The following is a 144,179-nucleotide window of genomic DNA, read 5'->3' as shown; positions in this document are numbered from 1 at the left end:
ACCCTTAAATTATTTGGAATTTTTACTCGGTCACGCCTTTAACATCATGATCACAAACGGAAGATATTTAGTGAAAACAACATATTTTTTTTCTTTGAACTTGTCTTGACGACTGGCTAAGACCACTGGTTGGTCCATCTTGCCTGAAAACAACATATGCTTACGTATTGTCAGAACCATGACACTTAATTACAAACACATGAAAAGTATAAATACATATGTAAAAGTTTGTAACACGATTTTAAAACGAAAACTGGTAGGAATCAATACTTCATAAAAACATTGCTGGCATACTTAAGTTTTTACAAAGTCCGCATTATTGATGACAAGTTCGAATCCTACCGTCTTACTACCATCGGCGCGCGTTGCGATGCCTACTAACAAACGTTGTGTACATTTTCACAACAGTGTGAGAGAAAATGAAAGAGACCCATATTCGCGCCTACGAAGGTTGATGCACCGGGAAACACTTTTTCTTCCTACGGGGTTTTAGTGAAAAAATAGCAAAAAATCTTCCCTTCCAGAAAACCGCAAAAAAAAATCACCTTCGAAGTCCCCAATCGAGCAAGTCCTGCGCACCGCGTGCCTGCAACTTCATCATTATCGTTGGTATTCGTATGAAAACATGAAATGAACACACGTTCTCTCGATGGATTGATCCACCGGCGACCCGCACCCACCCGATCTGAGAACTCCGACACCAGCGCAGAGCCACTCCAAACAGAAATATTTTCTTATTGGAAATGACCCAGCTCCTGCGCCGAAATTGCCCAACCGAGCGAGTTCAGCTCTCCAGCGGATCAATCCTTTCACACATGCGTGAGTTCGTATAATATATATATAATATATTATATCACACCCAAACGATGCCGTGTTTCGTATACAGTACACAAAAGCAAAAATAATGAAAACTTAGCTGAAAGTTGGCCGCTCCGTTCATGATGATGTTGATGCAATGATTATTCACACATACATCAGCTGCGTCCACACCACTACATATCACACACATTTTCACAATGTTACCATGCATAAACACCACGCGAAAAATGATTACCCCCACCGTTTATACACTACACGCTACGCATATAAAGGCAAATATGGCGACGTCGATCGAATTCGCGACGAAAAAATAATGGGATTTTCGTTCGCTATTTGCACATTTTCACAATATTTTCTCGATATTCCACTGCACATTCACTTTTTCTTTACATTTTTATCCATATAATAAATAAAAATGCAGTTTATACTGGAAAATTTTGAACAAAATCCACGGCACGAGCGAATCACACTATGTACTGGTTGAGACCAGTGCAACCAGATCCGTGATAGTTCCAGAGACATCAAAGAGAAAAAGGAAAAAGATGGTCTTTTTACGTCTTACACATTTGATATTTGATTTGGGGAGTGATTTTTTGTTATCGCAGTTTTTTTCTGAAACCCGTAATAGGCACGACTTCCACTAATGATGCGTCTTAGTATTTCATGACTCACGCTATCACGTCTATCATAACATTGCTGCCAAGGCTTGTCCAGTCTCGCTCAGTTGGAGTTTGTTTAAGCCGCATTCTCCCTCAGTACGACTATTGCTGCTCCACGTTTAAGGCGGGTAAACAGCTCGGCCACCGTTCCAAATGTTCTAGCAATAATATCCATGGCTTCCGCAAAACAGACAAATGGGCAGAATTTCGCGAAGTTTGTAGCAACATAGTCATTTCCTCCGCTGACTTGATCCCCCGTGCCCACACTCTCTTCGCCATTCAGGTGCTCGTTGAAGTGTTGCTTCTACCTTTCGATCACCTCACGTTTGTCCGCCAGGAGGCCATATTGAGCCTGCCCTCGTTAGACAACGTTGCCTTGAGGTCATCCAGTTGCTTCAGTCGCTCTAGATTGTACCGGGCGGTCGTCGGTACCGTACATGATAGAAAGTTTTGGACGCACCCCAACCATCAACAGTTTCCCAAGCAACCAAAAGTTCAGATTACACATTAAGAGCGAACTCAGGAGTTCAAGTTCGGTTCAAATGGATCATTAAAGCCGACTTTTCTGCTACTCACCGCATCAAAACAAAAGCGTCACCGTATATGGACGGTAACACAGTGACAGCAGTCGAGTTACGTCAAACCAGGCTTGGAAAGCGTCAGCATCAACACGGGTCGTCGCGCGAATTTTACAGAAGTGCCTCTCTCAATGTCATCGAATCGGGAGCCAATGACCAAGAGAGCCTAACAATATTTGCTCATTTTTCGGTCATGGCGGAGCGTGACATGGTTGTAAACAAGGCAATTACTACAACATTCATAGATTTTGTCATTGTTTAAATCCTTCAAAGCATAAATGTATATCCTCTCTATCTGTTAAATACAACGGCTAGCCTAAATTTGCTTGGACCAGGTGAAAATTTTAATTTCAAAACAATATGAAAGTTTCCGTCATGACGCTTGATCATTGCAAAATGGCATGACGAAGTGCGTGAATGTGTAGCCTCATTGTTCATTATAAAATGTGAGTGTCCAGTTACAAAAGGTATCATTGATCATCGAAAACTTCTATGAAAGCAAATTTCTGGCAACACCACTGGGTTGTTTGGGAAGTGTTTAGAGTTGATGCTTGCGCCATGATAAGTCCCAACGTTAATCATGTTAGAGAGGTATCATCCGTCAATCAGAACGTGGTCGATTTGTAACCGTTATTACAAGATTCAAATCTATAGAGTCACAGGATAATGACGTCACGGAACTAGGCGATGGTTGAAGAGTTTATAGGCAGCATCCAGCATTTATTACGTAACGCCAAAATCTAGATTTTTGGACCGCCCCCTCTCCCCACCGTAACACTTTTTTAGATAAAAAACCAACATTTTTTGTATGGACCGTATGGCCGACTCCCCCCTTCCCCTAGAGCGTTAGGTAATTTGTGGACGGCGCCAAAGGACTTTCGGTGGGCGGCCATAGTTTAAGGCTAGCGTGTAGATCAGACTTACTGAAAGTTAATAGTGGAGTGAAAATAATCAGAGCTTATCCCGAATTCAGGTAACTATACCCTCACATACCAGCTAGATCGAGACTGATTTTGGATTGTCCTTCGATAGGACCTTTTTTGTACCCTTTTTTTATAGCTACACAGCTCAAAATTGTTACGTCGAGTTCACAGTATCAAAATGACTTCCATCGCTTTCAACACAATTGTCTATCGGATTGTAAAATTACAATTTGTCTCCAGTATGGAGCTCGCTTATAACTTTGCGTGAAAGAAATTATTTTAAGTAAAATCGAATGAAATTAAATGAAAATTTAAACGTTCTAATATTAACATCACGTGTAGTTTTCAGAATTTCTTTCTGGGTAGCCTTCTGATTGACGCGTCGAAGGACCGCCAGTGCACGCCACGGTTTGGGTTTCCGTAAGGTTCCCAAATCTAACCGTTAAGGACCACCACTGTTCCTCTGGCTTCGGGTCATACACGCAAAGGAGGACATGACTCTCGGACAAAGGCCCTAAATACCAAGGAGAGATTTCCTTCTCGGTTCGACAAAGGGTGGCCTTGCCGTCTTCAGTCGGTTTGAAAAAGGCGCCTGTAGTCCAGACCCGAGCAAAGTCTAACAACAAAATGATAGCAAATCGAAAACACGATTTGTAATCAGCATCAAATAGATATCACATTTTGATATCAGATTGTCTTGATTCAATTTGATTTCATTTTGCTGTCACTTCAACTTATTATAAATAGGTACCGTGATTTCGGGTGAAATTGAACAGTGGGGTGAAATTGATCGACGTGAGTGCAATTTTCATTTGTCAAAAATAAAGCTTTGAACTAAAAACAGTTTGTAGAAAATGGTCATCATCTGGCTTAAGGGTTATTGAATGATGAGTTTACATGTTTTATAGCTAATTATGTAGTCACATATTTCTGTATTTAATTTTATATTTTCCGAAACTGCTTGTTTTATGAATTTTAAAGACACTTTCAAGCTTTTGTTACCGTAGCTGTATCGCACATTGAATAAATATTCGAATGAATGTTTATAGTTGTCAAGTGTTCGCTGAACCCGATTTTGCCATCAAAAGTTCTATAAATATTGATATTTGTGCATAAAATTGTACTTTTTCTAAAGTAATGACTTATTTAGTATGGAAATTGCATACTTTTAGGCGTTTTCTCTAGAATTTTTAAACTTAAAATTTAAATAATTGAAAATTTACTTAACTCGTATAAGTTATACAAAGCTTTTTTCATTCTGGGGTGGTTGATTTAGATGGAAAAATATTTTCAGCGCTTTCAATGACATTTCACTGACTGATCAATTTCACCCCGAAACTAAAATTTCTGATTTTTCTATTTTAAATGATATTTATTGCAATAAAATGATTTGCAGTAAAAAATTCAACCTCGTTGACTGATGAAACCCGTGGTCGTACTTGTTTTAAAGCATTGCGTTTGACCATATCGATATCTATACAACAATTAGAAGCTAAAAACTATGAAAAGTGATCAATTTCACCCGAAATCACGGTATTAAAGTTTTTAAGTAATTTCAAAACTTCTATTCGACCTTCTCTCTCTCTCTCTCTTCTTGGCGTAACGTCCTCATTGGGACAAAGCCTGCTTCTCAGCTCAGTGTTCTATGAGCACTTACACAGTTATTAACTAAGAGCTTCCTCTGCCAATGACCATTTTGCATGCGTATATCGTGTGGCAGGCACGAAGATACTCTATGCCCAAGGAAGTCATGGAAATTTCCTTTACGGAAAGATCTTGGACCGACCGGGAATCGAACCCGTCACCCTCAGCATGGTCATGCTGAATACCCGTGCGTTTACCGCTTCGGCTATGTGGGCCCTATTCGACCTTGTATAATACAACTAAAGCTGTCAGTGCAATTAACATACCGTCTACCCCCGTTAGTTTGAACGACACCTCATGCAAACCAACGGGGCTCATTTTTTAATTTGAATTTCTAGTAACCCTGTGAGCATTGAAAAACACACTGATGGTAACCCTTTTTGCTGTTTTGATTCTGTGTTCCGTTTCACCACGTTCCATGAGCAGAATGACGTTTGAACCTTTTTTAGTTTGAATGTTGTGCAGATTAGAAGGGGTCCAATTAAAAAGTGTTCAGATTAGATGAGGTCAAACCAACGGGGGTAGACGGTATTGCATTTAAGTTTTCATATCATTCGAAAAACTCTACATTTCACGATTTTTCCATTTTTTTTTTGCACTGATAGCAAAAACAGTTATCAATTTGATATCACTGATGGCAGGAATTGTTTTCAACTTGCTGTTACGGGAACATTTTTCTGCTCTAATTTTTGATGTTTTAACCGTTAAAACGACCATAATGACAACAACCTGAGTTATCATAATTTGCAATATCACAACATCAAAATTAGTTTTTAATTTGCTGTCAAGCTTTGCTCGGGGAACCACCTCCACAAACCGCCATTCCAGACCATCTTCAAGCGCCATTGCAAGTTCAAGACTTCGGGGATCAACGGTAGCTGTTCCGCCATCTTACCGGTGCACTACAACGATCCAGATCAACCTTCGCAGCCCAGCCGTTTCAGATTTGCAATTCAGTCTGCTGTGGTAGCCATCAGATGTAACGATAAGAGAGGCAGTGTTGGAAGATGTTTTCGTTCGTCAGCTGGTGGGTACTGAACATTCCAAGGTCGGAATACATCCCGTGGCCTGTCTGAGCGTTTGGGTCTGGAAAAATCGTCCCCTGATCCTCAACCTGCGCATTCTTTCGTCAACCGGCCATTAACCGATCACGTGACTTTATGCATAACGCCCATCACGATGAAAGCTATTCCCAGTTCAGGTGTGTTGCAGCAACTCTCTAGATGGTATGATTGATTTTCTCTAAATGTTCGCACCATGGATCTTGCCCAACACACCACCAGCAGCGCTACGATACCGACTACGCATTTCTTCAGTAAATCGACGAGTATGCGGGTGGCCACAATGAAAAAAACATTTCCACGAAACATGTTTCAAATCACAAGTCCTGCTTCATCCTTCATCATGCATTTTTTACGACTGCCTAGCTGAGCCAAATATAAACCCCCTACCGTTCGGAGGACTAGGTACAGTTGCTTAGAGTTCGTCCATATCATGGCACTTGGACGTTGATCAGCCACCCCTAGCATGGGGAAGCACCGATATTGGTTACACGATCTCTCCGAAAGTTGCTCGCAGTTTCCGGCCGGTTTTACGGGGACGTAGGGATTGTAGTGGCTATGAAGAGACTATAGAAATCTTAATAGAATTTGAATTACACATTATCCAGCCTTTACCGTGACTGTTCTAAAGTACGTCTTTCGCGGAAGGTAGTTTGATTGTCACAAATGTACAAGCTCTCATATATTTCTTCTACCTGTTTTGTACATGTCTCAGACCTGACTCATCTGCTTTCAATTCTTCTCATCTCACTCAATTCATTAGTCTATACTCTTCCTAGGATTTGTCTTTCTAGGTCGAAATCCAAAACTGCTCGAAAGCGTTATAACAGTAACAAACTTTCTCCTTTTAAACCGCCAATAAAAGCTTTCGAAAACCTTTGACCTTCCATTAATTGCACTTGATTAACTCATAAATTGCTCTAGCGTCCTCATATAAAATTCCATCAAACCAATTCTAGCCCAATTCGGAAAGCTCCCTGAGCCCCCTTAATTCCTGTGAGATCTCTTGTTGCATTTCGTATCAGTCATTACTGTTTTTCCTGGTGCATTGCAGCAGTAGGCCTTGACCTGGCCGGTTGGATTTTTCCTGCGTCTGACAGTTTTTTCTCGTTTCAGGAGTGAAAATTTTCAAGACTACGACCGGCGGAATTCGGCGGATTTCTGGTGGTATCGGTTTGTAGACGATTGGATTTGGTGTTTCCGAAGGTGGTGACTTAAGGATTTGCGGTCTTGGAGAAAAAGGAAATTTCAAGCTTCCGTTCATTGGCGGGTGGAGTTCGTTGAACTGTGGTCGGAGTTCGAAGCTGGTCCACTTTCAGAAGGAAATTTCAAGCTTCTTATCGATTATTGTTCGACGGTGATTTGGATTCGTTGTCCTGGGATCGGAGTGTGAAGCTGCTGAACCTTCAAGCTTTTATCGAAGTTGTTTGGTGAAGTATACTTTTATTTTACAGTTTTTTGTTGTAATTTTATTTGGTTTTATTTTTCATTGTATTTCCTTTACTAATTTACCCCCGTCATTTTCCTATTATGGAAACTGACGGGGATGGAACAATGCCTGCGGAGAATTTGAATTCGAAGGAAATTTCTTCCAAACCTTTTCGTATTAAAACATATCCTTCAACATTTATTGGTCCTTTTGCTGTATACTTTCGCAAAAAGGAAAAACCAATCAATGTTTTGTTGATCTCTGCAGAGATTTACAAACGATTCAAATCTGTGAAGGAAATTAAAAAAATTTCTTTGGATAAGCTGAGAATTATTTTTGGTTCTCGTGATGATGCCAACTCGTTGTTAGAATCAAAATTATTTTGTGATTTATACAGAGTTTATGCTCCTAGTGATTCATGTGAGATTAACGGCATCATTTACGATGAAGATTTGAACTGTGATGATATTATTAGTCATGGTTCTGGGATATTCAAAAATAAATCAATTTCTGCAGTAAAAATTTTGGACTGTATGCGTTTATCGAAACAATTTTTTACTGATAAAGATACCTTCTATAAACATTCTAACTGCATTAAAATAACATTTGCAGGATCTGTCCTTCCAGATTTTGTTATTGTTAATAATGTAATTTTCAATGTTAGACTTTATTTCCCCAAAATTATGCACTGTGAACATTGTTTACTTTTTGGTCATACCTCACAGTTTTGTTCTAACAAGCCCAAATGTTCAAAATGTGGTGAAGGTCATGCTTCGACTGATTGTAGCAAACATTCTGATTTTTGTATATATTGTAGTAAAAAGCATAATTCTTTAAAGGATTGTTCTGTGTACATTACCCACCAGCAACGGCTTAATCAAAAAATCAAAAATAAAAATAAATTATCTTACTCAGAAGTTATTCAAGCGACTTCTGAAGTTCCTACTGCTAACATGTTTACTCCATTAGCTGATGTAGTTGTTGAAGAAGATTCAAATGCTCAGAATAATTATGTTTACAAACCGCCTGTTAAAAGGAAAAAGACTTTTAAATCATCTGTAAATTATGATGACCATTTGAATCCACAAGCATCAACATCATATGAATCTCATTTTCCTCCTTTGAAATCTCCTCCTCGTATCATTCCTGGTTTCCAAAAAATTGATCCTGAAAATAGTACAAAAACTAATCCTCACAATAATGAAAATTCAGATAGTTGTAGTTCAATTTCATCTATTTTGGAAGATTTAGTGGAACTTTTGGGTCTCAGTGATTTTTGGAAAAAAAATATAAAAATCTTTAATAAATTATCACAATTTAGACATTTTTTGTTTAAATGAAACGTGGTTGGTGGAAACGAAATCTTTTCGTATTCCACGTTTTAATATTATTCGTAAGGATCGTTGCAATTCATATGGTGGTGTTTTGATTGGGATTCGTGAGAATATAGAATTTAAGTATTTAGATTTTTCATTAGATTTGCAAATAGAGTATGTTGCTGTTTGCGTTAAGTATGGGGGTTTGGAATTTTCAATTGTTTGTTTATATATTCTTCCGAATGCCAGATTTTCGTTAACTGATATTAATTCTATTTTAAATAACATACCTTCTCCGTTTTATATACTTGGAGATTTTAATGCTCATAATTTAGCTTGGGGTAGTGATAGGACTGATGGTAGGGGCACCGACTAAACCGACGTGCCACTCGATTCCGAGACTTGACCGAAAATATTACACGGTAAATTCAAATTGCAGTGATCGCTAGTGTCAAATTCAAAGTGACGTTTAGCCCGTCATGACATTTATACAGCCGGCGTCGCGGCGTCTTGATCAAACGCTGAGTAAACAAAAACACGTGATGCCCAGTATTGTCAATCTGTAGCTTCGCGTTGCCTCAGAATGGAGCACACTACATTCCCATCGAATTGTGCAAGCGTCGCGACGATGATGCTGCTCTTGCTGCCGTTTTAGTGACGCTACTATTAATTTCGACTTTTATTTGAAAAAAGAAAATCTCCCAGAAGTCAATAATTTATATGAATTAGGCCCAATAATAAATTGTGCTTTCGGAAAATTAAGAAATGAAATTGTGTTCTGATAAAATCAGCAGATTGGCTGCAGTATGACGAAAGCATGACCACCGACGACGGCGACGCCGCGGAATACAAACAAACACTCTACGTTTAATTCAATCAAAGTATAAAATTCTGTAAGATTATTGAGTCTTTTACGCTCCTCAAAAGTTTTGTTTTGAACATAGTTTGTGAATCTATCTTTTCTTAGTTTATCATGAGAAATTTTAGTAATTATTATGAAATAAACAGCATTATCGAATGTTTGAAAAAATTGTTCATTCCAGCACACCTATGGGTGGCATTATTTAAGAGTGTTCGAAATATTTCGGCCAAAATAGTTCTGAACCAAAATCAACAGATGGCGCTATTTTTCAACGGTTTTTATTTTAAAATTTTGGACGAACATTTCATGAACCTTTGCACTAGCTGGCATGTCGGTTCGTCGGTGGTAGGGGTTCTCTGATCATGGACATGATAGATGAACTCAATTTAATTATTCTAAATGATGGGTCTTTCACCAGGGTCGCTGTGCCTCCTGCTCATCATTCATGTATTGATTTATCTATTTGTTCAAATATTTTATCCTTAAAAACCCATTGGAAAACTATAGATGATCCAAATGGAAGTGATCATTTACCAATTATTATTAGCATTCAAAGCCCGTTTCGAGATCATTCTTGTCAAAATCCACAAGTTCCTGATTTGACAAAAAATGTAGATTGGGACAAATTTTCAGATTTAGTTTCTTCAAGTTTGATTAATTTTAACAATTCACTTGATCCCGTTCAAAATTATAACAGTTTCTCAAAAATATTAGTTCATTGTTTACAAAAATCTCAAAATAATAAAAATAATTTTAATTCATTAAAAAATAAAAATCCTTCTTATTGGTGGGATAGTGATTGTACGGTTGCTATGCAAAATAAATCTATTGCGTTCAAAACTTTTCGTCGTTCGGGTTCCAGGGAGCACTATATTTTATATTGTAAAAGCGAAGCTCAGTTCACTAGAGTCACTAAATTCAAAAAAAGAAATTATTGGAGAAATTTTATCGCAAATCTTGATTCTGAGACCTCAATGTCTAAGTTGTGGTCTGTTGCTCGTAATTTGAGAAATTATAATGCTTCTGTCCCAGATATTTCGGAATATTCTGAAGAATGGATTGATAAGTTTGCTTCGAAAATTTGTCCTGATTTCGTTCCTCCCGCTATTAAATTTAAAACCCATCAAACTCACAATTATTTTCCTGAGCTTTGCATTGAATTTTCCATTGAAGAAATGGAATTAGCATTGTCAATCACTAACAATACTGCACCGGGGATTGATAACATTAAATTTATTTTGTTGAAAAATTTGCCAATTGATGGGAAGTTACATTTACTTTCTTTATATAATTCGTTTTTGTTACAGAATGTTTTTCCATTAGAATGGCGTTTTATCAAAGTAGTTAGTATTTTAAAACCTGGAAAAAATCCTGCATTAGTTGACAGTAGAAGACCAATAAGTTTACTATCTTGCCTTCGTAAATTGATGGAAAGAATGATTTTGAATCGTCTCGAATTATGGGCAGAAAAAAATAACATTTTTTCATCCTCTCAATATGGGTTTAGAAAGGGTCGCGGAACTCGTGATTGTGTTGCGTTGTTAGCTTCTCATATTGAATTATCTTTTAATAGAAAACAAGATGTAGTTACTACATTTCTTGATGTATCTGGTGCATACGATTCTGTTTTAATAGATTTGCTTTTTGATAAAATGAATAGTTGTAAGATTCCTTTAATTCTTTCAAATTTTTTGTGTAATCTCTTTTCATTTAAAATAATGCATTTTTTTCATAATGGGTCCTCAAGAATGGTTCGTAATAGTTATTTCGGACTTCCACAAGGTTCTTGCCTAAGTCCATTTCTTTATAATTTATTCACCAGAGATATTGCCTCAGTTATTCCTAATGGATGTTATTTTATTCAGTTTGCAGATGATAAAGCAATTTCTATTAGTGGTAAGTGTAGAGAAGTAATTCGTCATTATATGCAAAGCGCGTTAGATAATATTGATTCATGGGCCCATGATAATGGTTTTACATTCTCAGTTCAAAAAACTAAATTTGTTTTATTTACACGTAAGTTATCACCAGTTGATATTCACTTATTTTTCAATAATCAGCAAATTGATCAAGTTTTTGAGTATAAATATTTGGGCATTTGGTTTGATTACAAATTGAGGTATGTTCATATACAATATGTTCAACAAATTTGTTCAAAAAGAATTAATTTCCTTAGAATGATTACAGGAACATGGTGGGGAGCCCATCCCAATGATTTAATTACTCTTTATAAAACTACTATTCGTTCTGTTATAGAATATGGTTGTTTTACTTTCGGAAGTGCTGTTCAGACTCATTTCGCTAAACTTGAAAAAATTCAATTCCGTTGTTTGAAAATTTCTCTAAAATTATTGAATTCGACTCATTCTAAATCAGTTGAAGTTTTAGCTGGTGTTATGCCATTAAAAATTCGTTATCAAGAGATTAATTGTAAATTTTTACTCCAATGTTTTGCAAATAATCATCCCATTATTGACATACTGAAATCTCTATTTCAAATTAACAATTCTAGTAGAATTTTAGGTTCATTTATTTATTGTTCTACTGAAAATATTTTACCAGATTCTTCACCTGGTTTTTATGATTTCAATATACAGATACACTCTTTTCGACCTTATATTGATTTTTCGTTATTTCATGAATTGAAACTTATTCCATCTCACTTACGTATTAATTTTGCCCACTTGTTATTTAATCGAAAATTTACTGGGGTTGATCTTGAACAAATTTATTTTACTGATGGTTCTTTGATTGGAGAGGTTGCAGGTTTTGGTGTATTTAACCATTATCTAACACATTTTTTTAAATTGGAGAATCCTTGTTCTATTTATGTTGCTGAGTTAACAGCACTTTATTTTGCTTGTAGTTTGATTCAAACTTGTGCACCAAATATTTATATGATTTGTTCTGATAGTTTTAGTTCTCTTTTGGCTTTGAATTCTATAAACTTTAGTATTAAAACTCATCGCATAATACTCTCTATTAAAGAAATATTGTTTAATTTATATTCTCAAGGGTACACCATTAAATTTATATGGGTTCCAGCTCATTGTAAGATATATGGCAATGAACAAGCTGACTATTTGGCAAAATTGGGTGTTTTACGTGGAATTACCTACAATCGTGTAATATTACCTTCTGAACATTTTCCAAAATTAAAGAAAATATCTATGATTGAGTGGCAAAATTCTTGGAATTTGAGTGATCAAGGGCGTTATTGTTATTCTATTTGTCAAAGGGTAAAAAAAAATCCTTGGTTTAAACAGCTATCTGTTGGGCGAAATTTTATTTGTTGTTATTCTAGACTCATTTCAAATCATTACATTTGTAACTGTTATTTATACCGCATTAATATCAATGACTCTAATCTTTGCGAATGTGGTGTATCATATGAAGACATAGACCACATAGTGTTGAATTGTTCTAGATTCGTTTTACCCAGACAGATTCTTCTTGATCAAATATCAAGTTTGGGTTTTACTATTCCTGCATCTATTCGAGATGTTTTGGCTCAAAAAATCTTTCAATTATGAAACTTATTTATAATTATTTAATTGATATATGTTATTCTGTTTGATACTTTTTGTTGTATTTTCTTGCATTTTATTTTCAGATACCTTGTTTTTTGAATGATTTTCTATGCCCGTACTGATGTTTCAAGCTTGACCTTTGGTATCGCGATGACACATGGACTCCCTTGATGGCTTCGGCTCCGATATGGAATTACTCCGGATGAGCCTGATTTTTATTCCTTTTATTATAATGTTTTTTAGAAAAGATAAAGAGGTTTTGTGCCTTTTTGAGGAAGATTTCAAATGGAAATCACCTCAAGGGGGCTTTTCCCTCTTCTAAATTTTAGTTAAAATAAATAAATAAATAAATGTTTTTCCTGGTATTACGTCCGAACTAGGACAAAGACTGCTTCTGAGCTTTGAACCGGCAATTTTCAGCATGGCTTTCCCGCGCGTTTTTCGTTTTGGTGGTTTGGGTGGTAACATATACCGTATGACAGTATACCATAAGTCATTCTATGGCTACTAATTTAAGATGACATCTTCATGCATCCTCAGGGTTTCGGGATATTCAAAGATTCTAAAGGTTTGGGGTAATCAATTATTTTTTTAAACATTTTTTTTTCTTTTCCCGCTGAGACCTCATACACAGTAGGAAGGAAGTGAACAGATAAAAACACTATTGGATGTTTTGGCAAACCGGTAATAAATTGATAATGTAGTTGACCTTTGTCAATCCGAATGTTTCGTTTTGCTTAATTTGCTCACAAGACAATCACTGAGCCCACAGGGCATTAAATATTAACCAAGAAAACAGACACTATTAATCTCAAACTGATACAATCCCGAACCAAGTGAACCGTAAATGATCGTAACTATAAATGTCAACTCCAAATATTAGCAACCATAAAGCACAAAATATGGGTGCGACATCAATGTCCATAAGGTCCGAGCACATCCGGCATCAGTTCAGGCACGGTCGCTGTCTACTGGAATTAGGAACACTGCTGTGTAACCGATCACTGACCTATTGTACTCGAGACCAATCATAATAACAAATAACTCCTTTAAAAACGTATTACTCCCTTTCGTGAACTGATCTTGTTTGCCTACACACATTCTTTGCTCACGCGTTGCCTAGGCGCGAATGAAGTCATGCGACCGAAGAATGCGCCCTACTGGCCCAGATGACGACTTGGACAGCACCAAGCAAGCGCGATAAATAAATTCGTTCGTTGACCTTCGAAGCCGCGCGTTGCAGCGCGCCGCGTATATTTCCACTTCCGAAACGATTGATCTTGGACTGAGTTTTGCTTTCGGCTGGATATTCGCTCTAGATTTTTTTATTATTATTATGTTCGTTCGGCGTCCAAAATCAGTCACTCGGGTGGTAGGTACATGATCCACTGCGTAATAGCAATGGCACCGTGATAGGTAAACGAGGTACGGTGGACAGAAACTGTGGTCTTCTCTTCGGTCGTTGCATCCGCTCTGGGACGACGACGCTGTTGCTCCAAAAGGACTTCAACTACCACACGCGGATATCCAGCATACGAGATCGAGATTCCGTTCTGTTCAAGGAAACGCGTGCGGTGGATAGTATTTTCGGTATATAAACTCATGTGAGATGTCATGACGCTGTCATTCGCTTAGGGTTTCAACTTGTGACACATCACGACTGGACTGTTTATTCAATGGCGTTCAAAGTAAGCATTTTTGTTCGGTTTTCAAGGCAATAGCAAATAATTAAACTTTCTTTTTGTTTACTTCCACAGTTCATCCCTCTGTTTGCCTTGTTGGCAGCTGTATCAGCTCAATACCATTCAGGATTCCACGCACAAACCCCCATATATCATCAGCAACCTCTGGCAAAAGGATTTGTTCAACCTGCCGTTGTGAAAACCGTTGCCCAACCTGCATATCTGAAGACTGTTGTGGCTCAACCAACGTACGTGAAGACAGTTGCCCAGCCGACCTATGTTAAAGCCGTTGCCCAGCCGACTTATGTGAAAACCGTTGCACAACCCACCTACGTTAAGCAAGTCGAAGAGTACGCTCCTCCTCACTACGAATTCTCCTACTCGGTGCATGATGAGCATACCGGAGATATCAAGAGCCAACATGAAACCCGCCATGAAGATAAGGTACAGGGACAGTACACCCTGCTTGATGCCGATGGCCATCACCGCGTTGTAGACTATACCGCCGATGACCACAACGGATTCAACGCCGTCGTACGCCGTGAGCCCATCGGTGTTAAGGTTGCCCAGCCGGTGACCAAAGTGCTCGCCCAGCCTGTGCACAAAGTTGTGGCTCAGCCAGCTTACTACTCCAGCCATTACTGAGAGAGAAATGAGAAAATTATCCGCCATTCGCTTAGTCATTCGCCGATCATCACATCCTCTAGGGTAGGTAGTTAAATTTTCGAAAATACATTTTGTTGATCAAGTTATCGATTGTTGTTTTTTATTGTAATTTTCTCGAAACTTATTATTTAATGAACATGCATTGAAGATCGTAATGGTCATCAATGAATCGCATCATGTGAGATTGATTGGAGAAGCGCATCCACATACATATGAACATTTCTCATTGTTATTGATTGTGCTCAACGCCGGTATAATGTGAGATAGAATCTACGAACGATCTTGTCACTAGGTGGTGCCTCAATGGTTACTAGCCAAATACTTAAGCCACCACATAATCTATTTGTTGGATCCAAGATTTTTTTTTATGTGTTTAACTCAACGAAAACATCAATAAAAGCAACTAAGATATAAATCCTATACCCCTTAAGCCTTAGGCCTGCAAAACAGGCATTAACGCAAAATTATCTTTATAAGTTCATTCCATCCCTCGGGGTGGCATGTGTTAAACCCGAGTTCGTTGCTCTATAATTTTGGTAGCTTCAATGTTATACGGAAGCAGTCACTGAATTACCGCGCGATTGTTTTTTTAGCAGTTGCGAACAACATAGGTCAACGTAGTTCACTGCTACTGACGCTAGGTCAACTAAGGTTATATTGCCCGTGTAGCAGCCGGCTTAGAATAGCACTACCTGTTCCGGGGATAAAAGTACACCAAATAGATAACCCCAATCCAAGGTGTCAGGCGACCCGTGCTGAGGGATGAATGGTTGAGGGGGTTTAAAATATGCTCGATCTTTAACGGAGACCGTAGCGTGGACCACCTCAATGGCGACGTTGCAAGTACCGAAGGTGGCGTGGTAACAGATTTAGGAGTATGTGCACAGGATGAAAGACTTCCGGCCCCTGACCTCCAAGAGATTGAGGAGGAGGTTGGCCGGTTGAAAAACAACAAAGCCTCCAGCGATCAACTACCATGCGAGCTTCTAGAATACGGTGGAGAAGCACTGGTGAGAGCACTACACTGGGTCAGATTTGGGAGGAGAAAGTATTACCGGAGGAATGGATGGAAAGTATCGTGTGTCCCATCTACAAAAAGGGCGACAAGTTGGATTGCGGGAACTACCACGCGATCAAACTACTGAGCGCTGCCTACAAGATACTCTCTCAAATTTTATGCCGCCGTCTATCACCGATTGCAAGAGAGTTCGTGGGGCAATATCAGGTTGGATTCATGGGTGTACGCGCTACAACGGACCAGATGTTCGCCATCCGCCAGGTGTTGCAGAAATGCCGCGAATACAACGTGCTCACACATCACTTATTCATCGATTTCGGCGTATGATACAATCGATCGAGAACAGCTATGGCAGATTATGCACGAATACGTATTTCCGGATAAACTGATACGATTAATCAAGGCGACGATGGATCGACTGATGTGCGTAGTTCGAGTATCAGGAACACTCTCGAGTCCCTTTGAATCCCGCAGAGGGTTACGGCAAGGTGATGGTCTTTCGTGCTTGCTGATCAACATTGCGTTAGAGGGTGTAATAATGAGAAAGGGGATTAACACGAGTGGTACGATTTTCACGAAGTTCGTTCAGCTGCTTGGTCTCGCTGATGATATTGATGTTATTGCTCGTAAATTTGAGACGGTGACGGAAACGTACATCCGATTAAAGAGTGAAGCCAGGCGAATCAAATTAGTCATTAATGTGTCGAAGACAAAGTACACGATGGCAAAGGGCTCAGGCTCGACGGTGATGAAATCGAGGCGGTTGAAGGATTCGTGTACTTGGGCTCACTGGTGACCACCGACAACGACACCAGCAGAGAAATTCTCAGAGGCGCGTCGTGGCAGGACATCGTGCTTACTTTGGACTCCGCAGAACTCTACGATCGAATAATGTTCGCCGGAGACGGCTACTATGTACAGCAGATGCCACAACGGCCTTAGCCTGATCGTTAAGTAAGTTCGCGAGAGCAGGTGATACTCGGTGGTGTTAAGGGGGTTTCCACAAAGTTTCCACACGAATCGCGTGGACAGTGATGGCGATTTCGTGACAGTACCAAAAAGGAAGGTCAAAAGGTTGCGTTGAATAATAACGATCATGTGTGGACCATATTGTCATGCTCCGTACCATCTTGGAGCAGATCAATGAGCTCCAAGAATTTCTCTACCTGGTTCACATACATTTCGAAAAAGCTTTCGACCGTCTGAATCACGAAAACATGAGGGAAATCCTCAAGCGCAAGGGTATCCCTGAGAAAATCATTGGCCTCATTGATGCATAGTACAGGGCATTATCGTGCAGAGTATTGCACAGCGATGTCTTGTCCGGTCCCATCCCGGTCGTTGCTAGAGCCCAGGCAAAGATGTATACTATCACCGCTACTGTTCCTCATCGTAATCGACGAGATTCTGGTAGGTGTGATTGATTGGGAACCAAATCGTGGGTTTTTGTGGCAGCCCATTACCATGGAGCACTTAAATGACTTCGAAATGGCCGATGATGTTGCTCTCCTTACTCAACAGCACTCTGATATTCAGAGCAAGCTTGATGGTGGAAGAACAACCAGATTAGTCGACGCACCAAAATCCGAATTTTTAAATCGAACGTAAAATCTGTGCTGCTACTGCCGTAATTCTGCAAAGTGACGTAAGCGCCATTCAAAATGTCGATATTTTTTGGTATATTATATATAATATCTGAGGTAATAATAACACTGTGGTAATCCTGCTGTATTAGAATGCAAGATCTAGTCGTAATCTATCATCTATGGAAAGAAACTTAGAGGATGAGCAAGACTTGTATGCATAATAACCAAAAAATGGGCCAAAACTATCAATGTCGCTTACGTCAATTTGCAGAATTGCGGCAGTGTAGGCCTATGAATCTTGGTGTATATTAGTGAAGAATACTCAACAGCTGCAAGCCTACACCAATAGATACCTTCGGTATATGGTTCGTGCATGGTGACCGCACAATTGTATCTCCGACGTGCGGCTCCATTGTCGATGTCATTAAAAGCCGATAGCGACAGAAATTCGGGAGCGAAAGTTGTACGGACTTATACAGAAAGACGTGCAGTTCGTACTTCGGTGTTCTTTATTATGACATCACAGTAACTTTATATATCACAGCCTGCTACAAAGTAGAGGTGGGTCAGCCACACTCTGTGCAAGCAAGCGTCCCAGCAGGACATCATCACAGCAGAGGCAGACCCACAGGCTCATGGCAGCGCATCCTCAACAACGAAATAAAGCAAGTCGACAGAAATTTGACCTGGTCACAGGTCAAGGCGATGGCGGGCAATCGCCCAGAATGGAGATCTTTGAGCTCAATCCTCTGCACTTTGCACCTTTTTATCGTCGTTAATAGATTCTGGTAGTAAAATAATAACGAAGTAAAAGTTTCAAATGAAGATACATGGTGCATTGAGGACCCATCTATATGGTATGTCAAGTAAACCTTCCGTAACTCGCGCGGTTGGCCACCACCGTCAGCACCACGTTAATGCTGAGTACAAATAGTGAGATTTCAGCAACGTGTTGTACAAAATACAACAGCGTGATCGCGCGATGGTACACGGAGGGGGGGAGGGTATGTTCTCAATTGTATGGCAAGCAAAGAGTTAAATATAGGAAAAATCAGTTTTCTTGCGTGACACCCAATGCATGCTTCCTGTCTGTAACATTCGGTATCATGATGTGTGAAGCAAAAATCATAATGTATATTGTGGTGATATCCTGCGGAGATCATAGTAGGTACTGATGTTGGAGGTCACTTGAAGTACCAGAGCTGTCATGAGAGGAAGTATTCTAGTATCGGTGTTGAAGTCTCGAAGTCCTGAATCAAGAGTTCTATCTACATGGAGGTTACTACCATTTTATATAAGTGAATATTGAACCCCGCTACCCCTAAACTCCACAAATGGCGACGAGAAGAACCTGCAGTGTTATGAAATATATTCAGTAAGTAGAATCCAACAACCTTGTTCACAAAGGTTGAGACATTGCTGGTGAAAAAGTCTAGCCGAACAAGTGGTTGCTCAGGCAACAAACTTCGGCTTCCAGTATTGAGCGACAAGAAAATCAAGTTCCTTCGCAAGGGACTGCCTCAGGAACGGATTTTATCCGTTGAGTTAGGCGAAAAACTATTCAAGTTCCTTCACAAGGAACTGCCTCAGGAACGGATTCTATCCGTTGAGTTAGGCGACTACATTTCCAAGTTCACGTGAAAAGTGAACTGCCTCAGGAGCGGATTTTATCCGTTGAGTTAGGCGAAAAACTATTCAAGTTCCTTGACAAGGTACTGCCTCAGGAACGGATTCTGTCCGTTGAGATAGGCGACGATATTTCCAAGTTTACTGAAAGGTTAACTGCCTCAGGAATGGATCCCTTCCGTTGAGTTAGGCGATAGAACTTTCAAGTTTACCCAAAAGGTAAACTGCCTCGGGAGCGGATTCCATCCGTTGAGTAAGGCGACAAGTATTGAAGTTTGTCTTAAAGGTGGACTGCCTCAGGAACGGATTTTATCCGTTGAGTTAGGCGATGAAACATCCAAGTTTACTGAAAGGTTAACTGCCTCAGGAGCGGATTGTATTCGTTGAGTTAGGCGAAAACTAGTAAAGTTCATCTGAAAGGTGAACTACATCAGAAAAGGTTATTTTCCGTTGAGTCAGACGATCATGGGTTTCCAATAACAATACGATTATGAATCGAAATGTTTCCAAAAATGAAACCCTGAGAAATGAATGCTGTCGGCATACAGACACCCCACTTCTGGATACCAGGACAGAACAAATAACCTTGTGCGACAGAAGTACTTCAAGTTGAACGATTACACACCAGCAAGATTGCTCATATGACGAAGCAGAAGATACGGAAGGAGAATAGGGCACATTTTTCGGACAAAAACTCACGCCTCCAAGTGCCAGTTGCCCTTCCTGGCCTTCGCCGAAAAATTTTGGGAAAATCGACCATCATCTTGAATGAATAGACAAAACTAGTAAACTCACCCCTTTCCGTCCAGCAGCAATGGTACTATCTTTAATGAAATCTCCTGACGATCTGGATTATCGTGAAAGCAATAAGACGTCCGTAAAATCATTCTAAAGGAAGGAAGATGTGGTGATATCCTGCGGAGATCATAGTAGGTACTGATGTTGGAGGTCACTTGAAGTACCAGAGCTGTCATGAGAGGAAGTATTCTAGTATCGGTGTTGAAGTCTCGAAGTCCTGAATCAAGAGTTCTATCTACATGGAGGTTACTACCATTTTATATAAGTGAATATTGAACCCCGCTACCCCTAAACTCCACATATATAATAATCTAAATCTAAACGAAATTTCAAATTAATAGAAAACCACTTGCTAACTCAAGAATACAATTGAATTATGATTCTATATTTCACACAATTTGCACAAACTACAATCAGGTCCCATTTAGTCAATAAACATACTTATTAGAAATGATGATGAGTAACATGACTGGTGGCATGATGTCCCCCATGGCTCTGGTAGGCGGCAACTGGAGCATAATGCGCATAGCTAGCGTGGGCCACCGGTGCGACATGCGAAATGTGAGCAATCGGAGCAACATGGTGGGAAATGCTGGCATGCGAAACAGGAGCAGCATGATGATGAGCCACAGCAGCAACGTGAATTGGCTGAGCAATAATCTTGTGCACTGGTTGGGCAATTTTGATGTTGGTTGGCTCCCGACGAACTACGGCGTTGAATCCGTTGTGATGATCTGCGTGGTAATCGACGATGCGGTGATGACCATCGGCATCCAGGAGAGTGTACTGTCCACGAACTTCATCTCCGTGGCGGGTCTCGTGCTGGCTCTTGATATCTCCGGTGTGTTCATCATGGACAGAGTAGGAGAATTCGTAGTTGGCTGGAGCATGATGTTCAACCTGCTTCACGATAGCGTGCTGGATGGGTGCTGCATGGATAGCCGCGACGTGATGCACCGGAGCTGCGTGGGCAGTGTGCAATTGAATGCTTTGATGAGACGATGCATATCCATGCTGATATCCATGCTGTGGCATAGCGTTGACAGCCGCAACCAATGACACTACTAAGATGAACTGAAAAGAATAAGAATTTTAGTAACTATCTTATTATGTATAGTATCCAGATTTTACTTTGAAAGCCATGTTTAACGTTTTCACTAGATTTTTTTTCAGAACAGAATTCGAATCTCTGTCACTTGTTCTGTGGAACGCACTGTGCGTACTATACTATGTCTTCCAAAGCACTCAAGTATATATACCAAAAAGTCACCATTAGTCGGTGCAAGCTTTTCCGCTTCTGCAGAATATCCCCAGCCACCAAAGGTGTGACCAGTTTCCACACGCTCCGAATGGGTTCTTCAAGAATGGTCACGGTGGGGAAAAGTTTGCGCAAAAATCACCCTTAAAAATCGAGTTCTTCCAGCACTTCGACTAATGAGTGAGTGCGCGTAGATCAGCTTCTAGCCAAATGCGTGGTAGTCTTGTAGCTCTGCAAGAACAACCAGACCATTGACACCGTTTCGCGCAGACCAACGCGCAGACAAATCAAAGTTATTAATATCCTTACGGTTTGCACCGGGGGTCTGGTCGAATTCCGCCAATGTACGATTGAACCAGTTATATCTTATTTCTTCTACATTTTCACTCGAGTCAATCGAACAAGATGTCGCCAACGTGTGACGCCGCTGCCGGCCGCCGCCACTAGTGCCACCAAATGTAATTCGACACTTGATCAACCAACTGGGGATCGTAAATCCAGCATCGTAAAGTTGTTAAAGTTGTTTGCTTTGCGGGGAGAATTTAACGCTTTTATCTAGTTGTTGTCAAATATTGCTCCAGTTCCCTTTGAATTTAATGCAATCGGTAGTCAAACCACTTGTACAAATGATAATAAGTAGTAATTGCCTGCCATACACTTGAGATTTAGATTTGGGGTGCTTTAAAATACGCATTGAAAGAAAAGTGAACGTGTAGTTTATTGGAATTTGATAGCCACTATACCAAACTAGTGATATTTGACATTGCTTGAAAATATTCATAGTTAACATTGCACAAGTTGCACAAATTTGTAAGTGGCACAGTCCTAGACCTATTAGATATTCCTCGTTCCCGTCCGTTACCAAGACACAAAGATTTGGGTCAAGACAAGATTAACGCAATCCTCCAACAATCGAGAGCTGTCCTGACCATCTCCATGCGATAGCTGAGAGACGGGAAAAGAATATTAGTTTTACTCCTGAGAAAGGTGTGGAAGAGACCTCTACGTCCTATCAGGCGTAGAGATTACAGGAATTTGGGTGTTGTTAGCCGAAGGGTTAAGTCCAAAGTATATGTTTGTTCAACGTTCAGACACATAAAATATTATATGGTTGTGTTAAATCCGCTGCCCGAATAATTCGCCAGGGGTTTTTTTTACTGCTTGATCGCTATTGTACCAAATATGAAATACAAAATAGTTTCAAAATCTCACATTCAACAAACTACTAGTGATACGCCCACAGTTAAATATTGTACAATTATTTTGTATCATAGGATAAGTTTACCTGAATACTCCTAATTTTTTTTCCATAAAAAAGAACATTTTGCATGACATATTTGTTCTTTCAAATATAAGTTTCAGGATCCTGCAAAATAATGAGTCGAACACCTGGCGTCTTCAAAGAACGCTTCCTCATCCTTCCCCGGGTTGCTGGAATGGATATTGCTAGCTGAGGGTTGTGTGCTTAGCTAACGATACAGTTTAGCATGCCGAAATTCTCAATTATCAAAAGTAAATATTAGAAAATAAAAGGTAGCCAGTTAAACGCCCCATTATAAAGCAATAATAAACTAAAGCTATGTTCACTAAGAATCCGGAATCATGTCACATTTTCTAGTGGCGATCTCAATGAACATAATCATCATTCTTTTGCAGCACTCTGATCATACACTAATCCTCTTTAAATGGTGAAAATTTCACCGATTTGCTTGCAACGAGTGAAAAGTTATTTCAGATTGAAGGCAAGAGGAGGAAATAGTAGTTTACGCAACAAGGTGCAGAATGAAGATTTTTACAGCACGAGTCGTACACTTATCCAACGAGGCTTGCCGAGTTGGATAATTACGACGAGTGCTGTAAAAATCGAGTTCTGCACCGAGTTGCGTACAACGTTTTTTGCAATTTCATAAATTACCGCAAGGGTAGTTTTCAACAAAACTTATTCATCAAACTGCACACTGATGTTTATAGTCAAGTTTAAGAAAGTCTGATCATAGCAGGTTATACTGTGCAGTTGTCACAATTTTTCAAAAATGTGTACACAAAAGATCACTAAATTGATCTAAACATAAAACAGTGCTGTAATAGTTCATTACGCAACGCAAATCGGTGCTGTAATGAATCATTACAGCACTGCTAATTTGATGTGGGAAAGTAGGCCTTTTCCTGACGGATTTGCGTGAGGTGCCTATTACGATGAGAAATTGCAAAAAAAATCTTGCACAAACACGTTGAAAATTTAGCGTGGTCAGGTACGACAGTCGCGAAAAATGTTAATATCGTCAAAACCATTATGTGTTATGTGCACAGATGTTGTTAACCATGGCATAAGGAAGTGTCCTCGGAAGAAAACAGCTTGGGTTCATTGATAAATCTGCTTTGAATTTGAAGATTTTGCAAGAATTTCGAACTCTGGGCATGGTTTTTTCGCAACAAGATGATGAGAACCAATTGATGACAGCCTCAAGAATCGCGTGCTGCTTTTCAAAAATGCACACAAGGGATATGTAGAGGTTTTACCTATTTTGATGAGCTGCCATGACAGCCGGAGACGTTCAGTGGTATCGTCACAGATGGGTAGTGTTTATCAACGAAAAAAACACTCAAATATCGCGTTTTCTCAATTCACATTCATTTCGCAATAAAAAAAAGTTTGGCAATTTTTCTTCGGAATCCTAGTCAGACTAGTCAAGGCACTCAGGACACTGCATAGATGACCTGATTGTTGAACAAACGTGCGGAAGGGGTTTTTGCTAAAATTTACCACCGTTGTGCAGATTTTTAGAGAGGTCAACACTGAAAAAGTGAGAAAATGTGTGAAAGATAAAAATAAATAATTTCAATGATATTTTTCCATGAAAGTACAATAAATAACCTTTGTTTTGAGGGCTTCACCTTTTATGTTTGTTATTCCATCCCTAAGATATACGTGATTTTGTCATTCCGGATTCTAAATGAACATAGCTTTATAAAAGTTCCATAAACAAATCAAAAGGTGCCTAAACAAATTAAAATTTTCCATAAATAAATGATGACCAATAAAAAAAATGTCAGAATTTCCACAAATAAAACAACAATTGCAATAAAAAAAAACTATATAAAAACTATATAAAACTATATATCCAAAAAAATCGAACATACTACATCATATAACTATGATAGAAAGACTAGATGATGATGATAAAAATGTACCCACTAACTCTTACTTACCTTACCGATCTGGCTAAAGCCGGGGTGGCCTCTGCTATACATAGTAGCCGTCTCCATTCCACTCGGTCCATGGCTGTTTGTCTTCACTTCCGCGCGCTGCGTAGGATCCGCAGATCATCCTCCACTTGGTCGACCCACCTAGCTCGCTGCGCTCCATGTCTTCTTGTACCGGCCGAATGACTCTCGAGAACCATTTTAGTCGGGTTGCTATCCGACATCCTGATGACGTGACCCGCCCACCGTAGCCTCCCGATTTTCGCGGTATGGACGATGATTGGTTCTCTCAGCAGCTGATGCAGCTCGTGGTTCATTCGCCTTCTTCAAGTTCCGTCTTCCATCTGCCCTCCGCCGTAGATGGTACGCAACACCTTCCGTTCAAAAACTCCAAGGGCGCGTTGGTCCTCTGCACGTAGGGTCCATGTTTCGTGCACATAGAGGACGACCGGTCTAATCAGCGTTTTGTAGATAGTTAACTTCGTGTTACGGCGAACTTTATTCGATCGTAGACTTCTGCGGAGTCCAAAGTAAGCACGATTTCCTGCCACGATGCGCCTCTGAATTTCTCTGCTGCTGTCGTTGTCGGCGGTCATCAGTGAGCCCAAGTACACGAAATCTTCAACCACCTCGATTTCATCACCGTCGATATAAATTCGGGGTGGCAGGCGTGGTGATTCCTCCCTGGAGCCATTTGCCATCAAGTACTTTGTCTTCGACACATTAATGACTAATCCGATTCGCCTGGCTTCACTCTTTAGTCGGATGTACGTTTCCGCCATTGTCTCAAATTTACGAGCTATTATATCAATATCATCAGCGAAACCAAGCAGCTGAACGGACTTCGTGAAAATCGTTCCACTCATGTTTATCCCCGCTCTCCTAATTACACCCTCTAAAGCAATGTTGAACAGCAAGCACGAAAGACCATCACCTTGCCGTAACCCTCTGCGAGATTCGAAGGGACTCGAGAGTGTCCCTGATACTCGACCTACGCACATCACTTGATTCATCGTCACCTTGATCAAACTGATAGTTTAGCCGGGAATCCGTATTCGTGCATAATCTGTCATAGCTGTTCTCGATCGATTGTATCATACGCCAATTTGAAATCGATGAACAACTGATGTGTGGGCACGTTGCATTCGCGGCATTTCTGCAACTCTTGGCGAATGGCGAACATCTGGTCCTTTGTAGCGCGTTCACCCATACATCCAGCCTGATATTGCCCCACGGACTCTCTTGCAATCGGTGATAGACGGCGGCATAAAATTTGAGAAAGTATCTTGTAGGAAGCGCTCAGTAGTGTGATCGCACGGTAGTTCCCGCAATCCAACTTGTCGCCATTTTTGTAGATGGGACACACGATACCTTCCATCCACTCCTCCGGTAATATTTCTTCCTTCCAAATCTTGGTATTGACCCAGTGTACCCGAGAAAAGTTTCATGATAAATGGATAACAAACTGTGTTATCTGATATCAAAAATAATTAACAAAATTTGTTCTCGGTTTGGTTGAATAAGCAGGCAACATAACAAACATAATAACAACCAATTATACCCAAAATATCTCATTATGTAATCATTGTTGGAAGTTAGGTAGCGTTGAACGCTTGGATAGCGTCGAACCTTCAGGTACGTGAACGGCGGCAGTATTGTTGGTAGGTACATTTGTTGTTGAGATGGCAAAGGTATATTATTATGGAAGAAGATGGTTTGATTGTATACACCTGAATGGAATAAAGAGTGTGTTGGTTGCTGATTGCCTTCGTGGCCATGGTGGACTAGCTTCCAACAATCATCAGGAGCATTCTGATAACAATTTCTGTAAATCAATTGAGTCGATCTGATTGAAAACTCATTTTGTTATCAATGAGATATTTGCTCGGTCATTGATATTTTGGATTTATTTATGGAAAATGTAAATTTTGGTAGTGGAAAAAAATAGTTATTGTTAAATTATTAGTGGAACTCTGACACCACTCACTCTGTTATTTTACCATCTCATTCTTTGCTGCATTATGTTTTGGTTGCCGTGTTTAATCCGTTTTTTTTGCTGATTTCTACTCTGACTGCGATTCGATCTCGATTATTTATGTGTGAAGCAGTGTTGCCACATTTAAATCTGTATTTTGCCTTTCAAAAATCTTCATTATCTGTACAACCATTTTTTGCCAAAAATCTGTATGAAATCTGTAATATTTCGCGGAAAATCTGTGTGAAATTCTGTAAGTTTTTGAAAAATCTGTATCATTTCCAAAACTCTGTAATATTGGTATACAGAATTCTGTATGAAAAGCTGCGAGAAAATCTGCATCCCTGGTGTGGAGGAGCTGCTGTGCGCTACAGGATAATTTTTGTTATATTTAAAGTTTGTTGTGATTGATTTACATTCCCTCCTAGGTTGCATTATGTTGCTTCAGGAGAAGTTGAACTAGGGAGACCGGCAAAGATACAGTAAACTTATAAAATCGTATTTTTTTTATCAGACATCGATTATATTAATTACGCCTATAAATACCGTGATGATTAGATGAATTAAAAAAACGATGTAAGTTCTTCAAACTTAGCAGCAATACATAAATTTCTAGCAGTTTTATGGCGACAAAATGGTATTCGGGATGCTTAAAATCCTTAAATGGTGCATTTGAGATGCTACATAACAGCTAATGGTTTTTGAATAGCATGTTGTTTGCTAATTAAAGGCGTCTAAGCTGTCGAACTGCTATGCTAGGTCAGCAAGCCAAATAAATGCAAATATAAAACTAATATACTGCTTATTGAAATGCTTATTGGTTATCTATGTAGCCTAGCTTGTAAGAAGAGCCTAAGCAAATAAAAAAATGAAAAATTTCAAATTAAATTATTGTGGAAACGGTTTGTTCAATTGATGAGCTATTTTCGGCAATATGGCAATATGCTAGGCCATTTATGGAGAGAATATAAACACTTTAAAATATGATGTATTTAACCCAGCAACCATTTAAAATACACGGTGTAGAAAAAAGCAAAAGTCTGTCGGACACATAACGGTTAAGCATGGAAATCATTTTTTATAGCAATCTATCTAAAGATGGAAGATGGTGACCTAAAATCCTAGATGGCGACTTCAAATTTAAGATGGCGACTGTTTAATGGAGTTTTAGGCCCTAAAACCATGCAATATTGGAATATTTGGTATGGGGGAGATGTCCGGAGTTCAAAAATGGCGACCAGTATATCAAAGATTATGGCCTGAAATCCAAGATGGTGGCTCCAAATTCAAGATGGTGGCTGTTTAATGCAGCTTCAGGCCCTAAAACCATGCAATATGGGTATATGAGGAAGATGTCCGTAGTTCAAAAATGGTGACCAGAATATTCAAGATGGCGGTTTCAAATTAAAGATGGCGGCTTTTTCTTAAGAATCATCAAAAGCCAGATTAACGATATGATTTCTGGTGCCATGAAATGGATTTTTGTTAAACGTATGAAAGTGCGATATTCATCAAAATGTCACTTGAGTTTTGTTGACTAGGCGCCATCACCACTAGGTGGATCAATTAGGGTTTTTATAACTATAATATCACACTTTTTTATCTGTATTAACGAGATTTTTAACCCTAGGCTAGTTCACTCGGGACCCACGCTTTACTTCCCTTCCGAAGGAAGAACTCACATTTTGGGAGTTTGTCGGGAGTGGGATTCGATCCCAGGTCCTCGGCGTGATAGTCAAGTGCTCTAACCATCACACCAGGTCCGCTCCACTCACACGTTTTTGTTCAAGACGTTCAACACGCGTTTCTTATTTTTTTGTAGCTACGGTTTTCTATGAATAACGCCCTTTTTTGATATTGAAGATTCTGGTGAAAAATCTGTTAAAGAAACAGATCAGATGAAGTGGATCAATTCAAACGGTGGAAAATGAAAAATCACACGAGGCGCAGTGAATGGGAGCGTATGCATCAAGTAAAGTTTCCGAATCGTTCAACTAGATTCCGAATTCTCTCCGCTACTGGTTTTTTTTTATTCTACAGATGAATCATCATTCAATGCGGAAAACGATGTAATCGACAGAGACGGACAACAGAGTAACAGTATGGACTATCGATTTGAAAAGGAACATGGGTCAAAAGTAACAGATGCTACACAGGTGCAGTTGAATCCGCCAGAAGTCCACAATCAACAGCAATTCCTGGATTAACATGTACTTTTCGAGGTTTGCTAGGTAGATCGACTTCATCGCAAATGCTGTCGGAGTAAAACAGTAACCGACCGTAAACCGACGTCTCGTTAAATCGTTATCGCTGAAGCTGCATTACGAGAGGGGGTGTTAAAGTAGTAGGCGCTGACTTGGGAAGCTCAAAAATGCTGTAAACTAGTATCAAGGGGTGGGGCTCACTTTAAGGAATGGTTTTATCTGATGGCTCATTTTATCCCAAGTATAAACCATGTTCCCATGTTTTTAATGTGGTGTAAAGTTTTAGGAGTCAAACTTTCAAACAAAGTCTACGTAGTTTATAGATAGGATCCAAAGTGAATATTTCGTATAAAATAAAGCGTATGATCCCTGCTCTTCGAGTATATGATTTAATACTAATTCGAAACGAATGATAACATATGTTCTCTTATAAAACGTCTTTATTTGTACTATACACAACAGAAAAATCGCCTATTTCATTATCTAGGTTGTCGGGTTGAATGTTTAATTTCATAGCGAAATCATTCTAGTAATGATGACCAGTGCTGTAGTGAGAAAGTCCATGATGCGTCACCGAAGCGGTTTGGTGAGCGCTGTGAGCAATCGGGGCGGCAATGTGCGAGATGTGAGCAACTGGGGCAGCATGATGGTGCGAGATGGTGGCATGATGCACTGGAGCAACAGCATGGGTGGCAATATGCACCGGTTGAGCAATGACCTTGTGCACCGGTTGGGCGACCTTGACGTGGGTTGGTTCACGACGAACGACGGCATTGAATCCAGAATGGTGATCGGCGTGGTAGTCAACAATACGATGGTGTCCATCGGAATCGATCAGGCTGTATTGTCCATGGACTTCATCTCCATGACGGGTCTCATGCTGGCTCTTGATATCTCCGGTGTGTTCATCATGGACGGAGTAGGAGAATTCGTAGTTGGCTGGAGCGTGGTGCTCGACTTCCTTCACGATGGTGTGATGGACTGGAGCAGCATGGATAGCGGCCACGTGATGCACTGGAGCAGCATGAACAGCAGCTACATGGTGAACTGGAGCGGCATGATGATGCTGAATGGTCTGATGGGACGAAGCATAACCATGCTCCGGGATTAATCCTGCGCTGGCAGCAGCGACCAAAGTGGCCAATAGAACAAACTGAAACAAAAATATTTATAATTTCCCGTAAGAATACTCAAAGCTTTAGAATGACAAAATCTTACTTTGAATGCCATTACGAGTCTGTCTTAACTGGAGAACTTATTCTCGCTGAATGATACTAAGGATAACGATTTCTTCACTTATATACTGAACGCAGAAAGAATTTTCCTCAACGAAATTTGCACCCATTTACAGTATCCGGCCGCCCTTGGTGACGGCGTTCAACTTTCTCTGCAGAAACGAGCCTCCGCACCAGCCTTCAAAACACACCCGCGAAAATTATTTTCGGATTTCCATTTTATCTATCATCCTCCACATGCACTGCGCAATTCGCCGCCCCTTGGAACTTATTTTGAGACATGCTTGTCTGCATGCAAGAAGTAAACCGGTTGCATTAAGGCAGACAACCTCTCTTGATTGCCCTGCATCGAAAAACCACAGACATCAATTCTAGATCAACCACGAACCTGCATCATTTCGTTGGGTTCAAGTTGGGGCTGTCAACGACCTTCGATTCAATCACATCCAATCAGACAAGGATAATGCAATGAGTTAACTTTAGAATTTAAACGTTTAGATCGCATCATATTGGTTTATTCTTAGCATTTTTACATATTTTTACATCGAAACTTAATCAGGCATGCGTAGTGAGAATACAAGACTCTCAAGTGCGTTGGGTCAACATGCAACAATACGACCATTCTAAGCGATGCACTGATCTATCACAGATTTGTATTTTTTGATTTTCTTCTATTTTCTCTCACTACTTTAACATTACAGTTGACATCTGTTATGAACATTTAACGCTACATTTCTCCAACCAAAACAAAACCTTCGCTAACAATACGCACTCTCCTATTTGCTAAGATATTTGGCTGCCCAATCTGGTCGCCCTTTGCCATCTCCACTGGGCCCGACGTAGGTTAGGACTCCTAAAAGACGAGATCAGCAGGAATAAGCTTTGTTGGATGATAAACAATTCAGGTGCACTCACCACTATCTGGAGCCCATTGTTTCTTCTCCGGTACATTGCGGGGCGTATCTTCCCAGGGGAACAGTTTGAACGAAGCATTGACGCCATTGAAGTCGTTAGCCGCAGCAAAACTGAAAAGATTATTAATGGAAATTGTGTTACGCGAAATAAAGAATGAGATTTGCGTTTACTAAATCATATTAATTAGTTGCAAACATCAGGTAAGTTCCGTAAAACCCAATATAATGTATCTCCGTTTAGTATGTATGGGAAAAATAACTTTCTTTATTCAAGAAATCATATCTAAAAAACTAAAAAAATAACATACACACGGAGAAAAATATAAAGTCATGTGAAACATATTACGGTCCCAAACAAGCATATTTGTGCTTTGACTTTCATACAATCATTCTTTGAGATTGTATCACGCATAATACAATAGATCGAAGAATAATTGAAATTGAATGAAAAACGTCCTTTTTCCATAATAATTCCCATACAAACTTTGGAGGGCTTGTGCACTCTCAATTTTCAACCAAATCAGTTTATTTCTTGGGAGAAGTCTTAGAATCTGGTTATGAATCGAATAAGCGGTGTGGAGCAAAAACTTATTTTTTCCTGAAAACATCAATTCAATAAGGGGATTTACTAGACAGCATATATCGCCGGAATAAACATTTTCCTGTTCGCTGATGAAATTTTGCTATGGAAGCGTATCAGATTGCAACAGCATGATAGGGTAAGAAATCAAACTTTGAACTAGTCAAATTTATTTTTTTTTTTTTTTTTTTTTTTTTTTTTTTTTTTTTTTTTTTTTTTTTTTTTTTTTTTTGAAAGGTTCCTAGCGGCACGCCGACGGACGTAGAAACCTCTCCCATCACTGTACGCACAAGCGTCTCGCGTTTGCGCGGACAACGACAGTTCACTAGGCCTTTGGATAGGATAGAGTACGTAATCCTTCAGAAGCAGTTCACCAGCCGTGCACGGAACATGTCGTCCAGTAAGACACTGTTGCGTACTGACTCAGAAGGTTACGGTAGAAGGTGTGAAAGTTTCGGTTTTGTCATATGGTCAATTTTGTATTTGTTTTTTTTTTGTCATGTCAAGCTTTAAAGAATGTTATTGTTCATATTTATGCTGTGCCCTTCAATTCAGTAATCTTTGGTGTGCCTATGATCTGTTAGATAGTCGATGTGTTTGTTATGTCCATTTTCGTTGATCCTCATTTTAGTATTGTTTTTATTATCTTTGAAAGTTGTCTTTCGTCCACATCCCTATCAGCACTATCAGCATCGGTCCAAATAAGTCCATATTAAAGAAAACCTTTCATACACTCAGTCGAAAAATCTAATTTGTCATAAATAGTCTACGTTAGTCAAAGTCGAAGTAGTCAGTTTTTGTCGATTTCGTCTTGATCACACGTTAGCTTCGAATCTATAAGCAAGCACTGTTGAATGCTGCACTTCCCACTATTAGTTACTTAGTTATTTTAAATTGATATTGAAAATTATAGAGAAAATTGAATCACGAAAGCACATCAAATGTTGAGAACTATGTATTAGCAAATTGAATACGCGAGATACTACTAATTATTTCATATTTGAATTAAATTTGTATTTGTATAGTGTATTTGTTAAAATTAACCGAATAGTGGGAAGCCCAGGAAACAGTTCAAAGTCTGCTGACTCAAAAAAGATTCCGAGACTCGTCACAAAACACAAAAAATTGCATTATGATTCACAACGACTCTCGAAACCTTCCCAGACTCAATAGACCAGAACTGTTTTCTGGGTATAGAAACTACTAGGCCCCAGCAGGTCCCTCCTGTTTATCGAGCATTTCTGATAAATCAGCCATACTCCATCTGTAGCAGCCGGTTCGCAATGAACCGTTGGAGGCGCATTAAAGTGTTAAAGGTGATATTTTCATTACAAGAATTACAATTAACATCCTTCACTTCAATACCGTCGAACCCTGTGATCTTGGCCAGGGATCAAACTTTGAACTAGTCAAATTGTAATCTTAATTTGAACCAGTTCGAAATTCATTAAAACGACGTATTTTTTAGGCAAATCTTGTCCGAAAAAGATGTTAAACAGCTTTCCGCAATATAACCTGATAACATGGACTTTAAAAGCATTGAAATAAGCGTTTTCGTCATGCAAAACAGGCAATTGAAAAATCACTGTGATTTCACCCATTTCCCCCAAGAGAAAGCACATTTTCGGTGCACTCGTACAGCTCATGCATTGTATCACACGTCGATGAATGATTTTTGTAGAAAACTTCACAAGGAATCTGCCCTCCAAAGACCTCAAAGCGATACGACGCACACTGGAGTAACAGGGTCCATTTCCTGGCCAAAAAGATTTAACACGTTTTCATTATTTTTATTAGCCATTATAATCCACGTAAAGGCCAGAAATGATTTCTTATAACTTCGGTAAGAGCAACGTATGTTTTCACCCCCAAAAATCAATTGAATCGTCTTTTTTTATTTTTTGAATTCTCAGAACTGAAAAATAATTATATTTCCATAAAATTTATAGTTTGGAAACACGGGCCACCTCGTTTCAGAGTAATTCTCCAAGAATTGTAAGTGATTCATTTTTTTTTCATCAGTGAAGATGACGTGTTTATTTCTTCATCAAAGGTGTGAGGAATGTCATTATTAGAAAACTTGTTTAACAGTTGTTCTATCTGCTCAATTTTTAGAGATACGAGACATTATTTGTGAACGACCCCTTAAAATCAGTTCATATGTTGTACCGTTTTCTAGATATTTTTGTGATTTATTTTGGGCTAACTTCAATAGTGCCCTGAAAAACACATCAAAACTCAAAAATTAATCATGGAATGAAATATTAGCAGTATGAACATGGTGAGAGAAGCCGTGAGAAATATATCATTTTGAATTTTCGCGGAATGCTGCAGAATCTGAAAACTTTTTGAATGCTGAAAATGGTTAAAAATTGGCAAAAATCATGACTTTGAAAACGCTTCTGGAAGAGCGCAAAATAAATGAAATCAGGTACAGTTTTTTGTTTAAATGATACACCATAATCACGAGAACTAGTTTACATACTCAATTATTTTTTCAAACTGTCGAGTCGATATTTTGATAATTGAAGTACCTCCGATGAGTTATGGTACAAACGAAAAAAACTGTGGAGAAAATCATCAAATTCAGGCATTTATTCCTGAAAAAATATGCATCCCAAAGTGTTTTATTGATTGTCACATGATGAAGCAATACTTTGTCCATCTTCAAAAAATATTAGGCTTTGGAAAATCCAAAAAAAAAATGTTGACTTATGGCCAGGAATTTGGTCCATTTACGCCTATGTGCGACGTTCGTGGAAAAATTTATTGATAAAATTACGGGATTTTATTATTCATTGTTTTTTCCTACATGTTACAGCGATGTCATACCATTCAGTTTTCAGTCAATAACTTTTTCCACATGTGTTAGATCACTTTGCGGTCTTCTGAGGGTTAGTGCCTCGTAAAATTTCCAACAGATATCATTCATCCAATTATTTTAAGGGATTTATGGGCAACGTTCTTTTCTTCTTTTTTTAGGGATCAGCTATGATTTTATTTTTATTTTTTTTATTTTTTATTTTTTGAAACAGTGATTTTTCGCATAGTAAATCGTATGAAAACTAAGAACGGCTGGTGCTAAAATATAGTTTCTCGGATTGAGCTGAAATTTTGCACTGTTGATATGGGGCCAAAATAGAACTCAAAAAGTGTACAGGAGATAAATGTCTTTTCTTGTCCTATGCTAATGTTTACTCTTGAGTTCATTCATTGTCAAATGTTTAACCCCGAACACTCGGAACCTAAGGTAGAGACGTGAAGATCAGTCATGGATTTCAAACCTCAATAGTACGCCACAGTACTCGGTTTGTGGCTGCCGCTCTCCATCCTCGGTCGCGCCCAATGCTCGCCAAATCACGCTCCACCTGGTTCGCCCATTATGCTCTCTGTGCTCCACGCCTTCTTATGCCAACCGGATCAGTTGCAAACACAAACTTTGCAGGGTTGTTGTCAGGCATTCTTGCAACATGCCCAGCTAGAGCAGTTCAGACTTCAAACATATCAAAAAATCAAAGCTCCCATATGTTCATTACAATACTTGGTGCAAAACTAGAGTCCTGTCAAATTTTCAGCCATTTCGGTGGTGTTTCATGGTGGCCCAAAAGCAAAATAGGTTTATATGGGAATTACTATGGAAAATTTTCTAAAAAGGTTCTCCACGCTGTAGAGCATTAACACATGCATGAAGTCATAGGGTCAAAGTTAAATTGAATTCTTTAGACCTTAATGATGAATGTTGCCGAAGGCCTCAACTCGTTTCGACTCACGAGACAGAAGTTATTAATCAATATTCATCCATGCATGCTTAAACAGAAGACAACAGCTCGATTAATTAGTTGCCAACATCAGGTAAGTTCCGTAAAAACCAATATAATGTATCTCCGTTTAGTATGTATGGGAAAAAAAACTTTCTTTTTTCAAGAAATCATATCTAAAAAACTTAAAAATAATTATTTGACGTAATTTATGGACGTTCCCCAAGCAGCACACGTGTTACAAAGGAGTGTCGACAGCGCAGATTTTTGGTTGGGCACGAGTAATTTTTAAGTTAATTTTCCTTTGGGTTAGAATTACATGCATATGACTCCTGTACAACCAAAAACTTGCACTGTGGAGACTTCTTTGTGACTTGTGTAGAAGACGACGAGACAGAAGTTATTAATCAATATTCATCCATGCATGCTTAAACAGAAGACAACAGCTCGATCGACACGCTTGACACGCAATCATAGTATGCGTGTTACCTTCTTGCACACCTTGCAGGACATCGTGTATAAAGATGCGCATGCGAATGAGAATTTGTTTAATAACTTTTTACCCGATTATCGAAATAAGTTCCGGTCTTCGGCAACATTCATCATTGAGATCTGAAGAATTCAATTCGGCGTTGACCCTACGACTTCATCCATGTGGTAATGCTCTACAGCGAGGAGAACCTTTTTCGAAAATTCCATAGTAACTCCCATATAAATCCATTTTGCTTTTGGGCCACCATTAAATCACCACCGAAATGGCTGAAAATTTGACAGGACTCTAGTTTTGCACCAAGGATTGTGTTGAACATATGGGAGCTTTGAATTTTTGGCATGTTTAAAGTCTGAACTGCCCTAATGCCCAGCCCACCGTATCCTTCCGACTTTGGCCACCTTCTGGATTTTACTATTACTTTAGAGCTTTTAGTAGAACTTGTTACTTCAGACTCTAGTTTAATTTAAAAACACTTCACTAATACTTTACTTTTGCAAAAGAAAATAAAAAATGAATAACTCTTTTAAAGAAAAACTAGAAAGGACGAGCAAATTCCTTTTAATTCTACTACTGTGCTTATCTTCGGACAGATAGGCCTATTTCGTCTGTGACTTACAGACTTCTTCAGTGTCAAGTGCTCGAGCACTTGACACTGAAGAAGTCTGTAAGTCACAGACGAAATAGGCCTATCTGTCCGAAGATAAGCACAGTAGTAGAATTAAAAGGAATTTGCTCGTCCTTTCTAGTTTTTCTTTAAAAGAGTTATTCATTTTTTATTTTCTTTTGCAAAAGTAAAGTATAAGTGAAGTGTTTTTAAATTAAACTAGAGTCTGAAGCACCTTCTGGATGCTGGGTTCGCCGTAAAGTGCAGCGAGTTCGTGGTTCATCCTTCTCCGCCACACACCATTCTCCTGCACACCGCCGAAGATCGTTCTTAGCACGCGTCGCTCGAAAACTCCGAGTGCTTGTAGGTCCTCCTCGAGCATGGTCCATGTCTCGTGCCCGTAGAGGATCACCGGTCTTATTAGCGTTTTGTACACGGTGCATTTGGTGCGTGGGTGAATCTTTTTCGACCGCCGTTTCTTCTGGAGCGCGTAGTAGGCCCAACTTCCGCTGATGATGCGCCTCCGAATTTCACGGGTCACGTTGTTGTCAGCCGTCAGTAAGGATCCGAGGTAGACGAATTCCTCCACCACCTCGAAAGTATCCCCGTCTATCGTAACATTACTACCCAGACGGATCCGGTCGTGTTCGGTTCCGCCTACCAGCATGTACTTTGTTTTTGAGGCATTCACCACCAGTCCGACCTTTGCTGCTTAGCGTTTCAGGCGGGTGTACAGCTCTGCCACCGTTCCAAATGTTCTAGCGATAATGTCCATGTCGTCCGCAAAGCACACAAATTGACCGGATTTTGTGAAAATCGTTCCCCGGCTGTTGAGCCCGGCTCATCGCATCACACCTTCCAGAGCGATGTTGAAGAGTAGGCATGAGAGTCCGTCACCTTGTCGCAGACCCTGGCGAGATTCGAATGAACTGGATAGTTCACCCGAAACCCTTACACAGTTTTGCACACCGTCCTTCGTTGCTTTAATCAGTCTAGTCAGCTTCCCAGGAAAGCCGTTTTCGTCCATGATTCTCCATAGCTCTGCGCGGTCGATACTGTCGTATGCCGCCTTGAAGTCGATGAACAGGTGATGCGTTGGGACCTGGTATTCACGGCATTTCTGGAGGATTTGCCGTACGGTAAAGATCTGGTCAATTGTCGACCGGCCGTCGATGAAACCGGCTTGATAACTTCCCACGAACTCATTCGTTTTAGGTGACAGACGACGGAAGATGATCTGGGATAGCACTTTGTAGGCAGCATTCAAAATAGTGATCGCCCTGAAGTTCTGACATTCCAAATGGTCGCCTTTCTTGTGAATGGGGCAGATTACCCCTTCCTTCCACTCCTCCGGTAGCTGTTTGGTTTCCCAGATCCTGACTATCAGCCGATGCAGACAGGTGGCCAACTTTTCTGCGCCCATCTTGATGAGTTCAGCTGCGATACCATCCTTACCAGCTGCTTTGTTGGTTTTGAGCTTATGAATGGCATCCTTAACTTCCCTCAGCGTGGGAGTTGGCTCATATCCGTCCTCCACTGCACTGGCGTCGTCGTTCCTTCCGTTGCCGTGGGCTCCCGTGCCTACGTTCTCCACGCCGTTCAGGTGCTGATCGAAGTGCTGCTTCCACCTTTCGATCACCTCACGTCCGTCCGTCAAGAGGCCTCCGTCTTTACCCCTGCATATTTCGGCTCGCAGCACGAAGCCGTTGCGGGATGCGTTGAGCTTCTGATAGAACTTCCGTGTTTCTTGGGAACGGCACAGCAGTTCCATCGTTGCTAAAGTTGAAATGGTCAATTTTGGCACTACCTAAGGAAAACTATTTGTACAAAAATAACGAGAAGATCAACGAATGTCATAAATATGTTAAAAGATATCTTAGTTTCCATATTTCACAGGAGAAATATAGGAACGGAGCCAGAACTACTTTTAGTATTTATTACAGCGTGTGCCAATGATAGGAACCATGTACCAGTTATGGTTACATTTTTTTTACTTCGATTCTTTTTCGCACTATTTGCATGCATTCCTTATGAGATTAACCCTAACTGGTACACTTTGGCGAAAAAGGGTGCAAGGAAGCCGAAATTTTAAGGAATATGACTTATTTCTACCATAATTTGAGCAAAATGTGGCATCAACCATCTCTTGTGAACGTAATCTGTTATTTACAATTTTTTTCTTGTAGATTTACATCGTCAAAGGGTGAAAATCAACTATGGCGAAAAATTGGTACCTAAGCTATAATTGGAACACTTACCCTAGTTAAAGATAAGAAAAATACTTCATAATTTTTTTATTATTTTTTTTTCATTATTTTACAACATATTTTCCTATGAAATTTCCTCTAGATTATTTTGTCAGGTTCAATGAAATAAGTTTGTTTTTTTTTCACTCTAGTAATGGCTGTAGTGTCCACTGGCATGATGTCCATCATGATGGCTGTAGTGAGCTACCGGAGCTACATGAGAAACATGATGGGCCACCGGAGCCACATGGTGGGTGCTGTGGGAGTGAACAATTGGGGCGGCGTGGTGGTGTGAAACGTGGGCAACAACTGGAGCAGCATGATGGTGCGAGACGGTGGCATGATGCACTGGAGCAACGGCATGGGTGGCAATATGCACCGGTTGAGCAATGACCTTGTGCACCGGTTGGGCGACCTTGACGTGGGTTAGTTCACGACGGACAACGGCATTGAATCCAGAGTGGTGATCGGCGTGGTAGTCAACAATACGGTGGTGACCATCGGAATCGAGGAGGCTGTATTGTCCGTGGACTTCATCTCCATGACGGGTTTCGTGCTGGCTCTTGATATCTCCGGTGTGCTCATCGTGGACGGAGTAGGAGAATTCGTAGTTGGCTGGAGCGTGGTGCTCGACTTCCTTCACGATGGTGTGATGGACAGGAGCAGCATGGATGGCGGCCACGTGGTGAACTGGAGAAGCATGAACAGCAGCTACATGATGAACTGGAGCGGAATGATGGAGCTGGATTGATTGATGAGACGATGCATGACCATGTGGGGCAATAACTCCAGCATTGGCAGCAGCGAGAAGGGTCGCCAAAAGAACAAACTAGGGGAAGATGTCAAAATGAAAGCATAGATGTCATACCGAAAATTTGAAATTTAATTACTTATACTTACTTTGAATGCCATTGTGTTATTCCTTGTAAGTTGTTTGTTGCTCTCGTAAAATGAGAATGATTACAAGAGACCCTTACATCTGTTTTTATAGTGTTCTGATATACCTCAAACCGCATTCAACTTTGTTTCTTTTGAGGGGTGTGTTTCACTTTCTTTCGGGGGTCCCAAAATAAAACTCGTTTTGTTGGTCAAGGAAGCACAAATAACCTTGATTTCATTATTTTTGCAGCCTGGTTTAACTTGTATCGTTGAGTTGGCTTAATGACCGATAATGCATTTATGTTTTATTGGAATGTGATTCAATTTTATTTCGCATTCTGGGCCCTCACAGGCACGAATTGAAAGATAACAGACACCCGAGCGCGGTAACGTCATGATTTAGATTCCAGCGTGTTGTATCAATGTTTAGGGAACCCAAATGCAAGCTGCATGTTAGCTGCAAGTAAATCCATTAGAAAGGAATAGGGATACATCTACGTGGCTTCCAGTGTGCTTTCTCGTTCTCTGAAGGTAGAACGACACTATGCAACTAAATATTCTCTGACACAAGGTGCATTTGCACGAAATTTAAGATTCGATTATAATGATTTTTTTGGACATGTTTATTTTGATATTGATCAGCCTAATGACAAGAACTAAATTGATCTGACCTAGAAAAACAGGGAATCCTTTGAGAATTTTATTTAAACTTCCAGGACGCGCGCCATCAAGCAACTGAAACTACGCCGCGCTCGCGCTGTGTACGACGACCGAGGTTTTTAGGTAGTGTTGTACTTTTTACAACAGCGCGCGTCCTGAAGGGTTTACGGAAGAAACCTGTAAAATTCAAGGAATTACTTGAATACTCAGGAAAATTTGGCATTTCTTGTATTAGTTTCGGACCTCGTTTTTTTGCAGCACATCTTTTTGTGGTTAAACCCTGGAAAACTCAGGGAATGTTATTTATTTATTAGTTTCATGACACTCTGTTTGAAGAATCATCGAAGGAATACTTCTTTGCGACAGTTTTTAGGCAATTGGCTCTTCTTGCAATCCCATACCGTGTCACAGACATACATATACTCCATACCGAAGGAAATCAAGCAGTTTTTATTTCATTACAAACATTTCCTGTATTGATTTGAAATCGACCCTTGTTATGGTATGATCTTTTTGAGTAGCAAGACCGGTGCGGTTGGGTTGTATGGGTCCGGAATGCAAAATCAAATTAAATCACATTCCAATCAAAATTAAATACATTATTTGTAAAGCCAACACAAGTGACGGTACAAGTTGAACCAGGTTGCAATTTTAACGAAATCAAGGTTGAGTATGCTTCCTTGACCAACAAAACGGGTTTTATTTTGGGACCCCCGAAAGAAAGTGAAACACACCCCTCAAGACAAGCAGAATCGAGTGCGGTTCTAGGTATATCAGGGCACTATAAAAACAGATGTAGAAGTCTCATGTAATCATTCTCATTTCACGAGAGCAACAAGCAACTTATAAGGAATAATACAATGGCATTCAAAGTAAGCTTGAGAAGTTAAATTTCTAATGTTAGGTCTGACATTAACGATTTTGTTCTGATAATCTTTCCCTAGTTTGTTCTTTTGGCGACCCTTCTCGCTGCGGCCAATGCTGGAGTCATTGCCCCACATGGTCATGCATCGTCTCATCAATCGATCCAACTCCATCATTCCGCTCCTGTTCACCATGTAGCTGCTGTTCATGCTGCTCCAGTTCACCACGTGGCCGCTATCCATGCTGCTCCTGTCCATCACACCATCGTGAAGGAAGTCGAGCACCATGCTCCAGCCAACTACGAATTCTCCTACTCCGTCCACGATGAGCACACCGGAGATATCAAGAGCCAGCACGAAACCCGCCACGGAGATGAAGTCCACGGACAATACAGCCTTCTTGATGCCGATGGTCACCACCGTATTGTTGACTACCATGCCGATCACCACTCTGGATTCAATGCCGTCGTTCGTCGTGAACCAACCCATGTCAAGATCGCCCAACCAGTGCACAAGGTCATTGCTCAACCGGTGCATATTTCCACCCATGCCGTAGCTCCAGTGCATCATGCCACCATCTCGCACCATCATGCTGCTCCAGTTGTTGCTCACGTTTCACACCACCACGCCACCCCAATTGTTCACTCCCACAGCACCCACCATGTCGCTCCGGTGGCCCACCATGTTTCTCATGTTGCTCCGGTAGCTCACTACAGCCATCATGATGGACATCATGCCAGTGGTCACTACAGCCATTACTAGAGTGGTTGATATCAGAGTGCAAAAAAAAAACAAATTTATCTCATTGAACCTGACGAAGTAATCTAGAGGAATTTTCTTAGAATAAATGTTTTAAAAAAATGTCAAAACTAAGGTGTATATTTGATATTTTCGCTAAATCGCATTCGATGTTTTCAGTCATTAGCAACAAGGTTTTCCATCCATGACAATTTGTTCTCCGAACAGTATACCTTAGCAAAAGCAGATAACAAAATGACAACAAATTCTGTTACATTATTGAAAATACTTTGACATCCATGCGCACAACAGAATTTCCCACATGGCTTGGTCAGCCAAAGCAAAATCAAGAAATTGACAAAGTCTGTTACCTGGTTATCATTTGTTTGATAATTGAGTTTGTTATCATTTAGATTGAATTAAGAATCAACATAACACAACTGATAACTCAAATTAACTCCACGAATACCACAATAATAAGAAGTTAATAAGAAATCATTTAGTTCAAGTTGATAACTTATTGTGTTATACAATATTTTATTCAATATCTTCTATGTATATAAAAATGCAGTGGCATACGTGGGACCGCTCATAACTTGCGAACGGAAGGTCCGATGTTGGTCGTCTTAGTTTTGTTCTGTTAGTTTTCACCCAAGGGAGGTTTATGAGGCAAAAACCATGGAAAATTGAGAGTTTTTAGAAAATCGATTCCATACATTTTGACCGGGGACTTGGTCTTAGCTAGAAACATGAAACGTCAAAAAAACGCAGTAGGCAAGACAAAGTTTACCGGGTACAGCTAGTAATATAGTTTCAAAAGAAAAAAAAAGACAGCTGAATGAATAGTTATCATTCAGGGCTATTTTATCGAACAAAATTGAAAATTTTTACTTTATATGCCGGTTTATATGCAGATGAAAAAAGTTTCTTATAATTAGGGAATCGCGCCACTTGGGCGGTGGCTTCTATATTCGTCTGTTTTCCACTAGAACTCAGTCAAATTTGAACCAATTGACACAACTTTTGGAATGTGGTGAGATAGGCATAGTATCTACCCGTGTACAACATTTCAAGACAATTGGTTCAAAATTGACTGAGTTATAGTGGAAAACAGACGAATATAGAAGCCACCGCCCAAGTGGCGCGATACCCTATTAGGGGAAAAGCGGGTAACACCGTCAGGGTGGGTAAGCCCGTCACCCCAATGATTCTACCAGAAAATAGTTATTTAGTAGCTTTTTGGCCACACACCTTATTTATTTTTACCATTTTTACTTTTTTGAGACACATGATACCAACATTGACCTGTCAAACGTGAAGAAAATAAACAAAACAAACGCACACGTTGTTGCACCATCGGTGGAAGTAATTTTTCGTCGGTAGAATTTAGCCTCTGAATTACAAAACAAGTATAGACATTTATTTTAATCAATCATGTATTCTCATCTGTACTATTCTTTAGTGCCAAGATTCATCGAAAGGTCAGTTTCAACAATTTTTCAGAAATTACGGTGCCGTTTAAGAAAAGTTGGCTATTGGGGTAAGCCCGTCACTCATCGGCGAGGATTCTTTCAGGAACTCTTTTTGGGATTTCTTCGGGTATTCCTCCAATGATTCTTCAATGATTCACCTGAGGGCTGGCAAAATAGAATCATTATTTTTATCTAACTCAGTTAATCGAGGCGCAATCACGTTTAACGCTTTACGGAGCCGAACGTTATATCAAGCCAAAAGTTACGTTATATCGAGGTATGACCGTGTGTGTGATGGGTTCGATTTCCAGTCTGTCCAGGATCTTTACGTAAAGGAAATTTTCTTGACTTTCTTGGGCATATACTAGAGAATATCTTCGTGCCTGCCACACGATATACACAGGCAAAATGGTCTTTGGCAGAGGCAGCTTTCAGTTAATAACTATGGAAGTGCTCATAGAACAAGCTCAACAACAGGTTTTTTCCAGTTGAAACGTAATGCCAAGAAGAAAAAGAAGAAGAGAACGATCGAGGTTTTTGGTAGTATGTACTTTTTACAACGGTGCGAAAGGTTAAATCATAGGCTGTTCTTTCCAGTTATACTGATGTACATGGAGAACGGCATGATCGCTTAAGTAGATTTTTCCATATTTGGCAGCTTGTCGCATACATATACTTTAAAATTACCGATTATATAAAAAACGACTGATTAGAATAATTGGTAAACCATCACAACTCATCAAAAATATGTTGGAAACATTTTCAAATTAAAATCTACAAAAGTATCTTGAAAAAAAAAGTATGACGGACTTACCCCATAGGAGTGACGGTCTTACCCGCACTGCATTAACAACATCAATATTTAATATGTTTGTGTTATGTACATTATTCGGTAGAATAAACATATTTTGAAAGTTTTAATGCACAAATCTTATAAAATACTAATGAATCAAACATTCTGCGTAGTTAAAATATCAAATTAACTCTTACATTAATTTTGAATAATCCCAATGCTTAAGGTGACGGGGTTACCCCTTCCTCCCCTACTCATTTTTTCAACTATTGCGCCAAGTGTGTCTGAACCCTGATCGAGTTCAGTCGCTGCCGATAGCCCCTACACCAACGGGACTCAGTGAGAAGGAGAGTGGTTGAAGGCTTCGCTTTCATACTGCAATCGCATTGAAGGTAAAAAGGAAGGAAAAGTGGAATCTATTTTCAGATTCATGGTCCACTAGATTCTCAGTTTTGTAAAATACAGGGGGTGGCCAAAATGTTTGGAATAGGCAACTTTTTTTCTCTCACAAAGAAGTTCAACATGCTGTAACTTTTCATAGAGTGCATCTAAAATTCTCAAATTTGGCTGATTGATAACCTATTTATTATATGTACATCATTGGTACAAATCGTATCAAGTATAAATACACAGCAAAAAAATATGAAAGTTAAACAGCACGTAAATTGAAGATCAACTGAAATTTTCGGCAGGAAAATGTAAATCACCAACATTTATCGTCAGCCGAGCAGCTGGTCAGACACGACTTATTCACAGATTTTAAAGCATATTAGCTTTAAATTTACATGCATCTGCTATAAATCATGCAAGCCACTCTCCGTCATCAGCTAAACGAACGGCTGCTCGCAGCTGTGGCGGTTTCCCCCGTTGTCTCTCTCAGTACTCTCTGCAACAGTCGGAGCATGTTGGGAATGCGTGTATTATGGTAGAAGCAGTTTCACTTTGACTGTCTGCTAATCAACAAGCTGAGATAGCCGAGAGTGCTCGGGTGTGATCCTTGGGGTGTGGATCTGAGTTCAATTCTCGCTCGGAGCCCAAGTTTTCTATATATTTTCTAACAGATATCGGCAATGTAATTTTAAGATCGCACAAAAAATTCCATCATATATGACGGGGTCCTTTTGTTACATTCGATCCGTCATAATTTTACAGGTTTTTTTCGAACTGTGTATATAATTAATTTCATACAATTCGGTTCACTGGTTTCCGAGATATGACAGTTAAAAAATTTGCTGTCTTACTAATATTGTTTTTCGAGAACGGTTCTAAGGTTCTAACTTCGCGAAAGATTAACCAATCGAGCTCAAATTTGTACTAACAGTCAAGCTTTGAGAATTTTTTATTTACTCTATGAAAAGCCACAGCTTGTTGTACTTTTTGTGAGAGAAAAAAAGTTGCCTATCCCAAACATTTTGGCCACTCCCTGTATGTGTTGAACATATTTTGTTATCATTTAGTATTTTTATGTTACAGTCGACTCTCCACATCTCGATGTTCTACATCTCGATATCTCTCCCTATCTCCCTATTCGATCGACCCCTTCAATCTTCTATTGTTCTAGATTTTCTATTGTTCTGGATTTTCTCTCCATATGTCGATATGGCCATTTCCAAAGGGACGGGCTTGGTGGTCTAGTGGCTACCGCTTCTGATTTATATGCAGAAGGTCCTGGGTTCAATCCCTGGCCCGTCCCTTTCCTCCTACTTTGTATCTTTCTATATACTTTCTCATATACAACTCATGTATATAAACATGTTCATGCCCGTCGCTAGAACAGAAACGGGTTGAAAAAGCCGTTTCCCTTCCTTCCAAACTTTCACAGCACAGTGCCACAGTCCTATTAGAAAACGCCTACAAGTTATGCAATCAAGCGAACTGTGCCGCACATCTTCAAAATAATAAATAAAAAAACACACAATTCTATCACCTTCCCCTGGTATCCACACACCAATGCGTGAACCTTCTGCCAACCAATTCCCACCAACACTCCAACATCCGCATGAATTTATGCTGGCGCAGAGGTATATACGGCCAGATGTGGATACAAACGATTGCAATCATCACTTCCTTACCCCTTCCCCACATTGACCTGCAACCTGACGTGGCAGGCGCCATTGTCGCCTAAAAATAGAAGATCACCAACGCTCACACACTGAAGATGCCTGCTAGTCCCCGGCAGTTATCTCATTGGTCCTTGTGTGAGTGTAGCTGGTATGGCGATACTGGAGTAGCATCCACGGGCGGTCAATCAAGCTCAATATGTCGATATGGCCATTTCCAAAGGTTGCTAGACCAAGTTTTCTAGGAGCAAAACATTCTGGAAATGCGAAGTGACACCTGTTTGTTTACGATTTTTCCTAGTCACGGAGGCTTTTTCAATCTAGTGTGCATTACAAATAGGTCCTTCAATTCGATCGATGGTTACTTCAATATCGAGATGTAGAGAGTCAACTACAGCTATAGACCAAAATGTCGATATCATCCTTCGTAGTCAGTGTATCAGTTTTATACCTTTTAATGCCGCCCTATTTTGCTTATCCTTTGACAGATACGCGTATTTCGACTACCACTTGTAATCGAATGTCCTATGCGCAACTCTAACGCGAGTTCGATCGCTGCTCAAGCCACGACGTCAAAATCATCATAGGAGACCAAAACGCTCAAGTATGACAGGAGGAATTCAGACCGACGATTGGAAAGTTCAGCGCCTACCAGCTGACGATCGAGACAGGCTACGACCATGGCTACGAATCATCGATTTCGTCGCCTCCAAGCTTACCTTATACCTGTCATCACGGCATAAATATCACAAGGCAGGATAGTAACCTATGTAAACATAGATTTTGGATGTAAACATGTGACGTCATTCTAATCGTTCTTCACATGATCAAATTGATGGGGAGTACTAGATCGCCTCTGAACGATTTGAATAACGTCATCAAAAAACTGTCAGATTTCCGGAAGGTATCACCTTCTAAATGTTGTACACCGTGCCTGTCATGTAAATCACGACAGCAGAAGGAAACGTTTTGATATTTCTCCGACATATGTATCGACGTTAGGACCTATCGTGACTCTAACATTGACTCCGACCATTATCGTCAAATAACGCCCACAATTTTCCGTCATCAGCAACGTGTGGTTCCGGCAGCTGCCACGGTATAGCCTAGAGCAACTGAAGCAGCCAGATGTACACGCAGAATCTCGAAGCAGCGCTGCCAGACGAGGGCGAGCTAAATGCGGCCTTTTGAAGGACTGTTGAGCTACAGTAAAAGCAGGCATCAACGTCACAGCTAAAAGCACCATCGGGTAGGGTAAGAAATCAAACTTTGAACTAGTCAAATTGTAATCTTAATTTGAACCATTTCGAAATTCATTAAAACGACGTACTTTTTAGGCAAATATTGTCCCAAAAAAGATGTTAAACATAGCTATCCGTAATATAATCTGATAACATGGACTTTAAAAGCATTGAAAAAAGCGTTTTTGTCATGGAAAACAGGCAATTGAAAAATGAATGTATCTTCTGGCGTGCCCCAGGGTAGTCACCTTGGACCCTTATTATTTTTGCTTTACATGAATGACGTCAATTTTGTTCTGGATTGCTTAACTCTGTCGTACGCTGATGATTTGAAGCTCTATTATGTTATAAAACATCCGAACGATGCTGTGTTTCTGCAACAGCAACTACAGATCTTTGCTAACTGGTGCCGACTCAATCGTATGCTACTGAATGTTTCAAAATGCTTAGTGATATCTTTTGGTCGTAAAGCATTACCTTTTTTGCACGATTATTGCTTAGACAATACAAACCTGAAACGTGAAACTACTGTGAAAGATCTAGGCATTTTATTAGATTCAAAATTAACTTTTAAAGATCACGTTTCGTACATAGTTTCGAAGGCCTCTTCGCAGTTAGGGTTTATTTTTCGTTTTGCTAAACAGTTCAAAGACATTTATTGCTTGAAATCATTATATTGCGCTTTAGTACGCCCGATTCTGGAATACTCGGCAGTAGTCTGGTCTCCATACTACCAGAATGAAAATCAGCGACTTGAATCAATTCAACGTAAGTTTGTTCGCTTTGCTCTTTGGTTTCTTAACTGGAGAAATCCCTACAACTTGCCCAGCTACAAAAGTCGTTGCATGCTCATAAATCTGGAGCTTCTCCAGGCAAGAAGAGAACTTGCTAAGGCATGCTTTATTGCAGATCTGGTGCAAAATCACATCGATTGTCCTGCTCTTCTCAGTATGATCGATTTTAACATTCGCAGACGGAGTCTACGCTCGCACTCTTTTCTTCATTTAAGATTCAGTTCTAGCAATTATGGCCAAAATGAACCACTGCGAAGCATGTGCCGCGTTTTCAATAAATGTTTCAATGTTTTTGACTTCCATGTTTCCCGTTTAGTAAATAAGAATAGGTTTAGAAAAATACTCTGTTAATTTTAATGTATCATTATTTGTTAGTATTAAGTGTCATTGGGGTGTATTATTTTGACCTGTTGACATAAATAAATAAATAAATAAATAAATAAATAAATAAATAAATGTGATTTAACCCATTTCCCCCCAGAGAAAGTACATACATTTTCGGTGCACTCGTACAGCTCATGCATTGTATCACACGCAATATGTGAACACGTCAAATGAAAGCTTATTTATCGTAGAATCGACCAACCGAATAATATTCCGCATTATTTGTCATAAAATTATCAAATTTAAGTAATTCTTACTTGGAGAATGTTATCTTAAGTTGAACCATTTGTAATCTAAATTTGAACTCAGTAACAAATTTTGAAAACGACGTATAATCAATGCTACACCATAGTTACTAGTAAACGGAGGCCAGCTTCCAGTGTTGGCCAGCCGATTGCGCTAGAGGTTGTTTTGTTTACTCTTGGAAGATGAAAAATTCGAAATTTAGTTTCCAAGTTCCTGAAGAGTTTAGAACATTCTTAGTTGAAATTCCACTTCCTAATGAAAAATAGTTATGTGAATTAGCAGATCCATGTGTTTTTCTATTGTTCAACACGACATTGGCTGTTGTCGGCAGGGATGGCAAAAATACTTTTTTGCAATTACGTGCTATATTATTGCACTTTTCAATCGTCGCAAGTGTGACGAAATGGCCTACTTTTCTTCACTAGCTCAAAGGTGCCGAAAAGTAGAACTTTTCGGCACTGTTAAGAGTGCCGAAAAGTACTACTTTTCGGCACTTTTGCAAGGATTCACTTTTCACAAGTTTTCTGACGCGCTTATGGTCTTTCCGGGTCTTTCCTGTTTTGGCCAGATTCGATGCCAGCTCTATGGCTATTCGGCAGATCAAAACCGAATAGAAGCTACTTCAAAATCCGATTTGGTCAGCCAGATAAACGTAGAGTTTGAAGCAGCAGCAGAAAAAAAAACAACGCTCGTTGACGACGCGACTCCGAGTACTTGTGACGCTTATAAACATAGCCTACCTGATTAAAAAAAATCGGACTGGTGTGCATGGATGCTCGCACGTGGTTTCTCTTGAGATATGTTTGAACAGTCAGAAAAGATCGTACTCAAGTATTTTGTTGTAATCGCAAAAAATGTTGTATGCAACTCGTTGCAAAACTCGATTTTTTCAGCACTCGTCGTATTTATCCAACTCGGCTAGCCTCGTTGGATAAATGTACAACTCGTGCTGAAAAAATCATCATTTTGCAACTTGCTGCATAAATAACTATTTTCTCTTTTCCGTTCATCGATACCGACAGTAAAATAAAAACAAAACAACGGCAGCACCAATACCATCAGCAGCCGCGTCGTCGGCAGTCAAGCTGGCGCTTGATAGTTTTCGCTTCCCCACAAAAATATTTATGAGCAGTCATGCCGAGGCGGGAGATTGGGAAAAATGTCAAATATGTTCAACTGCTAATAACTCACTTGTTTTAGTGAATAATTTGAATCTGTTTGCACAAATAGCTAGAACACACTCCTAGCTTTGTAATGCATATAAAGAAGTTGGTCTAGAAGCGGTTTGAAACGCAGAAAAAGGCGAAAATGAGAGAGAGAGAAATTTCTGTCGTCGTTGTGCTCGAGTACCGGCGCTCTCGCGCTTGGAAACCGTTTCGAGGAAGAAGCCTGCTGAAAAAAAATATGTTATGACATTTATTTTTCGAACAGTTTGAGTTTGGCTGGGCTTGTGATATTCGTGTGGAAAAATGTCAAATGTACAGCCGGTTACCGTTTTTTCCTGTACATTTCTCATCCCTGGTTGTGGGAGATGCTCGAGCTGCTGCCGCCAGTAGTTCAAATTAAGATTAAAATTGGTTCCGTAAACCGGGGTCAAATTGATCTTCGAGTCGAAATTGATCAGACGTTTTTCCGTAAGAAAAAGCATATTTTGAATAGTTTCCTTTTAAGTATCGTGTTGTCGGAATCTGATACTCTATGCTTTTTGTAAGGAAACTAGTCAAAAAATGCTTTATCTATTTGAAAAACGACTGATCAATTTCAACCCGGAGATCAATTTGACCCCGGTTTACGGTTAAAATTATGATTACGGTGGTTCAAATTAAGATTAAAATCATTGTTGACGAATAATCGAATTTTTCAATGAAATTCGGTGCAAATACAAACTTTTTACCACTTAACAGAAAGCTTATACCCGTGGCATTCATGTACATAAGATTTTGCCGAAGTAAATTATTTCCATGTGGGAGAAAAAATCACTCAAAATTTGCGCTACTTCGGAAAGCCTCAATTTGGTTCAACTTTTGATTACCTACTCTACGTGAAACAGAGTTGACGGAACGAATTGTTCAACGAGGGGTTCAGAGCGATTTTCTAAGAGAAGAATATTGCAGTAAAGAATCCGGCAAAACGAGGAACGTTACAAACAGCAGCGGAAACAACTAACCCACCTTTTTCGGGAGAAGAAACACAGCCTGGAAGAAGCTGAATGCGTGGAAACGCAACTGCTGTGCCGTTCTTGAGAAACACGGAAGCTCTACAAGAAGCTCCTCATACTGTTCAACGTCTTTGATAACACCCATATTTTATTACTCACCTTCCATTCGAAACGAACACCTGTTGATTTTTCCGCCTAGGAACTATGTTCGCACTGGAATGCGACGGCTTTGTGTCCGAATTGTCGAAAATATCCGTCAGAGCATCACCGTTCTTCATCGTGCCCTTGGCAAATGGAACCGTGTTCGGGTATTTCGAGCTTTTCGTATCTTTGCCAAACGAAACCGTCCCAAACAGATCTTCCAGTTTGAACTCTGCGTTCGATTTTTTCGTCGATTTTATTCGACTCCTGAAAAACAATAACAATATAAGTGGATGGTCACTTTTTTAAATTCGTTGAATAACTCACCCTAGAATATCTTCCAGATCATCGTCGAAACTGTTTCCTTTCACTGGCTCCCAACTCCTGCTGAAATGACTCTGCAGCCCTCGGTTCAGGGAAGGATTCTTCGTTTTACTCAGCTTGATGTCATCGTCTGTTTTCCTAGCCAATAGAACAGGCTGTTTTGAAAATGCATTGTACACCTTCGAATCGTTCAGAAAACTTTCATTGAACAAATCGCTTTTCGAGTTGCTATTCTGTTTGTGAAGGTAAAACCCACTATTGAAGTAACTTGAGTCATCACTATCCACTGCAGCACGGATTGCACCACCCCGACCTCCATTGCCAGAGTTTCGCGTCACGTAAATATCGTTCACTTTTTCGCCTTTACGGCCTCCAACGTAAACTTCCGTAGGTTTTTCTTCTATTTTAACAATAGCAGGTTTAATGATTGAATAGCTCGTAACCGAGCTGCCGTTGTCGTTCACTCCACTATCGCTTCGATCGGTAATCGATTTTGTGATACTGTTATTCCTATTCAGTCGACCTTGATGTTGATTGCCATGACCGAGGCTACCATTCATTCCCAGATTATAGTTGTTTAGCATTTCGTTGAGCACACTATAATTGATTCCACTTTGAAACTTCCCATTACTTTTTGCACTGTCGTTAAGTTTCCCATTATCTAGCGATGAACGTTTTTCCGTAACCGAAGGATTCTGTGAAAGTCGCGAAAGACTCAACATAGAATTGATATCGTTCAGATCACTATTACTAATGGACTTATAGATACTTCCATTGATGTTTCCGTTATTCACCGTATTAGGATTTACGCTGAAGCGGCTTGTAATTCCCCCATTTTCCACTTGCGCCGCGTCCACAATTGATATCCTTGCACTAGGTATGCCATTGCCATTTTGCTGTATCTGCGGGAGTTGCACGTTTCCATTGTTCGCAATAGTGGCGGAAGTTCGCTGCTTTACCGATGCAAAGTAGGGATACTTGAGAGATTGTTGGGCCGTAGGTCGCTTCTCCGGTTCCCATAGGAGAAAATCTTCGAGCAGCTGTATGCCAGCGGAGCCAGCCCGGGTCACCAGGGACTCCAACGGTATTTTGGGACACTCGGGAAAGCGGAACTGAATCGTTGCCGCCAGTTTGTGCCCATCCGGCCAATCATTCTGTTGTGATGGAAACCATAAAGTAATCATTAGTGCGTAGTTAAGAAAGCTATTATTAGACATCAATCGAATACCTTATCAGGAGTGCCCAGAACGGAACATATTTTGAACAGTTGATCCACCTCGCTTGAGCCGGGAAAAAGGGGCCGAAATGTGTACAGCTCCGCCATGATACATCCCACCGCCCAGAGGTCGATCGCACTGCCATAGCGTGTTGAGTGCAGTAGCACTTCCGGGGCACGATACCTACGAACGCATGCGGGGGAAAAGAGAAAATTGAATTAGCTAGCTAGTTACATGTCTCATGGAAACCAAAGTTAATATAGTATGGCCCTGTATGGTAAACGTATTTCGTGTGGTTAATTACTATTTTGCTGTTGTGTGTCCACATGCTGGAACATTTTGCGTTGTTTTAAAGAATGCAACTTAATTTATTATCAAATGATTTTCATGATATTTATTGCCTCTCGAATGATTTTCGCACTAATACGTCTACAGAGAATACTCGTTTGGAGTCGAAACAATAAAACGACATATGTTGATGCCTTTGTTATCTTTCAATCAATTTGAAATCTTCTTGGTTTACTATATCACCAATCAACTATTGATAATGGTTGATCCCACTATACTGTCATTGCACCTCACATACAAAATTAAATTCCAACCCAAACCCCTCATAAACTTACCATCTCGTCGAAACGTAATCGGTGTATGGCGGCCGGGATCGGATTTCTCGCGCCAGCCCAAAGTCGGCTATCTTGACCAGCTCCGGCCCGCAGCAGAGTACATTTTCCGGTTTGAGATCCCGGTGGAAAAATCCATGGCGGTGCATAAACGCCAAACCGGTCAGGATTTGCTGTAGGATCAGTCTTATCGTTGCCTCGGGGAAGTGATTCTCGCGATCTTTGATTAGCTGGTAGAGATTCTCCTGCATGTACTCGAACACAAAGTAGAGGACGTCGTTCTCGCGGATGACCTCCTTCAGCTTGACCACGTTGGCATGGGAGAGTTTCTTTAGCGACTGTTGGGAAATGATGGAAACATTTTTATTTTTGGTTTAAATTGACAACAACGATCAATAAGTGACAGATTGTTTCTCTGACAAAGCAAGGAAGAGAAAAATGTTATCCTATTTTACTTCAGCCTAGATTTGAAGTTAATCATGTTTTGAAGGACTAATTGTTAAGAATGTTGCTACTGGGTCCCGAGCAAAAGACAATGCCTTACCAATACCATACGCAGAACAACATGTGTTCTAATATCTAAAATTGCTATTCCTATGTTATGTTATGCGAACATCACAATACCAATTGAAGGTGCTTGAACAAAGTTTGGAATTAATATGGTAATTGTTGATTTAGTGTACAAATAACTGAAGATCAAATTTTGCTAAATATTACATACTAACATGGGATACGGTTTAAAAGGGAAAACATAAAAAATGCAAAAGCTCTAGCTCCTATATACATTTTAAGTTCCATTTTGGTCCCATATTCAGAATTTCAGATCGATCGAGGAAACTATATTTTAGCGCCCGCCATTCTTAGTTTTTCATACGATTTGCTATGGGGAAAATTTACTTCTTTAAAGAAAAATCGCTCGGAGTCACCACTTGATCCCTAAAAATAAGTCGATGAGTGATTTCTGTAGAAAACACTACGAGGAATCAGACCTCCAGCGACCACAAAGCGATGCGACGTTCGAGGAAAAAGTTATTAAGCCTTATATAATTGATAAAAGACAAGATTTTAGTTATTTATAGTTATTCCTTACATGTTAAACAGCATTTCCATGCTATTCGGATTTCAGTCAATAACTTTTTCCTGCCTTAGATCGCTTTACAGTCTTTGGAGGGTTGGTTTCTCGTAATATATCTGCAGGGGCAGTGTTCTGTTATTAGACCGGTGTAGATGTTGAGATCCCTTTTGGTGAGACCTAATAGTTATTGGGTTTTCTTGGGCTTTACCCTTACGAACGCCATATGAAACAATTAAACGGCTGGCGCTAATACATAGTTTCTCCGATCGAGCTTTAATTTTGCACAGTTGATATGGGGCCAAAATGGAACTCAAAAAGTGTACATGAGTAACATGTTTTTTTTTGTGTCCCACAATATTACATACAGGGGGTGGCCAAAGTGTTTGAGATAGTTAACTATTTTTTCTCTCACAAAAAAATTCAACATGCTGTAGCTTTTCATAGAGTGTATCGAAAACCATCAAATTTTGACTGTTTGTTATATGTGCATCATTGGTACAAATATTTGAGCTCGATTGGTTAATCTTTCGCGAAGCTAGAACCGTTCTCGTAAAATAATTTTTAATTAGACAACTAATTCTTCAAAACAGGTACTTTTTGAACGTTGAAGAAAGTTATAATGATTTGACATTTTCACCCATTAGAGAAAAATGAGTCAAATTAACAATATCGCACAAAAATTACTAATTGTGTTCTTCCTTCAATCCAAATGGGCTCTAATATATCTTTTTATAGATACCTTAAGAACAGAAGTAGATAATCTTTGGATATTAAAAATAAAATTTAATGACATGGATATAAAGAATACACTTTTTGAGAAATATCCAAAAACTGTCAATACAATATAACTTTTTTTAACGTTTGAAAAGTACATATGTTTTGAAGAATTAAGCATTGATTAAGCATTGATATATTGTTGATGAGCGTTAAAAATTTCATTCATTTCGGTTCACTGGTCTCCGAGATACTGCAGTTCAAAAATTAGTTGTCTAAAAAATAGTGTTTTACGAGAACAATTCTAACTTCGCAAAAGATTAATCAATCGAGCTCAAATTTGTGCCAATGGTGCAGGTTGACAAAAAGTTAAAATTTGAGAATTTTTTATGCACTCTATGAAAAGTTACAGCATGTTGAACTTTTTTGTGAGAGAAAAAAAAGTTGCCTATCCCAAACATTTTGGTCACCCCCTGTACATCATGAAGCAATCGAACAAAAGTGCAACTCAATAGTAAGATATGTTATTACTTTGTTATTCAACACCTTTTGGATTACAAATGCAAGCATTTGAATTATTGAAAATTTGTCTTTTTTATCAAACTTTACTAAAATTTGATTTTGGTAAAATTCTGCCGAATTTCGGTAATGTAAACATAAACAGAAATAAAAACTAATGAATCAGTGATTCCAATAAAAAGTGTTGTCTTAAATATAAAAAGAACTTATCAGGCCATCCAGCAGTAGTATAATTCAAAAAAAAAAAAAACCTGCACTTGATGTTAACCTATTCGCCATAAATATAAAAAAGCATTTTAAGGATTAAATATGTTGCACTAGAAAACACGATGCAACATTCTTGATTTGATTTCCTATCATTTTAAAGTTCCTCAGAAGCATAAATTTCCCACCAATTTTACCACAAAATATATCTCCAAAGACTTCATATATTTATTTTTTTTTAATTGTGAGATAGAGTACCTAAAATCTGTGGTGTTTAGTTTTGTGGAGCCTGAGTGGTTAAATTTGTATTAGAAACATGGCAGATAATCTCAGGTTCTCTTGACACTGAAACTAATCATTTGGCACCTTAACCTTATTTTAACTTAAAGCAAAAAGTGGCTCGCAAGCTGAAAAAGTTTGAGAACCACTGAGATACACAATTTTTCGCCTGAAAAAGACCAAAACCCAAGACCGAAACGTCGGATAGAATAAAATACAGCCGACCTTTGTTCGTTGGGCTACGTTTTGGTGGGCTTCGTTTTAACTGGGCGCACGTTAGGTGGGCTAAAGTCCAGTTAATACTTATGACACACATGTGATACAAGAATCACTGTATAATTGCGCTTGAAATGAGTGCCATACTGCAAATTCTGTCAGTTCAAGTCAGTCCTGTTAGAATTTTCTTGACACTGGGTACCGTTGTACAGGAATCACACTCGTATCACATGTCTGTCCGTGGTATAAAATGAAGTCAAACGTCACATTTTGTCGTGAAGCACGATTTGTCAAGGTTGGTAGCCCTGAATCACTATTGTTAGAGATTATTTGACAGCTGAAAACTCAGCCCACCTAGTCTTCCACTAACCGGGCTAAGGACTTAGTGCAACGAACGAACGTTGACTGTAAATCGTCAATTCAATAAGACTAAGATAGCCGTTCTAACGCAACTTGAATTTTGTCATTTTTATATAGGGTGCCTGTACCAGTTATCGCACCACCTAAGAAAAACTATTTCTACAAAAATAAGAAGAAGACCGACGAATGTAAACAATAAGTCAAATGATTGATTTGTTTTAATACTTTACAGGAAAAATATAGAAACGGAGCCAAAACTACTTTTAGTATTTATTACGGCGTGTGCCAATGATAGGAACCCTGTACCAGTTATGGACACATTTGTTAATTTGGGTTCCACTTCGCACTATTTACATGCATTCCTTATGGGAGTTGCCATGACTGGTACACTATGGCGAAATAGGGTGCAAGGAGGCCGAAAAGTTAAGGAAAATGATTTATTTCTACCATAATTTGAGCAAATTGTGAAGTTTGAATAATTGCAATCATCTTTTGTGATCGTGATCTGTTGTTCATTATTTTTTTCTTGTTGATTTGTATCTTTAAAGGTTGAATATCAACTATGGCGAATTTGAGGTACTATAGCCATAACTGGTACACTGAGCCTAAGTGTAGATAGTGTTATACATATATGCAGCCATTTCATAGAAAAACGATATAGTGCATCTCCGATTGTCGTGAAACTTGGTGGGCCGTATTTTTTTATTTCGTCATTAGGGTGACCAATTTTCTTATAGGGTGGTCCAAAAAATCAAGGTTTTTCATAACTATAAATTTTCAGAAAATCGTAACTTTTGAACCATTTGACCGATTTTAAAATACTTTTTTTGATTGAAAGCTATTGAATTGTAGTTTTCAGGAAAAATACGTTAAAGGGGCTAAAATGTAAAGAGTACTATAAAATACGCAAATATATTAGTTTTTTTCACGTTTTCATGGTCTCGGGACCAAAGAGGTACCCTGGTTTTATATTTTTATCAGAAAATTCAGGAAATTTGGCGTAACATATCAAAAAAATCAGAAGTATATGTTGTTTTGTTTTTGAGATATGATTTTTGAAAATAGAGAGTCATATATTTTAGTACTAGCTACTCTAAAATTGCTTGGAATTGCAAATTCTCATAAAACTATGCATAGTATTGCTTTTTTAAGTGCTTCCTGGTGGTTTTGGTTTAAACGACTTCCACAAGAAATTTTCCCCGGACTGCAGAAGAAAATATTTCAATAAATTGCATTGGAAATAATTTTAAGACATCGTCAAAAAACATCCCAGAGATTATAAAGTCCTGCAGAAGTTATGAATTGTTTTCCCGTTTTCCTAAATTCGCAGAACTTTCCCCATAACGCATTTCCGGTCAAATATTTGCTCAGGTCAGCTAAATATTACATATCAATGCAGTATTCTTAAGGGATTACTCCAGAAACATCTACAAAGATGTACACCATATATTTTTAAGAAAAACTTCCAGAAGTTCCACCTTAACATATTTTACATGTTTTGTAAAATGCTATACAAAATCTGTTACTATAAATGTTGAACAACAGCTATCAATTCCAGGAATACTATCAGAACAATCTTGTAACAGCTTAAAATAAATCCTAAGATTCCATCATATATATAAAATCCTACACGGTTGTTTGCAAATACCCATCAATGGGTAAAAAAACACCCATTTTCAAATAAAACCTGTTTCTGTCACAAAAGGGGTAAATTTAAAAAATAATAATGAGTAAAAAAATACCCATTTATAGCTTCCCTATTCACTTTAAAAATGGGTGTTTTTTTACACGTTAATGGGTGAAAAAATAGTTATAGTAAATAAGCAAGTCAAAAAATCTAACCAAGGAAAATAGTAAAGTGCAAAGCGTTCCTGAAACGAATTCTCGTACGAATTTCAACGATCAAAATTCATTATCGGTAAGTTAATTGATTCTGGATTAACACAATTAACATCTTCTCAACCGATTATTGCGTTTTTTCAGACGCATTTCACATGAGAACCACTGTCGTTATCCCAGCTGCAAAAACGAGGAAACAGATCACGGCAAGCATTTCTGGAACCGTCTGGAACGGCTCTCGGTAAATATTGTCAATCTGAGGACACACGCTGGACACCAAGAAAGAGGGAGTCACATCTTTGCCGCCGGATTTTACCCGTTCCATCCGGCACGAACTTCAAGGCAAAAATTTGAATGACTAAAGCAAGGACTAGAAAACACCATGGCCGGAAAGCAATGAGAATTATGATAAATGTCTTGTTATTGTAAATAATTTGATAAAAACGAATAAAAAATTTGTAGTTTTGATTATTATTTCTGAACAATACATTATTATTATGTAAACAATAAGATTTTTTATATTTTCCTGGTCCCATTCTGAAAAATAGGTAAATTTTTACTCATTTTGCGGTGAAAATTGTTTCCCTATAATGGGTAAAAATATACCCACTTTTGACAGAAACTGTCTTTACCCGTTAATGGGTAAATCGCCTTTACCCATTAAATGGGGAGAGGCACTTCTACAGAAAATGGGTGTTTTTTCACCCATTAATGGGTTTTCGCAAACGACCGTGTAGCGTTGTCTGTCTGTCTGTCCGTAACGCTTTGAAATGTTTCATTGAAATGTTTCACCATAGCTATATCAAACTTTTGATATTTCGAGTACTTTCTGGAAGTTATTGGACTCTTCAGATATAATAATAAGATGAACATTCTGGAATGTTCTGGAACTTCAAAATGCTTAACACTTCCGAGAACTATCTGGAAGTTACTGCAAGTTTCAGACAAAAAATAACGTTTTGTAATGTTCTGGAGTATCAAACTTATTAAATTTTCGAGGAGTGTACTTGGAAGTATACTTTCAGGCGTTTTTGATTTCTAGAACATTCACCCATTCAATGGAAAAAAAAACCATACAGTTGGCTATGGTTAAAAAGTAGGTATATACATGATATGGTATGTGGGGGCAAGATGGGTCAGTACCGTTTTCAACCGTACTATATATTTCTTGAATCTTTCAATTATTTTCCCAGATGAACGAAGTGGATACACAAAAAAGTGATATACTGTTTTGAAAATTCTTTACGTTCCTTGCACAGAAAAAAATAAAATATGTTTTCGTTATACTCCTTATGCTATACATTTCATATAACTACGTGTTTTGTGTAGACGGGGCAAGATGGGTCACCCTAATTTTTCGGTAGGTTTGCATAGTTTTTGAAAATGTTTTATTCTTCCTTGAAAGGCTATTCTGTGACCTACATTATCGAAGCAATTAGAGCACTGAGAATTTGTGAAACTATTTTTGAAATTTTCCTACAAAAAATATAGGTTTTCAAAGTCCGTTCATAGCTACCTGAACAAAAATGTTCTAGTTCTGAGAATAATCTACCGATATGTTTCAACACTTTTTTCATGTAATCTTTACGTCTGTGAAGCTTAGATGTATAGAGAAAAAATAGAAGATATAGTATTTTTTGTTGGAGAAAAATCGAGTTTTCTGATAGCTGACCCATCTTGCCCCCGTAAAAATGAGGTGGGGCAAGATGGGTCATGTTTTAAAAATTGCTTGTCAAGAAGCAGGTTTCAAACTTTATGACCTTTCTATACTTTTATATCATAGCTGACTAGTGTATCTGAGAGTCGTGGTAGAATACAGAGAAATGCGATTTATATTCAGACAGTTATAGGGGTCCATTTCTTAGGTGACCCATCCTGCCCCCACTTACCATATAATTAATTCTGGCGCTTCTGATAAGTCCAATGCTGAGTGAAATGTTTCACATGTTAATTGATACACTGGCTTCTGAGGAGATTTTTTTTTATTTTTATTAATGTGTATTTTAATTTAAATGCTAATTCTACACTCTTCTGAGGAGAAGCTTTCTCAATTGTCATTCTAGAAGTTTCAAGAATCTCCTTGATGGATAAAATTTTTCTCAATTTATGTTAGAAGATCAAAAACAGGTGCATCAAAATAGGGCTGCGTGAAATAAAACCCGGAGTTGTCCATCTGTCCTCCCGTCACACTTAGCAAAGTTTCACTGATATATTTCATGTATAGTGGTATGGTGGAAATAGCATTGTATGAACTAGAGAAAACAGAATAAGGAGAAGAAAAAGCAAAACGAAAAAAAAATTGGAAGGAAGATGAGGTTTTAAAAACTGTTCCAGAACTTTCCACGAGTGCTCGAGATTTTTCTTTTTTTTTACAAATGTTTGAGAGGTTTCCAAGCATAATGGAATATTCGATTAGATAACAAAAAACTTCTGGAGCTTGCCAAGAAGATGAAAAACAAGTTTCTAGAATATTCGAGAACATTCTTCGGAGGAATTAATTAAATATGCTTTCTTTTCATGATTGGAAGAAATTTCAGAACTGTCCCAAGCAAGGAAAAAAATATTCTAGGATATATTTCGAAGGAATGAAGAGACATATAAATTGAATGTTATTGAACTTCTTTTTTAGACTTTTAAGAAATTTTTGGAGCTTTCTTGGGAGAAGAAGATGAAGATACGCATGAATTTTGAAATATTCCTAAACATTCTATGATGAATAAAAATACAATCACCACATATTTTTAAAAAAGAATGGAATATTTAGAAGCTATGTGTTCCGAATATGAATAAATTTGAGGCATATTCCTGTGAGAATGAGAAGATGAAATCGAAGATTCATGGACTTTCCCGAACATTCTTCGTAGGAATCAACCAATAACATGCTCGAATATTTACAACGAAAAATAGCGCATTGAATTCGGACGAACCTGTTAGACAAACACAAAGGAGGTAGTAGGATATTCTAGAACACTTAAGAGGAATAAATATAATTTCTGAATTAAGTTGAAGATAAACTTAAAACGCAAATCAAACTTTTTAACATTAAGCCATTAAGACAATTCTTGGAATTGCGAAAACGTGGCTAGCCACGTAGGGTCAGCTAGTATTCGAATATTCACCCAGTTGGTTCAGTTTAAAAAATAATAATTTAATCATTTTATGGCTATATCGGTCTTTTTCTACTCAGAGTGCAGTCGAGTGCCTGAAACTTTTGCAAATCTTGGTATGGTGGTATAAACTACAAACCAAGCCGATCTGTTTAAAAGTACAGGTCGTACGGCACACGTTTCACGCATTTGATGTATGTATTCGTTCAATACATGGCCTCCATTGATAAAGAAGATTTCGAATGAAACACAGAAAAAAATATCGCGTAAACCATCATGGACTCCAACCAGTTACGTGACTATTAGCGGAAATTTACACGATTGTAACGTAATTTTACATGTTATCTCATGTAAATATGCACTAACTCTAGCATTCCCTTTATGTGCATGATTTCTCGCTGAATTTTATATGAATATTTTTTCTGTGAAAGTTATGTTTTAGTAAAACACATTATTGTCATTTTTTTAGTTTCCGGGAAATCCAGAGAATTTCGGAAAAATACCCCGGGACTCGGGACTTTTTCAGATCGGGTAAGACCCTCTAGGTAGGCTCATTATGAGCACGTATGATAAAAAAATATAAAAATAAAAAATAAAAAAATAAAACAAAACAAGCAGCATTTCCACTCGTTTTGGGAGCATCCTGTTGAACGGAGGGAACAGTTCTCCTAGTTGCTTACATGGTACAACTGAGTGTCATTAATTCTCAACGGTCATTGCATTGCATATGTAAAACAAATCGTTCCTCATACCAAAATGCATTCAATATCATTGCAAACTTGGAGGCCTTAAGCAACCCAAATACATCAACAGCTAGTTACCTTAACCTCCCGAAGATTCATGGCTTCCTCCCAGGAGTAGTACTTCCGTTTCATCCGCTTGATGGCGACCTTCTCGCCGGTGTCTTTGCGTTGACCAAGGACGACAGTACCGTAGGTGCCGTCCCCCAGTTGGCTCAACGTCAGGTATCGATTCATGATTGTGGTTGCGGTTTCGCTGCAGCAGCAGTAGCAGTTGTCGTGCCTACTTGAATTCACTCGCTAAGGACTCTTCCGTCCAACACTGCATTTTCCGTGCCGCAATGGGGCACTAAACAAACAAACACATTTCCTTGTCCCATGTCACTCGCAAGGTAGTTTTTTTCTTCGCAATTTTGCATCGCATAAGGAAAAGTTTTTCCACATACCCTCCTCACCCTTCTTCTTGCACGTGGTCCCCGGCGGCAACTTGTTTCCATGCTAAGGGATAATCACATTTTGAATACTATGGCAGACGACGTCATCCGATGTCCTTCCGCCTTCGTGGTCCTCTTTCATTTGGCCCAACCAAAAGTTCAATATGCAATATCACTCGCGCTAAGGCACAAACTACTGGTGAAGTTCATTAATATTCAACGCCTGTGTCGTCTTATGGTAGTAGCTTGCTACCAGTCGCCGGTTCCAATTGTTTTGAAACGCACTGAAAGAAATGAGAAAAAAAATAGGGAAACAGTTTAGAGACGGTGCGGTTGCGGGACACAGAAAATGGTTCTATAATTCACGTGTTTTGGGTGACTGACGGGTGTCCTCAAACGAGGTTAGACGACGGGTCCTTTCGTTTTGCGACCTACGATAGTGGCAACGAAACTACGATGTAACTTAAAGGTAAGAAAATGGTTCGTTTGGATGGAAAGAGTTGACGGGTGTCGTCAGGGTTGTATTCATTTAAGAAATTAGGATGAGGGTTGTATTCGTTAAGAAATTAGGATAAATACTGTCGGCAACATCCAGTTATCGCATATGTTTTTTTTTACTTAATCATTTATTTAAGGCTCATTCGCCAACAGGCACAATTTCATTTTTGTGACTTATAAACTATGTTAGTTTTGTGGATATCGCATATGTTGATACACACAATATAGCTTGTAAGGATAAAACAGGCGTTCCAATAGCCTTAGCTTCGTAAGTACATTAAACAAATGCCCATACCCAGTAATTTATTAGCATATCTGAATGCAACCCTGATATAGCTCTGTTCAAACGGAAAGTAGGAAAAGTTGTGGGTGGGCTAGTTCCCTACTTTTCCAATTCGCCATGCCGCACTATAACAACATCAATCTAGGTCTTCCGCGTATCGCATGCGTACCTAATTAAACAAATGCCATAAATTGCAACCTAGTTCAAAACGGTTCCACATTGATCCAGGTCGTAAAGTGTTCCGTGGCAGTCAATTGACCATGAAATTCAAACTTTCAAAGCAGATGTACACAGGACGAGCTCGTATAGCTTGAACAATATTCACGATGCTACTTTCCGACAAACTTGCTGAATAATTGATGCCAAACAAGGACTGGCAGAGGACAATGGACATTTTCAATGTGTACATCAGTGAAAACCCACAACCGGTGACACATGTCGTTGTCACGAGGATGGGCACTACTGGAACGACCCAAACAAACTAATCGGTATTGATTACAATATGCGGTAGTAAGCAAACACTGGTGTTGCCGTCTACGATAATAAGATAGTTAAAGCGTCTAAACCACGTGATTTCACAAATAAATCAGTACGGATATGAGACAGGCTTAATTTCAGTAGTGACAGATCAAATGATGATAATAATCGATATCCGAGAGTGATAGCATGCAATCTAGCTTGATAAAATATTCATCTAACAGAAGGCATTTAATGGTCACGGAGGGAACCACTTCATGATTCTAAAAGTTCAATACACTCGCCAGCACTAATCAAGGTCACAAGAGATATACGCATTGTCTTTTCGATAACAGAAATACACATAGATCTGATACAGTTTTCAAATAGAATTTTTTTGATTTGAATTCCAGGTCATACAGAAGGTTTCCATGAAGGCTGCTTTTATCTTCTTTCTAGTGTAGCGTTCCAACTGGAATAGAGTCTGCCTCTCAGCTAATATATTGGAATAGGACTTTCGCTACACTTTCTCTATTCTTTCCTTTTGGCATAACGTTCACACTGGCTGGGACAATCAGCTTAGTATTCCATGAGTACTTCCACAGTTATTTACTGAGAGCTTTCTCAACCAGTGAATACCCCTACTATATGTCTAAGAAAGTCAACGAATTTCCATTACGAAATTATCTTGGACCGACCGGGAATCAAACTCGTCACCACCCTCAGCATGGCCTTGTTGAATACCTGCGCGCTTACCGCTTCGGTTATTGAATGGCAGCGCTATATATGCTCACATTCTTTTTACCGTAATCAGGGGTAACATTGATCAACATTTTCGATCTTTCTTGGGTGATTTTCTTGTTAATGCAAACGTTAGATGTTTTATATTTTTAAAACAAGTACTGGCCCTATGAGTATGTGTTAAGCTACTTAAAAAAGTATTTTGAAACTTCAAAACATGTTTAAACAGGCTTTTCAATCTTAGTTTAGATTTTGTTGATTTGGGGTAACATTGATCATGTCAGTGATCAATGCTCGTTTGCATTGAAAATACCTTTACTTACTAAATGCGGGGTCTCTGATTTCGAATGTGTTGTCCAAATTCATACGTGTTATGTATTTTAACGTTGTTGTCCAAATTCTAACAAGTTATGTACGAAAAACGCCTAAAGGTAGGCAATGGCTTAAGGAAATGAAAGCCTACTTTTAATAAATCGAATATTTTATTAAAAAATAGCACTTGCATAAAAGTTTCGTTTATTAAATCGAACTCTAGGTTGTCATATTGATATAATACAGCGATTGCGTACCTAATATTGTATGTAGTACTCTTGCCAAGGGCGTAGTCAAGGGGGATTCCACACAGATTTCTTCTGGAATTTCTCTAGGGATTTCACCAGACATTCCTCCGGCCACTTTCCCAGGGATATCTTTAGAGGTTCCTCCAGTGATTGATCCAGTGTTTTTTTTTTTTGACGATTACTTCAGAAATTATACCAGAGATCCTGTAGGAGATTGCTGTAGGAATTTTTTTTTTTTCAGAAAAGATTGCTAGAAATTACTCAAATATTAATTCAGGAATGCTTTAAACAAACTGTACAAAAATTCTCTAGGAGTCATTCCAAGTATTCCTCCAATAATTCGTCCAGAAATTACTGCAGGATTCCTTCAAATTTTTCTAGGTATTCCTACAGAAATTCTTCGTTAAGAAAGCTCTCCTAGAATTTCCTTAGAAATTTCTCATGGTATTGCTTCAGGGATTCCTCAAGCACTTCCTTTAGGAATTACTTCAAGTATTTCTTCAAGAATTCCTCCAGAAGTTCATTCGAGAATTCCTTCTGCATTTTTTCAGGAACAACTTCAGTGATAATTAAAAAATATCTCCAAGGATATGAGCTCTTCTTTGGGATTTCTTCAGGAATTCCTCCTGGTATTGTTGCTAAGGAATTCCTCTTGGGGTTGCTTCCGGGATACCTACTGGGGTTTCTTCAGGAATTCCTCCAGAGAATCCTTAAGGAACTGATATAGGGATACCAACAGGAGTTCCTTCGCGAGCTCTTTTAGGATTTCTTCAGGGTTTCTCCAAGAATTCCTTCTGTGATTTCTTCAGTTCCTCCTCCTGGAAATTATTCAGAAACTTCTCTTGGGATTCCTTAATCAATTCTTCCTGGGATTCCTAAAAAAAAGCCTCTTGGAATTGCTTCAGTGAATCTTCAATAAATTTCTCAAGGGGTTTCCTCTAGAGATTCCTCTTGGAATTCCTCCAAGGCTTTCTCGAAGATTAACTCTAAAGAGAGTGAATGCATGGATTCCTTCAAGAATTCCTTTGGAGTTTGCTCCAGGAATTCCTACAGGCATGTCTCCCGAAATTCCCCCAGGAACCGCTCCAGGCATTCTTCTAGGAATTCCTTCAGGAGTTCGTCTAGGGCATCCTTCAGAGATTGTACTAATGATTCCTCTAGGCATTCCTCCAGAAGTTCCTCCAAGAATTCCTCTAGGGATTTCTATATTCTTGCCTGCAGGCATTCCACCAGGAAATTCGCCAAGAATTCCTCCAGTGACTTCCCCAAGAATTTCTCCGAGAATTTATCAAGGAATTACCCTGGAATCTCTAGCGTGCGCAGCATTTTCTTTTTTCTCACTCACTCTGGTAAACAAACACGCGAAAGAAACAGATAATAGAGGGGGCACTATCGCGCTCTTTCTTGTGTTCAACGAAATGAACGAACGAGAAAAAAGAAAAGGCTGCGCACGCAAGTGCCTGGAATTCGTCCAGGGATTCCTTCAGAAAAACCTCCAGGAATTGATCAAGGAAATCGTCCAGAAATTCATCCGGAAGTTTTTTCATTCTCCAGGAATTTATCTAGTAATTGCTACAGGAATTCTTTTGGTATTTTTCTAGAAATTCCTCTGGGATCTCTTCTAAAATTTATTCAGGAGTTCCTTCAGGAATTTCAGAAAACTTTTCATCATCTTTTCCAAGGATGCACCCAATAATTTCTCCATGAATACCTGAAGATTTCGAGAAACTCTCCCAGTGATTAGTATTGAATTTCTCTAACATAGTTTTAGAGGAATGCATGCAGGAACCCGGAAAAATTTCCAAAAAATCTTCTAGAAGTTCATCAACGGATTTGTTCAGGAATTCATCCATGAATTTCTTCAAGAATATAGCTCCTGCAAAGGAATTCTTTCAGAAATTCGTACTGCGATTCTTTCAGGATTATATCTTTATATTTATATTTTTTCTCCAAGAAACCCTTCGAGAAGTTATCCATTGATTTTTTCAGGAACTCTTCTAGAGATTCCACTAGGAGTTTTTCCAGGAATGTTTTAAAGGTTCCTTTAGAAAAGCCCTTAAGGGTTTCTTTAACAAAATCCTTTAATTCCTTAAGGAATTTCATCAGATTTTTTTACAATAAATCCTCCAAGGATTCTTTCACACATTTCAAATAAAAGTCACGGCAGCGCAGGTTTTGGTTGTGTAGAAGTCACTGTGACTAAAACTGAACAAATAAGTTTTAACATGCTATAAGCGATTTCAGCCATTTCTCCAAGGAATTAGACATGGGAAGGCTCTTTTGGATTTCTCCCAGGGTGTCCTCCCAGAATTTCTGTAGGAAATGTACCATGCATATATCTTGAAAATCCTTGGAATGAGTGTAATCAGTTTTGTATCTTTCAATTCCGCCCTATTTTTTTTATCCTTTGACTGATAGGCGTACCGTAAAACGGGGTAACATCGATAGTTTTTCGGCAAATTTCCTTAATATTTTTGCATGTAACAGTTTGTCACCCAGTTTAATATTATAAAACAAGTACTGGGGTATCCGTTATCGATTGCAATTAAAAGATTTGATGATTTTAAATATTTTGGGTGACTTTTAATTTTTTATATGAGTGAGAATCAGATTTTGATTTTGGGGTAACTTTGATGGTGCCCTAAAAACACATCAAATCTTAAAACATGATCACAGATAGGAGTATGATCATGATTAGAGAAGCCTTGTTGAACATATCAGATTGAATTTTTATATAAAAACATGGATTTTTGACTATATTCTACATATAAAAATGAGAATCATGAAAGAATTCAAAAAATTTTCGGACAGGTTTCCATTATGTTCTACTGAAGAAGCTGTGGAAGGAAAACACGAATAAAATTCTGTTTTTTTTTTTCAAAAAAGAGTTCGAAATTTCCAAAAGAGTTAGCTATCATTTCATACGAAAGTTTCGTAGATTTTAATTAAAAAAAATAACTCAGAAGAAATAATACATGTGTAAAGAAAAGTCCTTAAATTTCCAGAAATTGGTCACTCCTACCAGCACCACGCTGATTTATATTGAATAAGCGAACTTTTTTCAAAGATTTGTACAAAATACGACAGCGTGACTTCTGAAGAGCCAAATAATGCTTCAAGAACATATGTTATTATATTCTAATTTCTCGTGTTGCGTTAGTTATTAAAAAGCAAGTAAGTTTAAATATCTTACGGGTGCTTGTCATCAACACACACACCACACCCCCACCCCTCCCCCATGATTAAAAAGCTGGCTACGATCTTGACTCTTGCTAGGCACGAATGTTTATTGTATCTCATTGCATGACGAAACACAGTTAATGAGAAATCTTTTTTTTTTTCAATGTTTGTGACATTTATTTTTTATGAATTCCATGTCATTTAATAGCTTAATAATAGCGGATTACAAAACACCATTCGTGAACAAAAACTGATCAACTGAGAAATGCTAATATGAACATATCATCAGGTTGGTCCAGCCGATCAATGTCACCCCGCTGATCAATGATACTCCGTTTTACAGTACTCATATAAACATTGGTAGGAATCGAATAAATCAAACAACTTATAGAATTTAAATTAATTTAATTAATGCGTGTATTAAATTAATTTAAACATATATAAAATTAATTCAATCAACAAAAACCTGCATTTCTATCCATTAGCATAAGTAGAAACCTATAGAAACCAATGAATGACAAGTCACCTTCGCTTTAGCATTACCTCGCCTATTGAACCCAGCAAAAACCGACAGTTCAATGGAAAATGTATGCTTCCCGGTGGTGGTTCCAGCATAAGTTGTGTAGAATGAGGCAGCGAAAAGAAACGACGGAAAAAAGCACAGTTCCTGCCACAACGAGGTCAAAGAATGTTTCGTGCGCCGTGAAATGGATGAAGTTCGGAGCATATAGGAGGAGGACCCTACCACCCGCTCATTGACGACACGCAAAGCAACTGCTAGACGGCGACGTCGATGACGGTTTCAAAGGAGGAAATCTCTTCGTCTGCATGGTTTACAACCGAAGGGTGGCCACCCAGGTGAAAAATGTTGAGCTGTAAAGTGGTCTTCAATAATAATGTATGTATGTAGGCGGAGGGTTGTCGATGAGTCAGCTGGGTGACCTACTAAATCAAGATTTTATTCGAAAATGTCTACGTATATTCCTATTGTATGAAGAGAATATATACCGTCGTTGGGGGTGAGAATGGGTCAAAAAAGGATACTCAAAGATTGTTTGTTAAATAACAAATGCAATTGAAGTCGGAATAACTTTTTATTTGGTATGTATACTCTCCTATGTAGTAACGATAGTTTAGCAAGAAAGTATCACGTTATATGAATTGCTTACTAAACTACTAATGTTTGAAAATTGACCCAATCTCACCCCTTAGAGGGGGTGAGAATGGGTCAGTATTCGAAATCGCCTATCTAAGAATATAAGTTAATTTTATTGATCATATCTAGTAAACCTTCTTAAAATACAATGTAATCATGACGAAAAAAAACTTATGTAATTTTGAAAGATGATTAATCCACCTAAAAGGCTTAATACAACCGAAGAAATGGTTGAAATTTGATAAAATAACTTTTTTATGCTGTATTGCCATTTTTAGCCATCATAATCATCCTCATTTAGAGTTTCAACCTTCATGAGAGAAGAGGGGATTACAATGAGGGAGGGCGTATTGAAAGATTGATTGTAAAAAAAAAAACATGATAGTTTTAGTATACTGCATAAGAAATGTTTAACCAAACCCTCCGTTATAGACTCTTATGTACATGATCATGTGCCTCTATTTTGCTAAAGCAAATCACTCCTTCTCGAGATATAGGAACGCTATTAAGTCTATTTTGTGAGCTTACGATATTGCAGTACTCTAAAGATTAGCTGATGATTAGAGGAGCTGTCCAAATGCATGAGTGTATTGTTATAAATGATTTTTCGCACTAAACGTATTAACACACTCGTTTGACACTTCTCGTCATATTTTCGTAAGAAAGCATGCTTTTATGAAGATACGGTAAACATGGCACCACTCTAACGTCAAATGGGGACTGGATAACAAGTTGAATTTTTAGTTAAAGTTATGTGCACTCGATAACTTGCTTGACCCAATCTCACCCCTATTCTTAATATTTAGACATAGGGTCAAAAATATTCGATTTTTAAATAAAAAGAGCAATGACATCCCGCTTTTTTCATTTCATCAACCAGGTAATACCTACAGCTAATCACTTACAAGAAAATTTATGGTTAGGTAGTTGTGTTAAATATTAAGAAGGAGAAATTTTTTCATAGTGATTTACTAGTAGTTTCATCATATAAGTTTAGCCACAAATTTAACAAAAAACGATTATTGCTAAACATCTTATACTGCATCATGACGTGTAAAAGCATCTCCTCTTTGAAATAATATAAAGTTTTCAATATAAATTAGCGATAGTTGATGAGCTATTTCAAATTTTATGTTTCTCCGTTTTGACCCAATCTCACACCCCAGACCCATTGTCACCCCCATCGACGGTAGTTCATTTAATTTAAATAAAAATAGTTTACTTCTCTAAGGCAGGTTGCCACTAGTAATTTCTCTGTCATATTAGGTACAGAAACGAGTTGGGACGAAAGCATAAGTAGCGAGGAAGTTTTTGGAAGTCGATTTAACGTTTTTAGAGATGATCGCGACAAAGCAGTATCTAATAAGAAATCTGGTGGAGGAGTATTAATCGCAATTAGTGCCAATTACGAGTCGGAGCTAATTTCAACCAGCAAGTGTAAAGAATTTGATCATGTTTGGGTCAAATCATCAATAGGGAGTCAGGTTCATATATTTGCAACGGTATATTTTCCATCTGAAAATGCTAAAAAAGAGTCATACTTAAAAATTTTCACTATTGCTGAGCAAATTATTTCAAAAGTACAGTCCAGAGACAAATATTCACGTATATGGCGATTTCAATCAACGCTCTGTAAATTTTGTTATAGATGACGAAAATGACTCTCTATTGATACCAATTGTGGGAGACAATGAAACACTCCAATGCCTTTTCGAAAACAGTTCAGAAATTGGTCTCAATCAAGTCAATCACATTAGAAATGAGAATAATTCCTATTTAGATTTACTATTTACTAATATGACTGATGATTTTTGTGTAAGAGAAGCATTAAGCCCGTTATGGAAAAATGAAAAATTTCATACCGCAATTGAATTTTCCATTTTCGTACATAGTACCTCGGTGAGGCCTGATGACAATTTTTTCGAACCAAGCTTCGATTACAAAAATGCTAACTTTGAACTCATTAAAAGAAAACTGAAATGTATAGATTGGCAGACTCTTATTCGTGACTCAAACATTGATCAGGGTGTCGATATATTCTATCGAACTATCTTCGATATAATTGAACAAACTATTCCTAAAAAGCGGAAGAAAGTGAACATACATAGAGTACCTGTATGGTACAATCATGACATAGTAAATCTTAAGAATAGAAAACAAAAGGCTAATAAAGCCTACAAACGCAATAGGAACGATTCAAACCTTGCGTTCTACTTGTCTATATGTGATCAGTTAAACTTAGAAACTAAAAACTTTAATATTTATAATAAGTTGAAGTGAAACGAAATCAAAATTTGAAATCAAATTGAATCAAGGCAATCTGATATCAAAATGTTATATCAATTTGCTGTTGATTACAAATCGTGTTTTCGATTTGCTATCATTTTGTTGTTAGACTTTGCTCGGGGTGTGTTCCGTCGAATTTCGTAGCCAGCATCGAACATTTTTTTTAATTTTTAAGGTTTTTTTTTGGGCATTTACCAATAACGTACTTTCACATGTTTTCAGTATTTTTTGAAAGCACCAGACAACGCTATTGAAATGCTATATCATAAGTATTTTCTTGATGAAAGTAACTTGATGACCAAATTCAGATTATTTCTGAAATCTAGCCTGAGATCCGTCAGATTTTTTTTCTGGATTTATGATAGTTTTTGTCCAGAAATTCATCCAGAACAGTTCCTTATGTTTTCACTCTCAAGAAATGAATTCCAGAAACGTAATTAACCATTTCCAGAAGCTCAGCAAACTATATTAATTCATTTTCAAATACAAATAATATTTCAAGTTTTTTTCTTATCTCTTTCCCCAGTTAAATATAATTCACTGAAGCCTCCCGTTTTTTTTTTCAGGTTTTCCAAGTAGTAGACACCATGCAACTGCTGCTGGAACTCCTTATTAATTTCTGGTGAAATTCCACGCTTGGTTGACTTGAAAAATACTAAATTTCTGCCGTATTTCATGAAGTTTTATAATATATTAAGGTTTTTTTTGTTGAACTGGTGAAAACAATTTTTCGAAAAAAAAAACTGGGACGCCCCTTTTTGGTAAAGCCGTGAATTCCTGGTTGAATTCTTTATTGAACAATTCTATAGAATTTAGAAAATAAGTTTCTTGTTAAACTAGCAAATGAAGTGCTCAGAGGAATTGCCGTAGGTCTTCTAAAGCATTCGCATAACTTCAATTATTTAATCTCATTCTACTGACATTTTAAGGAAAATAATTTCTCAAAAACAAACCTTTGACGAATTCCTGAAGAAAGTTCTGAAAATGCCACCTGAAATGAAATCTGTGATTATTTCATATTGCAATCACTGATGAAATAACAGAATGCTAGACAAATGGCAGACAGAATCCAGAATTTCTTGGATCACACATATTTCTCCAAGAATTTACGATTAGAGTAGGAATGGGACGAACCAGCCAAGGGCTGAAAGTCTCTAAATATAGACAAATCAATCAATCAACGATTAGGGTAACCATTTACTCTATCATGAAGCAGCCACTGGTTTGTCAACAATTCCGTTGAAATAACTTAAGAACAGCCAAAACTGCTCGGGTTTCAACAGAAGCTTTTTTACTCCAATCCATCTGTCTGATCTTTTTTTTTAAATATTGGTTTGATGTTTTACTGAGCCTCCCTAGATACTAGTTTTATCTTATGATAATATCTAAATGAGATGTTATTATGTTCTTCCCCACACTAGTTTTTGATCTTTTATCTATTATATTCAACAAAGCAATAGCTAATTATGTTCTTGAGTACTTTACTGAAGAATATCTAATTATGATATTCTTTTTATTTTTCGCCTACTGGGGTACTTAGTTGCAACCATTGGTACAGGTTGGTACTGAACAACGATTGTCACTAGCAGTTCCGGAATTTTTTTTGTGTTCACATTTTTGTGGAACCTTGATTGTGAAGAAATTCAGAACGTGAATCATTTTAAAAGGCCTCATTTTTTCGATAAAATAGTCATTTATTTTGAAAGAATTCGCTTATTTCAAAAGAAACTCCTTCTAACGTTCGAGGAGAAAAGTGAAAATTCATTTTGGTTTTTAACATTCAGTGAACTCGGTTGTAAAAACTATGACGCGTTGAGGAGCACAACATTAAGCAGAGAAGGCAATTTTCTATTTTTGCCGATGTCTGTTGTATGCTTGATTGTATGCTGATCAATTTTCCCCAATTTTGTGGCATTCATTTATTTATTTTTTGTTTTTTGGAATTACATAAATGACCCGATTTTGTCAGCCCCTTTTCGAAACACATTTTTTGCTCTCCTCGAAAACTCAAACAATTTTTCTAATTTTTTATTCATTTATGTTCTGCCCAATAGCTATAGTTTGATAATAAACATGGACGATTTGGTTAAAGTTTGACCGTAAGATAACGAGAGCAACAAGTTTGTCGCAAAATGGGGCTGACAAAATTGGTTCCTTACTGTATTAACTTTAAGTTCAAATTTTTGAAACAAAATTCTGTCACGTTGCTTTATAGAGATCCACCCGGTACTGGTTTTGCAAAAAAATGTTAAGTGCCGAATGCTTGAATTACAACTAATCCCAACAAACATTTTTGCTGTACAAGAGTGGAACAAACTACTCTTAAGCAAACTATAGCTTAAGAAACTGTTATTCAGCTAGTTCTGTTACTTGGGATGTTATCCGCAAAAGTTGTTTAAAAGTGATCAATCAGAGGTTAAATACGGTACGTATCATAATGCATATAAGAGCAACATTGTACGCATATTTGCAGATGCCTAGTGGTAAGGCTGTAGATCGCTAATCCGGCGAGTTTGATTACCGTTTTAGTCGGGAACTTTTCTCAACTCCCTGAGCATTGTACTTGCCTCACAATATAAAAATACATGCAATGGCAAGTAAAAAACCCTTCAATTAATAACTGTGGAAGTGCTCAAGGAACACTAAGTTGAAAAGAGGCAGGCTAAATTCTAGTGGGAACGTAAAGCCACTAAGACGAGGAAGATATATGCAGATAAGAAATGTATCATGAGCAGAGCTTCTGGAAGGTTATAAACATTACAATAGGATGCGGGCAAAACTTTTACCCTTTTTTGCAATTTCTCATCGTAATAGGCTGTTTTACCCCACGCAAATCTGACAGGAAAAGGCCTACTTTCCCACATCAAATTAGCAGTGCGGTAATGGTTCATTACAGCAATGATTTGCGTTGCGTAATGAAGCGTTACAGCACTGTTTTCAGTTTTGATTAACTTCTTGATGCTTTCTGGACGCAGTTTTGAAAAAATGTGACAGCTGCACAGTATAACCTTCTATGATCAAACTTTCTTATACATGGGTATAAACATCAGTGTGCAGTTTGATGAAAGTTTTGTTAAAAAACTATCATCAAGCGGTAATTTATGAAATTACAAAAAACGTTGTTCACAATTGTTATCTTCATCCTGCACCTTGTTGCGTTAACTACTATTAACACACTCCTATCATTTGACGGAAAGTTCGATTTTAGTGGCACATTACCTGATATCCTCCATTCCATGCGTCTCGATCTTGATGAAGCTATATCCATTTGATCAGCGGTAAATTACTAAACCTACATTTTACCACGAGCAATTCGTTCTCACATTGAATAATCGCTTTTCTCCATTCCACTATGCGACTTAAGACAAAGGTAACTATTACGCTCGGTTGGATTGAGGCCATCCCACGGAACACGACATAGTTTCGCAGACGAGATTGATATCCATCTTGCACATAAGCACACTACACTTCAACGGTGGCCGCGAATCATTGCCTCCAGTATGGCAAAACGAAGCACTCTGTAAGGCGAAATTCACTGCTATTATTTCATTAGCAAAATGGGATTCAAGTCGGAGCAGCAAACTGCGGCACACGATAGAACAACTTCCGTTCCGCACCACCGATCAGGACAAACAAGGTGAAAAAATTGGAAACGCACTTTTCTCATGCCTTGGGGACATGTTATGTTTATCGGTTACCCTGGCAACTGATATTTTTACTTTTGTTTTTGTACTTTCTGCTGCACTTTTCTGTTCTGTTCATTCCATTCCGTGGTCATCTCTCATCAACTGATAATTTATGCTTTCTTATGCAGGTATCATCCAATTATTTATTGAACACGTTGAACGAATAACAGTTGATCATAAGGTATCTTCCAAATTAAAGTCCATTTCTGATTGGAACAGAAATCTACGTGTGATCGTAACGGTAACATTAATGCAAATGAACTTTCACCGAATTAATCGCAGGACATGCGCATTGAGTATGCAAATTTTTATGGTTTTTGTGGGTAAAGCCAAGGAAATTGTCAAAATATTATAAAAACAAATTTATAGCAACAAGGAACTCTTAAATTGGCCGTTGGCATTAAATAAGCCTGATACAAATTCCGATTTTCTCTTATGACCGTCTTAAATGTTCTGACGATAACGTTCATTTCGCCGCAAAACACCAACTTTGACCGTACTTCATGAATTTCATATCCTGGCTCAAGGATGGAAATCTAGTGATCATGATAAGATCCCGAATGTGTCGCGGTTGAAGAGCATCGCACGATCATAGCAACAACCACGGCATAAATATCACAAGGCAGGCAAGTACGTCATGATAAATAGGGTATTTTAGCCAATAGTGGACCCCTTACCTATAGTGGACCCCCTTATATTTTTCCTAATTTTCCTGCTTAAATCTGTTTTACCGGTAAACTTCCACCGGGAGACGATGGATCATGTTCCTAGCCAGTAGTTACAAGTGGTGGAGCTACGCTGGAAAGCAATAGTTTGATTTTTTGAACAAATTTGTAAATGTAAACAAATCTGGGGGACCACTATTGGTTAAATCCAAGGGGGTCCACTATTGTCTCCGTTTTAACATGGTAAGAGAATACGATTTATCCTATAGTGGACCCCAACAATCCTATAGTGGACCCCGGGGGGACCACTATAGGATAATTTGAGCCAGATTTGAAATGATTATTTTATGGGAAATATGGGGTGGTTTGGTAAGGTTTTTGTGTGCAATGTGCAGGAAAGACATAGAACTTGCTGTGCAAACGTTGACAGGGGCAATTTAATTGGAATATCATACTGTTTTAACGATCAGAACAATTTTCAGCTACTAAGGGATCCACTATTGGTTAAAATACCCTACAAACCGAAAATCACACTTTCACTTTTTGTGCATTCTTGTTGCTCTAATATCAAGATATGCCAATTATTGTACTGTTTTCAATCATGAATTCTGTTTATTGGCCAATAAGTGGTTTTAATCACGATGAATAAAATTTATCACGACTTGTTTCATGATCCGATAACGTGTGATCCCATGATAAAGCGTGCATCAGATGCTTTGATTATCCCATGATACAAGCACGGGGCGATGATGGTGTCCGCATCATGCTACTGCAAGAGCAAAGGCAATCTTGGATTGTTCGTATCCTGTATCATTTGTCGCTAGAAGTGATTTTCTTCCATCCTTGCCCTGGCTCGTTGCATCGCGCCTTCTAGAGCGATATGAAGAGTAGGCATGAAAGTTCGTTACCTTGCCGCAGAACTCGGTGAGATCCGAATGAACTGGATAGTTCACCCGAAGCCCTTAAGGGGCTGTCCATAAACCACGTGGTCATTAGGGGGGGGTTTGGCCAATGACTATTTTGTATGGACAAATAAAAAAAATTGTATGGACTAATGACCACGGGGGGGGGGGGGGGTGGAGGGGTTGAAAAGTACCAAAAAAATGACCACGTGGTTTATGGACAGCCCCTAAGTAATATTGAACAATGTTCATCATTGCTGGTTAAATAAATAGCTTTTCAGAAAAGCAATTCTCGTCCACGATTTTCTACAGCTCTTTGAAGTCGATGAAAGCAGATGATGTGTTGGGACCTGGAATTCACGGTATTTTTGGATCATTTGTCGTATAATGAAGATCTGGTCCTTTGTCGACCGGCTGTCAATAAAACCGGTCAAATAACTTCCTACGATCTAATTCATATACCTTAAGGTGACAGCCCCATCACGGTGGATAGAGGACCTTAGGCCAACAACCCACTGATCTCGAAACCCTAAAACCATTCAGAAACCGAAAATGAACTGATTCAGCGGCAACTACTTTGAGCGCGAAACAATGAACAAGAACTACATATTTCGGTATTAAAGTCAATATTTTCCAAAACTGCGTGTTAGGCGATCTTCATAGACACTTCCAAACTTGTGTTAACGTAGTAGGTCATCCATGTTTTGAATGCTGAGCATCTCTTACAAAATTTGAAAAAAAAACAAGTGGAAAATATGTTAAAAGTAGCAAAATTTAAGCCGATTTTTCGCCTGATTCATAAATAGTGCCATGCCCGTGTTTTTCCCACAATTTATGTATCAGGTGTTTACTCAATGTTTTCGGTGAAGCTGCTATTTCGCAGCACTTTTCCTTCATAAACACGCTGATTCAACATTTTGAAGTTATGTAGTTGCAACTTAACTTTTCCCCCAAAAAGTTGTCCAGAAACGTATAAATTGTCAGTTGTTTTCTAATTGACAACAGTCATGCATCTTGCTAAAGCGGCTAAAAAATATAAACATTGGCAGTATAAAAATCATGCCGAAAATTTTCGTTGATTTCGGAAACGAAATCGGATTCCACGCTGTAACAACTATTGTGATGTTCTATATACACAAGGAGTTGCCCTGCAATAGTTATTTATGTAACGAGTTGCAAAAAGTTGATTTTTTCAGCACGAGTTCGTATTTATCCAACGGGGCTTGCCGAGTTGCATTATGAACATTATACAACTATTTTTCATTATGCAACTCATTTCAGCTGCATAATGAACCTGTTCGGAAAATGTGGCCATTATGGTACTGAAATGAGTTACATAAAATTGAAATTATGATACTGAATTGCATTAAAATACTTTTCAGATGTTTTATGATAAGTTACCTTGTGATTTTGTTATTTACATCCAGCTGATTCATAAACTGTGGGTGATTCATCGGTGTGGGATCACTGTATGTCAAATAAACAATGAGAAATAAATTTTAAATCGTTTTTTTCTTATTGAAAAAATACTTTTTTTCATATATTTTTGGAAATTTTGCTAAAATTTAAGAAGATCGTCCCTAAAACTCTCCAATAACTTAAATTTCATCAATCTGACGCAAAACTTGGGCTTCGTGGCCATGCGGTTAGCGGCGTCAGTCGTTCAGGCGTATTGTGAGTGCCACGGAGTGAGGGTTCGATTCCCGCTCCAGTCGGAGGAAACTTTTCGTCAAACGAAAAATTCTTCACTGGTCCACTGGGTGTTCCGTGTTGTCCGTTGCCTAATGTTAGTGATTGTTCAGTCTGTGCAACCTCTGGTTGAAGACGGTGTAGTGTCTTGTTTTTTTTTTTAAACCTGCATTCAGATGATCGAATGGTATTATATTCAGCTCTTAATTTTTGATAAAAGATTTAAAATTGGTTGAACAAAACGCAAAATATTTGAAGTTTAGTTAATTCCATATTTTAAAAAGTTGTTAGAATCAATATTGAGCTAAAACTCAAAAACTGTTCTACTTAAAAAAAAACCCTGATTAATCCACCTAGCGGTGATGGTCCCTTTCTCGTGCTTTAAAATATCCTTTCAACAAAACTCGAGCGACATGTTGATGACATTGACATAAATACAAAATGAAAACTGCTTGCTAAATCTACTCAATATGGATACATTTTATATTAGCATAACATCCAATATTCAGAAAATATAAGACAACGATCCAAAACTCAAACCAAACAAGTGTCATGAAGCCGCAAAATTTTGAAATGTCATTTTAGAGTCATCATTCTATGACTCCGGATATCTACCCCAACTAAACTAACCGCCATCTTGAGCATTGAGACCCCATCTTGGATGTTCTGGTATTCATTTTTGGTCTCTGCACCTAAAATTACATAAAATAGTCGCCGTATTGAATTTTGGCATGTCGTTTATGATTTTCTGGTTACCAGTTTTGGACGAATACCGGCATTCTTCCCCATTCAAACTATAGTCATATTGCAGACCTTGTGAAACAGCACACAGCTTGGGTTTTCTGATTACACATTTTGAATTCTAGACATATTTCCATACAAAATATGCCCATAATGCAAGAATTAAAAATCCTATAAAACACCCGACTAGAAAAATATATCAAGTTTATAACACATTCTGTTATGATGTTATGAAGCTTTTCTATAACATATTTTGTTATAAACTAGATGCAGGATGATGTTAAAATAACTAAAACTGTAACAAAAAGTACACCGGTCTAATCAAAATAATAACTTATTTTGTTATAATCAGATCAAAATTATAACACAATATGATATAAATTTTGGCTTCAATAAAACTAGTTTCTATCATATTTTGATACAATTGTGTAAAATGATGTTCTGAATGTCGAAGAATCAGAACTAAATTATTTCACAATGAGTTATTGAACAACATTTGTGTTATTGAACAACATTGTGTTATAAACAATATGATACAATTGAGTTATAATATTTTTAAACACCAATGATGTTAAACATGATTACATCACAATGAGTTATACATATCATGGTTTGTTATAATTATGTTATATTTTTGTTAGAATCTTCTAGTCGGGCAGGCACTAACTTGAATACTGGGCCATTATCTTGCACTTTGGACCACTATCTTGGATGCTCTGGTGAACTCCGAACATATTTCCCATACCAAATACACTTATTTTACATAGTTTTAGAGCTCAAAATTCCTTTAAACAGCCACCATCTTCTGTTGACGCGATCAAATTCCTATTGTTCCATTCAACGTTGACCCATCCTGCTATAAATTTACACCTTAGGAATCTGAAATGGTACGATTTGATGAGGTCGCTTTAGTTTTGTCTATATTTTGTTCTCATATATGAGAACTTAGACCTATTCGTCAATGTTTATCAGGCCATTAAACAAAGCCACGATGTAATTTTTCACATGAACGTTGGTTCTGCTACACAACAGCTAGTCTCTAATGTGATCTAAGGCTATTTTCTTGCTAACCGTTCATTAGATTATCAAAAAATCTGCGATCTGATGTGTCGTATGTATGGGTTTGGTTCATTTTTATGTTCGGTAATTTCCGGTGGGATAGCCGGATCTGATTCCATGAGTCATGGACCATGACACTACCGGTTGTCCCAATTATGGTCTGAGAATATTTTATTGCTATTTATTCACCTTTACCTAATCACCGCGATTTGATATATCGCATGAATGGGTTTGCTTCACTTTTAGTTCTAACCACTTTCGAAGCCACAGCTGAACCCGCAACACTACCGGGAATCTAATGTGGTCTGACCCTATTTTTCCATCAGGTTGTCGATAAGTCGTGATCAGTCTTGTTAGAGATCACAGTCATTTGAATCTTTTCGTCGATATTCGGCCTCATTTGTCTTCGACATTCGCAACACAAGCAATCAAACTACTGTTCGAAACAAAAATGTCAAACGAAGGCACTTCACCACGATAGCGGCTTCGGGAGACGGTTCGGCTTTTGTTATTCCTGTCTTCTTCCATAATAAGAGCTATGTTGCCCATCTCTGTGTCGAATTCAATGCAACATACAATAATAAACTAATATTAACATTCATAATCGGAATTGGCTGAAAATCTATGCGTAAAGCTAGAATTAGACACATGTCATCGTGTCAGATGACATTGATTTGACCCTTTCTTATGTTTATTGATCTTCGTTCTACTGCTCGTGTTGTGTGTAGGTAAGTGGTAACGATAGTGCACGAATGTAACAAAACCGACTGACAAGTGTCGAATGTTTACAAGACTGGTCGTGATTTGATGTACCGCATCCATGGGTTTGGTTAAATTTTACATTTTACTATTTACCCGGATCTGATTCCGGGTAACTACCGGCTGAACCAAATATGGTCTAACATTATTGAACCAAATTGAAGGTGTCACATGCAGGGTTTGACAATTTCGACGGGACTCTCGGAAATAATTCCGGAACACTACCAGTTGTCTTTAGTATGACGTAAGGCTATTTTCTAGCTAACTTTTCATCAGGTTATCGCAAAAGCCACGATTTGATGTGTCACATGCCTGGATTTGGTTTACTTTTACATTTGGCCTCTTCCTGCCACTCAAAACCGATTCCGAAACACTTGTTGGCCGTTCATTAGGTAATCTAAAAAGCCGCTATTTGATGGAACGCATCTACGGTTTGTTTCTCTTTTAGATTTAACCACTTCGGCGGGAACCCCGGAACGGGTTCCGGAACACTACTGGTTCAGATATGGTCTGAGATGGTTTTCCTGCTCATTGTTCATCAAGCCATCGAAAATGCCGTGGTTTGATGTGTCGCATGTATTCGTTTGGTTCAATTGTATATTTGGCCACTTCCAGCGGGACGCCTAGAACCGGTTCCGGAACACTACCGGTTCAGATATGGTCTGAGATGATTTTCCTGCTCATTATCCATCAGGTCATCGAAAATGCCGTGGTTTGATGTGCCACATGCATGGTTTTGGTTCAATTGTATATTTGGCCACTTCCAGCGGGACGCCTTGAACCGGTTTCGGAACACTACCGGTTCAGATATGGTCTGCGACTATTTTCCTGCTTACCGTTCATCAGGTTATCGAAAATGCCGTGGTTTGATGTGTCTCATGCATGGGTTTGGTTCACTTGTATATTTGGCCACTTCCAGCGGGACGCCTAGAACCGGTTCCGGAACACTACCGGTTCAGATATGGTCTGAGATGGTTTTCCTGCTCATTATCCATCAGGTCATCGAAAATGCAGTGGTTTAATGTGCCGCATGCATGGGTTTGGTTCAATTGTATATATGGCCACTTCCAGCGGGACGACTAGAACCGGTTCCGGAACACTACCGATTCAGATATGGTCTGAGATGGTTTTCCTGCTCATTGTTTATCAGGTCATCGAAAATGCCGTGGTTTGATGTGTCGCATGCATGGGTTTGGTTCAATTGTATTTTTGACCACTTCCAGTGGAAAGCCTAGAACCGGTTCCGGAACACTACCGGTTCGGATATGGTCTGAGACTATTTTCCTGCTTACCGCTCATCAGATTATCGAAAATGCCGTGGTTTGATGTGTCTCATGCATGGGTTTGGTTCACTTTGATATTTGCCACTTCCGGCGGGACACCCGGAACCGGTTCTGGAATACTACTGGTTCAGATATGGTCTTAGACTATTTTTCTGCTTACCGCTCATCAGGTTATCGAAAATGCCGTGGTTTGATGTGTCGCATGCATAGGTTTGATGCTTTTTCATATCTGGTCCCTTCCTGGGGTACCGTTCCGGAACACCTAAATGGCCATATCTCCGGAACGGCTGAACCGATCCGAACCATTTTTAATAGGAAACAATAGGACCAGCTTCCGCGTCGAATGAACCGTCGGTCATTGAAATCGGATAAGGTTTACTGCCAAAAAGTGATGTGAGTTTTTTTGTACACACACATACAGACGCACACACACACGCACACACATACACACACACATACACACACACAGACATCACCTCAATTCGTCGAGCTGTGTCGATTGATATATGTCATTTGACCCTCCGGGCCTTCTATCAAAAATTCATTTTTGGAGTGAACATATAGCCTTTCCAGTACACTTAGTGTACGAGAAAGGCAAAAATTAGGCACGGTTTCGAAATCAGCGCGAAATTTTGATCGTTGACAGAAGTTCACGACTTTCGTTTTATTTTGTAAACTAGTGTAATTCGTGCATGGTGGCTTCACACTTGGATTTCCATCATCGATGTCATTAAAAGCCGATAGCAACAGAAATTCGGGAGCGGAACTGGAGGGAGGTGGGTCGGCCACATTCTACGCAACGAAATCTACAAGCAAGCGTTAGATTGGAATATCGCAGCAGAGGCACACCCAGAGGGTATGGGGTCGCAGCCTCAACAACGAAATAAAGCAAGTCGACCAAAAGTTAAAAAGTCGACAGAAATTTGACCTGGCCACAGGCCAAAGCAATGGCGGACAATTGCCCAGGATGGAGATCTTTCAATTCGGCCTTCTGCACCACCGTGGGTGCCCAAGACTGAAAGAATGTGAGTATTCAAAGGGGTGATCTCTCTTCAAATGATTGCTTTCTTGGGAATGGGCAGATTACTGAGCAGTTCCTTTTGAAATCGATGATCGTTTGTTGTATGCTTAGATCAGTCTCAAATTTTGTATAAGCATATTTCAGGACCAACAAGGACAATTTGCATCATCAGTGCGACATTTTGACTCTAGCCTCACTTTTACCAACGGCCTAAGCAGAAAATCATTGGAATTTTAAAAAATACCAGAAACGGTTTGTCCGATCGATTTGATGTCTTCGCCAATAGTTTAGGCAACTTGTCGGACTATGTGAAAAACGTATACACTGTAAAAACGTTGTAAAAATAACAATTATTTGAAAAATAAATCTTGAAAATCAGCATTACAGCGAAATTTTGCTAAATGATACCGTTTCCGAGATACAGCGATTTTACAACTGAATTAACATATTCAGTTTTCGGTTTTTTTTTCAAATATTTTACGATTTTGACAAAACAGTTTCTTACCGATTTTGGCAACACCGAATTCACCACGTGTTGCCAAAATCGGTAAGAAACTGTATTATGTGTGCTGTCGTCTATGCATATGCTTTCTAATTTCCAACGGTTCATTAGTGTATGCCACAGTTTTAAATATTCCAGCCTTTCAAAATTCTGCCTGATGTATAAATCTCAAACTTCTTAGTATTCTTAATTCAATTAAAACAAAAAAAATCGAAACACTTAAATCGTATGTAAATAGATTCGTGTATCAAAATCACTTAAAAACTAGAAGCATATCAGTATGTTTCCATATTGGGTACATCTAACATCGTTCATTCATCCTCAAAGCGAACCTTCGAAAACAGTCGTTTCTTTTCCCCCTTGGATGGCATAACGTCCTCAAACAACGCGTAGAACAGCTGACGATGGTGGTCCAAAAAGTACGTGATCTCGAGCACTTTGGCACGGTTCCGTTTGATCTCCGATCTGCAAGTAGAAAGACACGACCAGTCATAATCGGCTTAAAATGTGCGCAACGTCAAACAATCTCGCTTACTGCTGCAGTCCGTCGCAGAGTTCTCTGACCCAGTTACGGCTCCGGCTGATCAGTTTGTCTTCGCGAGCGTCAATCACCTGCATATGGTGATCACGCATTCCAGCGGCCAGATTGTTTATTACATCTTTGTCGTCCAGGGACTTGATAGCGGGAGTAGGTAAATGAAAATAGAAAGCTGGTTAGTTTTTTTTTTTCTGCGTTATGAAAAGATAAGGAGAAACATCTTATTATCGCATGCATACACATTTCAGAGATATAATAACGTACAACTGATAAATAAAGTATCAAATCACAGTGGATTATGAACGGCCCTCTTGTCATTACCTCTTGCAATCCTGTGGGAATATCCTTGGCATGGCCGGACGCGGCCTTGAATGTCACGAACTGCTGTACAATTCCAACGAGCGCATCGCTGAAATTGATCTCTGCCTCACGCATCAGCACAAACTGGGCTTGCGAGAGCTCGATGAACTCATTGGTCATCTCTTTGATGGTGTTCTCGAAGTTGGAATTGCCCTCTTCAGTGCGCTCAAACAGCTGCATCTCGATGCTCATCAACGTGTGCCACGAGTCCTCGAAGATGGAATTGAACTCGTCCTTGGCCAAATCAAGTTCATCCAAAAACGGCTGAATGCTATGCGCCGACGGCGATGACAAAGGCGAATCAGTCTGTAGGGGAGAATTCCGACTCAGCTCTGTCACGATTTGCTTCACCTTAGGGCAAACGCGGTTGTACACCTCCAAAAAACGATTGATGATGCTGGTTAAGCGAAGTGACCCTGTGTTAGATCTTCCAAGCATAAACAAACATTAAACATAATTTTGCTTACTCTTGTCCAATATTTTGCGCTTTCTTTCGTTCCATCTCGATGCAGCGACTGTACAGCTGGATTTCCTTCTGGCGACGTTCGTACTGCTCCAGGCCAATTTTGTATATCTGCTGCGTGAATGTGTAGGCTTCGGTCATATACCTAGGGAATTATAATCCACGGTCATCATCAATTGCGAAACGAAAATTACACAATCGTACTCATTTTTTAGCTCCACGGCATCCTCGCCAATTGCCAGAAGTGCTTCACCGTCAGGGTCTTCGATAAACAGCGATTCAAACAATCGGTGCCCATTGAGATGTTCGACGAAGCTTTTCGATAGATACACCTCATCGGCTTTCTCTTTCGCGATTCGTTCCCTTTCGATGATCTCAAACTTCTCATTCTCCAGAATATCTTGCAGTTCACGACTGAAAATATGAGGGCAGTATATTCCTCAAAGCTTTAAAGCTAGAAAAGTTTGAAATCCTACGAAAAAAATGTGCTTATTCGACTCAATGTGACGTTGACCTTCTATCACAAGGAATAAAATACAGTTACTAGCAAAAATTCTCATACATTCGAATTGTTAAACGTGTGGGTATTCAGCAAGGCTATGCTGAGGGTGATGAGTCGGACCAGGAACATTCCATAATGGAAATTTCATTGAAGATGCTTTTAACGCATTCTAAATCACAAAAAAACTAGGAAACTCACGTGTAAATATCTTTCCCTGCCTCTCGCTCCTCCGGTTTGATAAGCACGTATTGATAATATTTCAAATGTGGCAGCAAACACGCCACGTACAGTCTCAATGGCTTGTCTTTGTCCTCGGCAATTGGGTTTTCCGCCAAGTTCAAAGATCGCATTTCCTTCAGAAACCTCAGCCTTTCCAATCCGTCAAGGGTGTCGATTTTGTTCTTTCCAGCACTGAAGATAACTAAATTTTCCAACCGGTCCAAATTCTCCAGCCTTTTGATACGGTTTCCAAACAGCGACAACGTTCGCAGTAGCACCAGCTGGTCAAGGTTCTCAATTTTCTCAATGAAATTGAAGGACAAGTTCAGCTCTTTAAGTCTGGTGAGCCGGTGAAGATTTTCAATTTTATCGATTTTGTTGAACGCCAAGGATAGAATTTCCAAATTCTTCAGTACCCAGAGGTGATCAATTTTGAGAATATCTGCAAATCGTAGAGCATGTTGAAAAACTTATATATCAAACAAAAACTCAGAACAATTAAGAAACTCACTTTGAAACTCTAACCGAATGACGGTTATCAGATCCAACTGAATCTCATCCATGCGCGCCAACCGGCCGGCTTCCCCCTTATGGCCTTGCTCGATGATGGCCTTCGTGAGCATTGCATTGCTAATTACACCTGGTTCTTGCTCCTTGTGAACGCTATTCTCTGCGGCTAGTTTTTTCGACATCTTTTCGTATCTTTTTTTTTCTTTGAAAATGTTAGTTTATTGCAGATTCCAATAAAATAAACTCAGCTGAAAAATCGTGTGTTTTGGCAGATGATCAGCGAAAAATAAACGCATGTATGTTATAAACAAGGGTGGCTGTTTCCCGCAGCAACCCGGTATTTCAGCAAGGAGGAAAAGGGAAAAACAGGAAACAGCTTAGGGGAAGAATCGAAAAATGCATGCTTGTCGTTTATCAAATACATTAGGGAACCCGACCCAAAATGGGGTAAAATCATGGATTTAATGTTAGTAAAATGGTCCAACTCTTGGCCCAACTCATAAAATCATGTAATTTGATCATTACTATACGCAGGCCCGCGCATAGAAAATGCGTTAAGGTAGCGGCTTTTCCTAATTTTAAAAAAATGTGACAATCTATGTATTGAATATATGAAAAAGCGTGCTAAAAGGGAGAAAGGGGGTTTGAAATACCCAAAAGATAATGGGCATCATTTTTGAATGGTATCTTACCGCATGGCAGACGACCTTTTGCACCACTTCCATTTTAATAACCAACGGTTCTTAATTGGGTTCTTCAGAGGTATCCGGATTATTTTATAATCGGATTCTCCACCCAAAAATTAGTCGGAATCCAAAATTTCATAATTTTTGGAGTGCGGGAACTATTTTTTTGCAGCTTCTCATCGTAATAGGCCATTTTACCTCACGCAAATCTGACAGGAAAAGGCCTACTTTCCCACACCAAATTAACAGTGCTGTAATGGTTCATTACAGCACTGATTTGCGTTGCGTAACGAACCATTACAGCACTGTTTTCAGTTTTGATCAACTTATTGATGCTTTCTGGACGCAGGTTTGAAAAATTGTGACAACTGCACAGTATAGCCTGCTATGATCAGACTTCCTTAATCATGGCTATGAACATCAGTGTACAGTCTGATGAAAAAGTTTAGTTAAAAACTATCCTAAATTTATGAAGGTGCAAAAAACGTTGTACGCAACTCGGTGCAGAACTCGATTTTTACAGCACCCGTCGTAATTATCCAACTCGGCAAGCCTCGTTGGATAAATGTACGACCGTGCTGTAAAAATCTTCATTCTGCACCTTGTTGCGTAAACTACTATTAAAATGCATTTAAAGTTTGTCATTGTATCCACGAAAATTAAAACTGTTTTGTTATTTTAACCATCAAAACAAAGCTATTGGAATCCAATAAAATCACGCTATACTCAGAAAAATGATCGATTAGGCTATTGAAAATAGCAATATTTTATTCACTAAACAACCCAATTGCTGAAAATCTATGAAAATGCATAAGTTTCGTGAATATTTCTGTTGAAGTATAGCCTCGAGTGCACGGAGTCAAATACTTTACAAGTAATACTTACCACCTCCACTTTTGCTCTCGAATTTCTGTCGCTATCGGCTTTTGATGACATCAAAGATGGAACTCCAGGTTGGAGATCCAAATGTTTAGTCACCATGCACGAATCATATACCGCAGGCATCTATTGTTGAAGACCTGCAGCCGTTGAGTGTTCTCTACTAATATGTACACACCAAGTTGCACTGGCGTATAGCAGAACAGATTTCACGTTCGAGTTGAAAATTCGGCTAATCTGGTTGTTTTTCTATACATTTTTTAAACTCGCAAAAGCACCCCTCGTCTTCTTGATCCGTGCACCTATGTCGATGCTGGTGCCGGCTTCGGCCATCATTCCCCAGACAACCAATTTGCACGTATAATGAAGTTTATGTTCATGTTATACGTACTTTTATACGGTAAAGTTACATCGCATAAGATGCAGTAAAAGTGCCTTATGCGTACAAAAGTGGAGGCGCTATACGTGCATTGTCGGGAAAATAATGACGCTATATGACTTGAAGCGATATCTCATGCGATGTACGGTATGCACTATTGCGACATAATATAGCACCTTATGCGACTTAAAATATTCGAAATAAAAAAATCTTGTCACCTAAGTATCGAACTAATAACCTTTGGATTATCGAGCCGCACTTCACACTTAGCACCAAACACTACTTATGAAACACACTGATTAAATGTCATGACATTCTAACACACCTCCGTGCTTGTTGGAATGCATTTGGTTTCCGTGCGCTGTACGTGTTCGGCAGGCTCTATGGAAATCAAAATGATGTACCATGATTTCCCGCACAGTTACCACTACTCCTCTCTTGTTAGCACCACCCATTGTTAATTATAAGGTCAACAAAACAAAAATGATGACTTTGTAACTGTTTTGTAACCATAATGATGACTATTCACTTTCTTTTAACTTTTTGGCACTCCAACAGCACCTCTTTCATTGTTATCACACATCACATCGCAATATGCCATCGTTAACGATTCTAGCTTATGTTGTATGTACATGTCAATGGTTTTTCATAGCTCATTATATAAGTAATAAATGGACAACATTTCATTGCATTCGGTTCATTGAATCCGGAGATATAACAGCTCAAAGTTGGCTATCGGATAATTTTATCTTTTTCAAAAATCTTTATAACTTCGTGAAGAATTGTCCGATCTTTTCCAAATTTTGTCCACTGATACACAACTAGTTGAGGAACTTACAGTAAAAATTTGAAAATATTTGATGCACTTTTCGGAAAGTTACAGCTTATTGAACATTTTTTGAAAAGTGAAAATTTTGCCTGTCCCGATAATTTTCTCTATCCCCTGTATATGCGATAGTGACTGAAAATAGTACTTTATACGATGTACAGCGTGCATCCTTATGCGATTCCTGGTTGTCTGGGTCGGCTACCAAGATATTAGAAGCTTTCAGCATTCTGCACTGATTGCCCAGCTACCGTAAAACTGGAAGGGTTGACCGTGGTTACATCCAACGATTTGGACTGGTTGACGTTGATGGTAAGACATGCCGCTGAGGAGCGATTGGCAAGAACATCGAGCTTGCTCTGCATATCACAGCGCCGTTGAGCTAGGAGAGCAACGTCATCAGTCAGTTCGAAGTAATTTAGGTACTCCATGGTAATGGGCTGCCCCAGCAACCCACGATTTGGTTCACAGTCAATTGCACCTACCAGGGTCTCGTCGATTACGATGAGGAACAGTAGCGGCGATAGTACACATCCTTGCCTCACTCCAGCAACGACCCGGATGGGATCGGACAAAACACCGTTGTGCAATGAGGCCGACGATTTTCTCAGGGACATCCTTGCGCCTAAGGGCTTCCCACATGCTTTCGTGATTGAGACGGTCGAAAGCTTTTTCGTAATCAATGAACACCAGGTGGAGAGACTCTTTAAACTCCTTGATTTACTCCAGAATAATACGGAGCGTGACAATATAGTCCAGTGCTTCCCAAACTGTGCGCCGCGGCGCCCTGGTGCGCCGCGAACCTTTCTCAGGTGCGCCGCAGGCTTTTATGTTGTGACGAAACAAAAAGAGCAAACTCTTTATTTGTATTGCGGAACACCTTTATTTTTCTTTTGTTTAGTAAGACTAGTGTCGCTTCACATTTTTTTAATCTTTCCTTGAGTCTTCGATTGTTCCATAGGATTTCTTGTATCCTTTTTAAACACTTGAACTAAAACCAAATTTTTAAATTTTTAAATTTAAATTTTTGAAATTGTTTTTGGACTTCTTAAGCTTCAGCTTTCTTTACTATCTCTTCATGTTCCTTAGTTTGCCTAAATTTTCTAAAAAAAATAAAAGTGTTTGAAAGTGTTGTTTTGCAATTTCCACAAAAAAATTGCAATAGGTAAAGTTCTGTGAAGTCATTTTAATTCAATTATAATTCTTTAATTATTAAAAAATAGTAGCTTGTTTGACCTGTACATCTGAGGTTTTTTCTTATTTATAAAGCTTCTATGATGAAATCAACATAATTTTTGGAATCTTACAAGTATTTGAGATTTGAAAAACAAATAGTTTCCCTAATTTTGTTTGAATTCTGAAAAAAAAACATGATATAAGAAGTGTGTCACGATTTTGCTTTTGATATTTAAAAGTGAAAGTTGTTTAAAATTTAAAAAAAAGCTTTGTTAAAAACTTTGGTGCGCCGCGACATTTTTGGAAATTTTAAAAAGGCGCCACGATAGCAAAAAGTTTGGGAACCTCTGATATAGTCCACACAGAATCAGCCGACACGGAATCCTGCTTGCTGCCGTCGGAGAGTTGCGTCAATCTTCTTTGAGATCGATACACAGTAACATGATGCTCCGCCAAATATCGCATACAGTCAGGTCACTGTTTTTGGGTACCTTCACTAAGACGCCTTACATCCAGTCGACCGGGAATGTCGCGGTTTCCCATAAGTTGTAGAATAATTGATGCAATAGGTAGTTGTGTGGATACTATAGGGTGAGCTTTGAGCATCTCAGCTGAAATGCGAGCGATCCCTGGGGCTCTGTTCGATTTCATGCTACGGATGACTGTTTCTATCTACCGTACAGTCATTGCACAATTATGGGTCACATACAATTATTAGTCACTTTTCACTTTAATAGATAAATACTAATTAATTGCAAGCTTTTGTTAGCCATTATCATTTTTCGTTCATAAGTTGATTTGTTTTGTGTCATTATACGTATCGCACACGGGCTTATACGTCAAAACATACATATTTTCGATACTTTTTTGTTCGGCACAAAACCATATGACAAAGTAACGCTTCGATTGTGAATATCGTAAAGTGCGTGCGCTGCTTTCGTAAGCTCTGTAACAGCGTGCTTCAGTGATTTTCAAGTGCAAAATGGTATCGTCACCAGAACAAAGGTATAATTAACGTTCTAAATGTAGAAATTCATGTGACTGCAGCTTATTAAAGCTTATTTCTAGCAAAATTTAAGTGACTCATTATTGTGCCATGGAACACCGAAAATCACACAATTATGGGTCACTTTATGTGCAGAGAGCAGTGAAGAGAATTGTCAGACAAAAGAGGCACAAAACAAGCAACAAAGAAGGTGCGACGATTACTCTTTATCCCTACTGGTAACAGATAATGATATGATCTCGAAATTTTTTGTTGCAGACAAAACGGAAGCTGAATTTGTTGCGTACTTTTCAACTCGTGAATAATCAATTATTGCTAACCCAAAGTCGAAACTGTTTGATGATAGAGCTTCACCAGAGTTGCAGTGTTTACCGACTCGAAGTTACCGTTCGAAAATCGCAATGCAAGGCTTAAAAATCTCTAAACTCGTGGTGTACGATGTTAATCCCATTATTTTCAAGTTGGGACAAACTTATGTCGCATGGGTTTGTTTGTCGCAACAAATACAGGTTGCGACATTGTCATTATTGTTGCGCGATGGTTGAATTTTGATTCACTGGCAGAGAGTTCTGCGTACATGGGCATTGCATACTTTTAGGCGTTTATCGATGGTTGTGTTAAAGGTTTTATACCAATTTTGAAAAATTGATTCCAAATCGTGAAAACACGCTTCGTTAAGAGGTTTGAGACCAGTTTTAGATTTTACTTTAGTTGATTTATCGAGAATAAGTGTTCAATCAGTGAAAAAATAGACAAAACATTATTGTTGAGCCGATTCCTCTTGAGTGACCCATAATAGGCAACAAATTGACCCATAATTGTTACACAGCCAATTTTGACCCATTATTGTGGTTTTCATTATTCATCATCATTTTAGTAATTTTCACCGTCTAAAGTAAATTTTACAAGCAAATTTTTATATAAAACCATATAAAGGAGTTTCAGTGAAGAGAATACAAAATAAAAATAATGAAAGTGTTATTTTGGTATGTAAAACGATTCATATTATGAAATGATTGTTCCTTGAGTGACCCATAATTGTGCAATGAGTGTACTAATGGAGCTTCGGTGTTGACTCGGTAATGCGTCGACCCGGATCATGTTGGGTTGTTGATAGCGTGGCCGACCCTTGAAAAAGGTTTCCAAAGCGCTCGAACTCGCGTTTCAAATTGTCAGCCGGGTCGATTAGTAACTATCCAGACGTGTCTTTCAAAGGCATCGTAGCATTCATCTTAGTGCCACTAAGGCGCCGTGAAACATCGTAGAGGAGACGGATATCGCCGGTTTTTGCGGCTTTCTCGCCTTCGTCGGCTAGGGAGTCCACCCACGCTCTTTTGTCTCGTCTTCATGAGCGTTCCACTTCCTTCCCGAGAAACGAATAGCGCTGACGGGCTACAACGTTGGCTCCTCGTGTTTCGCTCGTTCTATCGCAACTTTAGCTTTCCTTCGCTCCTCTATCTTCCTCCAGGTATCATTTGTGAATCACTGTTTTCTGCTTTCTGCTTTTTCTCGTCCAAATTATTGTCGCCGGTGCCGATCAAGGCGTTCTTGATAGCGGTCCATTGATCTTCTACGCTTTCACCTTCTGGAATATCCGCAGCACGGTTCTATTGCTCCTCGACGAAGGACCTTTTCACCGCAGCGTCTTCCAGTCGGCGTGTGTTGAACAAGTGCCTGATTTTACCCTCCTGTCGATGAATCCTAGCAATGCGTTGTCGGATCTCGCCGATTAGGAGATGATGGTGGACGCAATGCCGGCGCTACCCTTAATCAGCACATCAAGAAGGCTCCGTGTCCATTTTGGCTGATGCAGATGTGGTCGATTTGATTTTCCGTGACGCCATCACGGGAAGCCAATGTCACTTTGTGCACTGGTCGATGAAGAAAGAGCGATCCCCCAATCACCATGTCATTGTTGCCACTAAACTCTGCAAACAGCTTTTCGTTTTCACTCATTTCTCCGAGACCATGGCATCCCATGACGGGCTCATAGTCCGAGTTGTCGGAACCAACCTTCGCGTTGAAGTCGCCACGCCTATGAGGCTCTACAAAATTAGCTTTCGGAATCTTGTCCACGGCAGCATTCAGTATGACTGTAAAAGCTCTCTTTGTCTTGCAATTCGGCAGCATCGGTAGGCGCGTGACATTGGATCATGGTAAGGTTTCGAACCCGTGTTCATAAACTGGCTAAAATTATCCTCTCATTAATAGGTTCCCATTTCATGAGCGCAACGTGGGCGTGAGCACTGAGCAGGAAACCAACTCCTCGGTGACGAGGAGCGTGTTCACCTCGTAGGCCAGAGTATAGCAGGATTTGACACGACGCCAGACTGTGTTCTCCAAAGTTCGGTCAGCCCTAGGATCTCAAGTTTCATACGGCAGGCTTGTTGTGCCAGTTTACCCTGCTGGGCTAGGGTTAATACATTCCGAGTTCCAATTCTTGTCCGTTGTTTCGCGCTAAAAGCCGTTGTCGTTGAATCAGTTCGAAATCTTTCATTTTCGATTTCTGTAACGGTTTTTTGGGCTTCGAAAACAGTAGGTTGTTGGCCTAAGGTCCCCTATCCACCGTGGTGGGGCTGCCACCTTAGGTATAGCTTTCGCTGAAGGAGCATTTCATACTCAGCCGCTGGAAGCAGAAGGACAACAGTGCCCAGGCTGCACTACCTGCTAAGCACACAACTCTCAGGTGATGTTTTTTGTCATCGCTTGACCCGTGGAAGTATGAGGTAGGAACTTGTGAGGACCAGAGCTATGTTGGACGCTCTCCTTTTCAACTCACCATTTTGTAGCCCAGTTTGCAGCTTTACAAGGAATGATGTAAATGAAAACATCTGTTTGACACTAATAAAAATTCGATCAAGTCCAACTAGATCTTTGAGCATTGGTTTTTTTTTGTCTCATAGTTGGCCCTGTGTGCTAGCGGCTTATCAAGCAAATATTGTTTCAATAAATAAATCTATCTATCTAAAATATGCATGAGATGCGAAGAATTTCAATAACAACACAATAAAATTAATATTAAATGCGGTAGATGATTGTAAAAAAAACTACACCAGCACATTTAAAATGGGCAATACAAGGTTTGCCGGGTCAGCTAGTATATCTATATATAAGGGCTGTTTGCAGTTCAGAAGGAATTTCTCAGCCTATCTTGGGAAATTCCTTGCCTGAATCGCTCAGGAAACCGTTTTTTCTTCGATCGCAGTACGCAGCTGCGAAGAAATCACAGTTCAAATGGCAGACGCCGAAGAAAGTTTCTGCCAGGAATCACTCAAGAAGTTTCTTGAGCGATTCCTTTCGAACTCGAAACTGCGCTATAAAAATGAATTTCCGTCTGTCTGTCTGTCTGTCTGTCTGTCTGTCTGTCTGTCTGTCTGACCGCTATGCATTCGGAAACTACTGAACCGATCGGTGTGAAATTTTGTATGTGGGTATGTTTGAGGCCGGGGAAGGTTCTTAGCTTGGTGTAAGACCTCTCCGGTCTCTGGAACGGGGGGCTCCCATACAGATGACTTCGCGGAGGACGTCCCTATGGAGCTGCATGTCAAAAAACACAGTAGGCAGGCAGTACGACGTTTGACGGGACAGGTAGCGCCGGTAGCGTGAAACAAATACCTAATGGTTGTGTTTGAATCCTGCTGAAACTAAACATCTCGGCAACACCTCAATTGCTTTTGCCACGGATGCTAGCTTTTTTGACTCCGGGTGTCAGCCAAGGGCGTAGCCAGCTTTTCGGCCAGGGGGGGCGAGTACCCTTACACTGAAAACCACTTTGCAGTAACAAGGAGTTTAAATACTTCATCATTTAAAAAAATAAAAGTGAAGTATGAAATATGGGTGATTGAGGAATTCCACCGGAAATTCCTTGACAAATTCTTCAGTAATTTCTTGAGGAATACCTTCAAAAATTCTTGGAGGAATTCATCCGGAAATTTCTGTGAGAATTCCTTCCCAAATTCCTGAAGCAATCTTTCGAAAATATTGAAAAAAAATCCACTAAAAGTCTCATGAGATATCCCTTCTGAAATTCCATAAGGAATTTCTTTAAAAATCTTTCAAAACTTCCTTGAAAAAATATTTCGGAAATTCCTGAAGAAATGCTTTTTGTGATTTTTTATTTCCTAGAGGAACTCATTCGGAAATTCTTTGAAGAATTCCTTTAAAAATGCCTTGATAAGGAAAATTTGTAAATTGTTAAAGGAGTTCGTTTGGAAATTTTTTTGACATATGTCTGAAATGTCTTATGGAATATCTTCAAAAATTTCGTGAGAAATTGTTTGATAAGTTCGTTGAGGATTTTTTTCGGTTTTTTTTATAAATCTTTACGAAATTCCTCAAGGAATTCCAGCGAAAGATCCTTGAGAAGTTTCTTCGGAAATTCCTCAAGAAATTCCTTCAAAAATGTATTGCGGAACTCCTACGAAAACTTGAGAAACTTTTTCAAACATTCCTTCAGAAACACGTTTGGGGATTATGTGAGAAAATCCTAAGGAAATTTTTTGAGGACAACCGTCAAAAATTTTTGGAGGAATTCATTCGGAAATTTTTGGAGGTATTTCAAGGCAAATCCAAAAGTAATTTCTTTGGAAATTCCGGGAGAGATTTCATTGGAAATTTTTAGAGGAATTCCTTCAGAAATTCAGGAGATAATCCTTTGAAAATTCCACGAGAAATTCCTTTGAAAATTCCTGGAAGAATTCCTACGGAAACTCCTGGACAAACTCCTCCAGAAACTCATGAAGGAATTCTTCGGGAAAATCCTGGAGGAATTCCCTCGGAAATTCTTGAAGGAATTCCTTCGAGAATTCGTGGAGGATTTCCTTCGGGAATTCCTGGAGGAATTTCTTCTGAAATTCCTGGAGTAATTCCTTCGGAAATACCTGGAAAAATTCCTTCCTGGAATTTCTGGAGGAATTCCTTCGGAAATTCATGGAGGAATTCCTACAGAAAATCCTTGAGCGATTCCTTCGCAAAAGTCCTGGAGGAATTCCTTCTGAAATTTATGGAGGAACTCCTTCGGAAATTCGTGAAGGAATTCCTGGAGAAATTCTTTCGAAAATTCTTGGTGGAATTCCTTCGGACATTCATGAAAAAATTCCTTCGGAAATTCCGGCAGGAAATCCTTTGAATATTCCAGGTGAAATTCCTTTGAAAATCCCTGGAGGAATTCCACCGGAAATTACTGCAGGAATTCCCTCGGAAATTCCAGGAGGAATTCCTTCGGAAATTGCTGGAAGATTTCCTTCGAAAATTCCTGAAGGATTTCTTTCGGAAATTTATGAAGGAATTCCTTCGGAAATTCCAGGAGGAATTCCTTCGGAAATTGCAGAAGGAATTTCTTCGAAAATTCCTGGAGGATCTCCTTCGGAAATTCCTGGAGGAAACTTCTGAAGAAATTCATCCGGAAATTCATGGAGGAATTTCTCAGGAAATTCCTGGAGGAATTCCTTTGAAAATTCGTGGAGGAATTTCTTCAGAAATTCGTGAATGAATTCTTTCGGAAAATTTCTGGAGCAATTCCTTCGGAAATTCATGGAGGAACTCCTTCGGAAAATGCTTTAGGATTTCCTCCGCAAAATTCTTGGAGGAATTCCTTCGGAAATACATGGAGGAATTCCTTCGGTATTTCCTGGAGGAATTCCTCCGGAAATTCCGCGAGGAATTGAGGAATTTCTTCGAAAATTCGTGGAGGGATTCCGTCGAAAAATTTCTCAAGGAATTCCTTTGGAAATTCATGTAGCAATTCCTTTGGAAAATTCTTTAGAAATTCCTTCGCAAAATTCCTGGAGGAATTCATTCCGAAATTCATGGAGGAATTGCTTCGGACATTCATGGAGGAATTCCTTCGGAAATTCCAGGAGGACATCCTTTAAAAATTCCAAGAGGAATTCCTTTGAAAATTCCTAGATGAATTTCTTCGGAAATTCTTGGAGGAATTCCTCCGGAAATTCCTCGAGGAATTTCTTCGGAAATTCGTAGAGGAATTCCGTCGGAAAATTTCTGGCGGAATACCTTCGGAAATTCATGGAGGGATTTCTTTGGACATTCATGAAGGGATTCCTTCGGAAATTGCAGGAGGAAATCCTTTGAAAATTCCAAGAAGAATTCCCTTGAAAATTTCTGGAAGAATTCCTTCGGAAATTCCTAGAGGAATTGCTCCGGAAATTCCTAGAGTAATTCCTCCAGAAATTTGTGGAGGAATTTTTCCGAAATTTCCTGGAGGCATTTCTCCGGAAGTTCCAGGAGGATTTCCCTCGGAAATTCCTGGAGGAATTGCCACGGAAATTCCTGGAGGAATTCTCTCGGAAATACATGGAAGAATTCATTCGGAAAATCCTGAAGGAATCTCTACGCAATATTCCTGGTGGAATTACATCGGAAATTCATGGCGAAATTCCTTTGGAAATTTCCAAATGAATTTCTCTAGAAATTTCCGACAGAACTTCTCCTGGAATTTCTGAAAGAATTTCCAATGGAATTCCTCCGGGAATTATTAAAGGAATTCCTCCAAGAATTTCCGAAGGAATTCCACCAGGAATTTCCGAAATAATTGCTCCACGAATTTCAGAAGGAATGCATCCAAGCGATTCTGGAGGGATTTCTCCAGGAATTTCCGAAGAAATTCCCCTAAGAATTTCCGAAAGAATTCCTGCAGGAATTTCCAAAGGAATTCCTCCATGAATCTTCAAACGAATTCGTCCAGCCCTGGAATTTCCGAAAGAATTCCTCCAGGAACTTTTGAAGGAATTCCTAACGGAATTTGTAAAGGAATTCCTCCATGAATTTTCGAGGGAATTCCTCTTGAAATTTCCAAAAATAAAATCCGAAAAAAATTCTCCAGGAATTTTCGAAAGAATACCTCCAGTAATTTCCGAAGAAATTATTCCAGCAATTTCCGAAGGAATTCCTCCTAGAATTTCCAAAGCAATTCGTACAGTAATTTCCGAAGGAATTCCTCCAGGAATCATAAAAAGCATTCCTCTAAGAAGTTAAGAATGATTTTTTCCAGGAATGTCCTAAGGAATTCATCCAAGGATTTCTCAGGAATTTCTCTATAGATTTCTGAAAGAATTCCTCCAGAAATTTCCGGAGGTATTCATCCAAGATTTTTTGATGGAACTCCCCAAGGAATTTCCGAAGGAATTCCTCCAGAAATTTCCGAAGGAATTCCTTCAGGAATTTCCGAACGAATTCCTTCAGGAATTTCCGAAGGAATTCTTTCAGGAATTTCCGAAGGAATTCTTCCAGGAATTTGCGAAGGGATTCCTCCAAGAATTTTGGAAGGAATTCCTTCTGGTATTTTTTAAGGAATTCCTCCAGGATTTTTTGAAGGAATTGCTTCAGGAATTTCCGAAGCAATTCCTCCCGTAATTTCCGAAAGAATTCCTCCAGGAATTCCTAAAGACATTACTTCTGGAATTTCCGAATGAATTCCTCCAGGAATCTCCAAAGGAATTCGTCCAGCAATTTCCGAAGGAATTTCTCCCGGAATTTCTGAAAGACTTGCTCCAGAAATTTCCGAAAGTATTCATCCAAGATTTTTTGAAGGACCTGACCAAGGAATTTTCGATGGAATTCCTCCAGTAATTTCCGAACGAAGTCCTTCAGGAATTTCCGATAGAATTTCTGCAGAAATTTCCGAAGGAATTCTTCCAGGATTTTGCGAAGGGATTCCTCCAAAAATTTTGGAAGGAATTCCTCCAGGAATTTCCAATGGAATTCGTCCAGTAATTTCCCATGGAATTCCTTCAGGAATTTCCGAAAGTATATCTCCAAGAATTCCTAAAGGAATTTCTCCTGGAATTTCCGAATGAATTCTTCCGGGAATATCCTAAAGGAATTCCTCCAGGAATTTCTAAAAGAATTCCTCCAGGATTTTTTTGAAGGAATTCCTAATGGAATTTCCGAAAGAATTCCTCCCGGAGTTTCCGAAAGAATTCTTTCAGGATTTTCCGACGGAATGCTTCTAGGAATTTCCGACGGTATTCCTCCAGGAATTTCCAAAAAAAAAATCAAAAAAGAATTTCCGAAAATAATCCTCCAGGAATTTCTGAAGGAATTCCTCCAGGAATTTCCGAAGGAATTCCTCCAGGAATTTCCAAAAGAATTCGTCCAGCAATTTCCGAAGGAATTCCTCCAGTCATTACCGAAGAAATAATTGCAGGAATTTCCGAAGGAATTCCTCCTGGAATTTCCAATGAAATTCGTCCAGCAATTTCCGAAGGAATTCCTCCCGGAATATCCGAAAGAATTCCTCCAGGAGTTCCTAAAGGAATTCCTCCTGGAATTCCAAAGGAATTCGTCCAGCAATTTCCGAAGGAATTCCTCCCGAAATTTCTGAAAGAATTCCTCTAGGAATTGCTGAAAGAATTCCTCCTGGAATTTCCGAAGAAATTCCTCCAGGAGTTCCGCTAGGAATTTCCGATGGAATTCCTGCAAGAATTTCCAAAAAATCCAAAAAGTATTTCCGAAAAAAATTCCTCCACGACTTTCCGAAGGAATTCCTCCGGGAATTTTCAATGACATTCGTCCAGCAATTTCCGAAGGAATTCCTCCAAGAATTTCCAAAAGCATTCCTCCAGGAAGTTTGAAATTATTTTGTCCAGGAATTTCGTAAGGAATTCACCTAAGAATTTCCTCACGAATTTCTTCATGGATTTTTGAAAGAATTCCTCCAGGAATCTCCGAAGATATTCATCCAAGATTTTTTCAAGAAACTGCGCTAGGAATTTCCGAAGTAAATCCTCCAGGAATTTCCGAAGGAATTGCTCCAGGAATTTCCGAAGGAATCCTTCAGGAATTTCCGAAGGAATTTCTTCATGAATTTCCGAAGGAATTCCTTCAGGAATTTCCGATGGAATTCTTCCAGGAATTTGCGAAGGGATTCCTCCAGGAATTTTGGATGGAATTCCTTCAGGAATTTCCAAAGGAATTCCTCCAGGTATTTCCGAAGGAATTTTCGAAGATATTCCTTCAAGAATTTCCGAAGGAATTCCAGCATACATTGAAAAAAAAATACGAGGATGCAGGAAAATTTTATTTTTACTAGTCAAAAACAGCTCTGATCATCTAAATTTTTCGGTTAAGTTAGAATATAGTTGCTCAGTCAGGGGGGGGCCACGGCCCCCCCCTGCCCCCCCCCTGGCTACGCCCTTGGTGTCAGCGCAAAATCGGATTAAGGACGTAGCAATGACGACGAACTGAATGAGTCAGCGTCCTGAAGCTATCCAGGGCTATTGTGATTCAACAATAATTACATGAATACATTTATCTTCTCAGGTAAGTACTTTTCAATCGAAATCATTATTTGCTTCTGTAACGGCCTCAATGTTTTCAGTAGAGTACTACGAGATGACATCTTCAATGCTGTCGGAATCCCAGAACCGAGGTCAGAACAGCATCAAATTTCGCCGTTCCTGTTCGAAGCAGGAAAGCATAGGAGGTATTAGTAAACACGAACCTGAAACCCTACGAAATGAAATGGATTCTTGAGGATCTGACGGATTCAAGTTTGGAGTAACATTGCTGGCCTCCTACTGTTCGAAAACGAATTTAAATCCATAATACATTTTATAGGGGAACTTAGGTATTTTCGGCAGTTTTGTTCTCTTCATCATGCGGGTTTTTTGAAGCCTGTTGAACTCAGAGTTGGTCTCAAATCCTTCCCAACCAAGCTGCGTTATATGCCCAGTTAATCCAGAAATTCCTCACACACTTTGTTAAAAAAAAAACTTTAGGAGTCTATCCAATTGTTCCTTCAATTATTCATCTAGAAATTATTGCAGACATGCATTTCTTCAGATATTTTTTATCCAGCGAATCCAACAGAAATTCTTCCAGTAATTCAAAAAGAAAACTCTCCTGTGATTCCCTAAGGAATTCCTCATGGGGTTTCTTCAGGAATTCACCCGGGAATTCCTTCTGTGAGTTTTTTTTTTCAGGAACAACTTTCGGGATTATTTTAAAAATGACTCCAAGCACTCTTCTTGGGATTACTCCAGAAATACCTTCAGAAGTTGTTCCAGGATTCCTCTGTGAATTCCTTCAGGGATTCGTCTAAAAATTTCTACAGTTATTCGTCCAGGAATTTCTCTATAAAGTCCGCTAGAGATTCCTCTAGAAATTCCTCTAGATATACCTCAAGCAATTCCTCCAGTGATTCCACCAGGGGTTCATCCAGGAACTCCTCCAGGAATTCTTTCAGGGATTTGTCCAAGAATTCCTCCTGGGATTCCTACTGCAAGTTCTCCAGTGATTCTTCAAAAAAATCCTCCAGAAATTTTTCTAGGGATTTCTCTAGAGATTCCTCCAGGAGTTACTTAGAAGATAGCTAAAGGAATTTCTCTAGAGATTTCTTCAGAAACTCTCTCAGGTGTGTCTACAGGAATTCCTTCAGGAGCTCCTCCAGGCATTCCTTCAGGAGTTCCTCTAGGGATTGCTCTTGAAATTTCTTAACGAATTCTTTCAGGAGTTCCTCCAGGAATTCTTTTAGAAACACCTCCAGGCATTCCTATAGGGATTCCTCCAGGGATTGATCCAGGCATTCCTTCAGGATTTAGTTCTAGGACTCCTCCAGGAATACCTTTGAGAATTCCACCAGGAATTCCTGCAGATATTAACTCAGGAATTCCTGCAGAATTTACCGCAGGATTTATGGATTTTATCCAGGCATTTTCTCCAGGATTGCCACCAATTCCTGGAATTACTCCAATAATTGATCCAGGAATTGACCCAGAAAATTCTCCAGGGATTCCTTTTTGAAATTCTTTCAAGTAATTCCTCCAGGAGTTTTTCCAGGGATTGTTCCGGGAATTCTTCCAGGGTTTCCTTGAGGATTTTTTTCAGAAATTTCTCCCCAAGCTATTCTTCCAAGGATTCTTACAGAAATTTCTCGTGGAATTGGTTCAAGGGATCCTTACAGGAATTCCTACAGGGATTCCTCTAATGATTCTTTCAGACATTCTTCCAGGAATTCCTCTTATGATTCTTCCAATAATTCATCCAGATATTCCTCCAATAATTCATCCAGATATTATTCCAATAATTTTTCCTGGAATTCCTCCAGAAATTCCTCTGGAAATTCCTCCAGAAATTCCTCTGGAAATTCCTAATAGAAACTCATCAGGGATTCCTCCAGGAGTTCCTCTGGAGATTTCTCAAGGATTCCTCGAGGAATTCCTCCAGTGATTCCTCCAGGTATTTCTTTAGAGATACCTCATGAAATTCCTGTAGAAATTCCACTAGGGACTCCTCGAGGAATTTCTCTAGAAATTCTTTAAAGCATTCCTCCAGGGATTCTATCTGAAAGTTTTCCAGCGATTCTTAAAGAAAATCTTCTAGAAATTCGTCCAGAAGTTCCTCTGAAGATTTCTCAAGGAATTTCTCTAAATATTCCTGAAGGAATTCGCACAGGCATGTCTCCAGACATTATCCAGAGATTTCTCCAGGAATTGAACACTATAATGAAAGGGTGGCCTATTCTTAAAAAAAAATGAAACCATAGATAAAATTTGTTCGGGTAATTCAAACACAAACTGTGTATTCCTCAGGTAAAAAGCATGTTCTATTATACATACACGACGTTCTATTATATACACAACTGGCATTGCATACCCTTCTTAGAACGATCGGCATGATTTTTTGCACGATTCAATTCGACTTCAGAGTGGCTATGTTTAGATGTATAGAAAGTTGGAAAAATCAAATACATAATTTATTCTAAAAAAAACTGTGACATTACTAAAATATGCATGAGATGCGAATTTCAAAAACAACACATCAAAACAATATTAACTGCGGTAGATAATAGTAAAAAAAACTACACCAACACATTTAAAATGGGCAATACAAGGTTTGCCGGGTCAGCTAGTAAATAAATAAATGAGTCGACAAGGAGCGTCCAACATTGCTTTGGTCCACACCAGTTCCTACCTCATGCTTCCACGGGTCAATCGATAAGAAAGACCACCAGCCAAGAGATGTGTAACTAGTGCAGGTAGTGAGCCTAAGCTTTGGTGTCCTTCTGACTTCAGATAGATTGAAGAGTTACATCCCGAGCGTCTGTTCACTAATGATGTGCGGTTCTAACAGCGTCTGTACTGACATCCAGCGACTGAGTATGAAATGATATATTGCGTTAGCTATACCTAAGGAGACACTTACTTCAGCAGATGTTGGCAGCGCGTGGCTCGTGAACTGCAGAATGCTAGCATGAATGTGACAGACAAGGTGACAGCTATCCAGGAAATACGCTGGCCAAAGCTGGAGTACGGGAATTACGAGTGGTAGATCCCATCGCCAACATTTCATTCAAGTTCAAGTACCAAGTAGCGAGTTATTCGGTGGAAGTCGATAAGCGACCGTGTCTGTGTGTTGAGAATGAGCTTCAACTAGAACCTAATCAATATCTATGCGCTTGCGAACGATATACCCATTGACATGAAGGATGATGTCTATGGAAGCTAGATAGGCCACGTGCTATGCGATTATCAGAAGGCCGGCAGTCATGCCGGTAAGTCGAGCCCCAGCCAGGCGTCCCGAAAAGCTAGAAAGGGTGGGCCTGAACAGGTTATCGGCAGTGCTTCCCAAACTGTGCGCCGCGGCGCCCTGGTGCGCCGCGAACCTTTCCCAGGTGCGCCGCAGGCTTTTGTGTTGTAACGAAACAAAAAGAACAAACTCTTAATTTGTATTGCGGAACACCTTTATTTTTCCTTTGTTTAGTGAAAATAGTGTCACTTCACATCTTTCCCTGCGTCTTCGATTATTCCATAGGATTTCTGGTACATATCCTTTTTAAAAATATCAATTAAAACCAAATTTTTAAATTTTTAAATTTAAATTTTTTAAATTGTTTTTGATCTCTTAAGTTTCTGCTTAGCTTTTGATTTGACTATATTTTCCAAAATTTTGATTTCTAGAACCTTATTTAAATTCTTTTCAGAATAATTACAAAATCTTCGGCACAGCCTAACGCTTAGCGGCATGCAAGTTTGCCGTCTTTAACCTTTTTGAACCGGACTGTTTCATCAATACTGCCGCAACCTCGCTGAAGTCGATCAAGTTTGTTATGCTTAGTTTCTTCACCAGGGTTATATATGGCCACTCCAGCCTCAAGGGGTTGAGTTGAAATTTACAAAAATAAAAAGTTCAATCAAAGCCCTCCTAGCAGCCTCTTTACAATCTCTTCATGTGTCTTAGTTTGCTGAAATTTTCCTAAATAAATAAAAGTGTTTGAATGTGTTGTTTTGCAATTTCCGCAAAAAAATGAAACATGTCTAGTTCTGTGAAGTCATTTAAATTCAATTAGAATTCTTTGATTATTGCAAACGCTTAAGAATTGTTGACTGAATTATTATAAACAGCAGCTTGTTTTATCTGTACATTTGAGTTTTTTTTCTTATTTATAAAGCTTTTATAATACAATCAAAATGATTTTTGAAATCTTACAAATACTTTTTTTCTTTGAGAAATCGATTTAAAAGTAAAGTTAGTTTTCCAAATTTTCTTTAAATACTAAAAAAACATGATATAAGAAGTGTTTTACGATTTTGTCTTTGACATTTCAAAGTTAAAGTTGTTTAAAATAAAATAAAAATCTTTGGTGCGCCGCGACATTTTTGAAAATGTCAAAGGGCGCCGCGATAGTAAAAAGTTTGGGAACCTCTGGGTTATCGAGTCCCGGATTGATCCCTTAGTGTAGACGGAGTTTCGAACTTGGCCTTACCTTACGAGTAGTTATTTCAGAGGCTCCCGGGAAGATCAGGTCTGCTATGCAGCAATTCCTGGACGAGGGAGTTATCCCAGAGGTATGGAAGCGGTAGTGTCTGATTCTATTGCCAAAAGCGGGGAAACCAACCGAAGACTCATCTGCATACAGATCAATATGCTTGATTTACTGTGCAGTAGTAGCATTGGCGAAGACAAAGGGGGGCAAGAGGGGGCACTTGACCCCCCTAACTATAAATTTCTGTTTAAATACGCCAAAAAATGTTTCAGAAAAATTAACAAAATAAATTGAATCAATTTGGCGTCAGCAAATTTCACTAGATACGCCAAAAAATGTTTCAGAAAAATTAATAAAATAGATAGAATCACTTGGGCGTCTGAAAGTTAAACTAGATTTGCCAAAGTATTTTTTTCAACTTAAAGAAAATATTTGATTTTGGGTCGGCTGCATTGGCGAAGACAAAGGGGGGCAAGAGGGGGCACTTGACCCCCCTAACTATAAATTTCTGTTTAAATACGCCAAAAAATGTTTCAGAAAAATTAACAAAATAAATTGAATCAATTTGGCGTCAGCAAATTTCACTAGATACGCCAAAAAATGTTTCAGAAAAATTAACAAAATAAATTGAATCAATTTGGCGTCAGCAAATTTCACTAGATACGCCAAAAAATGTTTCAGAAAAATTAATAAAATAAATTGAATCAATTTGGCGTCAGCAAATTTCACTAGATACGCCAAAAAATGTTTCAGAAAAATTAACAAAATAAATTGAATCAATTTGGCGTCAGCAAATTTCACTAGATACGCCAAAAAATGTTTCAGAAAAATTAACAAAATAAATTGAATCAATTTGGCGTCAGCAAATTTCACTAGATACGCCAAAAAATGTTTCAGAAAAATTAATAAAATAGATAGAATCACTTGGGCGTCTGAAAGTTAAACTAGATTTGCCAAAGTATTTTTTTCAACTTAAAGAAAATATTTGATTTTGGGTCGGCTAGTAGTAGTGACTCTGGATGTAAAGGACGTATTCAATAGCGCCAGTTGGGCGGCTTTTGCCGATGCACTCCTGCGTCCGGGGATATCCGAGTACTTGTACAAGATGTTCCTTCCAGAATCGAGTACTAGTTTACAACTCAGAGGTGGGTCGGAAGTGCTTTCCACAAGCGCACTTCTTAAACTCGGAAGCGAGCAATCACATCAATCTATTCTAACTGGTTGGATGGCCTCATATGTCTTATCAACGAGAAAGGGCACAGACTAGAGTGTGCTGATTACAGAGGGATTACTATTTTAAATTCGTCGTAAAAGATACTGTCGCGTGTCCTCTGAGAAACTGAGACCTCTTGAGGAATCCTTCGTCGACGAACACCAGGCTTGTTTTCGTGAGAGCTGATTCACGACGGATCAAATGTTCAACTTTCGGATGATATTAGACAAAATTTGAAAAGTGTTCACCTCGTTTATGACTTTAGACGGATTGAAGCAGAATGATGCTCTTACAAATTCACTCTTCAATATTACGAAGGAGTGATTAGGAAGTCTGGCGTGCAACGATACGGCGTACATGCTCAGTGGGCAATCGTTGTTTTGAGGAATAAACCCTCGGGTTGCTATTTTCTGTTTGTTATTCCATCCAAAAACAAATATTTCAGAAGTAATTTTATACATACAGATTTTCTAATGACAAGTAGTAACAGGCTATACAAAGGCTCCATAAACTAATCATTTGGCATTTTCACAGGCATCCGATTGTTTACCAGTCTTCGAAGGCATGATTCATGGACAAAATTTTCTACAATTGAGCATTGATCGTTTTCATTTCAATTGAGAAGATAAAATAGTAAATTTTATTCAAGTTAGAACCGATTGCGCTAAAATATACTTTTACCGATTGGGCTGAAATTTTAAAATATAGTATGAAGCATATTATTTCCTTCATACAAGCGTACTTATGTCCTTTAATAAATATTCTGGCCAACCGGGAATCGATCCCAAATATCTACAACTGCAAGTAGGTTGTTACTCATAGCAACAATAGCGGAGTACTAGATTTTCAGTTTGCAGTAGAGTGCAAGGTAACATTATATGAAGGTATCATATTTTTTTTTGTCTAGTACTTCACGGACCCCGAAATTTCGCACTAATGCATGGGAGTCGAACGACTTAATTGGGACTTTGGTCTTGCTATATAGCTGCACGTTTATCGCATCGGCTGTATGGGCCCTTGCTTAGCATGCGACGGCCCACAACTGAACAACGAAAGTGAATGGATATTCACAGCCGAACACAGTTTACTGAAGCGAGCTCAAACCTGATTCAAACAAGCAGCTGATTATCTTTCATCTTATGATAAATGACTGATTTTACTGTTTTACAATACGGCATAACTTTTTATTGAGATTGAAAATCTGGCTGTCCAAAGTTGAGATTTCTTGCAAAAAAGAACAGCAACGCTAAGAAGATAGATGTGCTTCCTCTTAGCCAAATTGGGATCTTGCATACTGTAGAGGTGACAGGGAACAGAATTTTAATGCTCCAACGGGGAGTTAGAATGTTCTCAAATTTTGCAAAAGATTAATCGCCTTGAATAGAAAGTAACACACCCTTCTAAATTTTGCAAAATATTCTGACCAGTGACCGACCAGTATAAAAAGAATAGAACTTTATCCAGGAGGCATATTCTGTTCCTGTAGCTCATCGGATCATCACTAGTTTTTAAAAAATGGCATCTCAGGTTAGATTTTTTTGGCGAAAAGTATCTTATTTTTAATTTTTAACTTTTATTTTCTCGATTTTTTTCAGATAATTGTTTTCGCTGCTTTGCTCGCTGTTGTTAGCGCCGGATTTTCTCATCAATCTGTTAGTCAGCGTGTACCATCATCCTACTATACTGGTGGGCATTACGCCGTGGAAGAACCCTACATCCATAATGATGACACAATCAAGCACCAGCATGAAGCCCGTCGTTTGGATATGACCCATGGCCAATACAGACTAGTTGATCCGGATGGAAAGCTACGCCTGATCAACTACCATGCAGATCACCGTGCGCACTCTACTGATCGGCCGCGACCAAGGGTTTTTGTACCCACCCTTCGTTCGTACGATAGACCAGTCCACGCTTCAAACCTCCACACAGTTGCAGTGGAAACCCCTACCATTCTTCATAGCCAAAATTTGAAACCGCTAGGAGCTCGACTTATGAAATCTCACAGCTTTCCAAAGAACGGAGGATCCTCGAACAGTGTGCCAGTTTCTTATTCCAGTATTTCCCAGGTGCTACCGGTTGGAAGCTACGGACAGAAGGAGCTTCGTACAACGAGTCACGCCAGTCAACATCCATACTGAAATGTTAAACGAACGAAAAATTTAACTGTTGCGCATCCTTCCGAGCATTTGTAAAATAAACTAATGTATATAAGATAGCTTGTTATTGTATTTGCTACTTGGTCAAGATTGAGAATATTTCTTTCCTTGTTTGAGGATCACAGATATAGGAAATGTCACGGCATTTCAAAGGAAAAGGCCAAAAATGTCTTCAGTTCCACTATTTTCAGTACAAATTACCGTCCGGCATTTGGACATTCTGGTGTTCGCAAGTGTCATTGACCGTCGATATCGCTCTCCAATCAGTGCCGTGTCGTGTTCTACTGAAGTCATCCTTCGAACAGATTGCACTAAGATGAAACAAACTACTACCCGCCTCAGTGAAGAGATGTAAAGATGGCGTTTCCAACAAAGCGGCATATGTACTATAGAAAAAAAAGACATACAAAGCACCCATTGATACAATCTGTTCTAGTATCTGCAAGCCACTAAAACATTACCATCTGCTGGATTTTCAGGACACTCAGGCATATCCGGGAACGAAGCAACAGGTCAAGCCGCTGAAAGGGGCCGAGCTGCCCCATTACTAGATGAATATGTACCGGCCGACGATGTTATCAAGTGGATCTCTCAAAAAATGTACGAGAAATTTCAACAAATTTGGAATGATCATCAACCGATTTTTCTTCAAAAAATCCACAAAGCTTTTGAACAGTGGACAGGTCGTCAAGACCGTCAAGAGCAGAAAGTCTTAACACGTTGCAGAATTGGATGAACATACCAAACTCACCCAGAAGCACCTACTTGACTGACATCAATCCAAAACGTGTGAAGTTTGTCTAGTTGAACTATTTGTCGAACACTTAAGTTAGTCTTCAACGTTACATTTCAATCGCACTCTCCAAAAAATCCCAAAAGGATTGCTCTTTCAAGGATTTCTCAAGAAATGTTTTAGGTACCGTAAACCGGGGTCAAATTGATCTCCGGGTTGAAATTGATCAGTCGTTTATCAAGTAGATAAAGCATGCTTTGAATAGTTTCTTTACAAATAGCATTAAGTATCACATTTCAACAACACGATACTTAAAAGGAAACGATTAAAAATATGCTTTTTCTAACGGAAAAACGTCTGATCAATTTCGACCCGAAGATCAATTTGACCCCGGTTTACGGTATTCCTTTTGAGATCCCTACCCTTTCAAAATCTTCCACGGATTCCACACAAATTTCCTTCAGAGACTTCTCTCGGGATTTCATCAATTGTTTGGCATTTATCCCGGAATTCCGTCAGCTATTTCCTTTGGATTCCTTTAGGAATTCTTGGATTCTAGGATTCTATCAAGGATTTCTCCCGGGATTTCTGTAGGGATTTTTTCGGGATTCCTTTCAGGTTTTTCACGAATTATTCCAGAAATTCCATCAGGGATTCATCCCGGCATTCTTTCATTAATTCTTCCCGGGATTCCTTCAGGGATATTCGCAGGCATCCCTTCAACAATTCGTTCAGGATTGATGAGACATTGATATCTCACAGAATTTCTTCGTTGATTTTTTTCCGGTTTAGGGAATCCTCTCAAGATTCATTCAGGAGATCTTTCTGGATTCTTTCCAGGATTTCTTAAGAGATTTCTTCCGACAATCCTTTATAAATTTCTGCTGGGACTCCTTTTGAGATTTCTCCCGGGATTTCCTCCGACATTCTTTAAGGAAATCCTCCCAGTATTCATTAAAGAATTTCTTTGGGAGTTCCTCCAGGATTTTTTCCCAATCATTCCTATAGAGATTCCATCAGGGATTCCTCTCTGGATTTCTTCAGAGATTTCTCCCAGGATTTTTTCATTGATTTCTCTCAAAATTCTTTCAGGACCCGCCAATGAACTCCATAGACTCGTAGAGGGAGGGCATTCCCTCAAGGATTCACATCAGAATTCTCTTAGGGATTTCTCATGGAATTCTCTCACAGATAATTTTTGAGATTGCACCAGGGATACCTCCAAGATTATCCCACAGTTTTTCTTGGGAATCCTTTAGGATTTTCTCTCAGGATTCCCACATTAGTTCGACTTGGGAATCTCCCAGTGATTCTTTCATTGATTTTTTCGGAGATTTCTCCTCTCTTTCAGAAATCTCTTCTTGAATTTTGTCGGGATTTCTCCAAAATATTCAAAGGAATTTCTATTGGGATTCTTTCTGGGATTATTCAACGATTTTTTAAGAGTTTCTTCAGGGATTTCTCCCAAGTTTCTTTAATTGATTCCTCCTAGGCTTCTGTTATTGATTTTTCCCGGTATCCCTTTAGAGATTCCTCTTTCAAGGATTTCTCTAGAAATGTTTTAGGTATTCCTTTTATGGTCCCTACCCTTTCGAGGTCTTTCACGGATTCCACCCAAATTTCTTTCAGAGAATCCTCTCAGGTTTCCTTCAACTGTTTCCCCGGAACTTTTTCAGCGATTGTGTTTGGTATTTTTCCTGGAATTCCGTCAGCTGTTTCTTTTAAGAGTCCATTCTTGATTAGATTTTTTTTTCAGCAATTTCTCCGGGATTCTTTCAAGGATTCCTCCCGAGATTTGTGTTGGGATTTTTCGGGATTCCTTTCGGAGTTTTCACGGATTATTCCAGGAATTCCATTTGGGATTCATACCGGGATTCTTTCATTAATTCTTCCCGGGATTCCTTCAGGGATATTTTTAGGCATCCCTTCAAAAATTCGTTTTAGGATTGATGAGACATTTATATCTCCCGGAATTTCTTCGTTGATTTTTTCCGGTTTTCCATTAGGGAATCCTCTCAAGATTCATTCAGGAAATGTTTCAGGAAATCTTTCAGGATTCTTTCCAGGATTTCTTAAGAGATTTCTCCCGACATTCCTTTATATATTTCTGCTGGGACTCCTTTTGAGATTTCTCCCGGGATTTCCTCCGACATTCTTTAAGGAATTCCTCCCTCCTCCTAAAAAATTTCTTTGGGAGTTCCTTCAGGATTTTTTCCCAGTCATTCTTTTAGAGATTCCATCAGGAGTTCTTCTCTGGATTTCTTCAGAGATTCCTCTCAGGGTTTTTTTCATTTGTTCCTCTCAAAATTCTCTCAGGGCCCGCCAATGAACTCCATAGATTCGTAGAGGAAGGGCATTCCATTAACGATACATATCGAAATTCTCCTAGGTATTTCTCACGGAATTCTCTCACAGATGATTTTTTAAACTGCAGCAGGGATTCCTCCAGGATTATCCCTTAGTTTTTCTTGGGAATCCTTTAGAATTTTCTCTCAGGATTCCTACATTAGTTCCACTTGGGAATCTCCCAGTGATTCTTTCAATGATTTTTTCGGGGATTTCTCCTCTATTCCAGAGATCTCTCCTTGAATTTTGTTGGGATTCCTCCAAAACTTTCAAAGGGATATCTATTGAAATTCTTTCTGGGATTATTCAATAATTTTTAAAGAGTTTCTTCAGAGATTTCTCCCAAGTTTCCTTAATTGATTCCTCCCAGGTTTTTTTATTTGCTTTTTCCTGGTGTTCCTTTAGAGATTCTTCCCGAGATATGTTCAATTATTCTTCTCAGAATTCCATCAGAAATCTTTAGATTCTCGGGAATCTTTCATTGATTACTTCACTGATTGACGATTTTGTATTTACATACTTCATTGATTTCTCCCGGAATTCTATTAGGTTTCTTTCAAAATTTTCTCCATCTATTCGGATCAGAATGTAATCAGTATAGAAGTTGTGCTGAAACAGAATTTGAGAAAATTATCAGATGTTAAGGGCCTACATTGAAGATTTTTTTGGAACTGCACCTTAGTCTTCTATTTTTTTTCGTAAAATCATCTTTATTAAATCTTATTATTGATAACAAATGCTATGGGGATTCTGGATTTCTCGGTCTAGGGAATCCAAACGATTAAATTTGCATTGATTTATTTGGACTTTTTGAAGGGTAAAGCAGTCTATCGTTTTTTTTTTCGCTTGTTTATCCTGGCTTTGCTCACTTGCGAAAAACGGCAGCTTTTCCAAATCGAGCGCATTTGTTTACGAAATTTTAAGATTGGTGCTCTAAAAAACGTGAGTAGGGGTCCAAGTTGGCCATTGGGGCAGCCATATTTGTATTCTAAGATGTTTCTCCTTAAGGTAACCAGGGAAAGAAAAAATGAAATATCGTACTATGTAGGGTAACGATGGGTATTATCGGCAGGTTTGTTCTCTTCGTTATGAGCGGTTGTCGGCCAAATTTCCTGAAATTTGGTCCTATAATTCAACTTGGTTGGGAAGGATTTGAGGCCAATTCTGAGCTCAACAATTTTGAAAAAATAAACCATGATGAAGTGAACAAAACTGTCGGAAATACACAATATCCCCTATAAAGGAAACACAAAAACCATAATTTTTGTACAAATCTCTGTATTGTCTGTAGTAATATAAAAATAGCACGTAAATGCATGAGTTTCGAATAAATTCAAAATAAAAAGAAAAGGCAGAACCTCAGAACTATTTCATTCATTTGTTCTTACGATTCTTCAGTGACTGAAGGTAAACAGTCAATCCGTTCTGGAAATCGGAATTCATCACATTTTCGACGAACCGTTCGACATCCTGTAAAAACAAAACGTATCAGTAATTATTTATTCTTCCTTGGTATTCAACTTACCTCCTTCCTGCCTCGCTTCATATCTTCAATATCCTTATTTCGCATTAACAGTTTCGTTGCCGATCTGGCGTAAGGCGACATTTGTTTGAAAGTGTTCAAATAATGTAATGCTCTTTGCATTGCTTCCCCATTTTCTGCAGCAAGTTCGTCCACTAAACCTATCTGTAATAATTAAGAGCGTCATTTTATTGAGTATGATACTACATACCTGTTTGAAGATGACCTACCTTCAAGGCATCCTGTGAGTTGAACATAGTTCCCTTGATGCAATGAATTTCAGCTTCCCGAGTTCCAATGGTTTGCCTCATTGTTCCCTGCAGCCACGGTGGAACGGCCAGCCCCAGCTGAGTCTCGTTGAGACCAATATTGAAATTGTTACACATAACGCGGTATTCGCAGCAGAGAGCCAGCAAACAACCGCCAGCCGGAGCGTGTCCCTAAAATAGGCATAATTGCAAGTTAACCAGAACCTCTCTTGTGCAGAGCAACCACAAAATTACATTGATCAAGGCAACAGTCGGAAACGATGTTCCATACAAGCTCGCCCATGTATCCTGTAGCCTTGTCCAAACGGCTCGTAGACGGTCAAGGTCAGGATTAACCATCTCCATGATGTCCAAACCAGCGCAGAACACCTTGTTTGAAAACTAAAAAATAAGCAATCTTATCAAATGTCCAAAACTTTCACGTAACGCAAAACTTCCTACTTACGGACGTCAACACCATTCCTCTTATATTCGATCGCTCCAGTTCGTCAACGGTTTTAACGATTTCGGTCATCAACTCCAAGCTGAGGCTGTTCACCGGAGCTCTGTTCAACGTAACCGTAGCGTAGCCCGTTTTGTCGTCCACTTCAGTGCTCACGAGGGCATCGCTCGACGAAACAGTTACCATCGTTCGCTGGAACCGTGACAGTCTTGCAGGGTTGAAAATTTTGCGCAGCATTGTCTGTAGAAGGTGGAAAAAATGACTTGATACGATGAATTCAGAACTTGCTAGTACCTGCATAAACGATAACCATAATAAATATAAATATAAATTTTACATAACATTGATGTTGGAAATAAAAATTTTTCATCGGATTGTTATTAAATAAGGTGTATAATAACATAGGATTAACTTTGTTGAAAATAAACAATGACATGGTTCGCTATTGCAATTTTTTACAATGACCATCTTTATGGAATATTTTTTTTTATGAAGAATGCAATTAAAGTATTTTTTTTCTTCAGCATCATTCAGAAAACAATATTCTACTACTCTGGACAAATTTTTAGCCGAATCTGTTATGCTATTGCATCACAGGACTTAAATAAATATTTTTGATTAATTTCTTTGTAAACAAGGCAAATCACTTTATCAAGCTGAAGGCTGGTTTGGTGCATTATTACTAACCAACTATTGAGCTTTACCTTTAGTAGAATAGTATAAGATTCCAATACAATAAAAACTTCATGAAAATATGCATGTTTAGTATGTGGAAAAATATGTCGAATTTTGAGAAATGGGTTTTTATTGAAGTTTTACGAAAACCGCTACAGTTACACAATAAAGAACATTTTGCTCAATGTTATATTTTTCCTACAATTGAGAATAGCTATAGAAAGTTATGCAAAAAACTGGTAATGATTTGATTGAAAAATAAAAAAGATATCGCACAAGCAAGTTGTCCGTTTTATAAATTGAACAGTCCTTATCGTCAGTCCAGTCATCGGCCCTCCTCGCCGAAGCAATGAGCCTCTGCACGAATCTGGCGTACTGCTCACTCCCACAAAAAACTTGAAAACAGTTCGCACTATAAAAGTCAAATGTGACTTTTACTGTGCGCGCTGTTTTCAAATTTTCTGTGGGAGTGAGCAGGACAGGGCAAATTCATGCAGAGGCTCATACCACCGTTTATTGAAATTGCCCGGATCTACGTTATTTTGCATTACTTAATTAAACAGAAACTCATAAACCAACTACCAAAACCAGCGAATAATAACATCCAAAATACTCCCAACAAAGCCTCTTAAGAACTCTGTGACTCAAGGACCAAAAGAAGCCTTTCAAGCCCACTCCGCCGGATGCCGTTGGTCAGATGGGCAGCATGGAGATTTGACCAGTGCCTCCTCTGGCTCCCGGTGTCCATCCTCGAGGGCCAAGAGACCGAAACAGAAATGGTAACATGTAACATGCTGAATATATTCAATTTGTCCAGTTTTCAGGCTAGAAGACAAATAAATGTTTTAAAACTGAATAATTTTGCTTGACTTTGATAACGATTTTTTCCCTGGTTTGTTTTCCGTTGACAAGAGAAAAATGTGTTTATCAGTGGTTGCTATGGATGACATAAGTCGTTGCTTTAATTGGGGTACAGATACAGTACTTTTTCGATTATATCACGAATGAAAAAAAATTCGCGTGATATTGTGCATTGCATAAAAAACACAATTATGGCGACCACTTTCCAAGGCCTTATGTGTTGGTCGAAATTCAATCGCGGTGCAAATAGCACGTGCAGTCGCAGCAGTCATCACATCACCCGGCCATGTGGCGACCCTTTTTCAAGAATTATCAAAGAGCCCTGTGATGGAAAATTTGAAAACAGGTCTGTTTTCTTAGGCGACAGTCTCGCGCGTATCTTTGATTGCGGGTAAAAGTAGTCGCCAAAATAGATTTTATTTTGATTCGTATAATATACTGGAGCGTGATATAATTGAAACATCTTTTTTCCGAAAGCGTTTATTATTCAAAATACACTGGCACACAAAAAATCAAACAAAAACGAACAAAATATCAAACCCGGTAATGTAAGTCTAATACTCTTGTATGCAATAATTTGTTTTAGTGTCTGTGTAAATAAGATCAAATAATGGAGGTATTATTTGAACTTCTGCACCATAGTATTTGAACTTCATGGAACGATGTTTCCATATGTTGTCGATTTTTAACCTTTGCACAGCAAAATAAAGACAATTGCTTAAATTTATCGTCGAGTACTTAACATTTCCAAAATTGTTTCCAGAAGATTGAGAATTTCTGATTTAAAAATCAAAATTTGACATTTTTGCGATGTTGTCGTGTTACAATTGTCTCGAAGTTTAAAGGTTCTGTCTTTAATTTCTGATCGTTCGATATGCTGGTTGGCATTAATTAAACAACATATAAACTTTTAAAAGCTGATAAATTTACAAAATGTTAGTTATCCATTCGGAAGTGAAGTGAAACCGTAGGTCCCGTCCCGACATGAACGAGCCACGGGTTGTAAAGCTCGTTAATAATAATTAAAATACAAAAAAATGTAAAAAAGTAAGATTCCAACGGAAAATGCCTTTTCTTCTTCCACTTCTTCTTTGTGACTCTACGTTCCCAATGGAACTATTGCTACCTCTCTTCAACTTAGTGTTCTCTGAGTACTACCACAGTTATTAATTGAAGGGTTTTCTTTGCCTCCCATTGTATGAATTTGTATATTATGGAGCAAGTACAATTATAACAATTATACACTATGCATTGGAAAATCTAGAAAAGTTTCCGACCGGTAAGGGAATCGAACCCACCGTCTCTGAATTGGCGATCCAAAACCTTATTCACAAAGGCTAACTGAAGTCCCCTTATGGAATATGTAACGCGTGGAATTGACGCATACAGACCGGGCTCGATGCAGACTAGGATGCAGAGCAAAGCATGGGAATGTGACTCTAGATAATCGAATCCTGTATCAATCCCAGAAAACCAGCAATCGTATGGAGTGCTGTATAAGATGATAAAGTGGAGGCCATATGCGTGCATGCCTCCATTTAGGCGCATGTAAAATGTACGCATATCGCCTCCACTTTAACATCTTATTCAACATCTTATACGATTACTGGTTGACTGGAAATGGCACCATAATCGTATACTAACGTGCAAAATATCTTACTTATGACGATTCATGTATCCTATATAGTTTGGAATATGTGCTTAGCGATATTTGTATCGATTATCATAGCGTGATATAATCGAAAAAAATAGCGTGCTAAAATCGAGTGTGATATAATGAAGCGTGATTAAATAGAACCGTGATAAAATCGAAAAACCACTGTACTGTCAAATTGTTTTATAGCATCCGCCATTATGGCGAGCGTGGAAAGCTGGATAAGACGAAAAATAGATGAAAAACTTCAGCCTTCATTTTATTGAAAGGGTATTTTGCGTCACTTACACCCCTTTTCATCTAAATGCTTAAACACAGTAAAACAAAAATCATACAGTAATTTCTTCTTAGACTGCATTAGGGATTCCACTAAAACATCTCTTAGGAGCTTTGGGAGAAAATACCCATGCAAATTCACTAGATATTTTATTAGAAATTTCTCCGAAGCTTTCTGCTATAAAATCTTGAATTTTTTATAGGAACTCTTGTCCTGAATTCCAACAAAACCCCTGGACTCTAATTCAAAGAACACTTGCTGCGGTGTGGATGGTTAGAGCCGAAGGCCTGGGACTGAATCCCACTTCCGACAAACGCACCAAATGTAGGTTCTTCTTTCGAACGGGTAGTAAAGTCGTAGGTTCCGAGATGAACTAAGGTAAAAAATCTCGTTCTAAAAAAAATCACTTGCTAAATGTTGATGGCGTTATAATCCATAGGTTTAGTCGGAATTTGTGGCAGATTCCTTATAGAAATTTCAAGAATTTATAACACAAAATTACATTTAAACAATCTAGCAAAGCCACTGGGTAAAGCTCCTACTAGAAGTTCTAGTTAATCTGGAGTTCTTGAGGAAATCTCTGGAGCAGAAGCTAGGCGATTTTCTTTTTTTGTATGTTTATTTTAAGTGTATTATGCATTTTGTTCATTTGCATATTCATACCTGAATAACAAAACTGAATTTTCCTTATGAACAAGTCACAGTAGTGTGTACCAATTTATTCCAGTCATGCAAATTGCCGTAAGTCTGATTTCTTCCACAATGACATGAATACCTTTTCGTGAGAAAGATATTTTTTCACTTTATTTTTAGGCTGATACAAGTTTAATTTGAACTTTTTGTATCCCCCCCCCTTCAAAAATGTTTGGCAGGATTTTGCATTTTGAGGGGGCAGACAATTTTTTTTATCAAAATATCGAGTCCTGCTAAAAATACTTTAACAAATCCGATGAGTTTTTAATATTTTTCAGATTAAATGCTTTATTATTTTTATCCCGCCCCCCTTTCGACCAGCCAAAGAGTGGTGGGACAAAAAGTGAAATAAATATTTGTAACGGCCTTATTCTAATGAGCAAAAACTATACCTTCCAGAAACAGTACCACTACAACATTGTGTCCGCGAACCGCACATTTGTAAATCCGGTTCTGATATCGACATAATTTATAACAGAATTTCTTTGGGAGGATTCCACACAATAAACATTTTAAAGATTGCCCGACAAATTCTTTATTTGGCTCAGCAAAATTTAGTAGAGTTTATGAAAGTTTTAAGCAAAACCCAAGGAGAAATTTCCTGTAGAAATAAGAGGCAGTGAATCTTTTTTTAATTTATAATGGTATTTGTTAGGACAAAAAAACCGCCTCATACTTATGATCATTACTTATGAAAAGTAACAAACAACGCTTCAGTTCTAAAAGTAGTTCAAAACAAACACCGGTAAAAATAAATATTATGCAACACTTTATCTATTCGACCTATGGAATCCTCGAGCACGTATCGAGTTGTTTATTTACACTTGCAAAAGGTCTCTGCTCCACAAACCTTCAAAGTACTATAACGACAGAAGAGATGCACTCAAATTAAAACACTTTAAACAATTTTAAAAAATAAACTACAGCACAAATCTCAAGGTATTTGATTGAATATTCACAGTCTATTTAAAACAACGTCAACAATCGCCCAGCTTGCCGGCAGAATATCTCAACCTTACTGGCTTATCAGCTCAGTTTTCAGCCAACATAATGTCACGTATCTACAATTTTGTTTGATCGTCTTCGTTTCAAACGCAAGAGGTTGCACATTTATGTCACTCAATGAATGTTGTGCGACATGGTCATGTTCTGGATTCAAATAACGTTTTTCTGTTGCTGTTTGTGTATAACTATAATCCGATTTGATTTAAAAGAAAAAAATCTGCTTTTCTCAGCACTTAGAATCGTGATTGACTTCTTAATATTTAATGTGTAACACTTATCACATCAGAACATCATAACAGTTTATATTTTAATAATGAATATCATTGTTCTATGTAAATGGAAATTACTGTCGAGCTTACCGGCAATAAGTCATTACAAGAACTTATCCGCTAGGTCTGTGACAGTCTTCAAAGTACTAAGATGTCACATTTGTATTTCCAAATAATGTTGTACGACATGGCCATGTTGAGTCTCAACTCATTATGTATTTGAATTGGTTGCATATTTCTAATAAGAAAATTTGTCGAAGCAAAAGCAAATAGATATCTCTACTGAGATCTACAGTATTTCACTCTTCGCATAACTTAACTTGAGCCAATTAACTACAAAATGTAAGGTTACTGAATGGTCAATTAATTGTGGTATGATAAAAAAGTGCTATCACAGCTTGAACAAGCGTTTAACACTGGAATAAAACAGGTTCCAAATTTACGCACCATCGCGTTCAGTTTTCGGTGTCCGATTGCGCGCATACCGGGTCCGACACAGAAACCGGCTCACATAGTAAATTGCAGTCATGATGCCTTCCAAGGAAATCCGAAGCATCGCATCGGATCTTTCTGGATCGGAAAATACAACTTTTGCCACAATTTTGCGCAAAACTAGTTTAAGGTCATCTCACCCTGCTGCATGTCAAGCGGTTGACTAAAAGGCAGTCAGTGACCGGATCGGTGCATTGCATTGCAATGCAATGCAATGCTGCAGTGTAAAACAATTTACGTGGAAAGGAGTGTTGGGGGCTCGCGAGGACACCGATCTCAGATTGTCAAATTTGGGAATTGGGTTCGTTCTGAGAGAAAGTTGAACACACCCCTCAAGGATGGCTGGATTTAGCAGATAAGTTTTGGTACTTTTAGAAGTACTATAAAAACACAGATTCTGCATTCTGGGAATCATTCTCAGTTCGTGAGACAATCAGTAAACTTACCAGCAAAAACAAAATGGCATTTAAGGTAAGAATAGTAGTGTTCACTATACTATCTCAAGGAATTGTACTTACTTATGTCCTATTCCATAACAGTTTGTCGTTTTGACGACCCTTCTCGCTGCGGCCAATGCTGGAGTCATTGCCCCACATGGTCATGCATCGTCTCATCAATCGATCCAGCTCCACCATTCTGCCCCAGTTCATCATGTAGCTGCTGTCCATGCTGCACCAGTTCACCACGTGGCCGCTATCCATGCTGCTCCTGTCCATCACACCGTCGTGAAGGAAGTCGAGCACCACGCTCCAGCCAACTACGAATTCTCCTACTCCGTCCACGATGAGCACACCGGAGATATCAAGAGCCAGCACGAAACCCGTCATGGAGATGAAGTCCATGGACAATACAGCCTGATCGATTCCGATGGCCACCACCGTATTGTTGACTACCATGCTGATCATCATTCTGGATTCAATGCCGTCGTCCGTCGTGAACCAACCAACGTCAAGATCGCCCAACCAGTGCACAAGGTCATTGCTCAGCCAGTGCATATTGCCACCCATGCTGTCGCTCCGGTGCATCATGCCACTATCTCTCACCATCATGCTGCTCCCGTTCATCATGCCACCGTATCCCACCACCAGCATGCGGCTCCAGTGATTGAGCACGTTTCGCACCACCACGCCGCCCCCATTGTCCACTCTCACAGCACCCACCATGTTGCTCCAGTAGTCCAGCATGTTTCCCATGTTGCTCCAGTTGCTCACTACAGTCATCATGATGGACATCATGCCAGTGGTCACTACAGTCATTACTAGAAGCAACAAACGCCATAATCTATCTCGTTGAACCTGATAAAATAATGTAGATAATTGTTCATAGAATAAAACATCAATCATACACTGAATATATCGTATCTTCTTGCACATGGTACTTGTATCACATCGTCATTGGATGGGCCTTATACGGAACTTAAGTTAATACGTGGTGTACCGTAGAACCACTTTTTATGCCCTGCACTATTTATTTATTTATTTATTTATTTATTTTTAACTAAAAATTTGGAAGAGGGAAAAACCCCTTTGAGCGATTTCCATTTGAAATACTTCTCAAAAAGGCACAAAACCTCTTCATCTTTTCAAAAACATTATAATAATAAAATTAAAAACTAAAGGCTCAAACGGCAAAAAACCATAGCAGAGCCAGCGTCTTGATGCTTCATCGATTGGATCATCATTTGCTCAAGAGTCATCAAGATGACCCTTGATGGATCATATCTGAAAAATAAAGCAAAAAATGAAAACAGAAGAAACAAAAGATTTCAAACAGCATATGAAATTTCATTTAAAAATTCAAATAACAACTTCATTATAGGTAAACATTTTCTACCGAGTATATCACGTACAGATTCCGGAATGGAATGGTTGAAAAGATTCAAACTACAAAAGAATCTTTTTCTAGGTAATTCAAACCTATGGCATACAAATACAATGTGATCAATGTCTTCATAAAAATCTCCGCAATCACATGAATTAGAATCCTTAATATTGATGCGATATAAATGACTATTACAGATGTAATGATTTGAAATTATTCTCGAAAAAGTACATATCATATTTCTACTAATAGACAAATTTTTGAACCATGCAATTTTATTTACTTTAGGACAAATGGAATGACACCAACGTCCTTTATCACTAGAATCCCAAACATTTTGCCAGTTATTCAAACAATGTTCATTAAGCTTTGGAAAGAATTCTGATGCATGAAATTTGCGATTGAAAATTATTCCACTATGCACTCCCAATTTGGCTAAAGAGTCAGCTTGTTCATTTCCATAAATATTACAATGTGCTGGAACCCATACAAATTTGATTAAAAATCCTCGACAGAATAGATCATATAAAATGTTTTTAAGATCTAAAAATATGATATGGGTTTTAAAATTTAAATGCATGGAATTCAAAGCATTCAAACAGCTCAAACTATCAGAACATATAATGTATAAATTTGGATCACATTCACTGATTAAACTGCAAGAGAAATATAAGGCAATTAATTCGGCAATAAATATAGAACACGGACTTTGCAATTTGAAAAAATGGGCCAGATTTATGTTATAAACCCCAAACCCTGCAATATTTTCACAGAAAGATCCATCTGTGAAATAAATTTGGATACGATTGACTCCCTCAAATTTTCGTTCAAATAATAAACTGGCAAACCGAGAATGTTCTTGTTTTGGAATTTGCTTTAATTCTTCATGTAAAGATAAATCAACTAAAGGCTGATATGTGTGAATGTTAATATTAAAATTATGGAAACTAGCAGTAGCAAGTTCTACATTTTCAGCAGAGCAATAAATAAATGAATCTAGTATTTTACTTGTTGGATTAATTTCATACAAAGAATTTAGGATACTAATTATCGGATGATTATATGAAAAACATTGTAACAAAAATTTACAATTCAATTTTTGAAAACGAATTTTAAGAGGTTCTATTCCAGCTAAAACTTCAATTGATTGAGTATGAGTTGAATTCATTAATTTTAAACAAATTCTCAAACATCGAAACTGATTTTTTTCAAGTTTTGAAAAATGAGTTTGAATTGCACTGCCAAATGTAAAACAGCCATATTCCATAACTGAACGAATTGTTGTTTTATAAAGAGTAATTAAATCAGAAGGATGAGCCCCCCACCAAGTGCCAGTAATTGTACGAAGGAAGTTAATTCTTTTCGAACATACTTTTTGGATACACAAAATATGATTGGCTCAATTTAATTTCGAATCAAACCATAAACCGAGATATTTATAATCATAAACTTGTTCAATGTCATGCCCATTTAAATATAAGTTTATACTGATCAATGAGCGTTTTCTAGAAAATATCATATATTTTGTTTTTGAAGCTGAAAAAGTAAAACCATTATCAAATGCCCAAGAATCAATATTATCTAAAGACCATTGCATAAAATGACGTAAAATTTCTCTGTTTTTACCACTGACAGATAAAACATTATCATCAGCAAATTGTATTAATTAACAACCATTAGGGATAACAGAAGCCATATCCGATGTAAATAAGTTGTACAGAAAAGGACTTAAGCATGATCCTTGTGGAAGTCCAAAGCAGCTATAACGAATGATTTTGGATGACCCATTATGGAAAAAACAAATTATATAAAAAATTTGAAATCATGTGTGGAATTCTTAAATTATTCATTTTATTAAAAAGCAAATCAATCAAAACAGAATCGTATGCACCAGACACATCAAGAAAAGTAGAAAATACATCCTGTTTTCTATTAAAGGACAGTTGAATTTGAGATGCTAAAAGTGCAGTACAATCACGAGTACCACGTCCTTTTCTAAAACCAAATTGAGCAGCAGAAAATATTTGATTACTTTCAGCCCACAATTCCAAACGATTTAAAATCATACGTTCCATAAGTTTTCTTAAACGTGATAATAAACTAATAGGTCTACGACTATCAGCTAATGATGGATCTTTACCAGGTTTGAGAATACTAATAACTTTCACAAAACGCCACTCAGAAGGAATGACATTCTGAACAATAAACGAGTTATATATTGAAAGTAAATACTCTTTACCATATGCCCTGCACTGGGGGTGCATAAATCGAAAATGTTCATAAATTAAATCAAGTCATGAAAGACGGAACTGTGTGCATAAAAATCAGTGCTGTAAATGAGGGAACTGATTTTGTTCCTAGCAGCGGTTTAAGATGGGAAAAGAAAGTTTCAGAGGTGCCTAAAACGATGGGACTTCAAGGAAGTCTCTGGGGTGTTTCGAAGGGACTTAGGTAGCTCCAGGGCTGTATCTGAGAAACCCTCTGAAATCTCCAGAGACTTTATGAAATTCTCATGAAACTCCTTGTGATTTTCTTAAACGTCTTGAAACGCCAGAAAATCACATGAAACCTGTTAGTGAATTTGAATATTGAACTATTAAACTGACTAAATTGAATTCCTAATCTAATTACTAGAACAAAATTTGTTAAACCTACTTAAAATTAAATGACCACTTTTTACTGTATACCACAGATCGAATGCAATCTAATGCCGAACATCGGCGATCGTAAAATGTACCCACATACATACACATATTGTACAACACAGCTAGGTTAAGAAATGTTAATTATGTATCAGTTGAAGACACTCTGCCGATGTGATCGGACGGATTATTACAAACGTGCTCCGAAACCCCGTTTTCTGCTACTCCAGTCGGTCGGTTGCGAGTTAGCGTAGTAAGATCCAATATCCCCAGTGAAATCTTCTAAGTACCAAATTAGAAGAACACTTAGCGCGATCGAACGCCGCCGGTTCGTAGTGGAGAATTAGCTCAGCACTTTTCGACAAAGTGGAGCAATTCAGGTGATTGGTTTGGGGCTAGTGAAATATCCCTAGCGGATGCAATATCTGTTAGCCCTCCCGTTGTGCAGTGTGCACACTCAAAACAGATTCGCGGGCTCGGCAAAATCGCGCACAGCCGTCTGCTCAGCAAAATCTTTATCTGGTATCTCAGCAAAAAGTGACGATTGTTACCTGATTCTCAGCAAAACGATTGCCGACTATCAGCAATGAACTGTCAAAATTGCCGAGATCCCGGCAAAATGATTGTTTGCTGATTGCTCGGCTGTGCGAATCTCGGCAAAAGTTTGAAAAAATGCTGATATCCCGGCAATCTGAATTAAGTGTGTGGGTAGCTTGGTTCCGCGAGGCTAGAAAGCCGTTTAGAAAGCCTGTGCATGACCGGTAAAAGTGCGTAGCACGAACAAAACCCTTAAAATGCTCTGAAACCTCCTGAAATCACCAGAGGCGTCCGTAAAACCCATAGAACCGGTCTGAGACCCCCTGAAACGCTCCTGAAACATCCTTGAAAGCCCATTAAAACGCCCCTGAAACCTCCCTCAACAACTTTGAATGGCCACAAAGAATTTCTCCTAAAAACCCCTCGTAAAGCCCCCTGAAATTGTTCTCAAACGCTTTTGAATTTCCTTATCTTCCGCCCTTGAAACCTTCTGGAAGCGTCAAAAAGGATTCTAAAACCCTCAGTAACGTTACTGAACCTTCAGGAAACCCCCAGAAAACGTTCCGAAACGTGCTTGATACCCCCAGAGCCGTCTTTGAACGCCGTGAACCGCCCTGCGTTTCCTCTTAAAACCCTCCTGACTCCCCTTGATACGCTCTCAAACTCCCTAAAACGCCATCAATTGACTATTCCGGACTAGTGTGGATGTTTAGAACAAAAAAATCTACATCTAGCTTGCCGTGAAACCTTTTTCAAGCAGAGAGCGCAGAGAGACTACAAACCAACCATGAAATAATTTCAGAGGTTTTAAAAAGTTCAATTCTAGTTAAATTACTTCTTTATTTATTTATTTTTTATTTTTATCTCTATTAACGAGATTTTTAACCCGAGATGAACTGACCCACGTTTTACTTCCCTTCCGAAGGAAGAACTCACATTTTGTGAGTATGTCGGGAGTGGGATTCGATCCCAGGTCCTCCGTGTGATAGCCAAGTATTCTAACCACCACACAAGGTCCGCTCCACAACTTCAGCAACATCAATCAGAACGTTAGTAATTTGGAGAAACAATAAGGTAGATGTACTGGAGCAAGTGGTACTTCTTTGGTTTACTTTTTTTAAAAGAAATCAGCATAAATTAAGGAATAAATGATATTTCTGCGCTCATGGGCGAATTTGTATAAAATGAATCTTTATTCTATAAACATTTCATCTACATTACATTATCAGGTTCAACGAGCTAGTTTGTTGTTATCTCCGACGGTTGCATTCTAGTAATGACTGTAGTGACCACTGGCATGATGTCCATCATGATGACTGTAGTGAGCAACTGGAGCAACATGGGAAACATGCTGGACTACTGGAACAACATGGTGGGTGCTGTGAGAGTGGACAATGGGGGCGGCGTGGTGGTGCGAAACGTGCTCAATCACTGGAGCCGCATGCTGGTGGTGGGATACGGTGGCATGATAAACGGGAGCAGCATGATGGTGAGAGATAGTGGCATGATGCACCGGAGCGACAGCATGGGTGGCAATATGCACTGGCTGAGCAATGACCTTGTGCACTGGTTGGGCGATCTTGACGTTGGTTGGTTCACGACGGACGACGGCATTGAATCCAGAATGATGATCAGCATGGTAGTCAACAATACGGTGGTGGCCATCGGAATCGATCAGGCTGTATTGTCCATGGACTTCATCTCCATGACGGGTTTCGTGCTGGCTCTTGATATCTCCGGTGTGCTCATCGTGGACGGAGTAGGAGAATTCGTAGTTGGCTGGAGCGTGGTGCTCGACTTCCTTCACGACGGTGTGATGGACAGGAGCAGCATGGATAGCGGCCACGTGGTGAACTGGTGCAGCATGGACAGCAGCTACATGATGAACTGGGGCAGAATGGTGGAGCTGGATCGATTGATGAGACGATGCATGACCATGTGGGGCAATGACTCCAGCATTGGCCGCAGCGAGAAGGGTCGCCAAAAGGACAAACTGTTGAAAGAACATTAAAAATGTAACGAATTAAATTGCAATTAACACAAATAATAGTTAAATTGAAATTTTAGCACTCCTCCTACCTTGAAAGCCATTTTTCTCAGAATTGTTAACTGTTGCTCTCGTAAAATGAGAATGATTTCCAGAAGGTCCCGTATTCGTTTTTATAGTTCTTCAGTTAAAGAACAACTCGAATTTCCATGCATCGCAAGGGTGTGTATACTTTCCCCAGCATCACAACCAATCAGGGATTGATGTCCTTGCAAGCCCCTTCACTGACTAGCAAAACAAACCAATTGTTTTTGGTTTATTCTAGATATCGCATCAATCCAGTCACTGACTGTTTTTAACCCACTACTGCAATGAACGAATGGCCTCAATCCAGTTTCGATCTTTTTTGTACAAGTTTCTTGAACCGGAATTCAGAATACCGGATTTCCTTCACTGGAGGCATGGCTACAAATAAGTGAAAATCAGGTTGGTGCTATAATTGGTCATTTAATAACAATAAACCAAATCATAGTAAAAACCCGTGTTATTTATCCTGCAATTAACGGTTTACTGTTACACTGCATAAGGTGTGGGACTAATTGGACATTTCATTAAAAGTGGGAAACAGCTAGGAAATCCCAGGTTGGTGTTACATTGCTCAAAGGCAAGCTTCAAGGTTATGGACATTTTTCATTGCTTTTCAGGCTATTGCTAATTTTTATATGTTTTTACTGGTAAAGAACTATTCATCATTTTACTTATTTCGAATTTTCTCACGATTCCTTCGTTTTTCGAGTTTGGGTAAAGTACAACGTACAACTCCGATTGAAATACAGTGCTTGATCGTATTATTCAATCAAAGCGAGATTTCGTCTTAAATTTTTTAACCCTATTGGCAAGTTTTTAAGCCATGAAATTATTGGCGATTTACCCTAATACGTAACTATTATGTATTGTAAAAAAAAACAAGCATAAATGTTATAACGATTTCCTTTTCCATGGAATTAACTTATCCAGCGTTTCTCAAACTATGGGTCGCGAAGCCATTTTCTAATTTTCAAATACTCCCTTGGAGAATAGGTAGAATTTCGATTTCTCCTTAATTCTATTGAAATGTTTGTATTATAAGTCTTGTCTGGAGTATATTGAATATTGAAACTACTGTCTGCGTTCTAAAACTATGGACTTCCAATCGGAAGTTAAAAGATTATGGTAAAATTTTAGGTTTCATTTGTGATCTGGAAAAACATGACTTCAAGCTGATACTTGCAGTAAGCATTTTCTGTTAGACTTACACGCCAGTTTCAGCATTTAAAATCTCAAAAAAAAATAAAAAAACCAAAAACTAGCAAAAAATTACCAAACTTCGACAAGAAACCATACCGTTACCGAACTTTCTCTCTCTTCTTGGCGTAACGTCCTCACTGGGACAAAGCCTGCTTCTCAGCTTAGTGTTCTATGAGCACTTCCACAGTTATTAACTGAGAGCTTCCTCTGCCAATGACCATTTTGCATGCGTATATCGTGTGGCAGGCACGAAGATACTCTATGCCCAAGGAAGTCAAGGAAATTTCCTTTTACGAAAAGATCCTGGACCGACCGGGAATCGAACCCGTCACCCTCAGCATGGTCATGCTGAATACCCGTGCGTTTACCGCCTCGGCTATATGGGCCCTTTACCGAACTTTAGTAAAGCCAAATTTCTGTGTTTTTCAGATGAATGTCAATAATCAGAAAAACTGAAAAGTGAATTTTATAAAAATGGAAATAAAATAAGTGTGTATGAAGGATAGCATTAAAAATTTTAGAGGACTCATCTGACCATCCCGCAGCACTATAATGATGTTCAACCACTCGCTGTGAAAATCTATAGCATTTTTAACCGATATTTAATTTAAAAGTAGATTTGAAAGTTCGACAGAAGCATAAAATAACGACCCGAGGCCAGACTGGTTAAACATATTGAAAAATTGGAAGCTTTACTCAAATATTTAAGATTAAGAGTTAACTGATACGGCAAACTTGGGCACCTTAACCTTTCTTATACTTTTCCAAAGGCACGGTAAAGGCTGGGTATGCTGCGCAATTCAGATCCCATTGTGATCCACTAGCCTCTGCCCAGCAACTCCTTTCCCTACCTCCACGCGGTACCGGTCAGAAACTATGAGCAACCTTAGGGAAGATCGGGTAACCAACCCCGGTGGGAACTTTGATCGTAGGCTGACTGGGAAGGGGGAGTTTGCTTCGGTAAACCTGAGCGTCTGTTCTCCAGAAGGAGCGGCTCACAACAGCGTCTGATCCCCATGTTAGAGGCGGCTGATCTACGTCCGAGTGCCAGGGAAGGACTCTAAGCTCAACTGTGCACTATGGTCCTCCGGAAAGTAGGGGGTTGGTGTCAGGCCCTACGAGCCAGCCGTAAAAAACCATTGTAACGGAAAATCAGCAACAGAATAATACGAACCGAGACCAACGGCAACGACCCCAGCGAACAAAAAGGACTTGCGATTGGAAACTCGGTACGTGGAACTGCCAATCTCTCAACTTCATTGGGAGCACCCGCATACTCGCCGATCTACTGAAGGACCGCGGGTTCGGTATCGTAGCGCTGCAGCGTTAGCGCCGTAGCGTTAGCGCCGTAGCGTTAGCGCCGTAGCGTTAGCGCCGTAGCGTTAGTGTGACCTAACGATGGGTCAATATACACAAACCGTCACGCACAATCGACTACTTCTCCACGTAAAAACAAGCAAAAACAAAAATTCTATCACGCGTCTCCACCTTACCAGAGAGCAGAAACCTTTAGTCCATTCCACACAAAAATGAACTAAACGCATCGCTTAGCTTAACATGGACGTACTTGGGAAGGTATCGTTAGATCAAGTTTCCTCTATAGCCTTTCGATTTTGAATCATTTCATACAGACTGCCGTGCAATTATTCACTTCATGCCGGAAACAAACTATCGATCATCCACGTCAGATGCACGCAACCTCTATTCGAACTTATCTTTATTTCGACTAATATATAACACATGTCGACACCGAAGATGACGAACCATACAAATTATTTCATAAATGAAAAAGTGAGTGTTTTCTTGCAATTGAATGGCACGCCTTCGTGAACCACACTGTGTTCTAAGTGCAAAACGAAACCAACTTCACATAGGAACTCGAAATTATAAGTGAATGCCGATACTTGAAGTGACGGACTGAATAAAATATGTTTAGAAGATTATTGCGACATTTGCACCCATTTAGACTCGGCCCGAATTCATTATTATCACAGTTGAATTTCGCACACGACTTCGCAGCGGCTCACGTTCACAACTTTGCTCGAGTTCGTGAGAGGGTCATCGGTTGCACAACTGGTAATCAAATTAAGTTTGATTGATGCGAAATATCGCTTGGAAATAAAAATACAGTGGATTTTCAAATTATCACAGAAGTCTAAACAATAATGAGAAACCCAATACCAAACGCTTGTCGCAATAATAGGTGTATCAAAGAGCTTCATGTTAGATTCTTAAATAACACTACATACATTTTCACAATAGATCAATAGCATGAAACGAGTTCACCAATTTATTTGCATCTATCTTTCCAGCGGTGGTTTCCCACAGCTTTTGCTGATTGTTTTTCCATGCATTTCTTAACCTCGCAAAAGCAGCCCTCGCCTTTTGATCCGTGCAACTATGTCGGTCTTTGTGCCACCATCGGCCGCTATTTGGCTACCAAAATATTGGAAGTTTTCAACACTCTCCACTGCTTGCCCAGCTACCGTGAAGCTGGATGGGTTGACCGTGTTTACACAGCTAGTCGCGTTCGGTAATTTTTATTGAAATCTGAACTGCTGAGCGTTCGGTAAAAAATACCAAATTTCAGTAAAATGTTATCGTTTATCTGTCAAATATTAACGAAGCTCGGTAAACGTCACCGAATTTTTCCGGTAAACTTAACGGTTGAGATTTCGGTAGTCGGTGATTTTTTCTAGGGGCCATCTATAAACCACGTGGTCACCTTGGGTGTTGGGGGGGTGGGAGCTTGTTCGGGTCTAAGACCACGGTCCATACATTTTTTTTTTTGTATGAACGAAAGACCACAGGGGGGTTCGGAATCTCCCAAAAAATGACCACGTGGTTTATGGACAGCCCTCTAAGCAGGGCCGGATTTACAAATATGGGGGCCCGGGGCCACAGCGTTGTGGGGGCCCTTCATAAAGAAGATAAAATTTGCCCATACAACAAAAAATATTAATCTTTCTTAGAAATATGTTAATTACGGTATTAATGTAAGGCGTATGGTTTGGCGACCTTTCAAAAGAATTTAACCACCTTACTCTGGTATCACATAGAATATTCTAATAAAAAATTCAAAATAGTTTTCAAGGACATTTATGATAAGTTCCTGATGGAATTTTTGACTCAATTTCCAACAGATTTTTTCTATAAAATTTCTTTAAAATTTTTAGCGGAAAATCCAGACACATTTTTTAATCAATTTCTTTACAAATTTTCACTGAAATTTTCTCAATCCATTTTGGCAGGAGTTCGCCATGGATTCATCCTCATTTCAGTGAGCAAATCTCTACTAAAAAAACGAACTGAAATGCCGTGAATCGCGATTCATTTTTTTTAGTTTTTATTTATGTGTATTTTCACTTTTAGATGCTAATTCTACACTCAAATCGCGATTCAGTAAAAAGTAGGCATTGTTAAAATGGACTCTAAAGTTTTCGAATTCGATTTCTACGTGGAACTTCAAAAAATCGCCATGAATTGAAAACTTCTGTGATCAACATGAAACTTCACACATTGCTTCAAACGTGAGGATGTCTCTGTGAAAAATATAAAACTGGCTAAAGCAATGTTAGTTTTGTACTGGAAGGTGCACAAGTTCGTTATGGGACTGACTTGCGATTACGTTTCATAATGTGACAATCTGACTTGGTGTTGTTTTTTAATTTTACTGAACAAATAATATATTTGTTTATGCAATTCAGTATCATAATTTCTATTTTATATAACTCATTTTGGTATCCTAATGGCCAACTTTTCCGACCTGGTTCATAATGTAACTGAAATGAGTTGCATAATGAAAAATAGTAGCATAATGTTCATAATGCAACTCATTTGAGTTGCATTATGAATATTATACAACTCAAATGAGTTGTAAAATGAAAAAAATCATTTCTTAAAATTTTGTATGAAACTCGTTGCAAAACTCGACTTTTTCAGCACTCTTCGTGTTTATCCAACTCGGCAAGTCTCGTTGGATAAATGTACGACTCGTGCAGAAAAAATCAAATTTTTGCAACTCGTTACATATATAACTATTTCATGTAGCTGAAAGATCATCCGAAGAAAGATCGAAAACGGCCATTAACTCATTTTTGTCCAAAATGCAGATGGGATTGACTTGCGATTCACGGAAGTGAAACTCTTCACAATATTCTGCCTTAAAACCATGCTAGATTTCCTCTAAATAATGATTCAATAGATTTGGTGTTCTCCAATTTAAGTAAGTCGTAAGCTGTCTAAGTACAATCAAACTCAAGAGTTCCAAAAATACTTCCCAATTCCAAAAAAAAAATCTTTTGATTCTTTCAGCTTTGTAGAAAATTCTTCAAAATGTTTCAAAAAACTGTAGACAGAAAAAAAAACAAACAAATTTAGCAGGAACTTTATTACTCTGCAATTCATAGAGGTTTAGAGTTCCTCTAGAATTTAGTCGATTTTTTTTGAGGTTATCCGGTGATTTTTCTTAAGCAAATGCACAACAAAAAATAAATGTTCATAAATTTTGAAGTTAAATTTAAAATTTCAAAAATAGATGGACAAATACTTGTAGTCTTACTCAAAATAATCACAATATATCACAAACATCTTGCCAGTAGACAGTAATTCGAAGTTCTTATGACAAAAATCAAATCAAGAGAAATGTCTTGCACTACTTTTTTTCTTGCTTCGCATTTTTTTAGAGAAGTTGAATTTTGTGGGGGCCCGGGGCACTGCGCCCCCCCCTCCCCTAATAAATTCGGCCCCTAAGTGTGTACATCTAACGATTTACTCTTGTTGACGTTGATAGTAAGACCTTCCACCGGGGAGCGATTGGCAAGATCATCGAGATTGGTCTGCATATTAGAGCGCCGTTGAGCTAAGAGAGCAACGCCATCAGCCAATTCGAAGTCATTAACCCGTTAACGTCCAAGGTGTCCCACAATTTAAATCTTTAAATAAATTTGTTATCAAAGGCCAAGTTCCAATAAAATAAGCATGATTTGACGAAAAAAAGGAAGTCTATGGTGTAGTTCCAACAAAATTCTTCATTGTAGATCCTCAATATCTGATAATTTTCTCGAGTTCTATTTCAGCACAACTTCTACGCTATCGTTATATTCTGATCCATACAGATACAATACAGCTCTAAACAAGTGGGAGAGATGATAACTACTCAAAAAGCATAGAAAAAGAACTTATAAATTGGGGCAGAAATAAAACCCCATAAACGCCTAAAAGTATGCAATGCATAGTCCTTGTAATTTCATGTAGTTTCGACTGCAGTGTTCAACATTTCTCATATTTTTTTTTTTTAACAAATCAAATAAAGAGTGCTCACTATGTGTAGCATAACCAAACGTTAAAATACTGTAGAAGTTAGATTTTACACAGATAATGATTTCTAATAAAGTAATTGAGTTTTTCCTTCAGTACCCCACAATACTCTGAATATGTTTCGACAGAACACATTAAAAGTACCGTAATCCGGGGTCAAATTGATCACTTTAAAACAACTTTTGCGGATAACATTAGTGGAATTCCAAATATTGCCAAAAGAATTTCTGTAAAATCAGTACCCAGTGGATCTCTATGAAACCATGTGACAGAATTTTGTTCAACAAATTTAAACTTTTAGTTAAATAACTCCAAATATCATTAAATTGAAAATGCCACTTTGGGGCGAAATTGATCACTATACAATTAAGCATTGGTTGGAAAGGAAAATTTCCTTCTCCGCTTAATTTTGCCCTCCTAAAACCGAATAACGCGTTTAAAATCTTACAAATAGTGAATTTATTACTTTAAATGCAAAATTAAATTTTGAAATTTCCCCTTAAACGCCTACAGGTAGGCAATTTTATTTAAAATAAGTGATTTCTGCCACAATAAATAATTTTTTGTACACAAAATAAACTTTTTATAAACTATTTTATGTTCTTATTAGCTACATAACTTTCCAACCAAGGCTCCACAAAAATGTTGAAACAGAGAATTTACGGGAAGTCCTATTAGCAATCGATTGTTTAGTAGCCATGACTTCAGCTAAATGAGTAATTTATTGCAAATTCCTAAAAAAATAAGGCAAAACTAACTTTTTTCTAAAAAAAAAAATCTACACTTATCTCTAGACATCTACGAACCAGATAACGTAAAAAGATTAAGATCATTACGACGCTTAAGAGTTCCTAGTATGGAATTACAATGTAGTATCCAAATGATCAATTTCACCCCGATGATCAATTTGACCCCGGTTTACGGTATACTTAAATGAATCTGTGAAGTAGCAGCAGATATCCACCACCGTTCAAATTTCTGAAAGAATCCTTTCAGGATTTTCTAAAGCAATTCTGGTAGAAATATCTGAACTTTTTCCTGAAGGAATATATATACTTTACCATAACCACTGCTCTATCCTTTACCGTACCCTCTAGTCTATATTATGCTCAATCGTACCGTCTACCCTACTATCTACCCTAACCTTTTTCCCATCCTAAACCCTACTCTCTATCCTACTCACTTCCCTACCGTCTACCCTACCTTCTACCCTAACCTTCTGCTCCACTCCCTCTACTCTATCCTTCACCCAAACTCTCTACCAGACCGTTTGCTCCACCGTTTACCTTACCCACTACCCTACCATCTACCATGACCCTCTGCCCCTTTTCTCATAAAGCCCGATCAATAGATACCCGTATTGCATGGTATCATAGCTCAAACTACCATTCCATGGCCACCATCTTTGATATGGTTCGCCATCTTGGATTTCAAAATGGCGTCGAATATTTATTTTTGAGTTCTACTCATGAAACCCGATCGATAGATACCCATATTGCATAGTATCCGAAGCAGCATTGCCGTTAAAAAGCATATATTTTGGAGTTTTGACCGCCATCATGGAACCGAAGGCGCCATCTTGAATCCCAATACCCCTACTACCACCTCCACATCCTAAGGAATGTGTATGCCAAATTTGATTGAAATTTCTTGACGCATTCCAGAGTTATGCCGGAACCTTCATACATATATACATACGTGCAACGTACAAATAGACAAACATACAAACATATAAACATATAATCATATAAACATATATACATACTACATATATTAACTTTTGTATGTATTGATCAACAACTCTGTCGAAGAAATGAACCATAAATAACTAACCATTGTCAAGATTCTAGGGAAATATTTTTTTTTTCACATTGGAAATGAAGCTAACAGAACGTGACAATATGTAATCTTTGCAGCATCGTTTACGCCACCTAGTGAACCAGTCACAAACTATGTTGTCCACTATGAGCAAGGTATGGGTGTGGAGAACATCTTCTCTGAAGAAAGTATTCTAAAATTTTGCATAATTCTGAAGATATTCACATCAAAAGGACTGTCCTATTTATAGGACGCTGGGCGTTCGGGGCATCTGTCCTATAAATAGGACGCTGGGCGGATATGGGTACTCCAGGGGCTGTTCATAAACCACGTAGACCAAATTTTGGTAATCTCAGACCCCCCGCCCCCTCGTAGGCTTTTGTCCATACACAAATTTGAAATTTTTTTGGAGCGTAGAGTTTGGCCAGACCCCCTTCCCGACAAAAAGTCTACGTGGTTTATGAACGGTCCCTAATGGGCTTCCACAGAAACCCACGATTTGATTCACTCGGATGGGATCGGACAAGACACCCCAAGTAACAATCAGCATGCCTTGAAGGTTTATTCATGTTTTATCCTGGTTTTATACGAGCATGTCAAAAAGCTAGTTGTTCTATATCAGTTTTATGTGGTATTGTTTTACTTTGAACCTTTGGCGTTCCATAAAAGTATCATATAACTTCTGCTATAAATATCTTCAATTAAAGACTTGCAAGTAGACATGAATTGGTTTTATCACTTATTATATACAATTTCAATAAAACTTGCATTTGCGGTTGTTGTCGGAGAGATTTTTTTTTGTAAACAAATACACAAAACTGTGAGGCAATGCATAAAACCAACAAAAGATTTCGTGGCCGTAACATAAACCAAAAAAAATGCTGTGATAAAACCGCTAGTTCTATCATGAGCTCAGTTATGACTACCTCAGGAGGGTTAGCCCTATTGGAGGAATCATCAGGAACACAGAGTTTTATCAGAAAAATATGTCGCCTAGCCGGGATAATTCATTTAAATACAGAAAAAATATCACTCAGTTTTATGATTTCACGTACAGCTTAAGATCAAATTAAACCATACAACATGTTTCCGTCATTTTATTTTGTCAGAAAAATTACATAATGTCTTTTAAACTCCGCTGTGTTGAAAAAACCTTTTTTGCACCCAATTCCACCGAGTAAATTGAATGCATTTAACTTCCAAATAATGCATAGTTTGTGTGGCGCACTTAGTTTTTGTCATTATCACAGTCACATTCACCACAAATTTTCCGTGGCATGTCTCCTGACACGTACTAAATTGGAAAACAAATCTGAAATCCAAATCTGCATCTTTTCAATTGATGGCTGGATAAACAACCAAGCATAAATTTATTCTGACGATCGAACATTGAGAGTGAAAAATAATCAAAACAATTATTTGACAAGTCAGAAGATGGTTTTATTTAGAAGATTGATAAAACTATGATACAACCCGAAATCCTCAGCCGGTTTGCATGTGAAATCCTGTAGAGCCTAATAAGACTGGGCCAACTAGCCAGAACGTGGGCTTATTGAGGCATACAAGAACTCGAGAGCATTTTCAAGTCGGCATCAATGGTTTTATGTTTAGGATTTTTGAATCGCTAAAAAAATTTGATAAAATTTCAATTGTTACTTGGGACTGTTGTGCAGTACTCTGTATGAAAATGCCCTGTACTATGCTTCAATGAGGCCTATGATTTTCTCAGGGACAACTTTACGTCTGAGTACTCCTCATATGTTTTCGTGATTGAAACGGTCGAAAGCTTTTTTTTAATCATTGAACATCAGGTAGAGAGATCTTAGAATTGATTTAGGATGATACGGAGCGTGACAATATGATCCATACAGTAAAATTCAGCATATCTGTAGTTCTGTGTTAAAAATTGAGCTCAAACCATCTCAAAATTGATTATTTTGTATGAAAATCGGCGTTTGTCCTATCAATTATGCACCACAGTGTATGTTGGCTCGCTTTTTGTTCTGTAAGGAATTATTCTGATGATGGTTCGGTCACTCCCTCTGCAGGGTGAAAGGGAAACCCAATTTGTAAACAAGCTTTAGACTGAAATTCAACAGGACATAGTAGAAGAGACAGCCCTAAAGGATATGACAGTGCACCTTAAAAAGAGAAAAAAAAAACTTTTTGAATAAGATTGGAGATCTTCCACGTCGACTCTTTGACCATGGTCAATATGGTCATACAGTATTAATAGTCAGTACATTTTACGGCTTATACCGCCATAACAGTAATGTATATTTGTATATATTTTATTGAAAAAAAAAATGATTCATATAAAAATATTCAAATGCTCCGAGGAGAATCCTCTAGTTGCTGTCTAGATCTACTTCGCTGCCTTCTTTTTCAACGATTCCAAGTACATTTCCAGACCTTTCTGGACCTTTGGCTGTGTGACGGCATAAACAAACAGATCAACATCCTATAAGAAAATAATGCACATCTCATTAGACAAATCCAATAAGATCTAATCCACCTCGAGCAAACCTGTGATCTGTTATCCTCCAGTTCCATTATATCTTTGCTCCGGAGAGCTTGTTTTGTCATGGATCTTGCTTGCGGAGAAATTTTCTTGAAGCGATCCAAGAAACTGGTCGCCTTCGCAATTCCTTCCTCTTTGCTTGCCGCAACTTCATCGATCAGTCCGACCTAATCGCAAAAAATGCAATAAAAATAGACCGCTTCAAGTTGTAATTTGATAATTTTACCTTCAGGGCTTCATCGGTGCTGAAAAGTGTCCCCAAGGTGAGCGCCAGTTCTGCTTCACGGCGTGACAATGTGTTACGCATCGTTGCCTGGAACCAAGTCGGAGCCACAATACCAAGCTGGGTTTCATTCAGTCCGATACTGAAGTTGGGTAACATTACGCGGTACTCGCAGCACATGGCCAGTAGACAACCGCCTGCTGGCGAGTGACCCTGAGGAATATGTGTATTACATTACACTGCAAAGCACAAATACGCGATGTAGAAGCTTACATTAATAACTGCTACGGTTGGGAACGGCGATCCGTATAGTTTGAACCACACGTCCTGCAGAGTAGACCAGAATTGCTTCATCCGTTCTTGCTTGGGTTTGTACATCTCCATAATGTCCAGCCCGGCACTGAACACTGATTTCGAAGACTGAAAATTGAAGGTATGTCTGATTATTCTCTCGAAGCTCAGTGTGATCAGTTATTGACAAACCGAAGTTAAAATCATTCCACGAGATTTGTTGTTCAGTAGATCGTCCAGCGAATGTGATAGTTCTGTGAGCAGTTCCAAGTTCAAGCTGTTGACCGGTGGCCGATTAAGCGTAACTGTTGCATATCCTGTCTTATCATTCACCTCGGTGACCACTAGTTTATCGGAGGCATTGCTACAGGATCGGGATCCCGGCACAGTAAGACGGGCTACACTACGAACAGCTGATCGCAACATATTTGATGATGTTAACTAAAATCGAAAAACCAAAACTAAAGATACTGATGATAGTTGAAAGTCCACACGAGTGAAGCGGAAAGAATGTCAAATAAACATGAACTTTGGACTCCGACGTCACTTATCAGGGCCAATGATACAAGATTATGGAAGTCCTATTTATGTAATGATCAATCGCAGCATTAATGATGATTTTATATTACTTGATAAAAACTAAGTATCTAAATTCACTACTGAATTACTGAAACATGCACAAATGAAGCGTAACTAACCGAAAATAAAACCGACGACAATGGATGCTAAAACAGATAGACCTATAGTAATATTGCAAGAGAAAGCACTGACAACAATATTGTTGCACCTTTGTCGAATCTATCTCGTAGATGTTTCTGCAACACCGAGTTTGCTTGAAATGGTTTCACAAATGTTGCCAAGTTTGGTTGGGCATAGCAATTATTGCATGAAAGATTGACAGTTAGCTTCAGTTCCAGTAATGGTCATAGTAGTTCTCTATTTGACCATACAATGACCGACACAAATAAAGATCCACCATATACATAGTGGTTACAATTTCTAATAAAAATTGCATGTCAGCTTATCAATTATTTTCTGAAACTTCAAAATTTCACTAAATTTTCACACGTTTTGTTTTTCGATATGCTCTTGCGATGTTTTTGATTTGTGAAATTTATTGCTAAGTGGATCTGTTTTCTGTCATACCCAATTTGTATGCAACTTTAATTCCCAATCTTATCAGAAATCACAGTCTTCTTCAAAAACCGAACATTGCATTGGCTTTGCTCACTTGTAATAGGAGGCAGATACCCAATCATTTGTTTACGAGTTTCCCAAGATTGTGGCTGTTATAGTTGTATTCTCTGATGTTTCATTTCAATCCTCGAGCAGTCGCGTCTTCGATCACCCTCAGCGATACCACGCTTACGCTATGTATAGCGCATTTAGTTCACCACTGGACTATCGCACTAGTTTTCACGAGTGCGAAAACGCAAATAAAAGTGCACGATTGCATCCAATCAGCTTGGTGTCTTCAGAGCACTTATTCAGCATACATCGAAGAAATAGTGCGCGAAGACATCAATTTGATTTGATGCAATCACGCAGTTTTATTTACGTTTTCGCACTTATGAAGACTCAGTGCGCAGTCCAGTGGTAAACTAAATGCGGCATATTTGCGAAACACCAAAGAATGATATTGCTCATTGTGGAAATTTATATATTTGGCTTATTTTTGGCGTAGGTGTTTGTTGACAATGCAAAACTAGCACCAAAGGCGTACTCAACAGTACAACGTCCAATATTCACTATTACGCGATCTGTTTTTATACCTGTGGCCGGGTATCCTATGGCCGACATGAAAAAAATCACGCCAATAATTTGCGCTCAGCTTTTGGGATCTCCAGATAGCCTAGTGGTTAAGGCTATGGATCGCCAATCCGGAGACGGCGGGTTCGATTCCCGTTCTGGTCGGGAAAATTTTCTCGACTCCCTGGGCATAGTCTATCATTGTACTTGCCTCACAATATACAAAAACATGCAATGACAGGCAAAGGAAGCCTTTCAATTTATAACTGTAGAAGTACTTAAAGAACATTAAGTTGAAGCGAGGCAGGCCAAATTCCAATGCTAACGTCGGGCCACAAAGAAGAAGAAGAATTTGCGCTCAGCAGTCGAAACGGGTAAAATCTCCGCAAAAAAACTTCTCCATACCGTCGTGCTTCTTTTTACACTTTTTCATGGTTTTTCAACTTTATGACATAGGCATTTTTTTTATTATCGTACAAATTGAGCCGAAGGGTCTCAGATTTTCATGAAACTTTTGGATAAATAAATAAAAAAAATCAGAAAAATTCAGGGTCGCCTATTTTCCCGGAAAACTCAGGTGGAAATTCCTTGTTTTCCCCTGACACTATTTTGGAAAATCATAACACAAGAACGAAGCATCGTATAAATAAAGTTTTTTTGGAAAATGAAAGCAAATGTTCTCAAAAATCCAAAACAATAAGAACTGGACAAAGTTTTCCACGAAATTTTCCACAGTTGAGAATATTCGTAAAGAAAAGCCGGAAGAACTATGCCCGAACTCGTGGAAAATTTTCAAAAAAATATTTTTGAGAAGATCATTTCTTAAGCTTTAGTCGCTGAAATTTTTGGAATGCACTTTTTTCTCGTTTTTGAGTTGTGGCCAATTTAGTTTAAAAATGTCCAAATGTGTCATATAAGCCTTTTTTGAAAAATCATAACTTAAGAACGAAGCATCGTAGAAACAAAGTTTTTCAATGAAAATGAAAGCAAATTTTCTCAGGTATCCAAAAACAATAAGAAGTGGAAAAAGTTTTCCACAAAATTTTCCACCGTTGAAAAATTTTTGGAATACGTTTTTTTTTTTCTAAAGCTATGACCAATTTTGTGAAATGACCATGTAAGCCTATATTATAAGGTCGTTTTTCCGGCTTTTCATTACGAATTTTCTTAACTGTGAAAAATTTTGTGGAAAACTTTGTCCAGTTCATATTTTTTAGATATCTGAGGAAATTTGCTTTCATTTCTAAAAAAAATTGTTTCTACGATGCTTCGTTCTTGAGATATGATTTTTCAAAGCAGGTAGTATCAGGGGACAACAAGAAATTTCGACCTGAGTTTTCCGGGAAAATAGGCGACCCTGAATTTTTCTCAATTTTTATTTTTTTTTGTTCATATATCTATTAGCCCTGCCTGTGGAAAAAGTTTCATGAATATCTGATACCCTTCGGCCCAAACCCGTACGGTAATAAAAAAAATCCCCGTATTATAACTCCCAGAGTAGCGAATGGATTTTCACAATTTTCATACATATTAATCGTGATTACTATAGTATACCGTCGATGGGGGTGACAATGGGTCTGGGGGGTGAGATTGGGTCAAAACGGAGAAACATAAAATTTGAAATAGCTCATCAACTATCGCTAATTTATATTGAAAACTTTATATTATTTCAAACAGAAGATATTTTTACACGTCATGATGCAGAATAAGATGTTTAGCAATAATCGTTTTTTTGTTAAATTTGTAGTTAAACTTATAAGATGAAACTACTAGTAAATCACCCTGAAAAAATTTCTCCTTCGTAATGTTTCACACAAGTACCTAACCATATATTTTTTATAAGTGGTTAGGTATTACCTGGTTGATGCAACGAAAAAAGCGGGCTGTCAATGCACTTTTTATTCAAAAATTCAATATTTTCGACCCTATGTCTAAATATTAAGAATGGGGGTGAGATTGGGTCAAGCAAGTTATTTAGTGCACATAACCTTAACTAAAAAATCAACTTGTTATCCAGTCCCCATTTGATATTAGAGTGGTGCCATGTTTAGATACCTTCATAAAAACCCACTTTTTTTTAGAAAATATGTTGAAGAAGTGTCATGCGAGTGTGTTCATTCGTTTAGTGCCTAAAATCATTTATAACAATAAATCCATGCGTTTGGACAGGTCCTCTGATCATCAGCTAATCTTTAGTGTACTGCAATATCGTAAGCTCACATAATAGACTTGACAGTGTTTTTCTTCTCCACTCATTTTTAAAATTTTAAGGAAATATCGTGAAACTACCAGACGGTAGTGGCATCCAGGAAATACCGGGGCCATAAAACCGGTAACATGACACAATTTCGCAAGACGAACGAACGTCAAAAAATATCATGTTTTTTTTCAATAAATTTTTCAATGCGTCCCTTCCCCATTGTAATCTCCCCCTCCTCTAATGGAGGATGAAACCTTAAATGAGGATGATTATGGTGGCTAAAAATGCTGATACAACATAAAATCTTAATTTTATCAAATTTCAACCATTTTTTCAATTGTATTAGCCCTTTAAGGTGGATTAATCATCTTATAAAATTACCTAAGTATTTATTCGTCATGGTAACATTGTAGGGTCTGGGACCATTTGGGCAGGAGCACCTATTTTGGGCACTTGCTGTTATAACTAAGTCAATTTCAATCCGATTGAGTTGAATTTTGGAACATAGCTAGATACTGCGCCTTCCTGATCGTATTTCAAAAATCAAGTCAATCGGTTCATTATTGATTGAGTTATGGCAGCAAGTGCCCAAAATAGGTGCTCCTGCCCAAATGGTCCCAGACCCTATTCTAAGTTGGTTTACAAGATATGATCAACAAAATTAACTTGTATTCTTAGATAGGCGACTTCGAATACTTTGACCCATTCTCACCCCCTCTAAGGGGTGAGATTGGGTCAATTTTCAATCATTTGTAGTTTAGTAAACAATTCATATAATGTGATACTTTCTCGCTAAACTATCATTACCACATAGAAGAGTATACATACCAAATAAAAAGTTATTCCGACTTAAACTGCATTTGTTATTTAACAAACAATCTTTGAGTATAATTTTTTGACCCATTCTCACCCCCAACGACGGTACTATAGCATACATGAAATCCGACACAGGATTCTGCGTAAGATCCTTTTAAGATTCTGGGGAATATCACTAAGTTTTCTGCGGATACTCTTCCCCAGATACGCTGAAAATTCGGCTTTCTGGGGTAATCCCCATCAGAATTCTAGGGAAATTTATCTCAAGATTCTGGGAAACTTGTCTCATGATTCTGGAAAAATCAAGATTCTAGGGCAATTTCTTTCAGAATTATTCATTATTGAAGAATCTCTCACAAGATTCTGGGCAGAATTTTCTAGAGAAATTTGGAATTTTCAGAATCCCTTGCATAGATTTTGTATTTCCTTTTAGGGTTCGGAAGAAATCCTTTTCAGTATTCTACGAGAGTCCCAGTAGAATTCTGTTTTCTGTGTTCTGGAACAGTGTCTCCCAGAAATCCCTTTCAGGGTTCTGGATGAATCCCTCTTAATAATCAGGGTAAATCCCTGAAAAGATTATGGGAAAATTTTCTGGAGATACTGTTGTAATAGTTTAAAGTATTTTAAATTCTAAATTGTAAAGGAATCACTCCCAAAGTTCTGGAACGATCCCTTTCAGAAGTTTGGGGGAGTCCTTTCAAAGATTCTAGGGGAATATCTTTCAGGAGTCTGCGGTAATTTTCTGTTTTATGTGAGAATACCTCTCAGAATTCCAGAGCATCTTTCTCAGAATGCTGGGGAAGTCCATTCTAGAAGTTTTCGTAATCCCTTCCAGGGATAATCCTTATCAGATTTTCTGAAAAGTTTCTCTTAGGTTTC

At 38.6% G+C, this 144,179-nt stretch overlaps 12 protein-coding genes across 18 annotated transcripts; 4 read left to right on the top strand and 8 right to left on the bottom strand.

Annotated features, from left to right (window-relative positions):
* Positions 1 to 14,069: 14,069 nt before the first annotated feature.
* Positions 14,070 to 15,255, top strand: LOC134286745 (cuticle protein 7-like). Its single transcript, XM_062848411.1, has 2 exons — positions 14,070 to 14,509; positions 14,579 to 15,255. The coding sequence occupies exons 1-2, from the start codon at positions 14,498 to 14,500 to the stop codon at positions 15,146 to 15,148; spliced, it is 582 nt and encodes a 193-aa protein (XP_062704395.1). The 5' UTR covers positions 14,070 to 14,497; the 3' UTR covers positions 15,149 to 15,255.
* A 5,299-nt stretch (positions 15,256 to 20,554) lies between these two features.
* Positions 20,555 to 21,486, bottom strand: LOC134287877 (larval cuticle protein A2B-like). Its single transcript, XM_062851012.1, has 2 exons — positions 21,329 to 21,486; positions 20,555 to 21,271 (listed from the first exon to the last, which is right to left on the bottom strand). The coding sequence occupies exons 1-2, from the start codon at positions 21,338 to 21,340 to the stop codon at positions 20,642 to 20,644; spliced, it is 642 nt and encodes a 213-aa protein (XP_062706996.1). The 5' UTR covers positions 21,341 to 21,486; the 3' UTR covers positions 20,555 to 20,641.
* A 7,774-nt stretch (positions 21,487 to 29,260) lies between these two features.
* On the bottom strand, positions 29,261 to 30,433 carry LOC134287878 (cuticle protein 8-like). Its single transcript, XM_062851013.1, has 2 exons — positions 30,057 to 30,433; positions 29,261 to 29,991 (listed from the first exon to the last, which is right to left on the bottom strand). Exons 1-2 carry the CDS (start codon positions 30,066 to 30,068, stop codon positions 29,365 to 29,367), a joined length of 639 nt encoding a protein of 212 aa, XP_062706997.1. The 5' UTR covers positions 30,069 to 30,433; the 3' UTR covers positions 29,261 to 29,364.
* A 125-nt stretch (positions 30,434 to 30,558) lies between these two features.
* On the bottom strand, positions 30,559 to 75,700 carry LOC134287873 (probable serine/threonine-protein kinase DDB_G0268078). Its single transcript, XM_062851005.1, has 8 exons — positions 75,125 to 75,700; positions 62,393 to 63,029; positions 53,262 to 53,596; positions 52,650 to 52,821; positions 51,425 to 52,575; positions 51,116 to 51,364; positions 30,989 to 31,098; positions 30,559 to 30,926 (listed from the first exon to the last, which is right to left on the bottom strand). Exons 2-8 carry the CDS (start codon positions 62,546 to 62,548, stop codon positions 30,850 to 30,852), a joined length of 2,250 nt encoding a protein of 749 aa, XP_062706989.1. The 5' UTR covers positions 62,549 to 63,029; positions 75,125 to 75,700; the 3' UTR covers positions 30,559 to 30,849.
* Positions 38,738 to 39,911, bottom strand: LOC134286741 (cuticle protein 8-like). Its single transcript, XM_062848407.1, has 2 exons — positions 39,569 to 39,911; positions 38,738 to 39,497 (listed from the first exon to the last, which is right to left on the bottom strand). The coding sequence occupies exons 1-2, from the start codon at positions 39,578 to 39,580 to the stop codon at positions 38,817 to 38,819; spliced, it is 693 nt and encodes a 230-aa protein (XP_062704391.1). The 5' UTR covers positions 39,581 to 39,911; the 3' UTR covers positions 38,738 to 38,816.
* Positions 40,367 to 42,052, top strand: LOC134286742 (cuticle protein 8-like). The gene is made up of 2 exons (XM_062848408.1): positions 40,367 to 41,079; positions 41,152 to 42,052. Exons 1-2 carry the CDS (start codon positions 41,068 to 41,070, stop codon positions 41,830 to 41,832), a joined length of 693 nt encoding a protein of 230 aa, XP_062704392.1. The 5' UTR covers positions 40,367 to 41,067; the 3' UTR covers positions 41,833 to 42,052.
* LOC134287879 (uncharacterized) lies at positions 63,050 to 108,898 on the top strand. 2 transcript variants are annotated; one of them, XR_009997613.1, is made up of 2 exons: positions 63,050 to 63,214; positions 108,288 to 108,424. XR_009997613.1 is itself a non-coding variant. In XM_062851014.1 (2 exons), exons 1-2 carry the CDS (start codon positions 108,208 to 108,210, stop codon positions 108,831 to 108,833), a joined length of 558 nt encoding a protein of 185 aa, XP_062706998.1. In that variant the 5' UTR covers positions 108,048 to 108,207; the 3' UTR covers positions 108,834 to 108,898. The 2 variants fall into 2 exon arrangements, 1 of the variants encoding a protein (XP_062706998.1); XM_062851014.1 differs by lacking the exon at positions 63,050 to 63,214 and adding an exon at positions 108,048 to 108,219 and having other exon boundaries at positions 108,288 to 108,898.
* On the bottom strand, positions 84,432 to 119,264 carry LOC134287874 (dynein regulatory complex subunit 3-like). Of its 4 annotated transcripts, none has more exons than XM_062851008.1 (8): positions 119,146 to 119,264; positions 86,806 to 87,006; positions 86,274 to 86,736; positions 85,778 to 85,987; positions 85,578 to 85,718; positions 85,072 to 85,507; positions 84,748 to 84,887; positions 84,432 to 84,677 (listed from the first exon to the last, which is right to left on the bottom strand). In XM_062851008.1, the coding sequence occupies exons 2-8, from the start codon at positions 86,984 to 86,986 to the stop codon at positions 84,524 to 84,526; spliced, it is 1,725 nt and encodes a 574-aa protein (XP_062706992.1). In that variant the 5' UTR covers positions 86,987 to 87,006; positions 119,146 to 119,264; the 3' UTR covers positions 84,432 to 84,523. The 4 variants fall into 4 exon arrangements, with proteins under 4 accessions (XP_062706992.1, XP_062706993.1, XP_062706990.1 ...); XM_062851009.1 differs by having other exon boundaries at positions 86,806 to 86,996; positions 119,146 to 119,262; XM_062851006.1 differs by having other exon boundaries at positions 86,806 to 87,052; positions 119,146 to 119,252.
* On the bottom strand, positions 113,188 to 119,315 carry LOC134287875 (enoyl-CoA delta isomerase 1, mitochondrial-like). The gene is made up of 6 exons (XM_062851010.1): positions 119,174 to 119,315; positions 114,167 to 114,403; positions 113,956 to 114,102; positions 113,683 to 113,892; positions 113,456 to 113,617; positions 113,188 to 113,400 (listed from the first exon to the last, which is right to left on the bottom strand). Exons 2-6 carry the CDS (start codon positions 114,398 to 114,400, stop codon positions 113,305 to 113,307), a joined length of 849 nt encoding a protein of 282 aa, XP_062706994.1. The 5' UTR covers positions 114,401 to 114,403; positions 119,174 to 119,315; the 3' UTR covers positions 113,188 to 113,304.
* A 580-nt stretch (positions 119,316 to 119,895) lies between these two features.
* Positions 119,896 to 121,454, top strand: LOC134287876 (cuticle protein 8-like). Its single transcript, XM_062851011.1, has 2 exons — positions 119,896 to 120,560; positions 120,629 to 121,454. The coding sequence occupies exons 1-2, from the start codon at positions 120,549 to 120,551 to the stop codon at positions 121,349 to 121,351; spliced, it is 735 nt and encodes a 244-aa protein (XP_062706995.1). The 5' UTR covers positions 119,896 to 120,548; the 3' UTR covers positions 121,352 to 121,454.
* A 4,809-nt stretch (positions 121,455 to 126,263) lies between these two features.
* Positions 126,264 to 127,412, bottom strand: LOC134286737 (cuticle protein 8-like). The gene is made up of 2 exons (XM_062848403.1): positions 127,169 to 127,412; positions 126,264 to 127,082 (listed from the first exon to the last, which is right to left on the bottom strand). The coding sequence occupies exons 1-2, from the start codon at positions 127,178 to 127,180 to the stop codon at positions 126,360 to 126,362; spliced, it is 735 nt and encodes a 244-aa protein (XP_062704387.1). The 5' UTR covers positions 127,181 to 127,412; the 3' UTR covers positions 126,264 to 126,359.
* A 10,328-nt stretch (positions 127,413 to 137,740) lies between these two features.
* Positions 137,741 to 139,376, bottom strand: LOC134287869 (enoyl-CoA delta isomerase 1, mitochondrial-like). 3 transcript variants are annotated; one of them, XM_062850994.1, is made up of 6 exons: positions 139,234 to 139,376; positions 138,728 to 138,976; positions 138,518 to 138,664; positions 138,248 to 138,457; positions 138,027 to 138,188; positions 137,741 to 137,961 (listed from the first exon to the last, which is right to left on the bottom strand). In XM_062850994.1, exons 2-6 carry the CDS (start codon positions 138,959 to 138,961, stop codon positions 137,866 to 137,868), a joined length of 849 nt encoding a protein of 282 aa, XP_062706978.1. In that variant the 5' UTR covers positions 138,962 to 138,976; positions 139,234 to 139,376; the 3' UTR covers positions 137,741 to 137,865. The 3 variants fall into 3 exon arrangements, with proteins under 3 accessions (XP_062706978.1, XP_062706979.1, XP_062706980.1); XM_062850995.1 differs by having other exon boundaries at positions 138,728 to 138,996; positions 139,234 to 139,248; XM_062850996.1 differs by lacking the exon at positions 139,234 to 139,376 and adding an exon at positions 139,165 to 139,181.
* Positions 139,377 to 144,179: the final 4,803 nt, after the last annotated feature.

Source organism: Aedes albopictus, chromosome 2 (genome assembly GCF_035046485.1).
Source record: "Aedes albopictus strain Foshan chromosome 2, AalbF5, whole genome shotgun sequence".
NCBI lineage: Eukaryota > Metazoa > Arthropoda > Insecta > Diptera > Culicidae > Aedes > Aedes albopictus.
The sequence above is the reverse complement of the archived record's forward strand: the minus strand, read 5'-3'. Positions and strand labels throughout refer to the sequence as shown.

Coding starts and splice junctions, on each gene's coding strand:
- LOC134287873 (XM_062851005.1), bottom strand. CDS start 62,548: ATGAATCGATACCTGACGTTGAGCCAACTGGGGGACGGCACCTACGGT. Junction 53,597..62,392: donor TGAATCTTCGGGAGGTTAAG/GTAACTAGCTGT, acceptor ATTTCCCAACAG/TCGCTAAAGAAACTCTCCCA. Junction 30,927..30,988: donor ACAATGGGCTCCAGATAGTG/GTGAGTGCACCT, acceptor CTCGTCTTTTAG/GAGTCCTAACCTACGTCGGG.
- LOC134287874 (XM_062851008.1), bottom strand. CDS start 86,986: ATGTCGAAAAAACTAGCCGCAGAGAATAGCGTTCACAAGGAGCAAGAA. Junction 85,719..85,777: donor GCCGTGGAGCTAAAAAATGA/GTACGATTGTGT, acceptor ATAATTCCCTAG/GTATATGACCGAAGCCTACA. Junction 84,888..85,071: donor TTCCCACAGGATTGCAAGAG/GTAATGACAAGA, acceptor CCCGCTATCAAG/TCCCTGGACGACAAAGATGT.
- LOC134287875 (XM_062851010.1), bottom strand. CDS start 114,400: ATGCTGCGCAAAATTTTCAACCCTGCAAGACTGTCACGGTTCCAGCGA. Junction 113,893..113,955: donor CGACTGTTGCCTTGATCAAT/GTAATTTTGTGG, acceptor TGCCTATTTTAG/GGACACGCTCCGGCTGGCGG. Junction 113,401..113,455: donor TGAAGCGAGGCAGGAAGGAG/GTAAGTTGAATA, acceptor TTGTTTTTACAG/GATGTCGAACGGTTCGTCGA.
- LOC134287869 (XM_062850994.1), bottom strand. CDS start 138,961: ATGTTGCGATCAGCTGTTCGTAGTGTAGCCCGTCTTACTGTGCCGGGA. Junction 138,458..138,517: donor CAACCGTAGCAGTTATTAAT/GTAAGCTTCTAC, acceptor CATATTCCTCAG/GGTCACTCGCCAGCAGGCGG. Junction 138,189..138,247: donor GCACCGATGAAGCCCTGAAG/GTAAAATTATCA, acceptor TTTTGCGATTAG/GTCGGACTGATCGATGAAGT.